This window comes from Ixodes scapularis, unplaced genomic scaffold (assembly GCF_016920785.2).
Source record: "Ixodes scapularis isolate PalLabHiFi unplaced genomic scaffold, ASM1692078v2 PGA_scaffold1__304_contigs__length_218370807, whole genome shotgun sequence".
Classification (NCBI taxonomy): Eukaryota; Metazoa; Arthropoda; class Arachnida; order Ixodida; family Ixodidae; genus Ixodes; species Ixodes scapularis.
Window position 1 is genome coordinate 74,157,044 of NW_024609846.1, and position 128,672 is coordinate 74,285,715.

General features: G+C 44.5%; 2 protein-coding genes across 3 annotated transcripts in view; both read left to right on the forward strand.

The window, feature by feature from the left end:
- Window positions 1-38,885: 38,885 nt before the first annotated feature.
- On the forward strand, window positions 38,886-102,840 carry LOC121836082. The gene is made up of 10 exons (XM_042290783.1): window positions 38,886-38,927; window positions 42,351-42,421; window positions 55,188-55,289; window positions 64,807-64,861; window positions 69,049-69,095; window positions 79,563-79,640; window positions 84,485-84,587; window positions 92,399-92,469; window positions 98,131-98,208; window positions 102,517-102,840. Exons 1-10 carry the CDS (start codon window positions 38,918-38,920, stop codon window positions 102,661-102,663), a joined length of 762 nt encoding a protein of 253 aa, XP_042146717.1. The 5' UTR covers window positions 38,886-38,917; the 3' UTR covers window positions 102,664-102,840.
- Window positions 102,841-125,025: 22,185 nt separating this feature from the next.
- Window positions 125,026-128,672, forward strand: part of LOC121835950 — a 34,980-nt gene continuing 31,333 nt past the window's right edge. For both annotated transcript variants that reach the window (XM_042290530.1, XM_042290531.1), the window contains exons 1-2: window positions 125,026-125,134; window positions 128,162-128,232. In XM_042290530.1, coding sequence (XP_042146464.1) covers window positions 125,074-125,134; window positions 128,162-128,232 — 132 coding nt within the window. In that variant the 5' untranslated portion in view covers window positions 125,026-125,073. The remainder of the gene's footprint in view (window positions 125,135-128,161; window positions 128,233-128,672) is intronic.

Genomic DNA, 128,672 nt, shown 5'->3' on the forward strand with positions numbered 1-128,672 from the left:
GCAAGGCATTCATGTCGCGCTCCATCCAGTCGTATACACTCCGTGCGGGAACTATAGGGGGCGCTTTCAAAAACGCGCGCAGCGCCGCTAGCGGAGGGGCTGGCGTTCGACTGTGAGGCGCGTTCAGCAGCCTGCGGCGCCTTTTCGCATGAAAAGCTATGGCGGCGGAAGCGCGCACGGACGAAACTTTTGCTTTTTGAGCCGATAAGTTGAGGGTGACGTTGCATGAGTTCTGGGGCAGAAGGGCATTTAGCTGTTCTCCACTTCTTATATATTGAGTTTGAGTCGTTATTAGGGATAATTTCTCTAGTTGCGGCCGAAAAGGGAGTTGGAGCAATTTTCCGAAAAACAAGACGGCCGCCACCATAATTACTCTGAGTGGGAAATTTATTTCGCTCGTCGCTGTAAACCTAGGACTGCTGGAACCATGATATTTGGAGGCGAGTGAGGTGTTCACTAAGTTTTTGCACGAAGAGTGTCAAGTTTCTTTAAGACAGCAGGCGTGAAAGTTATGTTTTTAACGAATAAAGAAATAAAGCTGTACGGGATATCCAATATTGGACCCAACATGTTGTGTTATAGCGGGCTGTGCAAAGTGCAGATTTGGGCACACAGGTGCTTGGACTTGACAGTAACATGACACAGCACTTATTATACAAAAAAAAAAAAAGGTGGCATAGGGAAACCAGGTGAAAATTTGGTTTGGGCGGCGTAACTCAATGGGAACCGGTTTTGACCATGAAAAGGGTGTCAAGAGAATACCACTTGTCGGGGGAGGTGGAGACTTTAGAGGTAGGAAGGGACTAGTGGACTGTACTTCCAATTGAAACAACTTTACCAAAGGTGGTTTCAAAGCCGCGAAAACAAAGTTGTCGGCCAACACACGGTTTGGCCGCCAAGGGCTTTTGCGGTCAGCTGTTGCGTAACAACCTGTTGTGCGAGGTGCTGATTTTCGGCGCACAGGTAATTTGACATGACCGTCACTTGGCCCAACACTTATTATAACAAAAAGAGTTGGCATAACGAAACCAGGTGGAAATTTAGTTTGGGCGGCGTAACTAAATGGGAACTGCTTTGAGCGTCAAAGGCTGTCAGATAATAGCACTCATTGTGGGAGGTGCGCACTTTACAGGTAGGAAGGGACCAGTGGACGGTACTTCCAGTTCGAACCACTTTGCGATAGGTGGCTCTAAAGCCGAGAAAAAAAATGCTGTCTACAGATTTCGGGGTGTCAGCGTTTCCACATACAAAAGGAGGCTGATCAAGAAAGAAAGCACACCACATAAACATCCATACTCAAACGTCGATTCTCCAGTGATTCCGAGTTTCATTGTTGTTATCTTTAGATTTATATTGTCACTTTTTTAACGTACAAATCTTTTTTCGTGACATACAGATTGCGTGCCATACTAGTTCGGAAATATCATCGACACGTACGATGGGGACGAAACTTCTTTGGAGGGCAGTCCTCCAACGAAATTCACACTGCATACCCGCGAGTGTGGGATGGCATTTCAGTTCGAGCTGAGATATGTAGGCGTTACTGGTACGAAAACAAACGCAGTGCGCAAAGCGGCAGTGCAGAATATGTCAGCCGCGCCGACACAGTGGCAGACATGATCGGGAGACTAAATTTCTCGCGTCGTACGGCACGGGTCCACCGTTGTCGCTGTCCCACAAAACATCGGCGAGGTGAAACACTGTGAAACTTTGTCTCCACGAGATACGACGCATAACTATTGAAGCACTTAATGACGCAGCACAGGCAGCACTTCATGCTGTGAACCAAGCGCAACCGCACAACTCCGACTTCAATGCGTACCAACGTACGCGGCGTGGTTTCGGTTTCGTTTTCTCTGGGGTTCTCACTGCCTACCTTCGGTACCGGCCGCGCGGCGGCGCGCCAGTCGCGTCGCACGGAGTGTATACCGAGTTGTGCCTTATAGACCCTGGACGGAACCACCATTTGATTATTGTGCGAGTGCCCGAAAGTCTGGTCCGTGATAATCCTCATCATGTTTTTTTTCTTCTAATCGCATACCTGATCGCCCTCAATCTCGGCGTGGTTCAATTAAAATTGTACGGAAACTGGACGATACAGTTGATCCTGAACACAGACGTTAAAAGGTTATCAATGTCAAAAACCTATGTTGGCGATACGTGCCTAGACAAAACTCGATTGCCCCTTAAAAAAGCCGACGTAAACTCTGACAGATATCAGAACCTGAGCCTAAAACATTGCCTCGACGAGGCAGACATCCATGCATTAAGGTAATTTGATCTCGACTGTGAGAAAGTTTGCCTCATAAGCGAGTCAATCTATCTTCGACGATATCCCCTAAATGTTTATCAAATTAGACGGGTGAAGGAACAAAGACCCTCTCCTTACGGAATAAATTTGGATCACGCCACTACGTTGCGACTTGCGGACTTCCGAAATAAAGTGTGATAACAAATAATGTTTTGCCTTGCATAGAAGTCTGCATTGAGAATGCATCTCTGAAGAAAAAAAAAAAAAAAAAAATAAACGAGGCCTTTCGCACTTTTTTTAGTTTTAGAGCGCAGCTCTTAGGGGGCCCGTTTCCAGCCTGAGCGGCGTCGGCGTCGGCGTAACCGGGGGGGGGGTCACGGGACCCCCCCCCAAGATCACGTAACACCCCCCCCCCTCCCCGAGGTCACGTGACCCCCCCCCCCCCCCCCCCCACCGAGGTTACGTGACCCCCCCGAGATCACGTGACCCCCCCCCCCCCCCCCGAGATCACGTAACCCCCCCCCCCCCCGAGGTGACGTGACCCCCCTCAGTACCCTTCCCTACTCCTCCTCAAGAGCTGCGCTCCGATTCGGCGTTACAGGGATTTGTAAACGGCTTTCATTTTTTTTTTAAAAATGAGAGAGGGTACGTTCAGTACGTCACGGGACAGGAATAAAGAAGGGAGGGGGAAAGGGGACCTGTCACTTAAACTGCAATCCCCCGCACGAAATACAACACGTTCCTAACACACGCCAGAATTTTTCAGATCGCTGATTAAGACTTTGCTTTATTTGGTTACGGTATTGCGACTGGTCATAACGGATACAGTTTTTTGTTAGATGGAACGTAAATTTGTGTACTGGGTGACAGTCAGAGCTATGGTTTAATGGAAGGTTAATCACTTTACCGTTTACACTCTGCGAAGACTTCGGTAAAGAGCTGAAACGACCGGCCCTTTTGCAGCGGTGCTGCAGATTGGTTAGAGTATAATGTTCGACAGGATATGACTATCCTTCAAGGTTGTGATGTCGGCACTTTAGCTAGATATGTTAAATTTTTCTAGAATTGTATATTCACACGACTACTAATCAGCGCGAGCTAACTGAAAAGTTAGGTGCGCAAGCCTCTTTTAGACACGCCTGCCAACTCAATATTATTCTGAGTCTTCTCACTTAATCAAGGTGTTCCTCAAACGATCCTACACGATACCAGAAATTAGGGTGTTACAATTGCCAGACATTCAACGAATATATTGACGTAAGTGGAGGACGTTACAGTTGTTGCCTGTTTCAAACTCTAAATTTCTATGAAGAGGCCGGAGCCTAAATAGTTCAATGTTCCAACGAAAGTGCAGCGGTGGGCGGTGAGCGGTTGCTGGAGACCGGACGTTCGAAAGACACGACCTGCTGTTCTCACTCTATCAAAAACTCTAACGCTAATAACGCGTAACAACGCTTAGGACCTCTCAGCCTCTGTTGTAGGCTTGCTGGGCAATCAACTCAGAGTTATAATAAAATGGCGTCAAACATCTAGCTCAATGTCAAACTGTGTAACAAAGACTGTAGTGCTGCACCTTTCAGGATAATGAAATGTAACCTGAAAATTTATTCACAAGCTATGTGGCTCAAATATTTAGCGGCGGGGCTTATTACAAATTAAAAATGTTTGGTAAATGCGGAGGAGTGTAGAATGTGTTGATCCGTCTTATGCCCAAATAGCTGTTTATGTACGCTATAAAGATGAATACCAACAATCATCTGTTTGCAACGCCTAGTATAAGACGGCACATATTTTGCAGTAAACATTTACGAACATTGTATCGCACAATATATTAAAGGGCCGTGCAACGATCTTCGCTTTAAAAGGCTTTTTACTTTACACGAACTTACTGGCACTAGTGGGACCCAAGTGTATACTCGCACGCAGCGCCACTGACCAAGAAACTGCTTTGTTGAAATGTCATTTTAATAACAAAACTGAGCGTTTTCTTTCGATCTCTCCGCCAAACTTGATGACGAAACTGGAAGATAGCAGTATCAGCTGGACATTGCGTATACGATATAGTGACGATATTTGAATGCGGCTCATAGATTGGACCCGAGCATTGCATGAGCACCCCATTGGGGCTCGTTATAATCAATAGTTCGACAAGCATTCGGATAGTGGCCCGTGTCCAATCGCTGCAATGACGACAATAGCCCAACCACAACAATGTCTGGAACTCGGCGCCTGTCATGTACTTTGCCGACCCCAGCGCGTGGCGATGATTAACAATAGCGGCATATAATCGGCTCTAGATCACGTGGCCGCTGGTTCTGGCTACGAGTCGAGGAAGTGAACGCTGCTAATTTTTTTTTTTTTTATTTTTTTTCGACGTTTTATATTTGTGTTGAAAAACGAACGCGTGTTTTATAGGTCATTAATATCATAGATTCGTTCTAAGCGGTATTTTCGCGAAGTAGAAAAATTGTTGCATCGCCCCTTTTAATGGCATTTACTTCCGCGGTCTCCTAGGTAGAAACGAGCAGGAGACAATCTCTGGTATAAAGTTTATATGCTTCCTGCCCAATAACAGGTGGGAAGAATAGCGGCAATATTCTTAGTTAAATCTAGCTGCTTCGAAAATTTGAAATACGTACTCAAATTTTGTATTTATGCCCCATTCGGTTGTTTTTCTGTGGTCAGGTAACGACTTATTTATAAGAAGGCACTTAGTCTCGCTTGCTAACTTCTGCGAAGGCATCTGTCCTTCTGAAGTATGAATTTGACGCATGATTCATCGGGCATATGTGCAGCGCTACACATAAGAAGTACATATCGTGAGTTTCTGTTGAATAGAAACAAACCATTTTTGATTATCAGAATGCATATAGAGTTAAATCAAAATATCACGCAAATCGGATAAAACGAAATAAGAACACAACAAAGTCTGCAACTATGCTTATATTAAAGGCTACATATTTTAAGGGCATTAATTATAAACGTGCTTGTTACGTGGTGTCGTCCACTGGATTGGGAATATACGGCGGAGAACCGAAAACCTTGACAGGCGATAGCCTCGTTTACATGAAAGCGACTTCGGCGCATCGACTCCACTCGTTCTTCGAACGAAGCCGACGCGGCAACGTTTAAATGAATGCGCACTAAGCCCTACACAAAGGTGGCGCCACGCCGTGTCAAAGCTCGAAGTTACGCAGTTCCAGCACCAGCCGCACCACGTTTTCCGGTGTGTCGCACGTGGAGGCCTTTCGACGGGTTCAGTGAACGTAAAGATCATGCCCGCTGTCTTCGGTGCTGTGGAAGAAGTTGCGAGACGGAAGAAACATCAAAACCCAAGCGTATAGGGCTCCAGGCCGGGCCGCCGGGTCACTTTGGAGTCTGGACCAGAGTGTGTGCGCACGCTTTGAGGATGCCTCCGCGCTTCGCCGCGCCAGACCTCGCCGATCGCGACCGGACCAACCGGACCCCGAGTCCGAAAGGCTCCTGCGCAGCCAGGAAAGGCACCGAAGTAGGAGCTGCTCGTTCTGCGCTATCTTGCAGTGCTCTACAGTGCTCGGAGCTCTCGGTGTCGTTTGTGCTTGCGCCGAAGCCTTTTGGGACACCTTCGGACGTACAAGTTGTACTTCGCAACGCTTGGACGGGGGCCGCCCTCACCAAGCAGCTCCGCTATATTCCGCTTACTTATGATAACAATAAAAGCTCTCGTTTGTTCTCGGTAAAAAATTGCGGGCGACCATTCGGGACCACTCTCCGCGCTGCATAGCGCCGCCGACGAGGTTCGCCGCAGCGAGCGCCTTCCCATAATCCTCCCCGTTCCAAAGTGCGATGCGACCTCCGTTTACATGGGCTGAATGAATGCGCACTCGCCATCTCGATCCATTTCTGTCTAGCGACTTGAATGAGATGCGCTTTCTTTGCGCATTAGGCCGTTGACATGACCGCATTGAATGCGACAACTGGATTCGACGCGACTAAGTCGCATTCATGTAAACGTGGCTGATATGTTCATTTTATGCTCGGCGCAGCAGTCAATGTTTCGACGCTACGCGCATAGCTATCGCCGCCGGGCAAGATTTGTTGCTTTTTCGCGGCATATTCGCTCCATGGACTTCAGAAATAAAACCGAAAGTTTCCTGGGAATACAAAATAGCAAATATGCATATGCGTAAAAATGTGCATATCCATATTTGTATAAAGGTACAAATATGCATATAAATAGCAACTGGAATAGAAAACAGCAAACAAGAGGAAAGTTACAATGCAATTCATTTCTGCTTTTCTTTTTTTTTGTTGAATCAAGTATTTCAATTGCACACAAGAACGTTTCATTTTTTCCGTAGAGTCATAAAAAAAATTAACTTCAACTAGTTTTACAGGAAAAGAAAAAAAAACTCGTTTTATATGCGAGTTCATCTAAAACAAGCGCCTTCGTTCGTTAAAAAGATTATATATACATAACCGCGTAGCATCTTTGCGTTGTACCAGTGTTGTACACGTTCCTCGTAAAAAGGACTGAAAGCTCGTTCCTCGTTCCTTTTGCTTTTTGTAACGGGTTCCTGTTACAAGTTCCATACGTGAAAAAGAAACTCGTTCCCGCTACAGTAAAAAAAAAAAAAAATGGAACGTATTGTCACATATACGTTACTTTTGTATTGTGCTAATTACCATATTTAGTTATATCGAGCAATTGTTTTTATTTATCCCATTAAATGGCAACATACGAATTTGAACGCCCTGACGGAAGGGCACAAGAGAAGAAAACAAGCTGAAGCAGAGTTACATTTGTTGATATATTTCATGCTTGTGGTGGTCAATTCAGGCGAGCCAAATGTACTGTTTCTTCACACTGCACGGGCATTTTACAACAACCTCACACGTTTCAATCTAACAAAGTCCATTGTTCGAACCTAACAACAGCTGTTTCTCGGTGTTGCTGTCCGCAAGACGAGGAAGTGAAGGAGAAGGTAGGGCTTTTGGAAGGTCAGTCTTGAAAACTACTAGTCCTTCTTCGTGAAGGTCGGTTTCGATGTCCAGTTTAAGGAGGTTGGGGGGATAAAAAAGGTTAATTTTTGTGTATCTCTTAAGTGACCGATGCTCAAGATACAAGCGGGCTTGGTTAGCGAAAAGTAAATCAGCGCCAAACCAACGGAGGACAAGAAGACAAAGTGTACAAACCGAGCGCTGACTCTCAACTGATTAATTGTAAGAAAACACAAATCGACGAGCATCACGGATCATAAAAATACATAAAATCACCGCCCCCTCCTCCCCCGCACGTGTCAAATTTGCTCAATAATGCCAATCTTTGTCAAACAATACGATGGAAGGCAAACTGACTTACCTATCTTTTTGCTTCTCTAGTCATCTGTTGACTGTGTCCTCTTAAGATACTCATTTTAGCAAGAACGGGTTTGCAACTGCACCTATCACAGTGCCAAGTTGCCTGCTGGCGATGATCTAACCGATAGAGCATACAAGGACGCGTTCGATGTCTGGAAACCTGTTTTTTTCTTGTAGCTGTAGGTCTCTTTGTGGAAATTCAGTGATGGCTGTAGTCGGCCTAAAATTTCTGAGTGTATGAGGTTTCGTGGAAACAAAGAAAGTAGCTGAGTTTGAAATGTCTCTCCTTCTGTGTCTTTTCCTTCGACTAAAGATTTTATTTTTGTACCGCAGTCTCGGGCACTGAAAAAAGAATCGGTGTTCGCTAGCTCTCCTGCACCCGACTGTTGCCAAGCGAGGGCCACACAAAATAAACCCCAAGTAACAAAAAAAGAAAAAAATAACGGGATCCTGCTATTTATAAAGATGTTTTCTTGTACTTTTATGATTTCCGTGTATAAAATAAAAATGACCCCACTGGACAAAAGAAAAAAAAAAAAGGAACGCCGTTTCTTTTTCCGTTCTAGTAAAAATGTAACGAGTTCCCGTTCCAGTTCCACCAATTAAAAACGGAACGACAGCGTTCCTTCGTTCCTCCTAAAAGGAACGCGTTCCAGAAACGCCGTTCCTTGGAACGCCGTTCCGTAAAATACTGGTGGTATCACAGTTTCCTAGCGCACGACACTGAATCAATTTGTTCAAGCGGGATTCGGTCATTTCGAAAGCGGCCATTTTGCTGTCGCCTGACAAATCCGCTCTTGGTTTCATGAAGGGCTTCTGGTGTTACTGCAGTCTTCGGCGGCTTCTAGAACCCGACATCCTACGAGAAAAATTGTCTTGAAACCGGTAACACGTACCCCCCAAATATACGCACAGAGAACTCTTATTTCGTGAGAGTGTTTAGAAAAACAAAGCATAGTTCTGTCACCGACTGATGAAAGAGAGTGCTGGTTTCTTTGTGTCGCATTCACCCACCAGGTTATATTTATTTTAAAAGCCTGAAACTATGCACAGCGGGAAAACAAAGTAGCTTACAATATATATATATATATATATTCAAAAAGAAAAAAAGAAGAAGAAAAAATACCGAATTGGAAGCACGTAAAATTGTGTGCGACTTTCGAGACACTACAGTTCTTTTCGCTTTAAGGGGGACACTACCCCAAAAAAATAATTTCTGCAAAAAAAGGTTGATTTTGAAAAATGACATATTTACATCCACCAACGTCTAGAGAGTATTCCCAGAAAGTTTCATTAGTTTACAGTGTATAGTTAACTTTTTAAAAATTATTTTCGGTCCATCGATGCTGAAGGAAAGGTAGAGGTTGGACAATTTTGAACGCATTTTTTTTCATTTCACTTATTGGCATAAATTTCACTTTAGGAAAACTATTGTTTTTTTAATACATAACTTGAATTCATTTTTATGAGGTTTTCTGGGGTGAAATTTTAAGGGGAAGATAACTATGAGCGTGTATTTTTTATTTTTATCATTTTTCATGCTCCAGAACTAAAATTTTGGACAAAGGATGAAAACTAAAAAACAGTATTTCTATTTATGTGGCTTCTTGTCATGAAAGATGGTATAATATAGAAATATAGCTCCATAGTTATCTGCTCTGAACTGTCCTAAAGCAAGATAACACATGAAAACGACAAATATATAAGTAATTTCAAAACGATAGTTTTCCTATGCAGACATGCCCACTTTGATCTTTGAACATTTGCAATTTTTTTTTGTACTTCACTTAGGTTAACTAAGCTGGGCAGAAATGTTCTCAACATCAACAGAAACAAGCCCTGTAAATGGAATTTAAATCAGTCAAATAATTTTAACATTCACTTTTTTGGGTAGTGTCCCTCCTTAAGTCCTACCGCAGCTGACGCTACGATTCGACAGAGCCGATCAAGAAACGCGAAACGTGCAGCGTCACGGCTATTTTGTCTTCTGGGATCGCAATTACCGGCTAAACCAATCACGCACAAAAAAGAAGCGCAGTGATCGCGGCACACTCACACTCTGCTTCATTGGTTTTGTCGGCGATGACAAAATCACAAAGATAAAAGAGCGCCGTGACGATGCATTTTTGGCGCAGCTTCGATGGCTCCATTGATTCAGAGCGTCAGCTTCAGTTAGTCTTTTGAGTTAAAGTTAAAAAAAAATGTGCAGGTGTGAAGCTTGTAGGTCCATACCGAATTTCCCCTTTACGTGCCTTGCACATGACGTCATACTGCACCGTACCAGCCGCTATTGCTCCGTACCTTGCTTATTTACCCGTACCTTCTGCAGCCTACATTTCGTACCATCGAATTTGTTCTCCTCCCTAATCCTTGCTGAGAAGAAAAGAAATCAATGGTGTCAGACGTATGCTGCACAGGAGCATGGTACGGTGCATTGACGGCTGATTCGACGTCAATGCGAGCGATGTATATTAATGTCTGGAAGAACAGATCATACGTATGACATAGGTTGACAATTTATAGTAATGCCACTGAATTTAATATGTCATTATGGGTAAAACTTGCTGAATTATTTTGCATTTCTTTTTACAGTTGGCAACAACATAATAAAAGTAACTTTAAATGGGACATGTCTTGCCTACAAGGAAAAAGTATCGAAGAATGTGAGTAGTGTTTTGTGTTATCTTTGCAAAATTTAAAACCATTTAACGGCTTACCGCGACAAAATATATAATACAATATCTTGTCTGTATTCCCCAGTAATCATGGAGGCAGCGACGATGTACACAGCGCGACACTGTTAGCGCGAACATGACATCGGCACATTTTCGAATTTTACTTCTCAATAGTATTAGCGAGCACGAAATTTTATCGCATACATTATAGAACTAAATGAGCTCTTTCCGGTGCAATAATAACTTGGATGACATACTTAGGTTTCAAAAAGAAAAACTGAAAAAAACGGCGATCGCATGTTCTCGCTAACAGTGTCACGCTCTGTACTCTTATGCACGCTACACCAGCATTTAACAATATGTTGTTTTTGTCGCCCGGTCAAGGACAAATGATCAGGCGGCGAATAACTGGAAACTAAATGTTTAATGGGGCGAACTTGTGCTCAAAACAAGATAGAAGAAGGTTAGCGTTGCAGGCGTCGTTGTCGGCCAGACAGCAGGATGGAGCGCTGAGGCGATACTGACAACGGTTCGCTACGTGGAGCTCCTTATGTATACGCGTGGGCTTCTGGAACCATCGGCGTCGAAGGTTCTGCGCTTAGAACAGTCGGGTCTCGAATAAGGAACAGACTTCTAGAATAAACCAGAACGCGACATTTACAGAAATAGCAAAAAGGCGCGTCCGCTTTCAGGAATCGAATCTCGACCCTTTACGGAGCAAAGCACGATAACCATTCGGCCACGGGCGACCTGCCTACTTGGCTAGCTTAAAGTATAGGATAGATTTTGAATTTTATGAACAAGTACTGGGCCTAGCTGGCGCATGCTCAGACGAACTTGAGCCAAAAATGGCGGAGGGTCGCCGCCAATCTAATTTGTCGTGGCGGCGCGGTGCCGGCATCCACAGTAGACCATAGGAACGTGCCCGCAAACGGCTGCGCATCACCGGCAGTCACACCAGAAAAAATAGAAGCGTGCGCGTCTAGATGTGGAATGTCCCATGAGCCAAAAATGGCGACGCGTCGCCGGCAACCAATAGGAGCACGTGCGGCAAGATCAAATGATGGCGGTACTTGTATCAGTCAGCATATCCAGCGCTTTAGGCTAGCTGCGCGCGTGGCAATATTACAAAGCCAGCAACGAGGGCTAAGCCTGGATTTATTTAGTTGATAAATTAACCACCAATATAATATGATGAAACGAACTTAAATCGATAAGGTCATGCCCAACATTTTGGAATATTTACCCCTTTCGCCTTTTCTCGGAAGTTATCGGAAGAACTCTAAAAAAATTATATCTCCGAACAACTGCAATAATTGTAATATTTTCAGAAGAGTTATAGACGTCAATAATACGATATTTATATATACTGATAAAAAACTCAGAAGCATCAACTTTTTATTTATAGACCTGACATATTCGTTTGCATAAAATTTTATAAAGCACATGTAAAAAAAAAAGCTTTAATTTTTGTTGATTGTTTTAAACAAACGAAATCGCAGAATCGCCTCCTATGTTGATTTGTTTTTTATTCTGGCGTATGAATTAATTTATAACAACCCTCAGAAAGTTCGCCTTGCGTCTGGGTATTTACGAACCAAAAGTCAAACTGCAAGTGAGCTGGTGAAGATTAGACATAACTTCACCCTTTTGCTTCCTGCAGTCTCGGGGTTGGGTTGTTTCTAGGGTATTCAGTTGTTCCAACATCTCCTTTATGCTCCATGTCTGTCCGACAAACGAAAATGCAATGGAGGCCGCCGTCCGAGAAGTGGCGCGCCGCCGGCGTTGCTTCAAGGGGGGGGGGGGGGGGGGGGGTGCCACCTTCGTTGGGGCAGAATAGAGAGCCCAGATTGAAGAGAGAGTCCACTTCAAACCATGTGGACCGTTCTCAATTTAATGGCGCACACATCATGCGGCAGTCGCTTGCAAGTGAGCACGCGCGGCGTTTTCGCGTGGCGAGGAGGAAAGCAGGAGGAAAATCGGAGACGTTTGCACACGATCAACGCTTTCGTCAGCTCCCCGCAGCTCGTATTGCAAACGCGGCCCATAACCACGCGACCGCGATCGAGCAGTTGGAAACTCTCTGCAATACAGGCACTTAGGAGGCTTTATACTCGGTTAAAGTCAGCGAGCAACGTGAGGAAACTGTAGAAAAATACAGGAGACAGGATAGATCAGCGTCTATCCTGTCTCCTGTATTTTTTTACAGTTTCCAAGAACAGCGTCTTAGCTGAAACTGGATGAAAGAAAATAGTGTAAAGGCTGGAGCGCGCGAGCCTCTCGAAACGCGGATTGAGTCCCGCTGAGCTTGGCAGCAAACTTTGGCAGTGCTCTCTTGCCCCCAGTCTCGGCTGACACGCAGTTCCTAGCAAGTTGACTTTGATTTGGAGCGCACGTTCGTTCATTCTGCCGTTGAATATGGACGTGACGAAAACCTCACATGCGCCAAGTTTTCAGTCACCGTGAGTTATACCTTTTCACTCTAGCGAAGCTAAAACGGCTTAAATTAGTCGTGTCACATATTTAGATCTCACGACTACCGCTAGGGGCTGTTTCGAGGCCTGTGGTTGGCCCTGAGATGTTCGCCTATTGAAACCAATGTATGGCCAAACTCTCCCAATAAACGGCTCTAACATAGGGTATACAGGATGCGTTTTGGTTGTTCATAAACCGTCCTGAGGGTAAGATTTGGGTCCTAGTAACATTTATTGCGCAATTAATCTACAATTGTTAAGATCAAAGAAATTAAGCTCATTGATGCTCGAGGCTGCAATGACCATAATCTCCTTAACCGCGCTGAGCGAGGAAGCAGAGGAAAGGTAATGGACAGGAAATTCCACAGGGGTGCCTAGCCTCTAAGCTTGTGTCTCGGGCGTCACATTTTTACCAGTTCTTAGGCTAGACTTTATGGGGCCAATATGCGTCGAAAAATTGACGTATTTCTCCCAGCGCTACGTTCGCTTTGCAATGGCACGATAGCCACTTTTCTGACTCCACGCACAGAACAAACTGCACCGGTCGAAATTTGTCTTAGTAGTTACCACTAATGCCACTACATGAGTTACGCTTCAGAGTAACGACACTTGGCCATATTGTGTCTTAAAGTTATGGTTACCAGTTATCTGAAACTTTATCTTAAATCGCTAGAAACGCTTTTCCGTCCGCCACAAATGCTTAAACAGTTCGCGACAGAGCAAAGCAATATAGCATGACCTTCCTAACACCGAATCTAATACTGAGGAAGTCGCACTTTTGAATAATGACGATCGGCAGTTGCGTCTGCATTGCATACGAACCAAAATGGCGGCGCCCACAACAATGTCGGGGAACGGAGAGCCAATAATCTAAGTGCAGTTCATTTAGTGGCTCTAGTTACCAGTAGACCAAACAAAATTAAAACTGGTAATTCAAACATGCAAAAAAAAATCATACGAATTTTTGTTTTTATATGTTTGTGGGTTTAGGTTTATTCATTATTACTGATTCCGTAGTATCTGCGTGTGCATTTAGGAGCTAAATGCTCTGGAGTCATGATTTAGCGTTGATCGCTATCACGATGCATCCCAACCGCCATTTTGGCAGACAAACAAGGCAAGACAACAACGTGTGATGCAAGCAACTTTCCATATACTGTTAATAATGCTGCTTTTTATGTCACATGTTTTTTCACTACTGAGTCCCAGGATTGTGCTATTGTAAAGCTGCGTCGCTATTAAGGGGCGCATCGGTTGACGAGTGTCGCATCGAGAGAGAGAGAGAGAGAGAGAGAGAGAGAGAGAAACTATTATGCAGTTCGCGAACTTCAGATTACGTCGTCTGATGGTTCTTTTTTTTTTTTTTTCCCTTGTGGTTGAAGCTGGCAGTGGCAAAAGGTTGTCACATGTATTGCTCGTCCAGTGAAAATTCCCCTGCGGTACGTTTTCCTGACGAAAGACTTTGCGCCGTAAGTTGTTCTTTCCTTTTTGTTTTATCTCAAACTCTATGAAACGCTCGGAATATGGTGCCATATTTTTTGTAATAACAAAAATATATTGATGTTCCGTTGGGGCTATGCACGCGAAAAACAATCTTTCAATGCCTATGGCACACACGTTTGTTACAGTGGTGATTGTGAGGCACCTAAATTCTACCTGGTCAACATGTTCCCCCTGAACAAGATGAACAGGGTGAAGCACCAATAAAATAAATGCTAGGGCCATTATCGAGGTTTGCCAATAAATACTGGAGCCTTCATCAAACATAAAGAGCTAAACAACCCCGGGAAGTGAAAAAGAAATCTCATACACCAATGTAATTCAAGGAGTACGTAAGTTTAACGAAAGACCTGCCTATGTAATACACATTTATATATTTTAAATGAAATTAAAAGGTGTTGGCGAGCCCGACTGAATGACGCAAAGCCAGGAAAATAGAAAAGAAAACCCAATAAAGGTGCAGGAAAAAAAGTGAATTATTGAACGAAATTCTTATCTTTGGGCAGGCTGTAAATTATGGTTTTTGAATAATGCAGAAAAGCACTCTTCTATGAAATATTGTTTCTCAGGTTTAGTCAATTCAGAAAGCTCCAGCTTATGAGATAAGGGCGTTTTAGATATTTTTTTTTTTTTTGCTCTGAAGATTTCTCACATCAATCCTTTTAATTTTGTTTCTGATTGAAAATTAAGAGATATGACTGCTCTAACAAATCGTCGACCAGCTGCCTCGAGTCCAATATCATCAATATTTAACAGCGTACTGCGTTACGACAGTTATAAGCTGCTTATAGACAACTATAGAAAAAGTGTGTTTATTTCGAGTCTCATGTGACCCTCTAAAACAAAAGGAAACGCAAAAAAAAATCATCATGGAGTTACACAGCTATTTCATGTTGTTCTGGAACTTGTCAATTTACTCGAAGCACGTTTTTATTTATGCTTAATTTTTTCAATGAGGCAATCGCCTTCTTTTGAATCCTGAATGATATATGAAATATCAGTCAAAACTCCCCCAATCTACGCATTTCGTAGTTGGTGTACTGTGTGTCGAGATTTTTAATGGTGGCCCACTTTGTTAAGGTTTCGCTCTCAAGTTTCACAACATTCACTTTTTTATTTTGTTTTCTTTGGTGTTCGACTTCGTCCTTCAAAAGACTGCCCTCTTTGACGTTTTCTACTCTGCTTTTCTCCCTGTCGAAAGTATCTCGCTCAAACGACTGCGCTAATGTTCGCTCAGGGTGGTAAGGCCCCAGACAGACGAAATGAACAGTCTGAAATTTACGGCTGTGAACACGACAGGTTAGGCTGTGAACATGACAGCTTTTTGGTAATATCGCAGAGTTCATCCCAATTTTTCTGCATATTGGAACAGTGACCTATGGTCGTGCGTGGCTTGTACAGCCATGCGAGATCACCATGCTTCAACGATTTGATACAATGCTTATGATTCTGGTGACGTAGTCCCGTGTGAGATGAATGTGTTTGGAGGTGGGCGCAAATGTCACTGTCGAAGCACCAAGCTTTATTAAAGTGAAACTATCGAAAAATGGGCTATTGTTACTATAGATAGTTTCTGTAGTTTTTGCAAAACTGTCGATAGTGTAGAAAGCTATCGATGGTTCCAAAAATCATGAGTAGTGTCTAAAATTATTAATAGTTTCGAAAACTACCGATAGTACTAGCAGTGTTTCTATCAATAGTTCTATCGATAGTACACTCCATAGTATAATTGAGAGCTGATTGTAGATAGCTGACTATCGAGAGTTGACTATTGGTAGTTGACTATTGATAGTCGACCATCGTCAGTCAAAGATTGATAGTTGACTATCGATGGATGGCTCTTGGTTGGGTATGTATAGTGCTATCGAAAGTCGACTATCGATGGTTGGCTCTAGATTGACGATCAATACTATAGAAACTCAACTTTCAGGAAACTATCGAGTGTCACGAAAATGAAACCAGAACTCGAAAAGATGACGACGGATATGTACCGGCAGACAACGCGGGGCCCTGGACAAAATATAAAATGGGAAGGAAACTGAACAGCCGTGACATTCTTACACAATGCCTTTACAGATAAAACAGAAATGCCGGTGTGATAATTTTTCTGTGGACATATTTTGTATATTATTGGGGTTTATATATCATGCTCTGCACTTGAGCATGCCTGTATTTGTAAAAATAAAAAGTAGGCACATCGGTAGATGTTGCAGTAGAAGAAACTTCGTCCTAATTGCAAGCTAAAAACAGTATTCGTGTAAAAACACATTCACATACAGAAACAACAACACACACACGGGCTTTAATCGACGCCGCTGTTAAAAGAAAGAAAGAAGCCATCACCAGTATAGAGTTTTCAGTACTAGGCTTGACAAGCTTGCGTTTCTTGCTTGCAATGCCAGTACGGTTAACAGGCAAATTAAGTAAGTAACAGATATAGAAACGTACAAGCGACCACACAAAGTGGGCTGCGATTGACAGCGGCAGCTGCTGCGTTGTGGAGAGGCATGTTGAAGAAGGTTTTCCTTCAGCCAGTGTGCTGTGAAATGTTTGCAATGGGTCCTTTGCTTTCAGTGGAAATTATGTAGGAGACGTGTGTGAGGTGTGTGCTTTGGTGGAACGATTGCGCGAGATGGTTCCATGTAATAGGAAAAGGCAAAGGCGTGTTGATTTATTTTTCTGAAATGCTTTTTTAGAAAGGGACACCCTTGACCGCGCCTGCGGTGGAGGAACTGAAAGTGCGTACGCGAGCTGTTCTGTAGGGACGCAAAGAGCACACGAAAACGGAACCTGGGTTGTGGCAGCGGTAAGGCGAGGGAGCGTGTCAGCACAGCGTGACAACGTCGGTATTTCGCAACGGCGGCTGCCAGAAGCGACAGGGGAAGGGGGGCGGGAGAGAAAGGAGAGCGACGCCGGAGGGTACGTGGATGAGGCAGGAACGGTGAGAAGCGGAGAGCGCTTTCCCTGTGATCATTTTGTTTTCTCCGAACAACGGTGGCTACAAGGTGAAAAAAAAAAAAAAAAAGAAAGGGGGGGGGGGGGAGGGAGGGGAGGGAGAGATAGATTAGCCACAGTTGGCGTGTTTGTGTGAGGAACGATGGGGAGAAGGAGAGCAGTGCATCTGCTGTAAAGTGGGGTGTCGCGGTCGTACATGAGCATTCATTTTGCCGGGAAGGGGCACTAACAGCCACAGCTGTAAAGCGTAGTATATTTGCGCTCACCAAACACTTTGTGTTGCTTGTGTCACAAATATTGGGTAAGGTAAAAATTAAATACGGTTACAATTCTCTGTATTGGCGATTTAGAGCGCAGCTCTTAAGGAGGAGGAGGGGAGGGTACGGAGGGGAGGGTATGCCCCTCCTCCCCCTCTTTCTCCTCGCCTGCTGCATTCCCATTTAGCTGGAAATTTCTACGCTAAATTTAGCGGGGAAACTGAATTGGTGTTGAGATCACGTGACGTCATTCCCCCGCTAAATTGAGCAATTTAGCGGGGAACTTCACCCGCTAAATTTCGCGGAGAAATTTTTCCGCTACATTTAGCGGGAAAATTTTCACGCTAGGTTTAGCGGCTTATGTTTCCCTGCTTAATTTAGCCGGAAAAATTTTCCGCTAAATTTACCACAAAAATTTCCCCGCTAACTTTAGCGGGAAAATTTCCCCTAATGCAACGCGCGCGGTTACGCCGACGCCGACGGCGATGCCGCTTAACCCGGAAACGGGCGCCTAAGTGCTGCACTCTAAAATAAATCTACCCGTATTTAAAATCATTAAACGCTTGCATGTTTGAGGTCGAGACCAAATCAATACGAACCTAATATATACACATGTCCGCTTTCATTGGTTTCCTTTTCACGAAAGCCTATTCTACCTCTCCCTTTTTTGAAGCTCACTCCCTGTTCGAGAAAAAAGAGGCGTTGTACGGCGCAAAATAAAGTTTCTCTGGTTGTAAGTAACCGACCGATACCATCATTTCGGGGGTCCGACCCGATTTTCGGACTTTATCGCCAATGTCCCACCAACCACGCTAAAGCTAGGCTTAGCCGCTAGGCCTAGCCTCGACTCTGCAGTGATGGACTTCGACGACGACTCCGCAGTCATTGTCGAAAGATGAAAAGATTCCCCCCCCCCCCCCCCCTCCCCCCCCCCCCCCTTAGGACTTTAAGAGCGAGGAATGGACTGAAATCCTGCGCAATTAAGTAACGAGCCGTATCTCTCAAGACTGGAGGCGGAGATTGGCGCGCACGCAACCACGCTAGCGCGCAACCAGTGGGGCCAGTTCTGCGACCAGATGCAAGAAAACCTCGGTACGAAGAAGACGTGACAGCTCCTAAGACACCTCCTCGACCCAGATCAGAAAAAGACAGAACAGAAACACCGCAGGACCAAACTCCTCTAAACATACTCAGGCTCGAACGACAAACTCATAGCACAAACCCGAGACACGCACCTACCTATAGGAACCAAGATGCCGCTATCCCGATACACGGGACAGACCAACAGCGAAGTGGAGAGAGGCATAACCGAGGCCGAGGATCAAGACCATTCGAAAAATCAGGTCCAACCCGGCCGCGGCTCCCGATCAATTCTCGAACCAGAGAGCTACAAAACCTTGACGACCTCTCCATCACCGCAATCACAGATTTCCTCAACACATGCTGGAGAAGGGGAAAAATTCCGGAATCCTGGAAACATGCTAAGGTAATCCTCATCCCCGAGACAAACAAATCGCTCGCGATCGAGCATCTCCACCCCAACTCCCTCACGCCGTGCTTAGTGAAACTCATGGAACACATCATCCCAGTACGACTCGCCACGCACATGAACGACACGGAACAATTCCCCCATATATTGATCGGATTCAGAAACGGTCTCTCCAACACGTGACAGACTCCTACAACTTTCAGAACAAATTATCAAACCCCGCGGTGGCCTAGACATGGCGGCGATCATGGCCCTTGACCTGACAAAAAGCCTTTGACAACGTAGAGCACGAGTCCATACTGTCGGGTCTAGGGTCGGTCAATCCGGGCGAGGAAACCTAAAATTACATTAGGAACTTCTTATCAAACAGGACAGCCGCCATACATCTAGACAGCCTCGTGTCAGACACGTTCCCACTAAGCAGTCGAGGCACTCCGCAAGGAGCCGTCCTCTCGCCAAATAGACATTCCCAAAAATCTAGCACAGATCCCACACCTCCACCATAGCCTCTATGCAGACGACATCACCCGTTGATTAACCGAGGGATTGACGGCCACATCGAAGAAACGCCGCAAAGAGGCGTAGAGGTGGTGGTGGAGGGGGCGAGAAGAGCGGGCTTGGCCTGCTCTCTGGCCAAGTCTGAGCTACTCGTCATTCCCCTGAACCAGAAAAAAACAACGCCCATCCAACACCAGACTTCGCATTGACGGGAGAGAGATCCCGGAGGTTCCTGCAGATACAATCCACTAGACTCAATCATAACTTTCTCCAGATCACAGAAAGGAATGTAAACTAAACTATGGGTCTGCTCAAGGGAGTCACCAATAAACACGCAGACCTGACCGAGCAGGACAGGGTGCGCCTGCTGCAAGCCAAAGTCTTCGTCGTGAGCAGAATAGTCTACTCCACACCCTACCTTAAATTAACCGTGGGACAAACCGACAAAATCCTTACCACGGTGGAGGCTAGCCAGGCCCGCACCGCCGCAGCTCTTACCAGCGACCGGGCCACTGCGTGCGCTGCGAAGCCATGGAGAGGGCTTCTCTGGTGGTGTTTTTGGAACTACACCGCACGAGAGCCAATGAAAGCCTCGTTGCTTGATCACGCGCGCCAGCCGTTGAGAGCCTATTCATTAGAGTTCTGCTACAGACGGCATTGGGACAGGGGAAGGGGCTGTTTGGCGCGGCTTCAAAGCTGATGACGTCGCTTCGCTCCATGGGATAGTTAATGCTTTCGCATTAAAACGACCCACGAGTCGTGTATAAAGAGGCAGCGGAATATAAACACCCCGAAGCCTTCACCGCAATCGCAGTTTGCAATAACTCCAACAACAATCCGCTAGATTCAATCACAGTCCGGACGCCACACTCGGATCCGGCGGAAAAGGCAGCAATAGCGCTGGCCCTAACGCGCAACCCTACTCCCGCAACAATCATTACCGATTTTAAAACCACTCTCCAAAATTTCGCCGCCGGACTCATATCCGCAGCGGCCCATAACATTTTGCGCAGAAACCCGCCCGCGATCCCAAGTCTAACTCATCTGACCCCCTAGGGCTTACTATCCAGGCTGGGCCGAGCCCGTATCCCTACCACGGAACCCGGTCCGCGCGGAACCGTCTGATCGGATATCATATCACCACCTATTACCTCCTCTCCCGCCGGATCTATCCGCAGGCGGATGACATATCGGTATGTGTCCGTGACTCAGCCCTTGCTGGTTCCATCGAGAATACCGTGTACATGGAGGCACCGGAGTTGCAGTTTTTTATATAAGAGCCAGCCAACAACGTACTTAAGTATTTATAGACCTCCAGCTCAGATTGGTTCCCGGCTTATGTTGGTCGTGTGGCAAAAAAAAAAAAAGGCTAAACCAGTACTACCCTTTGATAGTTGCAATTGAAAGCATGTCAAGGCAGGATTGGTTCGAAACATGATTAACAACGTGGTTCAAAATATTGTTGGCACTCCATTATGACGTCGATTCAGGTTGTGTTTTCCCGTCTAAATTTTGCAAAGTATCCTCAAGAATTTGTTTCCAAGCAGCTTTCGTACATTGTTGCAAAAGACAAACAAATTAAGAAAATGCCCGAGCACAAAAAGTTTGTAGTCGTACCGATTTTCCATAAGATTTCACACAATTTAAAATCAGTCGGTGATAAGTTTGGTTTACGAATGGCGTTTAGCACAGATAGCAGTTTGAAACGGTTAACTCCGTTGGCTTCCGCCAAGGAAGGTTGTTTTAAAAAAAAACATATGGAAAATTGTGTTACATGTATTTCAGGTATAGTCCACAAGATCCCTTTTGATTGTGGTTTGTGCTATATAGGTCAAACGAAGCGTTGTCTTAATGATAGACTAGGCGAACATAAACGATGTGTCAAAAACAAGGATCCATATTCCGAGGTATCCAAGCATATTCAGGAGTGTAGGAATTGCGTGCCTTTATGGAACTCGACAACCACAACTGTAACAAAAAAACTAACAAGAAAAAAACGACCACAAGCGTCTGCTGAAAGAGTCAATCGCAATAACGAAGCCTGGGAATGCAGTGAACAAGCCTTCTTTGTCTTTAGATGCGGAATGGAAGCGATTTCTAAATCTCTAATGGTATTGTTAGTATTATTTCCTTTTTTTTTTTGTGTGTGTAGTCTTATAGCTGACTTTCTCAGTAAAAGGTCCAGTACTATCTGTAGTTTTCCCAGCGTGTTTTTGTTTTTTAAAGATGTGTCATTTTTGTGCTGTCGTTTTGTTTTTGTTGGTTTGACCCCATTGTTAGAGGTCCGGTGTCGTGTCTTTTATGGAGGGAGGTGATGTGAAGAAGGGTTCCCTTCCCTTCCTTCTTATTTCAACCCTATATAAAGGGTTCTTTCCTCAATAAAGGTTTAGCTGTGTTTGAGACGTTCTCCTTCTCTTCCTTGTCGTCGTCTGTCATTACCTCAGTCCCGGGTTTCTCACTAAAATGTTTAGTATATACCAGCTTACTTGCGCCCTTACGTTTAAGAAAAATCCCTTAGCTTAGAGCAATCCCACTGCTGGCGCCAACTCCAGACGGAAGTTTTCCCCAATCATACCACCACGACCCCTATTTACCCCAGCCTTTATCCAACCTCGGCGCGCCACTTATGTGGCGTTCATTCCAACGTGACCCACATCAGCTGGGCATGGCGAAAGGATCCCTTCCCCGAAATCCCTTCTGAGGAGAGGTGGGACGACTCGCTTCGCCGCACCGACCGGGACTTACAGGCCCGCCTGGTCGAAAGGGCGGAAGACGTCGCCAGTCAATAAAATTCTCTCTCTCTCTTCCTGTTCGACGTTTCGCGATTTCGTTCAAATTTGCATTAATTATGGCGTGTGCAATGCAGAGAGTGATTACACCCTACTGTCTGTAAAGAGTGGTGATGTCTTTTTTTAATTTGATCGTTAACACGCCGCCGTTCAGTCTGTTCGACATAGCTTTAGTCGCATGCACGCCAGTAGGATCCAGTACTTCACACCCGGTTTACAAGGCACGAATGGTCGCACGGGCCGTGTTTGGTACGTGGCTAGAGTCAAGTTATTAAAGCAATTACTTTATAGATCATCTTTTCGTGGCGGCCATCATGTTGAATTTGAATGTAGCTGACTTGGAGCAAAATGGAAAATCACTTTATTTTCCGATCGGAAGGAGCTTGAATTCAAAAGGTTCACGGCAATAATTCAACTTTTTTCTTGACTATACTTGGTATTCTGTTTATGCTTAAACCATTTTAGGTTTTCGTCACCCTACCCAACTGCGTCATATTGCAACATGGCAATCGTCACACGAAAGTGGTTTATCAGGGCAGAACCTCTGGAGTCGCGTAAGCACGAAATCTGTAGGTCCGTCGGTCCGTAACCGCTTAACAGTCATAAAAAAAAAGAAAAAAGAAAAAAAAGAAACGGAAACCGGTACCAGAAATTGAGCTCCGGTCACCGGCGTGGAAGAGGAGGGCGCTGCTCACTAAATTAAGGACCCATCTTTTTTTTTTTTTTTACTTTATTGCATGAAGCTAACATAATATGTCAAATAATAATAAAAATGCTGTACAAAGCTTTTGCAAGGTATGCTCAAAAGATTTTAGTTCCAATAGCTCTTCGCAAAGGCCTAGCCACTCGGGCTTAGGCTCACAGGTGGAAAATACACTTTCGATTTAATTTACAAGGTCAAAGAAATAAAACAACATATTTGGCATTGGCGTCAACATGAAGCACTGCATAGTGTAATCCCCATATGCTGCCTAGCCCTAACAGAAAAAAATAAATAAAATGGTATTCAAAAACGTGTGCTCGATGGGCTGATACAGAACTCTTTTTTCAACGTACGCTAAAAAACGTCCACCCCCCCCCCCCCCCCAAAAAAAAAAAAAAAAAAAGAGCATTTGCTTTTTAACAGAATATAAAGACGTGCTTTTGGGTTTGTTTGCGCAGCAGACACTCCACCCATCATATTACACCCACGCCCTTTTCTCTAAGCCAAACTTTAGCTGGCAGCGTATTACTGTGCAGTTTAAATCAGGAAGTTTTGACAGAAGGTGGTACGCACATCCGTTTAACACGTTCGAGTGCATACCGACCACCGCTGCAAGCGTCATGAAGTCACGTTTAAGCGTCTTCTTGTTTACCCCAGAAAAATATTCCAAAGAAAAAATGAAAATACAAAAAGTGAAATGCGTGGACAACCTAGCTCATTGCAAAAACCATGTAGTCTTGATGGCTCACCAGCGCAAGACGATTCAACAAAGGTCAGCAAATGAGGTGACAGTTGATCGCGAAAAAAAAAAGAAACGTGACACCAACTGTTGTACTAACAAGTACGATAACCCCAATCCGCCATCACTGACACGATGAAAGATATTGGCGTGCCTCATGGGCTCCCAAGACGAGGTCCAGATGTACTACGTGAAAAGCTGGGCGAGTTGGTACTGGTTGAACATGATCAAGAAATAGCGCACAGAAAGTAGAGGACGGGGAGAGGAACGGAACACAGAAGACGGACAAGCGCTAACTCACAACTCAAATGTATTGTACGAGCTTTCCAGCTGGGGTCACCGAGACGGGTCTTGCTTTTAGAAGACAATCATACTGAAGTCAATATTACGCTTCCTTCAGCGCGACGCGAGTCACTGGAAAGCATGATTTTCCAATGTTTTGATTTGCTTGCTTTGGTATACAAGATTTCTTGTCCACAGGACCATGCACCTTACATATCTACGTACCGTAATGGCCCGTTGTATAAACCTGGTTGGTCGAGACGCCGCGGCGCCGGCGCCACTTTCTCGCGCTTGTCGCTTTGCACTGTCTGTGGGTAGCTAGTTCCGTCCGCCAATGGGCGCGTTCAGTACTGTCTCCCTCAGCTCCAAACGAAGTAACTCGACAAGCGCAAAGTCATCAAACCGCCTACGCAGGAGAACACGGCATGGAGCGGCCTTTTTCAAGCGGTGGTCAGCTCCACCACGGCAGAGCTTAAGGCCATTGAGAAGGCACTTAACTACATCACCTCACATACCCCACAAACTGTAGTGCTGGTCACTGATTCAAGAACGGGACTTCAACGCCTAGGTAATCCTGACTCCATGGACGAAACGACGGCCACCATTCAACTTACGTTAAAGCACTTATACAATTCTGGATTCAACATTGCGTTTCAATGGGTACCTTCACATGTGGGACTGTTTGGTGATTCCGAAGCCGATAAACTAGCAGGAGCGGCACATGGACTGCCGCGCACTATTCCCAGTCCAACAGACTTCAATGCGACACGAAAGTCCATAAAAAGTTACATAACTGAACTTTCCCCAACCACATACTCCAAACATCAGCCATGCATCACAAAGGGTCTTAAAAGAGAGAAGTGCACTCTCCTCATAAGAATACGCAGCAGAAGTGCATTTACAAATACGTTTCTTTTTAAGGTATCTGCAATAAAGAGCTCCCAGTGTCCGAACTGCAACGATGAAGAAAGCATTTGCCACATCCTCTTCAACTGCGAAGAATATAGCGATCCACGTCAACGGTTCGTCACTGAGCTCGCCGGAATTGGACTTCGTGATCCAGACGACGAGGACATCATCTATCCAAGTGGTTCGGCCCGTCGCCGCCAAGTAATCCCTTAGCGAAAAGTCGTTCAAAATCAGTACACTGAAAGTATACTAATAGTGAACTTAGGGTATGTACTGAAATCGTACTAGTTTCACACTTTTATGAAACAAAATAGTACACCTTTAGTACACCCCAAGCACATATGTAGTATACCATAAATGCACCTCGAGAGTGCTTTTAGCATACTATAAGTGCACGCTTAGTACACTACATGTATGCTTGTAGTGTACTAAATGTACACTACCAGTACATATATGCGGAGTGTCCCAGATAACTTGCACCAAACTTTAAAAAAACAAAAACGGAGCGTTCTGCGGGAGTGAAACCATCTGTACACTGTTAGAAAGTCTCTTGCGAAAGTGCACGAAATTGTTTTAGTGCGCCTATTTATTTAATTAACAGTAAGAAGCTAACTTTTGAAATCTTTGTTTAAAAGCCGAGGTGTGAAATGGAAAGTTGCAGAGCGCATTAAGAAACACCAAATTAAACCATTTTCAACAAGGTGCACTTTGCACGCTCCTTTTCCCTAGCCTTCAAAAAAACGCCCGCGTAATACAAAAAAATACCCCGTGACAACTCGCTTCACCAATCACGGCGTGCGATCGCGCCGCGAATATGCGTTCTTTGAAGGCCGGAAAAAAGCACGAAAACGTATTATGTTTCAAACACTATAATTGGGTGTTTCTCAATGCGCCCTGCAACTTTACAATTGATATCTTGGCCCTTAAAAGAATATTTGAAAGGTTAGCCCATTAATCTTAGTTATTTGCATAACCAGGCGCATTAAGAAAAATCTGTGCACTTTCTCAAAACACTTGCTAACGACAGTTGATTTCACTCCTGCAGAGCCATCCGGTGTTTATTTAAGTATGGTGCAAGTTATCTGGGACGCCGTGTATGTCGAACGTTCTTAATGGAAAAAAACGGTCTCAAATTGACCAGAAAAATCGGCGCCTGCATTTGAAAAGCTGACTTTTCAAAGGTGTTTCTTTGAACGGCTGTATTCCAACCTGTGAAATTTCATCTCATACAGCTCCATTCTCGTGAAATATTAAGAAACGCCGTTGACAACTCAATTGATGATGATAATGCAGAGGCGCCACCATCGGGAGAAGCACTCTTAAAAATGAGTCCGGAAATTAACGAGGAAATCTTTGGCAGCTCTATTCCTCGTGAGAATGACGTACCGGCGTCTTCCGAAACTGTGTGAGAAAAGCCATAAAGAAGAGGTGCACTGCTTTCTTCAACTGAAAGTATGTATGTGTAGCATACAAACATTATGATCAGTGTTCTTCGCGTAATTGATAAGACAGAAATTGAAATCCTACTTATCACTTTATTCAAGTTTCCGAGCATGCCTCACTGTACACTCTCGTTTGTGATGATGGTATGCCATTACATCCTGCGTAAAAAGAGAAGAGAAAATTACCCTATGCCGCTCAAACACCTTGTGATATAACATCACAAAATTCGCTCAAAGGACCACTATGTGAGGAAGGCAAGATAGTAACAACTTCATCCTGACAAAAAAGCGAGGAAAATCGGACAATATCGTTTCTGAAAACCTGATATTTGAAAGAAGCTCTAACACAGAGTAAAGAAAATGATTGGCATTTTCTTAATGTCTCCTTTTCTTTTGCTGTGAACACACATACAAGTCATACGCTATTACACATTCAGTGGTGCGGCTTAATTTATGATAAGTACTTTTTTTATATAACTTCGAGCTTTTAGAGAAAAGATTCAATATAATGGGTCGGACATAAATGGTTGCTATGAACTATCCTATATATTTACACATTATCTGATATCATAAAAGCACTAGAGCAGGGTAGGGCTGTACTGCATCAATTATAAATTTCTAACCAATTAAAAGTTGGCATTTATTTAATTTATTAGTATTGGCTATTATTCTTTGACGAAGAATAACTGGGCGAGTTGGTACGTTGGTAATCTTTCAACTCCATCGAATATTCAGGTCCTTTTAACATTTTTTTCATGCTTTTGCTTTTTCTAACTGCTCTGCCTTTTGTAGCGGCTTTCGCCGCCACTAAAAAACGTGACATCCAAACTCACTTTATTCACAACACAAAATCGCAAACTTGGAAAGCGTGCCGCTTCGGCATACGCAAAGAGATCGTCCGTCTCTACGGCACAGGCATCAGCACGGGCAAGAAATCATGCTGCTCGCTCTTGTAACATTTTTCACGCTCCCGCTTTATGAAACAAATCGCTGACGAGAGACTGTTGGAACCACACCTCAGAACTAGCATGACCTATGATTGCTTGAACTGCCTTCAGACTGTACTTGAACGCTCCGCAAAAGCGTCGTCGGGCGACCGTCGTAGGGACGGCGCCCAGGACAGGCCCTCGGCTGGCCCTCGGTTCCGCCGCACACGTATCTTTCTCACTCTGCGGAGAGAGCCATAAATTTTGAAGATACGCTGTTTTCAAATAACGAAATACAACCGGGTATAGCATAGTGAAGCATAGCTTAGCAAGCACACGGTACAAGACAAAGTTTGAAACAGCGGCGCACTTCGCAGAAACAAAAGGAACTTCCTCACCTTCGCTTGCACCAGTCGGCCATGACTGTCCGCCACTTGCGACGCTGTGTCTCACAGCTCTCAGTAATCGCTTGCCATTCTTGAACACGGTATTCGTAAGTAAGCTATCTAAAATATCCGCAAAAACGGCTAAAACGTAAAAAGGAAGCGATGCTCGAACTCCCCGGAATTCCAACGGCGGCCGAACGGAAGCTGATTGCAATAGCGATGGTCTTGCGCAGTTTTCAAAAGTCTCTTCTTTTTGTTCTTTTTTTTTTTTTTAAGACAAAACTAAGCAAATCAATATATTAATAATAATAATGTCACTTTATTATATTCGTAAAATATTAACAAAACGTTTAGTCTATCTTAGGTTTTATCTAACTTTCGGTTTCCTTTTTCAGTGTAAAAACGAAACTATCTCAAGCAATTTCTCTCTTGTCGCCAAGGCTATTTTGATTCATCAGCGCATGCTTGCACCGCTAGTATTTCGGCTTTTCTGGAAGGATCGGCTCTCGCGGCACATGAATAATGAGGGCAACCTCGTGTTTTGAAACAATGAGCGTGCCCGTCTTTTTTGACGAGGGAAAGACACGTTAAATTTACGTCGATTTTTTACAGTGTGGAAATCTCGATCGACGGTGTTGTTCGTTGTTACAATTGCCAATCTCTTTTCCCGTGAATTGAGATGTCTTAGAGTTTTGCAAGATAAATCTACACCATGAAACACTTTCGGTGAAAGCTTGAGGTTGTTACATAAAGGCGCCGATTTCTCCAGCCAATTTCAGAGCGAGCTTCCATTCATAACATCACTTCGCTTACGCGGTTCGGAAGTTGATTTGCGCTGCATGCGACCATGCAAGGTGGAGGATCTTATGCCCCTATTATTAGCCGTGATTTCTTTTGCCTCCTGTCCTTTCGATTGCTGTGGATGTGGATGCAGATATCTGAAACAGCGTATAGTACGCTGAGACCTGCATTACAAAAACACCGGATTATCCTACAAACGTAATTTGTCTAGTAGCCTATGAGGCAGCACGCAAGTGGCGGTGCACTTTGAAAACAAAGTCATGTGCATGCTTTTTCATCAGCAGCATTAAACACTTGGTGCGACTGCCCTCGATCGCCTAGCTGCCGAATAGGGCTAAGAGTTTTTTTACAGTAAACTTTTATTCTTCAATGAAGGTAACAAATACAGCTCAGGGAAAATAAAAGCTATCTTTGCAATAAAAGTAGACTGTTCAATTGATAACTATAGTAGAAATGACTAGCTAAAATAATTATTGACAAGTTAGATAACGCTACTTTCCGTGGCGTACAATGTAGCTAATTTTCTATTTGTGCTTTCTTTTAGGCGTAAGTCCATGTTGCATTTGCAACGTAAGTATGCTGTGACAGTGCCGGTCGTTTCTCCGGGGAACTTTTGGACCACGTGGTCTGCAGTGAAATGAGAAATGAAGCATCCCTTTGTCACATTATGTCAGCTATACCCGGTGATAATTTTTAATCAACTGGTTTTAGGAAAATGGGGGCTCATGTCATGTTGATGCACTCTTCATGTGTGTCGTGCGACTCGGCGGACATTACATGGGTGAATAATCGTAGCAACATCTTTTTAAGTAATTAAAATCCGTAAATATACTTTTTTTTATTATTGCTGTTTTAGAGGCAGTCGTTATTGCAGCCTAACACAATCAAAACTATTCCCGAAACAGCAAGGGGCTTTAAGATATTTATTTATCAAATTTCGCACTTTTTCTCTCGATTCAAGAACCACGCGCGGCAGGGGCGGGCAAAGTGGAGAGTGAAATTAGCGGTTTTGACATGGCATATCGGTGATGGCATGTTTGTTTGTGTTAGCGAGAACTTCTCATACTGGAGTTCTATGCATTATTTAATTTTCTAGTGAAGTTACAACCCTCATAAAGTGCTGTCACATTCAGCATGAACGAAGTTGCACTCTTTTGAAAGCGTGCCTTTGGTGGATGCTCCAGCATCATATTTCCAACGGTTCGACTGAAGGGAATACGTAAGAATAGCATCCTGCGCTCTGTCGAGTGCGCTGTTTTTAATCAGGCGACGAAAGGCAGAGTTTTAGCTATGAATAACCCAAAAGTCGTCACCTTTTCGCAAATGTTTCAGTTGGGCTAGAGTTTATTCATAGCCCCTTTAAAATTGAAAATTCAACATGGTCAATTACACTGCCAATTACAAAAGCTAATTAGACAACGTATATGACGTTTATTTACTCATCTAATGTCCACCGAGCCCCACAAATATTCTGTGAAAACGACATCGGCCTATCTATCGGGTTTTTAGTGTGTTGATGTTAAAAATCGCACTATATATATATATATATATATATATATATATATATATATATATATATATATATATATATATAGATATATATATACCCGTTATTATAATTTGAGTACGCCGACTGCAAGCACTGAAAGTAGACCTTTAGTATACTTAAGTGCACTTTCGGTATACTGATTTTGAACTACTTTTTACCGCGGGCAGTACGATTCTACTACATGTACTAGTTTTGTACGGACCAGTATACTTTCAGTCCACCGCCATTTTTACTGGGAGTATACTTTAAGTACACTTAAAGTATACAATCAGTACAAAGACCGCACTGAAAGTATACTTTTAGTATACTTCAGTACACTTCGAGTGTACTGATTTTGAACGACTTTTCGCTAAGGGATCCCTTAGCGAAAAGTCGTTCAAAATCAGTATACTGAAAGTATACTAATAGTGAACTTAGGGTATGAACTGAAATAGTACTAGTTTCACACCTTTATGAAACAAAATAGTATAGTTTTAGTACACCCCAAGTACATATGTAGTATACCATAAGTGCACCTCGAGTGTACTTTTAGCATACTATAAGTGCACGTCTAATACACTTCATGCATGCTTTTAGTGTACTAAATGTACACTACCAGTACATATATGCGGAGTGTACCAGATAACTTGCCCAAACCTTAAAAAAAAAAAAAGGAGCGTTCTGCGGGAGTGAAACTAACTGTACACTGTTAGAAAGTCTCTTGCGAAAGTGCACAAAATTGTTTTAGTGCGCCTAGTTATTTAATTAAGAGTAACAAGCTAACTTTTGAAATCTTCGTTAAAAAGACGAGGTGTGAAATGGAAAGTTGTAGAGCGCATTAAGAAACACCCAATTAAACCATTTTCACAAGTTGCACTTTGCAGGCTCCTTTTCCCTAGCCTTCAAAAAAACGCCCGCGAAATACAAAAAAATACCCCGTGACAACTCGCTTCCTCAATCACGGCGTGCGAGCGCGCCGCGAATGTGCGTTCTTTGAAGGCCGGAAAAAAGCGCGAAAACGTATTATGTTTCAAACACTTTAATTGGGTGTTTCTCAATGCGCCCTGCAACTTTACAATTGATATCTTGGCCCTTGAAAGAATATTTGAAAGGTTAGCTCATTAATCTTAGTTATTTACATAACCAGGCGCATTAAAAATATCTGTGTACTTTCTCAAGACACTTGCTAACGACAGTTGGTTTCACTCCTGCAGAGCCCTCCGGTGTTTTTTTAAGTATGGTGCAAGTTATCTGGGACACCGTGTATGTCGGGCGTTCTGAATGGAAAGAACGGTCTCAAATTGAACAGAAAAATCGGCGCCTGCATTTAAAAAGCTGACTTTTCAAAGGTGTTTCTTTGAACGGCTGTATTCCAACCTGTGAAATTTCATCTCATACAGCTCCATTCTCGTGAAATGTTAAGAAACGCCGTTGACAACTCAATTGATGATGATAATGCAGAGGCGCCACCATCGGGAGAAGCACTCTTAAAAATGAGTCAGGAAATTAACGAGGAAATCTTTGGCAGCTCTATTCCTCGTGAGAATGACGTACCGGCGTCTTCTGAAACTGTGTGAGAAAAGCCATAAAGAAGAGGTGCACTGCATTTTTCAACTGAAAGTATGTATGTGTAGCATACAAACATTATGATCAGTGTTCTTCGCGTAATTGATAAGACAGAAATTGAAATCCTACTTATCACTTTATTCAAGTTTCCGAGCCTGCCTCACTGTACACTCTCGTTTTTGATGATGGTATGCCATTACATCCTGCGTAAAAAGAGAAGAGAAAATTACCCTATGCCACTCTATGATATAACATCACATAATTCGCTCAAAGGACAACTTCATCCTGACAAAAGGGCGAGGAAAATCGGACAATATCGTTTCTGAAAACCTGATACCTGAAAGAAGCTCTAACACAAAGCAAACAAAATGATTGGCATTTTCTTAATGCATCCTTTTCTTTTGCTGTGAACACACATACAAGTCATACGCTATTACACATTCAGTGATGCGGCTTAATTTATGAAAAGCACTTTTTTATATAACTTCGAGCTTTCAGAGAAAAGATTCAATATAATGCGTCGGACATAAATGGTTGCGACGAACAATCCTATATATTTACACATTATCTGATATCATAAAAGCACTAGAGCAGGGTAGGGCTGTACTGCATCACTTATAAATTTGTAACCAATTAAAAATTGGTATTTATTTAATTTATTAGTATTGGCTATTATTCTTTGACAAAGAATAACTGGGCGAGTTGGTACGTTGGTAGTCTTTCAACTCCATCGAATATTCAGGTCCTTTTAACATTTTTTCATGCTTTTCCTTTTTTTAACTGCTCTGCCTTTTGTAGCGGCTTCTGCCGCCACTAAAAAACGTGACATGCATACTCACTTTATTCACAACACACAATCGCAAACTTGGAAAGCGTGCCGCTCCGGCATACGCAAAGAGATCGTCCGTCTCTACGGCACAGGCAACAGCACGGGCAAGAAATCATGCTGCTCGCTCTTGTAACGTTTTTCTCGCTCCCGCTTTATGAAAAAAATCGTTGGCGAGAGACTGTTGGGACCATACGTCCAGAACGAGCATGACCTGTGATTGCTTGAACTGCCGTCAGACTGTACTTGAACGCTCCGCAAAAGCGTCGTCGGGCGACCGTCGTAGGGACGGCGCCCAGGACAAGCCCTCGGATGGCCCTCGGTTCCGCCGCACGCGAATCTTTCTCACTCTACGGAGAGAGCCATAAATTCTGAAGATACGCTCTTTTCAAATAACGAAGTAAAACCGGGTAGAGTATAGTGAGAGTCAAGCATAGCTTAGCAAGCACCCGGTACAAGACAAAGTTTGAAACAGCGGCGCACTTCGCAGAAACAAAAAGGAACTTCCTCACCTTCGCTTGCACCAGTCGGCCATGACTGTCCTCCGCTTGCGACGCTGTGTCTCACAGCTCTCAGTAATCGCTTGCTATTATTCAACACGGTATTCGTAAGTAAGCTATCTAAAATATCCGCTAAAACGGCTAAAACGTAAAAAGGAAGCGATGCTCGAACTCTCCGGAACTCGAACGGCGGCCGAACGGAAGCTGATTGCAATAGCGATGGTCTTGCGCAGTTTTCAAAAGTCTCTTCTTTTTGTTCTTCTTCTTTTTTTTAAAGACAAAACTAAGCAAATCAATATATTAATAATAATAATGTCACTTTATTATATTCGTAAAAAATTACCAAAACGTTTAGTCTATCTTAGGTTTTATCTAAACTTTCGGTTTTCTTTTTCAGTGTAAAACCGAAACTATCTCAAGCAATTTCTCCCTTGTCGCCAAGGCTATTTTAATTCATCAGCGCATGCTTGCACCGCTGGTATTTCGGCTTTTCTGGAAGGATCGGCTCTCGCGGCACATAAATAATGAGGGCAACTTCGTGTTTTGAAACAATGAGCGTGCCCGTCTTTTTTGACGAGGGAAAGACACGTTAAATTTACGTCGATTTTTTACAGTGTGGAAATCTCGATCGACGGTGTTGTTCGTTGTTGCAATTGTCAATCTCTTTTCACGTGAATTGAGATGTCTTAGAGTTTTGCAAGATAAATCTACACCATGAAACACTTTCGGTGAATGCTTGAGGTTGTTGCATAAAGGCGCCGATTTCTCCAGCCAATTTCAGAGCGAGCTTTCATTCATAGCATCACTTCGCTTACGCGGTTTGGAAGTTGATTTGCGCTGCATGCGAGCATGCAAGGTGGAGGATCTTATGTCCCCATTATTAGCCGTGGTTTCTTTTGCCTCCTGTCCTTCTGATTGCTGTGGATGCAGATATCTGAAACAGCGTATAGTTACGCTGAGACCTGCATTACGAAAACACCGGATTATCCTGCAAACGTAATTTGTCTAGTAGCCTATGAGGCAGCACGCAATTGACGGTGCACTTTAAAAACAAAGTCATGTGCATGCTTTTTCATCAGCAGCATTAAACACTTGGTGCGATTGCCCTCGATCGCCCAGCTTCCGAATAGTGCTAACAGTTTTTTTACAGTACACTTTTATTCTTCAATAAAGGTAACAAATACAGCTCAGGGAAAACAAAAGCTATCTTTGCAATAAAAGTAGACTGTTCAATTGATAAATATAGTAGAAATGACTAGCTAAAATAATTATTGACAAGTTAGATAACGCTACTTTCCGTGGCGTACAATGTAGCTAATTTTTCTATTTGCGCTTTTTTTAGGCGTAAGTCCATGTTGCATTTGCAACGTAAGTATGCTGTGACAGTGCCGGTCGTTTCTCCGGGGAACTTTTGGACCACGTGGTCTGCAGTGAAATGAGAAATGAAGCATCCCTTTGTCACATTATGTCAGCTATACCCGGTGATATTTTTTAATCAACTGGTTTTAGGAAAATGGGGGCTCATGTCATGTTGATGCACTCTTCATGTGTGTCGTGCGACTCGGCGGACATTACATGGGTGAATAATCGTAGCAACATCTTTTTAAGTAATTAAAATCCGTAAATATACTTTTTTTTTATTATTGCTGTTTTAGAGGCAGTCGTTATTGCAGCCTAACACAATCAAAACTATTCCCGAAACAGCAAGGGGCTTTAAGATATTTATTTATCAAATTTCGCACTTTTTCTCTCGATTCAAGAACCACGCGCGGCAGGGGCGGGCAAAGTGGAGAGTGAAATTAGCGGTTTTGACATGGCATATCAGTGATGGCATGTTTGTTTGTGTTAGCGAGAACTTCTCATACTGGAGTTCTATGCATTATTTAATTTTCTAGTGAAGGTACAACCCTCATAAAGTGGTGTCGCATTCAGCATGAACGAAGTTGCACTCTTTTGAAAGCGTGCCTTTGGTGGATGCTCCAGCATCATACTTCCAACGGTTCGACTGAAGGGAATACGTAAGAATAGAATCCTGCGCTCTGTCCAGTGCACTGTTTTTAATCATTCGACGAAAGGCAGAGTTTTAGCTATGAATAAACCAAAACTCGTCACCTTTTCGCAAATTGTTTCAGTTGGGCTAGAGTTTATTATAGCCCCTTTAAAATTGAAAATTCAACATGGTCAGTTACACTGCCAATTAAAGAAGCTAATTAGACAACGTACTGTGACGTTTATTTACTCATTTAATGTCCACCGAGCACCACAAATATTCTGTGAAAACGGCATCGGCCTATCTATCGCGTTTTTAGTGTGTTGATGTTAAAAATCGCACTATATATATATATATATACCCGTTATTATAATTTGAGTACACCGACTGCAAGCACTGAAAGCATGCCTTGAGTACACTTGAGTGCACTTCTTGTATACTGATTTTGAACTACTTTTTACCGTGGGCACTACGATTCTACTACATGTACTAGTTTTGTACGGACGAGTATACTTTCAGTCCACCGCCATTTTTACTGGAAGCGTACTTTAAGTACACTTAAAGCGTACAATCAGTACAAAGACCGCACTGAAAGTATACTTTTAGTATACTTCAGTACACTTCGAGTGTACTGATTTTGACCGACTTTTCGCTAAGGGATACAACACCTGCTACTGAACTTCCTCGACGAATCCGGTGTCGCAAACCGCCTGTGAAATAACTCGAGATTAACTCTTAGCGGGTTCACGTCTTTATTTTATTTTTCTCTATTTTCCTTCCCCCTTTCTTTATCCCCCTTCTTTCCTTTCTCTCTGCTTCTTTGTATGGGGAACCAGTTCAGCATTCCCGCTAGAACAACCTCCCCTGCTTCTCTCACGCCACCTCTCTCTCTCTCTCCGCCTCCTCCCCTGTGCCAGAAGGTTTCCGAATAAAATGGAAGCAGGTAACGCCGAGCACGATCGCTTTTATTTGACGCCGGTGTTGAAGAAGTCTTGACAAGGTCCTTAAAGAAAAAAAGCGAGTAACTGCAAACATCAGCGCCGCTGTTTGAAGGGATCCAACGCGATCAAGCCCTTCGCAGGATGGTGCAAAGGCTGCTACTGTTATAAAAACCGACAAAAACGTCGTCAGCACACACAAAATATAGAGCTCGGCGAATCTACGTCGCCGATTGCGACACTTTTGTACGGCCATAGTTTCTTCTGTCTTGCGTTACAAACTTCCTATAAAATGTATTCGTATACACACGAGAAGTTCGGCCGCGCTCGGCGATCAAGGTTTTGTCGGCCGGAGCGAGCGTCAGCCAACATTTAGCTACGCAAACCAAACATTAATCGGGATCATGCTCTGCGTGAGTGTCCAACTGGCTACCAAAGCCGCGTTCGTACCCTATTTTGCTTTGTTCGGCACGGCCAGGACTATCGTTGATATTCACCGAGTTTCCGTGCAACGGCGATCAAATCGGGGCGTCAAATGAACGTTTACGTTGTTTATTAGCGTATTCAAACGAAACAAAGTACGGTCCAATGCACTTTCAGAAAAGAGCCTTAGTTGGAAAAGGAATTTGAACGGGTTATTCGTCTTACCTTGCGCACTTTTCATTAACAAGAGCGAGCAAACCGCAGACCCGCGACGGAGTCGACGCAGCTTACACAACCATTTTTTTTTTCTGTTTTAGCAGCGGAACTTCCTCAGCGATCCGGAATTACGTCATGTTGCGCTCCTTTCATTCCTCTTGCACCATCATCGTACTTGGTGCACGAGAGCCTGACTCCGAAGACTCGGAGTAACGTGCACCAGAAGTCGGTTTTCGCCGCCTATTTTAATTTTTATTTTTATAGTGGAAGGAGCGCTGACTCCTTGACTCCTGGAGCCGCTACCGAATGCCCCCAATGCCGGCGTCCTGCTATCGTACAGGCTCGGCGGTGTCGTTGGCGTCACTCCCTTTGAAATAATCGAAAGAAGTTCACTTGCGGCATTTTGCTGATACCGGTGCGCATCAATAGCTTAAACGAACAACGCAGGGGCATTCCCAGAGCGTAGCGCTCACGCAGTTGGAGTCGTCGAGCACCCACCCAAACAGGTAAACATAGGATAAGAGGAAGTATCCTTCTCCCCCGGTCATGGCGGCCGGAAGTGGCACGAAGCCCTATATATAATCCACATACCCTGAACAGATCGACGTTGAGTGCGTAACTGACGGAAATCGCTAATGCAGAATTGGGTAGTTACCCAGAAAGAAATGTCGCCGCTTGAACCGATGACGGCTCAAGGCGGTTTTTGGCGACAAAATTTTCTCATCTCTACATTCACCTCCTAAAGTGCATCTCCTACAACTACTGTACTAAAAACAAAACTGATAAAGAAAATATCCGAAAGCACATCAACTTAAGTAAGATCATAAAGCACATCTTTCAATACCGCAACCGCTTCTGTTGTCAATCGCTGCTCACTTTGTCTGGGTATTTAAATTTTGTTTTGCTAGACCAAGTGACTAATACTTTGATTCCATTCTTCTATTGGTTCTTGAACGAACGCTAACAACTAGGCTACTCTCGAGAGACCTGTCGCACGCCTGTGGCGACATACGCCACCACACCACCAACGCCTTGCAGACACCCGTACTGCGTTCATATTAAACCATTCAGTTCGGAGAGCCTAGATGTGCATTCTTTAGCCATGGCGCTATCCTGTAGACTTACAGAGAAATCGAAATCAATATGAAAAAGAAGGTAGTGATATTCCATAGTTCTAGGGCGGAAGTTATCGTTTGAGGTTGGGGCAGGAGTGCTGGGAAAGCGTGCGTACACAGCCAAATACTAGAAGATTAACACAACAGGCATTATACGTGCGGAGAGAATAGAAACTCAATTGCATTCTACTATGCAGTGTAAGGGCTCTGGAAACCAATGTTATTGTGTAAACAATTAGAATTCCTCAGACCCCCGGGATTCGGTGAGGACTGGTACAAATGCCTGCCAAAGGTAGAACAAACTTAGATATGGCTAGAGGTATCCTAAAGAAAATCAAGGAGAAGCGTTCATTTTGATTGAATTGGTAATTTTTGAAATAACATCAATCTAGCTGGCGCAAGGCACTCTCAGGTGCAAAAGGACAACCGCCATCCACCTATACTTCCAGCATTCAATCGTGACACACCCCGTTGGCTGTTAGGGGTCTGTTTGTGACAGTGCATTTTTGCCGGGAGTTTAAATTTGTTAAGTTCCTGGCAACAGTCAATGTGTGGCGGAAAAAAAAGCTGTAATTTTAAATTTATTATGACATACTGCAAAGCAAGCAAATTATTCATTGGTGCAGAACAACACAAAACACGAACGCGCGATGTCCCGCCGTTTTTTTTTTTGTTTTCACATTTACAGCTGGAGGTTTGTAATAAATCTACTATAGTGGAGTCAGCATGCGCTAATCTTGTGGTGCAACGTAGGCATTATTATTGATAATAGCCACTAACCTTTACGAGCAAAATTATCAGCAACGTCGTTTTCGCGCGAACGCTGTCGCGTTATGCACCACAAAAAAGAAGAAAAAAGAGAAGAAAATTAATCTTTAAATAAAAGCCTGGAGACACAAAAAATTGCATGATCTTTTAGAAATGTTATAAAGTTTATTTTTTTTTAAAGATGGGTATTTACATGGGTACTTATTGTTAATAAGTTTAAAACATGTTTTTACAAGGCTTTATATGCGGTCAGCATGGAGTGAATGCTTCCTTTCGTAAAAAATCGCCTGAAAAGCTTTAATAGTTATTAACAGAATGAAAACGGCAGGGCGTGTTTTTTGAACATCCGGTCCCCAGCACGTGTTCCATGCCATCTGCCATGCTTTGACTGCGCGCGAGCGCTCGAGGAGTACGATACGTCGAAGCATTGTCGAAGGTAGGAAGCTCGGGCTGGTCGCTGGACACCTGAAGCCCTCCCTCGCCGTTCTCAACTTCTCAGTGACCTTGTCATTATGTACAAAATAATGTGTGATTTTCAGTATTTTTTTTGTTGTTCCACAAGGTTCAACTCTCACAAAGTGGAGACTACTCACCTTTAAGCATTACTGGAAAATGTTATAATGCTACTTGCATGAGACCAGGTAAGTGCTTTGATTTCCCTTTTTGAAGTGAGCTGAATTATTGAAATATTCTCCGGGTTTTCATCTGAAAGAGAGATCGAGGTAAAATGGCACGAAGCTTGACGAGACCTCTGTTTTTCTATAGAGTTATTCATTAGGGTCACTTAGCAATCAATCATACACACATAAATAAAAGGAAGCATTTTTAAGGATGGCAAAAAATGGACCGATCGCACCAGCTAGTTTGACTGCGCCACCGCTGCCGCAATGCACCGAGAGAACTTTACCACTCATTCACACTGGAAGCGGATCCGCGTTGGCAAAGCAGTTGCGAACGAGGTTGTATAAAGATCCAGTACAATTGCACGCGCACTTGATGTCATCGAGTGTGCGTGCAATTCTACTGGATATTTATACAACCGCGTTCGCAACCGCTTTGCGATCGCGGATCCGCTTCCAGTGTGAATGAGCGGTTGTCTTTCTGCGCGTGCGACAACCTCGCTGGAGCTCTCCGCGTGTGCAGGGCACGAACATTCTCGTGCACTGCCGATTGCTTCCTGTCAGCTAAAGTTATGGCGGCCTCGCGCATGCACCGTATGTACAGTGTACTAGAATACTTGGGTAGTGTTGGGACCGGAGCGGCTCGGCAACGGGAGCTCGTGAGGCCGCGTGTATTGACAGTTCGTGGCGGCGCTGTAGTCGAGTTATCCGGCTCGCGCAGCCCGCCTTTTTTTTTTCTTTTTTTTCTTTTTTCTTTTTGAGCGGTGGATGTAGCGAAGGCTAGAAGCGCGAGCTCATAGCGCTGGCAGCTGCCCTTGGTGCACGGGAGCTCGTGCCGCCGAGATGTGCCCTAGAGCAAGGAGCTCGCGCTTGTAAAACAGAGTATAGGGCACGTAAAAAAAATCGGTATTTTCAAATCTTTATTTTTTTTTATTTTTTGCGGTAGGCAAAGGGTTAATGAAATGTTTAAAGGGCCATATTGCAATTGCAGCTTTAAAGGGAGCCATCATTAAAGGCCAACTTAATTTAAAAAGTTCGCGAACAAACAACGAGCTTTGAGGGAAAGTAACAAGGCGTTCGTTTTTGTTGTGTCTGTCCGTCCATTTTCGTTTCTTCCTCAAGCTTAATTATCTCTACCAACCCGCTCGTTCTGTCCTAAGATATTCATCGCTAAAATTTTGCCTTTCTTCACTTAATTAAAAAAACTGCGCGCTGAAAGCGCGAATGAGGTTGTGCTGATATTGATGCGTAGAATAATGACGCAGGTTGTTTCTGTCCCCTCGTCACTAACTCGACAGCGTTTCTTCGGTGGACTCGCCGGCGCCACAGATCAAGACGACTAATTTACTATTCTACGTATTATTTTCATAACGCCGTTTCTGAATCAAGCTAAAAAAGGCAAACTTTTACGATTAATTTTGCGAACCTCGTTGCCTTTTCGCGAATTGTCGAAATTGTATTTGCCTTTAATAATGACTCCTTTTAAAACTGCGATTGCACCATGGCAAATTAAGCCGTTAATAAACAAGTTAACTAACAGATATTGGTTCATTACTAAACATTGCAACGGTTATTATTTACCCATTCATTGTCCACCGAACCCTACAGATATAAGGAAAGACGGCATCCACATATCTGCCACATTCTTTTTTTTGCAAAATATGTAAAGTTCTGTAAAGAATAAAACAAAAACACCCTGAATGTCTGCGTGAACCAGATACGCCCCCTGTGGAACCATGGGTGTTTCCCTTCGAATATCCAGCTCAGGCGAGACTTACCTGGTTGTCAGAAAGCAGCTGTCGGTTAAATGTATTGTTGTGAGCGTGTAGGTTTCAGATGGTTTACCCTCAAGAGGATAATGCGCTGCATATTGTAACCATGTATGCGCTGCACATTGTAGCCATTATTTCAGTGCCGTGCTGTAAACTATTACAACTTTTTCCTTGTCTGATTTACGTGTGCTCATGTTTTCTGCTCAAAATGATGTAAAATAGTTTCTTGTTTTCTTTGAATCTTATAAAGCATTACTTGTTCAGCCCACATTGTCTCAGTTTTTGGACTTAAGTTAAATGTTAAAACGCGTGATAAAAATTGTCACGGCTTATAAGCCATTTCTTACAAGTGAACGTCGGGTGATTCTCGGATGGTCGTGGCAGCCACGAAGAAATAGAAGATTCTCACCCCTTTGCGACCGTCGCTTGGGTGGTTCGTCGCATAAATGGACACAAGAATGAGTGACAAGTGAAGCGAGCTGATTAAGGTGAAGAAAAAGAAGACGGGCAGAAAAGAAGACAGAGAAGTTAACCTGGGGTATTAAAAACATACTAAAACAATCTCGAACTTTAGTATGTGCTGTTTCGTTCCGTTATAAAATAAGATAGGAAAAAAAAAAAAAAAAAACCGCTTCCGTGTTTTAGATATTCCTTTGAAATATCTAATGTTTGCCATTTGCGACCAAGGAAATGGGCATTTCATTTAAAATGCTCACTATCCGACAAACCAAAACCGCTTCTTTAAAGTCGCAATTGTTTTTATGTAAAGGAAGGGTAATCTAGCTTGTACCGTCCAATACATTGAAGCATCATGTTGCTAACGATCGTGCCGCAGCGTAATTGATGCCGCGGTACGACCGCTGGCAGGTCGTAGCTTTATCAGAAATCCTACATGCACTCCACCAAAGCGGCACCAAAAATTCATATTTTCGCGCGTGCAGCCGCGCATGCGCACACCTTCCGGATAAGGCGCCGGACGCGACACCTGTCGCGATCAATACCACGCGCTTCAGGCGAGCCCCTTCGGTCCCAACACTACCCAAGTATTCTAGTACACTGTACCGAATGCTTGGTGAGATCGGTCTATTGTGAAGACACAAGCAGCCTAAACAGCACGTGCAAAAAAAAAAAAAAAAAAAAAAGAACGAGGGGACAATTTAGAATAAAAAAACGAAAAAGGAACAGCTAAGGAGTTCAGGAGGCTACAAGTTCTTTTTAGCTGCCATTCATACAGCGCTCAGTCTGACCCAGTTTTGCTTTGCATTCAAAAACCTTGTTTCTCTGCTTGGTATATCATTCATCCCTCTCTCTTTCTCTGAGGCATTGATTTTTTTGGATAACGCGGAGAACTTCTAAGGGACTGAAAAAATGGCAAAACGTCGTAGCGTTTGGCAACTTTCTTAGAGTTGTGAGAAATCGCGTGAATGTAAGGAATTACTGCAGGTCTTATTTTTCGGCGTTCACGAGCATTCCTCTCAGTGCCTTCATATTGTTTATTTAGGCCACCCGCAGTTTCTGAATCCAGAATCTCTGAGTTCTGCAGCGCGAGTCTTCACGTGCGCCTAGCTGGTGTGCTTTGAATTTCATGCAATTTTTTTGTCGGTTTTTCGGAAATGAGTTTTAGCGTTTAAAATGAGCATGTGGCAAAGGAAATTTGTTTTCTTTCTTTCAGAGAAAGCCCCGATGCCAACGAAGTCAGGACAATTCTGCAGTCCTCCTGAAACAACGTTGCACGAAAAGGAGGTAAAATTGACTGGTTTTTAAAACGCTCCATACTTCCTTTATGCTACAAATGCTTTTAGCAGCTTCTGTTGGAACCTGAGGCTGTTTACTATGTTTAATATCAACTCACTTTGGAGAATATGGCGTTTTCTCCTTTTTTTTTTCTATTTTTTAGTTGTAGGATTTTTTAATATTTAATTTCATTTTAAAGTTGTTCATTAAGACAGGCTCAAGCTGTTGGATCAATTGTAAATTGCGAGTGTGTCTCTTTACCTTGCACTCCGGTATTGCTGCACCTAGTCGTAAGATCATTTGGTACACCGTTGGCACTCGATTAGCCTGAACCGGTTGTGGCTGTCACAGTAATCATCCTAACGCTCTAAATATGGATGCAAGTTAACTTTCGCGGAGAGCACATGGACGACCGATTAATTTGTCCTACAGGGAGCATGTCCGGTAAATATTGAGTAAAAAAAAAACGATTTTGAGAAAGCGATTAGCGCATAAAGTTGTTACAATAAAGAATGCATTTGCGGTGCGAAAATGATTGCACGGAAAGTTATATCTATTCCGCCCTCGAACTTGAGAGGTTACTGAACCTCCTTTCTTTAAATATCGAACTTGAGGGTAGGTTTCCTGTAAATAAAGTAGAACTATATCTCCAACGTAAAAAAATAATAATAATAAAATAAGCGCGAAGTTTTGCGCATAAAACAGGCTAGTGAAATTGGTGAAAAATCACTGCTATTTATTTTAGCCTTATTGTGAAAAACCACAGATACAAATTTATCCTCCGTTAAAGTAGAAACATGTTATAAAGGTATTTATTTCGATGGGCCACCAGAATACGGCAAATATAACAGTGGCATGCGGCGCGGCCGGTGGTGACGGCAGCTAAAGGACGAGACATGTACACGAGATAATATCGTACGTTGCATTAAGTGTGAAACACATGTGAGCAAAAATCGCGTTGCGGCGCGCCACCGGGCATCATGACCATAACAACCACTGCTGATGCCACCCCACCACGCCTCAGCGCAAGCAACGGCTGTTATGGTTATGCCGCTCGGCGGTGGCAGTTTTTGCTCACAGGTGTTTCACGCTTTTGGCACATCGGTACGATGACCGAATGCAACTGGGCAACGGCCATTCACGGTATCACGTGCGTCCACGTAAACCGTGATTGGCCGGCGCCTAGGGTTCAGGAGACAACATCTTGCATTACATAACATGTACAATGTGGTAAAGTGCATATATTTGTCAAGTGCAGTCGCCCGCAATATTACAAGAGATATCTTATAGATGGGGTAAGCTTAAAGGGGTTGGGACACGCCATAAAGAAAATTTGAGGTAACTTTAAAGGATCCTTAACGTTTAAGAAGTAGAACGTCAAGAGGCCAAGCAATAATTCACGTGCGGTTTAATTAGTCATTCTACAACTGCCCTAACCTTTCTACTACTTCGTCTTAATCACTCGCTTCGTCTTTGCCTTCTTGATTCTGTACACCCTCCCGAGACAGAGAAGAGGGATATATCACACGAAGATATAGTTTTTGAACTAGTCTCCGAAAGACATTTCCGTGTTGGTCGCTGACAAGACACGCTCGCCCTTGATCATCTTTTGCTTTCATGATGCCTTTGACTTTTACCATTTTTCCCAATATACAGCGTAGTTTCTTCTTAAAGAAGTACCACGCCGCCTATTAAAAAAAAAAAAAACTTTGGATTTGATATTTGGGTAGTGGTGGGTGGATCGTAGTGTCCATATTTTTTCACCTTATCCAAAAGTGATCCACCAGATGTTGCCGGTATTAAAGCTTTTGAATTGGTTGCCGGTGCCTGTGGGACGCTGGAAACTTGTCTGTGCAGGTAATTTAGTAAGAACAGTCAAACTTTGTCCCACCAGAAATTCAGCTGGCAAGGTGGTGTGGGTTTGTTAGCTTGAGAGCTGACGTATGTTAAAGGGCCTAGAATCAATGATAGCCTCTACTTCAAAGAGTGCAGTTAATATCACTTTAAATCTGAGTCTGCATCTTCCCAACACTTTCCTTAGGGTTGTCTTCACAGAATGTACCAGGCGTTCCAACCAACCGTCACAGCAAGGAGTGTTTTCAATATTAAATTTCCATCGTACTTTGTATTCAGCAAGGGAGAAAGTGAAGTCTGGGTAATTCAGGCTTTTGAAGGTGTTCCTCAAGTATTTTGATGCCTTCTTAAATGTTTTAGCATTCTGGGAGAATATCGTGTTTGGCATTCCTCTCTTCGAAATAAAACGTCGAAATGCCAAAAGAAAGGCGTCTGTAGAAAGATCGGATGATAATTCCAAATGAACTGCTCTTGTTGTAGCACAGGTGAACAGGGCTATGTACACATCGCGACACTGTTAGCGCGAACAGGACTATGTACACATCGCGGCACTGTTAGCGCGAACAGGACATGGCGCATTTTCGCATTTTACTTCTAAATAGTATTAGCGAGCACGAAATGTTATCGCTTACATATAAAACTAAACGAGCTCTTTCCGTAGCAATAATAACTTGGATGGCATCCCTTGGTTTTAAAGAGAAAAAATGAAAAAAAAAAAAAAAAAACGGCGATCGATTGTTCGCGCTAACAGTGTAGCGCTCTGTACGCTTTAGCACCGTTCATCTCTTCGTCCGGCTTTTTTTTTTGTATACAGCGGTCCTGCATTATGCATTCAAGTTACCTTGAAAGGTTTTGTATTGTTAATTATATCAGCTTGAAATGGTGCGAATGGAACTTGATTACGTTTAGTGCTGAACCTACGACTCTTATGGCAGTTCCAGATGATGTTCTTGGTTAACTGTCGAGCTCGAAGTACCCACAATGCTGGTAATTGCGCTGGACACACATCTATGGAGCAACTGGTCAGGTGTATTCATGACAATCAGTTTTGTAAAATTCGTGTCGTTTGTTAGGATGCTAGGGTGTTTTATCGCTCTAGGAGTATTTAGCTCATGTAGCTTCCCTGCTACCCTAAACATGCGATGTTCATCCAGAAAAGGGTGTAGATCAGCCAGGGTTGAGTTCCTCTGCACTTGATGGTTTCTGACCAGAAAGTGTACACCCCTTTCGAAGGCTTCGTTTTGGACTTGCCTTATCCAATATTGTTTGGCAGCGGTATATTCTGCCGCATTCAAGTGTCATCTTCTTTCTCGCTTTGCGGTGCTGTTAGCAAAGCTTAACATCCTGGCTGTTACTCGAAGAAATCTAGACAACCTACTGAACCTTGTGATGTCAAAAATTGTCGCCACTTCAAAACTTATTGTTTGGAGGTATACCCTACTGGGGCTCTGCTCACTCTTCTCGAGCTCTAAGTGAGTATTTGAGGAGAAGACGTTTTGGGGCCATTCAGCTGGATCCTGAACAAGACAGCTAGGTTCTTTACACCAAATAGGGCTGTACGAAGTGTTACAGCTAATTTTCCCCTTATGAGTAGATCCGCCCGGGTTATCAGTTCATGGGAAGTGCCTCCAGCTTTCAAAAACGCTTTGCGATTGGGTTTGTAATATCCGATGTCTGATGAAAGGCTTCCATCTGTTTACTGAACTTGAATCCTACTCAATACCGCAGTGGAATCCGTCCACATGGTATATTGAGAGAGAATATTAAGGTATGTCTTGCACAGGTATTCTGGGAGCCTTGTTCAAACAACAGCTCCTATCAGTTCGAAACGTGGTAGCGTTAATGTTTTGATTGGCACTACCCTGGACTTATTTGTCGCTTGAGCCGTCACAACTTGCCTGCCTTGAGTTTCTAATCGTATGTAAACACATGGTTCATAAGCTTGCGTACCTGCGTCAACAAAGATGTGTAGCTGTGTTTCTTTGTCTTTTTGTCAGTTTCATCCTTGACGTGTCTTTGATCTGTGATCCCGGAAAGCTGAGCCAGTTGAGTGCACCATTCGTCCCTCTTCTCTCGTGCTCTGGAAGCTCTTTGTCCCTTTTTAGTCCAAGTTTCCACAGACTTTTGAAGATAAGCTTTCCTCTTATTTGGAATCAATCCCATCAGATCGAAATCTCGTGAGGCCGCTTGAGGTGCATACCTTTTAGTGTCCCGTTTGTTATGTAGAAATTAAGTCATAGAGTGCATGGCAAATTTGAAACAATCGTCGAGCTTTTCCCATGTCATCCCCGGTACCTTCCAGATCATAGTGAACCTTCTGTATATATCATCTATTGTCACATCGGCCTCCGTTTCATTCATAGTTTGTTGCAGTTGAGCCTCGTTAGGCGGCCATTTTCTTAGCTTCATACCTGCATCGTTCATTATGATCTATGACGTTTCGTACAATTTGGTCGCTTCTTCCAGCGTATCTGCACCCACTAAGGGGTCGTCCTGGTAAAATAAGCTTTGTAACATCTTAGCAACGCTCTCTTGTTCACCAGTGATGTTCTTCAGGTGATCTTGTGTAGCGGCATACAACGTAAATGGACTGTAGATTGCTTCAGAAGGAAGTCTTGTCATCCGCCAGTCCTGAGTGGTCTAAAATTTCATCTAAGAAATTAGCTCGTCTTCAAAGCACAATAACCGGAATGCGTTGCGATCTTCCTCTCTACCTCCAATTTGTAGAAATACTTTCTCGATAGCTGCTGTTAGGGCCATCACGTGCACTCGAAGACGCAGAAGGATTTGAAGGATTATTGGATTGAGATTAGGTCCTTTTTCGAAGAAGTGCTCTTTTCAGAAATGAAACGTCAGGCACCACCGAAAACTTTGTAGAGGTAGACGTTTCTTTAATATATTTTTCGATGTGGCATGTTTTCATGCTTTACGTTGCAGTCTGAGGATGGCAGTGCTGGCCGGTCGGTACTACTTCAGCGTGTCCTAGCTTCATGTATTGGCGGATTGTTACGTCATAACGCTGAAGCAGACCTTCTTGACTCGAAAGTCGTTTGAGGAGACGATGTAGGCGACTCAAACCTGCCTAGTGATTATCATTTAACAACTCCAAACAGTCTTTATTGCAGGGCAACATTACCTGGTACCCGTCACTAGCTTTGACACAAAACACAATGCGACATTCAGTTGGTCTTCGAACGCTTCTATGTCCGTGATTCTCATGCTATTAAGTTCCAAAAAGGCCTTGAGAGTTTGGGTCGCTTCTTCCTCTTCGGTAATTTTTTTGCGTTTTGAGGACGCACACCATCAGGGTCAATTTTAATGACAATATTTCGTTTTGGATCTAGGGTCCTTGAAGCGTCCATCCCATAGAAGTGTCAATGGCCACCAATCCGTCGTTTTACTTAGATGTCAGGATTTCTCCTGTGAGAAGTATATATATTTAATCTGGTCCGATCAGCAGACTTATTCCATGTGTAGCTTATACGCCAGGATACACCATGTTATCACAGGGTATCATGCACGATCGAGGCAGCAATGTCCTGGCAAATTACCGGCCTAGTTGTTGCCTCGATTGTGCACTCAGTGTTGTTGTACTGACTTTTTGGACGGGCCTCAACGACAGTGCTAAGATGTAATGTCTTGCTTGAGGAGCTAGCAAACGTACTTAGTGCTGGCTTAGTCTTTCTTAAGATTCTGCAATTTAGGCGCTCTGCAACATCTTCTGTGATGAATGAACGTTGGCTGCTTTGCTGCCTCCATCAAGGAGGCCTCTGATGTAGCTACTGCCCCTCTCACTGATGGCCCACGCACGGAATGTTTGTAGTTGGTTGGGATTTTACTCGCATTGCCATTGCCTAGCCGAAGACTTGCGCTTCCGGTCAGAAGAAACGCGGACGACTGAGTGCACATTTGCCCATTTGTTTACTCCTCTGGGCGATTGACGGATTCAACATTGTTAACGCGTGTCGTTCGTTACAATTTGGGCACCATGACCGTCTTTTGCAATCTCTTGCGCGATGTCCTTTGGTTGTGTAATGGAAACATTTCATGTCCTTTACCAGTAGCCTATTTTTCTCCACTCGAGTCTTTTTGAATTTGGAAGAATCTGTGGCGTGTTTTTTAGAGTAGCAGAAATAGCACTCGCCTGTTATTTACAGAGTCATACTGTGAAGTGCAGAAGCAGATGGGCTCGACTCTGGCTTTCACTCATTTGATCGAGCTCCGCTGTGGTTGCTCCTTTCCCTGTTTTCGACTTTAATACGAAGAAACTGTAGCGCCTTGTCGAGTTCCGATGCGAATGCAGGTGCAGGTGATGAGGTTGCGTCACCCTGAGTTGTTGATGCATTCATTGGTTGTTTGTATAAAACTTGTCTAAGGTATTGCATGACGATGTCGTGAGGTATCGATGTGACGAGGATATTGCACAGTATGACTGCGAAACTTGATGTCGACACGTGTAGTGCGTTAAGAGCTGTGATCTTCAGGTGCGCGGTGTTGTACAGGTTCCTTAACCTGGTGTGCCTGTAAGAGGATCAAACATGGGGGACATTTCGAAGCATTTCGAAGGGCCACCAGATGTCTTGCTCTATCCTTCTGTGATCACCGAGGCGTTGCTTCAGTAGGTGAATGGTATCGGCACAGTACGCTTCTATTGTAGGTAGTGCTGCAGTTGCCGTTGGGGCGTCTTCAGTCAGGTAGCGGCACAAATAATGGAAGTTATTTGTCGATGACTACGTTTGGTTGAAGTGAATAGTTCCCTCGAACTGTTCCCAGAATGTCCATCATTGGCTGATGTCCCGTAAACTTGTGAAATATAGTGCTATCGAGCGTAGTACAAAACACGATTCACAGTCCTATCGATCGGAGTACGGCTTGAGGGGCACGACGTGGACGACTTCCGGTCGTGTAGTGCGGCGTGATGAGGTCCATATTCCGTCGGGCATCACCTCGTAGTTCAGATCCCCGAGTCGACGAAGCACTTTGTGGGGTCCGAAGTAGCGTTTCAGGAGTTTCTAGCTTAGGCCGCGTCGTCGTATCGGGGTCCAGACCCAAACACGGTCTCCGGGCTTGAAGCGAACGTCGATCCGACGAAGGTTGTACCGGGTGGCGTCGACACGTTGTTGATCTTGAATCCGGAGTCGGGCGAGCTGGCGAACTTTTTCAGCTCGTTGAGTCACCACCTGGGCGTCGTGGACGAGCCACCACCTTGGCATCGTCAGCTGGTTCGTGGGGCAGCATCGCGTCGAGCATGGTCGTTGCTTTTCTACCGTGTACCAGCTGGAACGGAGTTACTCCTGTGGTCTCTTGCACCGCCGTGTTTTAAGCAAACGTGACGTAGTGTAACACCTCGTCCAACGTCTTGTGCTCTACGTCGACATACATGGAGATCATGTCGGCGATAGTTTTGTTTAGTCGTTCTGTTAGTCCATTTGTCTGTGGATGGTACGCAGCGGTTCGACGGTAGCTGGTGCAACTGAGACGAAGGATTTCTTGTGTCAGCTGAGCCATGAACGATGACACACGGTCTGTAATGAGGACTTCAGGGCCGCCGTGCCGGAGGACAGTAGACTCGATGAAAAACTTGGGAACTTCCACAGCAGTACCTGAAGGAAGGGCTTTCGTTTCAGCGTATCGCGTGAGATAATCTGTGGCGATGATTATCCAGCGGTTTCTCAATGTTGACGGTGGAAAAGGGCAAAGTAAATCCATTCCGATCTGCTGGAACGGTGTGAACGGGCTAGCAATCGGATGCAGAAGTCCTGACGGCTTCGTCGGTGGTTTCTTGCGTCGCTGACACTCGTGGCACGATCGAATGTAAAGGTGAACGGTCTTCGGTAGCCTTGGCTAGTAGTATGTCCCGAATCCTGGCGAGCGTCCTGCTGTAGCCAAGGTGCCCTGCCATTGGGTCGTCGTGGCAGGCTTGGAAGATCTCCTCTCTAAGGTCGGCAGGGATTACCAGCAGCCATGGCGAGCTGTTGTCTCCGAAGTTCTCCTTATAGAGTATACCTTATCGAACGACGAAGGTCGGCAGGGCTCTCGAGAAGACACGGGGGATGGTAACCACTCGTCCTTCAAAGTGCTCGATCAGCGCGCGCAACTCAGGATCGTCTCTTTGACGTCGCGCCATGTTGTCGGTGTTCACTGCGCCTAAGAAGCAGTCGTCGTAATCGTCGTCGCTACTACCGGGAGATGTCTCAACAGGAGCTCTGGACAGGCAATCGGCGTCGCGGTGCTTGCGGCCTGACTTGTAGACCACAGTCATGTAGAACTCCCGCAGTCGGAGGCTCCATCGAGCGAGACGTCCTGACGGGTCCCTTAGGCTCGCAAGAGAGCAGAGTGAGTGGTGGTCCGTGACAACGCGAAAAGGGCTCCCGTATAAGTACGGGCGCAACTTCGTGATTGCCCAGACGACCGCAAGACATTCCTTTTTAGTCGTGGAGTAATTTTTCTCCGCTTTGGACAGTGTTCAACTTGTGTAGGCGATGACTCGCTCGGTGCCTTTTTGCACTTGAACCAGTACTGCGCCAGGTCCTTCGTTACTTGCATCCGTATGAATCTCGGTTTCCGACTATTGATCGAAGTGTTCAAGAACAGGAGGAGTGTGGAGTTGTTGTTTCAGCTCGTCAAATACCTGCTGCTGCTCCTCGGCCCATTCGAACTTCTCGGCGTCCTTCGTGAATTTAGTGAGCGGTGCGGAAATCCTTGCGAAATCCCGCACGAAGCGTCGATAGTAGGCGCAAAGTCCAAGGAATCTTCGCACAGCCTTCTTGTCTGTTGACGCTGGAAATGCCGCGACAGCGCCAGTCTTCTCGGGGTCTGGACGGACGCCTTCGTTACTAACCACGTGACCAAGGAATTTCAGTTCGTCATAGGCGAACCGACACTTTGACTGCTTGAGGGTGAGCCCGGCGGTCATTATAGCTTGGAGAACAGCTCGAAGTCGTCGCAAGTGCTCTTCGAAGTCACTTGAAAACACCACGACGTCGTCGAGGGAGACGAGACAGCTCTAGCACTTCAGTCCTGCCAGTACAGTGTCCATGACACGCTGGAAAGTTGCTGGCGCCGTGCATAGTCCGAAGGGCATCACCTTGAACTCGTACAATCCATCCGGCGCGACGAAAGCTGTCTTTTCCCGGGCCCGTTCGTCGACTTCGATCTGCCAGTAGCCGCTCTTCAGGTACATCGATGAAAAACATCGAGAGTGGCGCAGCCGGCCTAGCGTGTCATCGATGCGGGGAGTGGATAGACGTCTTTCTTCGTTACGGCGTTCAGCTGCCGGTATTCCACGCAGAACCTAAGCGTTCCGTCCTTCTTCTTAACCAGCACGACTAAAGAGGCCCACGGACTGCTTGAAGGCTAAATCATGTCGTCGATCAGCATTTCTTGCACTCGCTCTTCGATGACCTTCCTTTCTTTTAGGGAGGCTCGGTACGGCGATCGGTGCACAGGGAGTGCGTCGTCATCGGTAACGATGCGATATTTCGCAGCGGCGGTTTGGCGCAACCTCGATGACGCCGCGAAGCAGCCGCTGTATTCGGCGAGGAGGTCACTCAGCTGCCGTCGTTTCGGGCCTGGAAGCTTGGGGTCAATGTCGAGCATCGCTGGCGGCGTAGTGTCTTGCTGAGGTGGGGATAGTACTTCAGCAATCACGGCGATTTCGGCGGAGTTCCGAAGTTTCTCGACGTGGCCCACAGCAGCACATTTTGTGAGATGTTGCGTTTCTTGTCGGAAGTTCGTCACGAGGGCCACGGCGCGCCCATCCTGAAGTTCGGCCACTCCTCTTGCGTCGCCTATTCCTCTTCCCAGAAGCAATTATAGGTTGCCTTTCAGAACAACTTCGCAGCAGGTCGCTTCATCGGTCACGACGGGTACGACAACACTTGATCGCGGCGGCAGGTTCACGTGGTCGGCAGCGACTCGGACGGCGGCTGACGCTGTTTGGGCTTTCTCCGAAGTCGGAACCGGCTTGCGCAGCGTCAATTTGTTCTCACCAAGGTCGACGACGGCGCCGTGTTCACACAGGAGGTCCATGCCGAGGATGACGTCTCTGGAGCAGTCTTGTAGAATGACGAACTTCACAGGATACGTCTCACCGTGGATCTCAACGCGAGCAGTGCATCTCCCGACTGGTGTAATGAGGTGTCGTCCGGCGGTTCGTATTTGAGGTCCATCCTACGGCGTCGTGACTTTTCGAAGGCGGCGAGAGAGCCTCCCACTCATGACTGAGTAGTCTGCTCCGGTGTCCACAAGTGCCGATGCGTCGTGGCCGCCGATGACGACGTTTAGGTCGTTGGACACTGTTGCGGGCGCGTCGTTGTGATGCGTGGCGTCGAGAGAGTGGGAGCGCTCCGGCGTTCTTGGAGGCTCTTTACTTCGGTCATCTTCGGCAACGCCACCTCCAGGCGTTGCCGCACTTAGTTTTTCCGACGGGACAGGGGGGACAGGCTGTCACGGCGCGACCAACGGAAAGGCGATGCGGAACGTCTGGGGGATGGAGAACGGGAACCTCGTGGTGCCGTTGGCGCTGGTGACGGATGGCAACGGAGGTATTCCTCGATGTCCCTTGGTCGTTCTCCAAACCGAGGTCGACGGTCGTTTGGCGCGAATCCTCGTAGGCCGAGCTGACCACGTTTACCTCCGGTAAACATGGTCAGCGTCCCCGCAGTGGAAGCACACCGGACGTCCGTCATCCGTGCACCACACGTCCGTCTTTCGAGGTCCACGCTGCTCTTGGCGCGGAGCGTACTGCGGCAAAGAGACCTCTCGTCAGGGTGCAGCTGAGTACTGCCAGGTGACAGGAGGCTGCGGACGACGAACAACTGCGTTGTAGGTTAAAGCTGGTGGTTCCGGTGCGGCGTCGGCGAGAACGTCTGGCTGGAGCGCTTGCTGGACCTCTTCTCGAACAATCTCGGCGATCGAGAGTGAAGCTGGACGTTCGGCGGCAGGTACCAGATTCTTCAGTTCTTCGCGGATCGTATCCCGGACAATTTCTCGGATCCCCGGAATATTGGGGCGGAGGGCGCAGCTTGGCGGCGTGGGTGCAGCGACGCCAGGAGCTAGATGGAAGTGAGCGGCTCGTGCTTGCAGGGCCCATTCAATGTTGATCGCCTCTGTTACAAACGTTTCGATGGTTGTGGGTTGACATCGCACCAAGCCCCCGAAGATGCTCTCTTTCACACCTCACATCAGGATTCTCAGTGTCTTTGCTTCGGAGACTTGAGGTTCGGCGCGGTTGCTGAGTCGAAGAACATCTTCTTCAAAGCTAACGACGCTCTCGTTAGGGCCTTGGATTCTCGCTTAAAAAAGTTCTTCGGCGCGTTCTTTCCGCTGTTGGTTGGCGAACGTACCTCGGAGCTCAGTCTTCAGGTGCTCCCAGGAGATGAGTGACGCTTCGTTGTTTTCAAACCAATTCCGTGCTGTGGCCTCCAAAACGAAGTAAACGTTTTGAAGGCACTGCTCCGGCGTCCATCGTTATGACGGGCCACTCGTTCGTAATGTTGCAGCCACTCTTCTACGTTCTCGTGGGCTTCGCCGTAAAAGGGCGTCGGAGTGCGTGGAGCGACGTGCAGGTACAAGACGACGGCGGCCGGGGTCTGCGACTGGTTGGCCATCGTCGTCTACTTTGGCTTGGGCTTGTCCAGCAGCAGACCCAATTCAGGGGACTAACCTCTGATGCGACGGCTTCTTCGGGCTTCGGTGTCTTCGGCGAAGGGTAGCCTTCCAGGGCTGAGCACGTCGCTTGGCCGGGATGTCTTCGGAGGGGTACGCTCAAGGGGCATAGAATGCACTACCCCGCACCTCCACCAAAATGTCACGAATGACAATTGATGAGGCGATGATAACTGAAGAAACTTAACGTTTAATGGGGCGAACTTGTGCCCCAAACAAAAAGGGAACAGAAGAAAACCGCAGAGCGTCGCGGGCGTCGATGTCGGCGAAACCGCAGGATCGAGCGCTGGGGTGAGACTAGCTCCGGCATGCCACGCGGAGCCCCATTTGTACACGCGTGGGCTCCTGGAACATTCGGCCTAGAACGTTCGGCTCGTAGAATATTCGTAACTGGATCGGACGAGAAGGTTCTCGAACTTACGAGAGCGCCACGTAGATGAAGGAGCTTCCGCTCCTTGGAATCGAACCCGGATCCCTCGCGCGACAGTCAAGCACGCTAACCACTCGGCCACGCACGCACCCGCTCGGCAACGCGCGGGGCAATATAAGGAATGGTTTATTACATTTTCATCTGAGGTAGAAAAAATATGTATAGGACAAACTGGAAGACGTGTAGATGACAGTTTAAGAAAGCACAACATAAAAACGCAAATTTTAGACATCTAGGCATCCATGGCCTTAACTGCGGATACTCAACAGGCTTAAAAATCTGCACTTCTATCAGCAAATACTTTCAACAGCTGACGCGCGAAATGATTGAGTCGGAAAAAATAGTGAAGCTTGACGAAAATTGTATTAGCAATGCTTCTATAGCTTGATTCAAGAAAGAGTTTTTTTGCGTAGCCACTAAGAGAAAATATTAAAGTGTGGTAGATGTGCAAACGGCTTAGAAGATGTCCAAATACAACACTGAGTTGATAGTCAGCGCTGAATGAGTGATTCCTTTTTACTGTTGTGCGTATTTCAGTGTGAATTTTTTCTCTGCGCTGTAGATTATAAGTATGAATAGTCAACTCGCGGAATCCTTCATCTCATGAAATCCTTTGTTTCTTTGGTAGAAATCTATAGTCAAGCTCTGAGTCTGGGAATATACTGCGTAATTTTACATTTCTACTGCTTCTTTTAGAAGCAGAAATCTGTTTTGTTTGGCATAAACAGATAAATGAACAAAGAACACCTAAATAAACAAAAAAGTTCTTTTTTAGTCGCAAGAAATAAAGTTTTGTTTTGCATTTTTCCTTGTATTTTGTAGAATATAGCAACCGAGTGCAAGCAGCTTTGTTTTGAAGAATCACCTTCTAGGCTAACGTATGTAAGGAAGATGTATAACGTGACAAACGGACTGAAATGCTTGGTAAGAGCTTCGGCTGAACTTGGCTGCTTCAAACTTCAACCTTTTTTTTGCGCGCTTTTGTAGTGCAGCGCTTCATTTGTGATTAGTGCTTTTTAACATATTAGATTTTCATACGATGACTGAGATATACAACTATTTTGGATGTCAGGCCGGTTACAGGGTACTACTTTTTACAAGAAGAGTCACAAATCTCCTGAATATTTTAGCTAAAAGATTCAGGATTCACTTAATACTGTATGAGCGCCTCGGCGCAAACAACTGCAGCTGTTGAACGTGAGGCGGCAAAGCGCGATCGGTGACACTTGAAGTGCTTTGACATAATGCCGGTTCAAAGGAGTTGTCTGAGGTCGTCGCATCGCAGATCGCCACGTTTGTCTTTGACAATAAAATGGTGACGACGTCTTTTAGAACCAGTTGCGTTCTCTCATCCACGGAAAATACACCAACTTTTTATTTAAATATATCCGTAAACAACCAAGGCTAACCAAAACAGAACTTATTAATTGCAACATAACACACTTCTGGCGTAAAACTAACATTTAAATTTACAAATACATAACTTAAAAAAAATAAGGCTCATTTTTATAAATCAACGCAGCCTTCTCATTTTGGTGTAAAACACAATTTAAATCTCTGATGAAAGTACATAGCTGCTCGTCGAAAGTTGTTTGTGAGAGGGATCCATTGTAAATAATTTATAAGTTTACGTCTATCAAACTTACCAGTGACGATCGCGTCTATTAATGAAACGTGTTTATATTTCCATACCTTTTTACTTTCTCAAAAGTAAAGCCCTACAGGGAGTAAGATATGGTTTTGGTAATGGTATATCAGCGAAACTGGAACACATGTCGCAACACTAAACCTTTGATGTATCATGCCATGGTTTGTAGTGTCGGACTTTCAGCCAGTTTAAACAAATTAGGGCAAGCTAAGCGCCATAAGAACAAAGATGACGAGGATTTTTTTTTGGAATCAATTTCTGAAGTTTGTCATATAGTTAACATTCCTTTGGAAACCTCTATTGTTTTGGAATTCAAAGTTTACCGGAGGAAGCAAAGAAGCTTTTTTCTTACCAAATTAATTTTTGCTAAATTATTTTAGAACTCGATACCAATATTCTTTGATTGACAGAAATAATATTCGAACATATTTGTCAAGCGAGAGAGTTTTTTGATTAAGGTCTTGCAATTGTGTCTTCAGTCCTACACCTATTTCCTGTAGCGCGCGATGCTCGCTCAGTAATCAATGGTGGCATTCCTTTGATGAACTTAATCAACCATATATACTTTTATATCAATCATAATCAATTAATTAAAAAGAAATAGCCGGCTATTTTTGCTAGGTAGCATATAGACTGCTGCTCTTACTCTGTGGTCAGTGGCGCTTGGTGTATAGAACGGGCTGTTTATGCGGAGGTAGCTGTTGTGGTTGAGCATAGCGACGAGAAACCTTTGAGTTAGAGGGGTAAAGGGCGCAGAAGAAAAAAGACGTTGATTGCGTCTCGAACCTTAATTTGTCCGCCATCGTCCTTTCAGAGTAGTCTTGAGGCTAAGCTTATTGCATTCGCAATGAACTATCAAAATAGTGCTCATATGTGGCAAAATTAACCTAGGTATTCTAAATAAAAGAGTTTGTGGCTGATGCTACAATAAATTTTGATAAATGAGCACATAGGAGCTAAATCTAGTGAGGTAAAGTTTAAGATAAGAGCACTTTGTGTTTTGCTTTTTTTTTTTGCTTATCAAACTTCAACCAGTGCAGTATCACGGGGCGCGAAATAACAATAATAAATTAATTTTTGGTAAAAATACGATGGAAAACTTTTAGTTACGTTGGTTAACTACTTGTGCAGCAAAATATTTAGTGTAATTAAATTACCCTCATCCAATTTCTCAGGTATTTTTGAGCGTGATTCACTTATTTGACTAAAATATGTAATTTTTAGCGTAATGACATCATACTAAAAGCACCAGCAAAGGTAAAAAAAAAAATTAAATACGATTTGTAACGTGTAAGATAATTCTCTGGGATTCACTTACAGGGAAGACACCAGGTTCTTTTATGCCGGAGTCCGATTAGAGTGACAAGCGACAGCGACAAGCCTCAAATCAGAGTCTTTCGTGGTTTGACAGGCTTTGTAGAATAAAGAGTGCTATGCTCAAAGACGATAATCATGCACGCGAGGGTACCTTTGGTAGGCTTGCAATCACTCGCGCTTACTTCACGAGCACAAGGGTGCCTCAATGTCCTTTTGTTTAGGGTGATGCCACCTTTTGTAGTGTACCCGATGCCGACAGCATGCGCTCACGGGTAAAATACAAAGAAATCGACGAAAACGAAATGTCGACATAGAATGATCAGCGTTACAAACGCGTGCAGGGACAGGCTCTTTCACGCGCTTCTGAACAAAAATAAAAATAAAAGTGCGGGACAAAATGGACAGATGTTTTCACTCTAAGCAAAGCGCACATGAAGGCACCCTAACGAGCACCGAACGACTAAACGCCTGACAAAAGCACAATCGCAAGCATGTTTTTTTTTTAATTTTTTTAGGCTTGTTCGTGTCGGTTATTTCTTTTTGTCGCTTTAGTGGGACTCGGGCATTAGCAAACCGTTACCGTTTACTGTGAACCGCACTACCCGAGCCTTTGAAGCATATTTTTAAGCGCGCACCCGGGTGATACCGTGACCGCGGGGGGCTCGCTTAAAAGCATGCTTCAAAGGCTCCAGTAGTGCGGTACGCTGAACCATAGCCTCCTCTATCCTCACAAAGCTTGGCAGTTCGATGACGGAGCCAGAGAGTGCCCGGTCGCAGATTTGGAGCGCGACGATCTGGTAGCACAGAGCATTACTCGGGGAGTCTGGTATTCAGCGCACAGCTTTTGCAGCGGCGAGGACCCGAAACATGATTTGCAAACCTGTCGAGAATAGAAGCGGTAGCTCGAGGAACGCGAGAAGCACGGGCGGAGATTGCGTCGCTTGGGACAAGTGTGTTTCGGCGTCTCACCACAGCGGGACGCCCGTTACGTTACATGACTCTTGTCCGCCGCTCTACCTTTTTGACTATCGGCGGCCGCGTCTCGTGGCGATCTGCCAGGCTTTGTCAGTAGGAGGTTACGGCTGAACACGCGTGTAACGGTTTGCTAAAGGTCCCTATAGATGGGTGTCTGTCTCGTATCCGCGTTCGGTAGCGCGTGTGCATCGCATTTGGTAGTGCACTATTAAGCACGTTTACCAGGCAGTGGGTGAATCAGTCCGTGGCATCACAGTTTCTTGATCCTACAGGAGCAACAAAGAATGTATGACAAATTGTTAGGAAATTTTGTTGGATGCGTGAAACGTTCTAGCATCATAAGCGTTTAGAGATAGCTGCACCTCGTTGCTGCATCGATATGAAATCGGTGTCACGTGATGTCTATTTCTCTCTAAATTTGGCGGGGAAGCTGAATTGATGTCTAGGTCACTTGACATCAGGTCACGTGACATGACTTACTCTGCTAAACTAAGCGAGGAAACTGAATTTATATGTTGGTCAAGGAACGTAATGTTTTCCGCTAAATCTAGTGGGGAGACGGTACTGGTGTTGAGGTCCCCCGACGTCAATTGTTCCGCTCAATCTAGCGGCGAAATTTAATCCGGCTTCACGAAATCCGGGGAAATTAGCCACATGGAATGGAGTCACGTGACATTATTTTCCCCGCTAAGTCGAGCGGGGAAATTTAGTTGACGCTGAGTCACGTGACGTCAATAATTTCCCGCTAAATCTAGCGGAGAAACTGAATTTATGTATAGGTCACGTGATATCATCATGTCACTTGACGTCCATTTTCCCGCTAAATTTAGCGTGGAAATTTAATTTTGTGTAAAGCTCGAGTGAGATGACGTAATGTGACATCTATTTGTAACACTGCAAGTGCTAAATTAATTTATGGGACATCACAGACGTATACACCATTTCAACTTCCCCGCTAAACTTAGCGGAGAAACTAAATTGGTGTGTAGGTTTGTGACGTCCCACAATGCAACTCTGAGCGCGTTGCATTAGGGGACGTCACAAACATACGCACCAATTCAACTTCCCCGCTAAATTTAGCAGAGAAACTGCATCGGTATGTTGGTTCGTGATGTCTTATAATGCCACACTGCGCCCGTTGCATTATGGGCTCATTTAGTGTTGAGGTCATGTGACCTTAATTTTCCCGCTAAATCTAGCGTGGAACTTAATCTTGCTTCACTTAATCCGGCTTCACGAAATTCGGAACAACTAGCCAACGAACGTTTGGCGTTAATATAAATGGAATCAACTCATATTTAATAACAAAATTGTTAAAGTGCAGGCGTGCTAGTGTTAAGTTAAGCATGATGTTTGAAAGCAAAAATTGTGAATGAAAAACGAAAAAAAAAAAACTCAATAAGAAAAAAAGGAATGGTCTGCGACTTGAAGACGTAGACAAGCGCACTAAAGTCGTAGCACTTGGTATTATGCATTTGCATCCTATATTTAAGTACGTTATTTTAACAACGCGCTACCATTACCAAACAGAATTTGAACTACGCCTTGAGAAAAGATTTCAGCGCTCAGTGTGTGTACTTCTTCCTGCCCGTGTCTTTTTGCGCTGTTTTACCCTTTTAAAACGCATCACCAATTCGCCCAACTCACCACCGTAAGACTTCTGAGAAACACAGATTGGCTTTCTTACAAAGAATGCATGGAGTCTATATGAAACGTGGCTGATCACTTTTTTTATATTTATCATACATTAAACGGTGTAACGGACGAATTTCTGGCCTACTATCCTAGCTCATGCTTGAGATTCCTTTATTATTAATAACGTTGTATTTATATTCGGTTGCACATTTCGTACGGTTATAAGAACTACCTTTGAGAATTGTGTTTCTTTATTGCATGAACAATTGAGTGAACCTGTCTTTGTATGAATCTCATTTTGTACGCTTTGTATCAACAAAAACAAATTGTTGTGTGTATGTTTACACAACCGGAAGTTAGTCTGCCTTAGTGGGCGTCTGGTGTCTCAGCTGTAGATGAGCAATTTAGCTACTGCGGTACAACCACTAGACTGGGGTCCTTCACGTGCCCCACGCAGTAGTGATACACGACCGCACGCTGGTACGATGCTCATCCGGATCGATACGGGCAGGGGTGGCGACTGAACCCAAGATCCCTGGGTTCTTCAGCGCGAGTGCTCTGAGCTGGTGTGCGCTGGACCGCTCAGACACCGATCCCCCCCTTTGTATCAACAAATATATGTGATTTAATGTTTTGTTGTGGCGATACCATATTGTTAAATAACAGATTGCTCTAGCGGAGTAGTTTGTAATATTTACGTTATGTGCACGAAGCACTTTTTACGTTCTAGATAGATAACATATTTTGAATTTATATTTATTTTTTAACGCGAATAGACAATTGCAAGCTTAGCACCCCGACTGGTATCTCATGGGTACCAGCTCACGAAGTGTGCGCGTAAACGTGCCCTTGACAGGCTTTCAATTTCATGTGCTTGCCCGCACGTGCAGAGACATGGCGCAGCGTCCATATGCCCTGCTACAATCGTCTATACGGTGTTGAATAAAATTGTATTTCTTACAACTGCCGGGTCTCGTCAGACAAGCCTTAAGCTGGGGTCCCACTGCTCATACATCATACAAAAGATAGGCTGCATACAAATTGAAACATGAGTCACCGCGAGATCCGTGCTTCGAATGGCGCATGGCAATGGCTTCGAGGAGAATCTTGGCACGCAGCATTCGAACCAGGATACTGCGGTGACTCGTGTTTGTAGACTGTTGTTTGTATGAGATATGAGCTGAGCAGTGTGACCCCGGCTTTACAGGTTTTTACGTGCTAGGTCATTTGTATTGAAAAAAATACACAAATAAAATTATAATATTAAAAAGCGCCTCCGATTAAATCACACAAGCACAACATAGCTATTGTAAAAACCAACGCATCCCGATAATGCCAACGCTGCGTCTTCTGTTGTGAGAGTGAAGATAAAGATGTCAGTTTTTTTTTATGAACTTTTACTAAAGGTTTTAGTGAATATTTTAAGAGAATATGATACTCTCCAACCTAAATGTTGCGATAGGGATAATGATCTCTGGAGAAGGGGAACAAGGGGGGCAAAGGACAAACACAAATCTTTAAACACAGCTAGGTGACTGGTGGGCGACTGCATAAATTTGTCTGGGCCTGGAATCGAACCAAAGACCGGCCACCTAGCTGTGTTAGGGAGTTTGTGTTTTTCCTTTGTCTCCCTCTTTCTCCTTCTTCAGGGATTATTTTCGTTATTCTGGTCCAGTTCGCTTCCAGCTTTGCATTAATTGCATTATCATCATAACCTAAAAATGCAAGCCGCTCACCCTTGTTTGTGTTAGATTGGCGGCAACTGCTTAAACCCGTTTGCGCTACCGACGTCTAATTCCTGATTAGCTCGATTGGTAGAACGCTCCACTAGAAATGCAGAAGTTCCTGGTTAGATACCAGGGCCAGGCGAATTTTTTCCGTTACGTACCCGTCACCTAGCTGTGTTTGAAAATTTTTGTTCATCCTTTGTTTCCCTTTGTTCCTCCTCTCCAGGGAATATTATCGTTATTCTTGTCCGGATCGCTTGCCCCTTTGCATTAATTGTATTATCGCCATAACCTTAAAATGCAGGCCGTTCAACCTTGTTGGTGTTAGACTGGCGGCAGCTGTTAAAACCCGCGTGCTCTACTGACGTCTAACTCCTGGTTAGCTCAGTTGACTGAGGGCTTCTCTAGGAATGGTAAGGTGCCTGGTTTGATACCAGGACTAGGCAGGTCACCTAGCTGTGTTTGAAGACTTCTGTTTGTCTTTTGTCCCCCTTGTTACACTTCTCCAGAGATTATTCTCGCTATTGTGGGCCAGCTCGCTTGCACCTATATGCATTAAGTGTCTTATCATTAAATATTGCTCTGTTCGGAAGGGCCACAGGTCCCACTCTTCGGGGATTACTCGGGGAGCCAGATTATACAGACCCCTGAGGGATCTTGGCGAAAGATGAGTGAAAAATCTATCTGGTTCTAGTTAAGAATGTGATGCCGCGCTGAGCATGATGTATCAATTTTTAGTCCTCTTCAGACTTCATTATTTGACCCAAATTGCATGCGTTTCTTGTTATTTGCCTAGCTTCTTCGCAGATTGCAATGGATAATATCCGCGAGAACGGGAAAATAGAGGTTACTCCCCATTAAATTCCCTTAGTCAAATTCACGCTTTCACAAAATTCACACTTTTACAAATGCCGAGAAACATTCTTGCCCGAAGCCTTGATACACATGAAGCGAGCGGGACATGTGCCACCATTGGCTCTAGAGAACCGCTGCATTGGAGCAGAACCGTAAAAGAAAATGTTGCTGGCATGTTAACCAAAAATTATCAGTCCCATGAAGATCTACAATACACTAATATAGATAGCTGCGACACCATATCGGACCCTCATGTATCCTTCTGTATCTCATACCGCGGTCGGCAGCTTGAGTAAAGTAGCCCTTCACCAATGTCTGCTCGGAGAAAAGCACACTAATTTATTTTATACTCACATAAGCATTCTAACGAACGCTGTGTAAGATTCAGGTATAACTATCTGACACTCAACCCAACTGCTGCGATCTAGCGGGCGCTGTGGGAGATTCATATGTGCAGCTTTTTACAACGCATTATGTTTATTAGGTAGAAAGTTGAAGCCGGTGGTATTGCTCTGTGGTAGCGCGCACACTTCTCAATCAGCGGACCAGTAATAAAATCCTGTGAAAACCGCGGTGGTCGGGGTTCCTCTTTTTCAAGCAATTCGCTATATCAACTGACGAACGCCCCACATAATTTTAAGGGGGGGGGGGGGGGGAGGGAAGAAGCCTATAGCCCCTAGGGATGTCAAATATAATCAAACCTTCGCCCAGTCAAAGTCCTTCAATACGCTACCAGTCACAAAACATCTGCCAGAGTTTGGTACAGGGTCAAACGCTGCCGCAAGGTGCGCCAGCGCCCTTAAAAAGCCCTTGAAAAAAAAAAGTTTTTTTGTAACAGTCTAATTGGGACACACGTGTCGAAAAATAAATTTTAAACGAAAAAAATATTTTTAGAGCAATATTTACGGCGCGAGATTTATTTTAAATTCTGCGTGCAGTCCATGACGTCACGGAATAGCCATACACTCTTTCAGTCTCAACGAGATGGTCATACACTTTCTACAACTCAACGTGATGTCGAAGCCGATTTACCTCCCCTCCATGAGCCCGAAATGCCGGAAGAGAAAACAAGTGGTAAGGAGGTGACTCTCGACTAAATCGCGTCTCGCGCCGTCAAGATTGCTCTAAATATTTTTTTCGCGCAAAAATAATTTTGCGTTACGGGTGTCTCATCCAGACTGTTAAAAAAAACACGTTTTTTCTTTTCTGTGACCCTTAAGGGGGAATTTTTGTTTGGCCACTCCACACTGAGTAAGCCACTTTACGTTTATGATTACAAGTAGATACGAAAAAAACTATTTTGTATACACCGATATCTGGTTATGCCTGTAGATGATTACTGTATAGAGGTAGCGGTGATTCTTTATTAATCTCTAACAACAAAACTTAACTACATATAGGCTTTTCAACACAGAATGCCTTTATGTACAAGGTTTTACGCGAAACGTGTCACGCGCGAGTGTGACAAGTAAGCATTACACGCAGGCCAAGGCAACATGAAGCATGCGTAGATCTTACAAGGCTATGCGTAAGCATCCTTAGCAGACATTGATATTCATAATTATTTATACAGAATAATACGACTATGTACCAATCATAGCAACCTGAAAATTTTTTCAAGGGACTCAGTGGGAATCAAACCCCCCGACCACGCGCCACATGAATTTTTTTTATTTTTTTTATTGAGGTATTTCAAGGAGGAGATGAAAGGGAGTGCAAGCAGTTTGACTAAGTGTGACTGGCCGCCGACGTTCGCCAGCTGTAGCATCGAACTCTTCGCGGCGAGTGATACTTAGTTCAAATGATACTTCTCTTTTTTTGTTAGTGAGTAACAAGAGTATTAGCGAAAACATATGTTTTAGCATCTGATAAATTACAGATTTGTACAACAGTTTTATATCATCTTAAGACTTTTCATACTGTTTAGATAGCTCGTGTTTTATCAGTGAGTAAACATGTTATTCGCGAAAATCGAATACATGCCAATTCTCAACAACCATCCTGCCAGAAGTAGTATTGGGCGTTGACCAAAAATTTAAGAGGAAAAGAATCGGTTGCACTTAGCTATTCACCAGAACTAGACGTGTTGTGTGGTTCGATAGGATCTAAAATATTTATTGTATGCTGAAATTATTGCTCCCAAAAAAACGTGTAATTGTAGGATTATGCATCGTATAAATAAACTCCGGATCTAATTTTTCTGTGCGTAAATGTTTACCCAGGCACAAAATTTGGTTTTTTGTTATAAATGTATGTTAGCACATGTTTTTACATTGTTTTCTAGGATGACAAAAAACGCAAAGTTGGGACGTGCCAAAATGGGACATGCAGTGGTGAATGTGAGTAGCTATATAATATATTTATTTATTTATTTAAACGTTAACTCAGGACCCGAAGGCATTACAGAGGGGAGCGGGTTACATCAGTAGAATTCAACAACATACAATAAATAACAACCTATGAATGCAAAACAATATGTACATATTAGTGAAACGCTGAAATGTGAACATTGTTAAGGCAATTTTTGAAAGCAACGCTGTCAGATATTGATACCACAGACGCTGGAAGGTGGTTCCACAACACTGTGGTTCGGGGTATGAATGAATTGTGAAAAGTAGTAGTGTTACATGAAGGTACACCCATCTTGAGTTGGTGATCAAGACGTGGTGATATGTAAAAAGGAGATTATAATAACTTGTCACGCAAAGTATGATTGTGGTACTAGATTTTATGAAACAGGCACAAACGGAAAACTTCTCTACGCGATGCAAGATTAGGCAGGTTCAAACCTGATTTCATGGATGTTACGCTGGCAGTGTGGTAATAATTAGTAAGTATGAATCGGGCGGATCTATTTTGAATTGCTTCAACTGCAGATGTTAATATGTCAGTACCGGGGTCCCAAATTGAAGAGGCATATTCTAGTTTGGTGCGAAAAAGCGTTTTGTAGAGAAGTAGTTTAAGCGATAAGGGGGCTGCTGAAAAATTTCGTTTTATGAAACCCAGCATACGATTGGCGTTACTTGTTACGTATTGAATATGAGTTTCCCAGGACAGATTGGATGAAATATGAACTCCCAAATATTTGTAGGTTGTTACTTGTCTTAAAGGAGTATGGTTCAGGTAATAACAAGAGACATCACTGTGAAGCCGAGAAACCCTCATTACCTTACATTTGTTAGTGTTAAGCTGCATACGCCATAAGTCACACCATTCAGATACACGGTCAAGGTCACACTGAAGAGAAGAAACATCGGATTTGTTAGTCACTTCACGATATATAACACAGTCGTCAGCAAACAAGCTAATTGAAGGTGAAACACAGGATGACAATCATTACAATACATGCATGGAGTCATTACAATGTCATGACTCCATGCATGAAAATACATCACTCGATTCATGAAAGAGTGCGAGATGAAAGATCGAAGTTATGAGGATTGAAAATCAACAGACAAACGCAGAGAATATCAGGTGCTTTTCTGACAAATTCAAATTAAATAAATATATTAAAGATTTATGTTCAGACTTTTGAAGTTTGAAGCAAAATTACAGCAGCGTAAGAACTTGAAGGCCCGCTCCATATATTTAGAGGACGCTTTTATAACACATAGAGCACGTTACAGGGCGCCTGAACATTGCGGGCACAAAAGAAATGTTATCACATGGAAAGACCAAAAAGACACGGATCTTAAGAAATTTATTTAAAGTTATAACAGCCGTTAAATTTAAGTCATTGCGCAGGCGTGCTGCTATTAAACGACCATTCTGAAAAACACCCAAGTCGAAAGAAACAAAAAGGGATACCCCGAGAAAAAGCTCACTCTCTTGTTCTTCTTTTGTGCCCTTCGACTTATTTTTTTTGCACTATAACTATGAGCCACAGATGTCATGACAAAATAATTGGTAGAATGAGGTTTTCTAATCCATAACCCTATTAGGAGTAGATAAGCAGATTCAGTTTTACAGTATTATGGTCGAGAGATGACCCTAAATGGCAGTTGTAACCATTTTTCATGCAGTCAATATAGTTTTATGGAATATAAAACCTTGGAAACTGAGAAGTTAGTTCTTATTCCGTTTTCACTCTAAATAAAGCCCGTGTGTCTAATTTCCCGCACAACTTTCGGAGAGCAAATCACCGGAACTTACGGAGGCAGCTCAGCGAATGACGATGCCGAAACATATGTTTAGACCAAAACACGCTGTCTGAGTTGTGACATTAAGCAATGCAACCGTGACGTTTTGCATTGTTTAATGTCACAACTCAGACTACGTTTTTTGGTCTAAACATATGTTTCGGCATCGTCATTCGCTGAGATGCCTCCGTAAGTCTCGGTGATTGGCTCTCCGAGTGTTGTGCGGGAAAGTAAACGCACGGCCTTTTCTTAGAGTGTTGTAGCTACATTCGTCAATGCAGCTCTAAAGCCTTATTCACACGGACGGTTGAACCGCGTTCGCGAAGCGGTTGCGAACGCAGTTGCTTAATGATTCAGTGCAGTTTCACGCGCATTTGATGATGAAAACGAGCGGATCCGCTCGTTTTCATCATCAAACGAGCGGGTGCGATTCGAACGCCAGTGTGAATACAGCATAAACGCAGTAAGAAAAAAAAAAGGCGTATCGATCCCATTGTCGGTTGTTTTTAGAAAGGGTGCGAACCAAGAACTCCTCCCCAAAGAAGTAAAATATTGAAACGTTTTACATGGATGTCCGAATACTCCCGGGCGGATATCAGCCGGCGATGTTTTGCTTAATATATATATTTTTGAATATATTAAGCTACAATTATGTTAATGTATGCACAGAGACGAAAACAATGGCGTTACTTTCCTATCCAGTGACTTTAGGTTGCCCGAATGCCGCAGCTGTTCTGACGCTCGACACAAAGCGTATCACACATCTTGACGTAGAGAGCTCTGTAGCAGGGACTCTACAGGTTCTCCCCCTCCCCCCTTTGTCTTAGATTATGTGTCTTTTTTGTGCTAGGCATTGTCTGGAAGCTTTGCTGTTGCAGAATCGAAAGAGGAGAAACAGGCTGGTTTGAGTCTGTCGACTAAAACCATCCCAGGATTCCCTCAGAGTAGCACAGTGTAAAATTTGGGTGATCTATTGACGACAAGGAACGGTCCGTCGTATAAGTTATGTAGGGCCTTCCGAGGGACGTTTTTCTGCATAAAAACGTGGGAAGCGTCAACGAGAGCCTGGTGCTGGACATCTTCGATGCGTATTGTTGGCATGACAGTGCTGGGCGAAGCCTGCTGTCACTTACATTGTCACCGAAATCATATTCTGCTAAAGACATCATTATTTGACAAAGTCAGTAGATACAATCTACGTAGCATAAAATTACAATGTAAAAATTATTTACGGAAATGAGGTGTAAAGCTAGCACATTTTTTGAGAAGAGGTGTGTGGGTCTAACGCTTGCCCACAAATTAAATATGCTTTAAGCGTGAACACTCGGGCTAGTAGCTTTGGACAATATGTTCCAATGTTTAATATCTACAGTCCAAAGTTCGCACCTACAGACCATCCCTCAATTAATGGTTCTTATGAATACTAGTAAAGCAGGCAAAACACGCGGCAGTAATAAAGATAATCCAGATAGGAAAATCCTTACTGAAACGGTGTGGCGTGTTTTCAAAATGCGCTTGGTTAATTCACTTTGATTTGGCAGATAATGTCCGTTTATGTATCAAGATTACAGTGAACGATTTTTCGATCCAAAGGACAGGTTTGAGTAATTGTTGCACGATTCGCCTTTTGTTTAAGATTCATGTACATGTATACTATTGAATAAAAATCGCTCGGTGCAATATTGTAGCGAGAATAGAATTTGCTGAATGTTATATTTAGTAAGTATTTTACACAAACGCATTTTTTTTTTAAGACGAACAATCATAAACAAACGCATGTCAAATTTTCTTCATACTCTGTTTATTATAAAGCCGTCTCATGATGAAGTGAATTTGCACAAAATAATGTGACAGATTATAAGCTTTTGCTTAAAGTGAGAGTCACTTAGGCCACACGTTTTCATTGGTATGCTTGTAGATTATTGAGGTACTCAATGCTTATAGGTATTATGAATAAGAATTTAAATATGTGGAAATACTTCCTAATATACGGGTTTAAATTCTGGTCTTTTTTATGGACATGTTTTATAAGCCAAACCAATGAGTACAAAGAGTCGTCTTGTTTAAACTAAGCGCTTTCATGTTCGTTACTTTTAATTTTTGCAAAATATATTGTTTTAAAGGCTAAATATTTTTATCAGAACAAGAATGAGATATAGTGCTAAAGAAACATACGTGATGTCGGTCATATAGGTCTGAGATGAAGCAAGAAGCTACATCCAGTTCCACACCCATCTTAGGAAAATAATACACCGATACAAGAGTAGTCTTTCGGGCGGTTCCAGGAGGACCCACATATTCCCCATTCGTGCGTTATTGAGGTTCGGAATATAAGAAATGGTGGGCAGGCCTTAATAATGCCATAATATTGTTTTTATTTCTCTCAGACAAGGAAGAGGATTGCAAAAGGAAGATGCTGGCCGTTTATTCTAGAGTGAGTCTACTAACCATTGTATTTGTTACACGCGTGAGATAGTCGCTGACGTCATTCCTCACACAACACATGCCCGTAAGAATCACATAAGTAGTCTCACGGCATTGACACACCGCTATAGAAGTAAGCCACTTTTGATATTGTTTATCACGAAACGACGACCCGCCATAATAAAACTGGTAGGGTCACAATACCTTGGCGAGAAAGAAAACTCACAGGAGGTTAGCACGCTGGTGGTCAGCGGCGAAATGTTCACATTAGATAAGCTTGACGCCAAATCGTCCGGTGTGGTATGAGCTCTCCCCTCTTAACAGATGGAGAAAAATGTCAACCCCGAATTTTCTACTTCGCGAGGAAGATGTTGAACACAAAGCTGCACTCCGTTGCATTGCATTACGCACCCTACGATGCACTGAACTGGCCTCATTTTTCGTGGTAACGCATAGCAGTATCTCGTAGAATGCACTCATAAATGGTTGCAATGCAGTTGATAATACCTAAATAGCAAAAGTTTTACCTAGCCTTAACAGGAACCCATCCGAAATCATATCCCGTTTTATAGTATCCTTGACCTACGTAGAAAACTCTCTTCCAAATAAAGACTGAAGAAATGCGCCTGTTTAAAATTCTCGCTTTTACAGAATGAATGGGAGTGGTATGATGAAGCACCAACGCTATATAAAATAGCCTTATCCAGCCGCTGAGTAATCCTACTTGCAGCTCATGAATATCTCTCTGACAAACAAGAAAAAGAAGAATGTGCTGCTAGGAAGATAACAAAAAGAAAAATCTGATGAAGTATGCAAAACTCAATCTGCTCGCTCTCGATGCCGATATTCTTCACAAGGTGTCTTCATAAGATCGATCATCACCGATCTCGATATAAGCGTAAAAGTTTTTGAACACATTCTGTTTGCATTTTCGTTTTCTTTTTGAATACAATTTGGTATTTTTGTACGCGTATTTTTGGTAGATTAGCTAACTCCAGTCTTCCATCATGCTCGTCTATGTGCCTTGATTTTAAGGCATCATTTCACTTTACGATTAAAGTTTATTACAGATCACAATCATAATCTTATTTATTTTATCTTTGACACAGATATCTCATTTTTACTCTGTGCGGTGAAAAACGGCATTATCCTCAAATTCTGCGTATATAACAAAATCATATCGTCTGCTGGTATCACTGGCGTTGGTCAATTCTTTGACAGCCATACGTGAGAGCATAGAACATTTTGAGTCTAGTCGTCATAAACCTCGGTCTCTTGAGAAGCCAGGTGCATCGACCGGAATAATAAACCAACATGAAGATTCACTAGGGAACAAGGGCCAATGACCGCTGATTTGTAATAGCAGGCATTCTTAGTGTGCACCAACGTGCTGAAGTCTTGTATACATGGTGCGACTTTTTTGCGCTTTCGCAAATGCGACGTCTTTCGTTAATTAAAAAAAAAAAAAAAAAAAAAAAACATGGTGGGGATTGCAGGGCCCGACGTCGCAGTTGTAAAATCGCAAGACAAATTGCAGAATGTGAATCGAGGCTCGACGCCTGTCCGAAAATTCGCGCATAAAAGGCATTTTTAGAAGCCATCGCGCTTTGACACCGTGAGTCACGAACATGTTCTTCGTAGACTTCTACGGCTTCAGATACGAGGCCGCATAATGCGCTGTGTACGCAACTTTCTCATGCACAGGAAGATATTTGTGAGCACGAGTGAGGGAAATAGCAAACAACATGAACTCCACCATGGTGTGCCACAAGGCAGCGTGTTAAGCCCCACTTTATTTAATGTAGTCATGGCAGAACTGCCAAGTAAACTTCCTTCACCACTGAATGTGTCCATCTACGCTGATGATATTTGTATATGGGTATCTGGGTCTTCTGAGACCAAACTACAAGAACAATTGCAGTATGGCCTTAATGACACATACAGTTATCTTCGTGAAAGGGGCATGGACATTTCAGTTAAAAAATCTGCATTTCTTCCATTCACTAGAAAGCACCTTAAGAATTTTAAATTGACACTTCAAGGACAACATACTGAAAAGGTGAAGTGGCATCGTTTTCTTGGAGTTACGCTGGACTTCTTCCTCACATGGTCAAGACATATTAACATGCTTGAGGAAAAAATTAACAGAGTCATTAACGTTCTTAGATATGTGGCCGGTGCCAGATGGGGAGGCTCGACTGATGGACTACTGCTATTGCATACAGCTCTAGTACGCCAGACTATCGCATACTCCATTCCTGTTTTACATGGCCTCTCACCAACTCTGGAAAAACGCTTGACATACATGATTGCGCGAAGTTTGCGCATATGCCTTGGACTCCCCCGCGCGACATCTAGTGACCTCGTCATTGCTGAGGCCAAGGAACCTCCAGTACCTGTTCTCCGGGAACAAGAAACATGCCGTCATTATCTTCGACTGGCTTCGCACTCATATGCCCGACCCTTGTGCCAAAAGATATTTCGACGGACGGAGTCTAGCTTTCACCGACTTCTCGTCGCACTACCCGTCGCAGCACCCCATCATGCGCATTGGCTTCCAAGTCTAATCAACCCTCCGTGGACAATTCCGCCACTGGAGATACAGACCGAAATTCCTGGTCTTGGATCAAAATCTGCGGTGGCCCCCCTGGTGGCGAAGACAATGTCCCTCTTCCATTTAGAGGCACGCTACAAAGACGACATTCATATTTACACAGACGGGTCAACATCTAACAAGGGGTCAACGTCTGCTTACTCAATCCCGATGTTAGACACATTTAAATGTTTTTAGATTGTCCCATCATACATGCTCGACGTCAGCGGAGTTACATGCAATACTTTCAGCATCATCATTCATTGAAGCATTCGGTACACCATCAAACTGGGTTATTCTAACGGACTCAAAATCATTCCTAGAGTTATTACAGGGCATGCACCTTCGTACTTCCCAGGCGACCATTCTATATCGGGTGCAACTCACGTTAGCACAAGCTCACTCCACGGACATAACGTCAGGCTACAATGGATACCGAGCCACTGCCAAATAGCCGGAAATGAAGAGGCTGATCACCTGGCAGCTCAAGCTCACGATGGTGACGCAATGGAAGCGACATACTTTACCTCTGGAGATGCAAAATTCATCCTTCGTCACTTACGCCATCTACGTTGTCGGCAGTGCTGGCCGAAGGACACTTCAGCAGAGACTCTCCTACCATATATCGACCCGGATTTTGAGCTTCCACCGCACACCGGGATGAAAAAAAAATACGACGCATTAATCCATCGACTCAGACTTGAAGTGGCCTTTACTAACAGCTTTTTATTTCGAATTAAACGCCGAGATTCGCCAAGATGTGACTGTGGAGAACCATATCAGGATGTACAACATATCCTCCTTGACTGTGAACGCCTTCAACATGAAAGGCGCCGGATGGAGATTCGCCTTCAAATATTGGATGATAGACCCCTGTCTCTGACCAAGTTGTTGGGGCCCTGGCCGACGCGTAAAAAAACAAGACAGAGCAATGAATATCATTCATGACTTTCTGAAGGACACTAGAATCGTGTATGATTATTAAGTGCGAACGTGCGTCAATTTCAATGGGAATGACTATGTATGTAATTTAGCAAATCGGTGCACGACTCCCAAACGGTCGTCTTATTCGCAATTGTAATTAGATTTGTTTGTATTTTTTTCATGGTTTTGCTTTATGTGTTTTATCTTTATTCTTTTCCTTTTATGTTCTTCCTTTTATTCATATATATTTTCTCTCTCTTTCTCGTTATGGAGTAGCCGGTGTCATTTAAAAAATACCAACATCTCCGTAATAAAGAATTTATCTCTCTCTCTCCGCTCGGGACTTTGCCAGCACTGCACATATTTGTGAAATAAAGTTCCTTTCTCCCGCACGTAACTTTGTTTCGCGTCAGCGCGAGTGCAAACAAGACGCAACACGAGACAAAGTACTCGCGCAGCACTGCGGGGCCCTGCACCACTGTGAAAACTCCACTAGCGTTGCCGACATTTTGAACAGCGTCATTTGCGCGAGCTGCGAGGAGGCATACAGACAGAAACGATACGACGACAATGTCCCGAGTTTTCAACAGCAGTTTAGAACGCGCTATAGTCCAGAGTGAGAACGTCAGGGCGTGCCTTTCGAACGCGCAGCCTCCAGCACGCGCTCCATGCCTTCTGCCGTGCTTTAGCTACGCGCGCTTGAGGTGAGCAAGACGCCGAAGTGTTGTTGAAGCCTCTCCCTGCCGTTCTAACCTTGTCAGTGACTACAACAGCCACACTCAGCTGTGAGGGGTGCATTAAGAATGCCTATGACGTTAGACAAATGTAATTAAGGAAGCTCGTCGGGCTCAAAAAGTTCAACGCTTGGTGATCGACACGAAGGTCTGACAAGACTAATACGTATAAGAAAGACAACGCTGGCGCAAATCAGCTGGCGGGAACCATCATCCAAGTAGACAAGACCCACTGAGTGCCCGCAGATCCATGACAGAGGCGTCTGCTTAGACTATACCTCAAACACCAGCTACTTTTATGCTGTTCATGAGTCGAAATTATATGGGGCTGTGAACGGTTCTAAAATAAAGATTACACGGAATGTTGACGACTTTGTGCTATTGATCGTTTGGGCTTATTTTGTAGCAACTTTGTGCCCTTGTAGATGTTGTAGCGTGCATTTTATGATTCATATGCCGGGACAACCATGCTGGCGCAAGAGCTCGGGCTCGCCGCGCTCGAGCTACGAGCACCGACTGCGAGACTACGGGCGATTCTTTAAATTCAGTTTTTATCGTACCAGTCGGTCGGCCAATTCTAGTGTCTCAATTGGTGACGTGGACGTGATACGCCACTATGGCTCTCGAGAACACCGCTACCACAAATGTCGCCACCGTCACGTTTCGACTTCCGAAATTTTGGCCAGCGGACCCTCTGGTATGGTTCACGCAAGTTGAATCGCAGTTCGTCACCTCTCGGATCACCAGCCAAGCTACAAAATTCTATCACGTCGTAGCGTCTGTTCCTCCCGAGTTGGCCATGGAAATTCGAGACTTAATTCTCTCGCCTCCAGACTATCAATCTTTTGACAAGCTTCGCTCGGAACTGATCAAACGAACATCCGCATCCGAGCAAAGACGGCTCCAGCAACTAATAAGATCCGAAGAGCTCGGGAACCGAACGCCCTCCCAGCTTCTTCGACGACTGCAGCAGTTGGTGGGTGATATATTGGCAACTTTTGATACCTCCCTGCTGAGAGAGCTTTTTCTTTAACGGCTACCATCAAACGTACCATTCGTTTCCACCCCGTTCATGAGCCTTGACGATCTGGCTCAGCTGGCCGACGGAATCATGGAAGTCACATTTCCCATCGTATCTTCGATCGACAGGATGCCTGGAGAAACAACTGCGATGACGAGACCACAACACGCAGACAGCGACTACCCGGCATATCCTGTGGTTACGGAACTTCGCCAGCAGATATCCGAGCTTACAGCGCAAGTAGGAGCCCTCGTCTCCCGACCTGCTGGCCCCCACCGGAGCTGCTCAACCTCCCAGCCACGATACTCTTCGTCTCCTAGGCGTCCACGCTAGAACAACGAATGTTTGTGCTTGTATCACAAGGACTTTCGGTGACGACGCTCGGCGATGTCACCAACCTTGCTCGGCGTCGGGAAACAAACTTGTTGACCACTAGAGGCATCTAGTGGTGGCAACCTGCAACCCAGTCGTCTGTTTTTTGTCATCGATCGTAATACAGGATTACGTTTCTTTATCGACACAGGGGCTGAGGTGAGTGTTCTACCAGTGTCATTTGACACCTCAAAACGTAGGAAGAAAACTCCTTACATTTTACAGGCTGCTAATAAGTCAGCGATTGCGACTTACGGAGATCAATCCCTGGCGCTGGACATCGGCCTTCGAAGAACATTCCGTTGAATATTTCTAGTTGCAGACGTTTCGTACCCCATATTGGGTACAGATTTTCTTCGGCGTTTCGACCTGCTCGTGGATATGCACAGCAAACGTCTCGTGGATAATACCACCAATCTAGCCGTTAATACAATCATATGCCAAAAACCGCATATCGAAGCCGCCATTCATTTCCTTCCACTCTCGAGGTATGAAGCGCTTCTAAAAGACTACACGCAACTAGCATCGCTTAATAACTTTGACACGCCGGTGAAACATGACGTTGAACACCACATGGTCACCACGGGACTGCCAGTATATGCTCGCCCTATAGACGCTTGCCTCCAGCGCGGCTTAAGATTGCAAAACACAAATTTGCACATATGTTAGAGCTCGGTATTATTCGGCCCTCCAACAGTCCATTGGGTCCCCACGAAAGAACCGGGGGACTGGCCACCATGTGGAGATTACCGAGCTCTTAATAATGCGACCGTCCCTGACAGGTACCCGCTGCCACGCATTGAGAATTTTAATCACTTCAAGGGTCCAAGATTTTTTCAAAAGTGGACCTCGTGAAGGCATACCATCAAGTTCCAGTGGCACCGCAAGATATTCCCAAAACAGCTATAGCAACCCCATTCCGCCTGTTCGAATATTTTCGCATGCCATTTGGCTTGAGAAACGCTGCCCAAACATTCCAACGATTTATCGACACTGTGGTTCGCGGCCTCACATTTGCTTCGCTTACCTTAATGACATTCTGATATTCAGCGCGAACGAACAACAACACGAGCAACATCTTCGCATACTCTTCGATAGACTTGTCAACAACGGCATCACCATTAACAAAAGCCAGTGTGTTTTCGGCGTCGGCGAGCTAGACTTCCTCGGGCATCACGTTGACAGCCAAGGAATTTCTCCCTTGCTTACGTAAATGGAAGCTATCACCAATTTTCCTCCACCGTCGAACATTCGCAAACTTCGTGAATTCCTCGGTCTAATTACTTTCTAGCGAAGAGTTATTCCAAAATGTGCTCACACCCTTAATTTTTTAACTGAAATTCTGCAGGGCAACAGAAGGGACTCAAAACCGTTGGTGGGGACAGAACAAACTTCCCATTCTTTCAAACCCCCAAATCAAGGAAGACCTCACATCAGCTACAATCCTGCTTCATCCCCATCACGACACCACAATTAACGTCATGGTTGACGCATCAAATGAAGCCAGAGGAGCTTTGTTGCAGCAATATGTCAAGAGCAAATGGCAACCCCTAGCATTTTTCTCAAAGAAGCTGACACCGTCCGAAACGAAGTACAACACTTTTGGCCGAGAATCACTGGCGATCTACCTGGCCATAAAGCACTTTCGTCATTACATCGAATGCCGCAAATTCCACGTACTTACAAATCACAAACCCCTTAAATTTGCTTTATCATCAACGAATGACAACAACTCCCCTCGCGAGATTCGTCATATGGCTTTCATATCCGAATTTACCACTGACATTCGTCACGTGATGAGCGGCGTAGACAACAATGTGGCAGACGCTCTCTGTCGCATCGTCATGGCTTCGCATGTTTTGCTACCACCATCTGTTGATTACCAAGCCTTGGCACGACAACAGGCAGATGATCAAGAGCTCAGCAAGTTTCTTACTACATCTCCTCATCTTATCTTCGAGCAAATCCATTCAGAAACGCGCGGCGATACAGTTGCTTGTGAGATGTCGACAGGCACTCCCCACCCTTTCGTTTCATCCAGTTTCCGGAAACAAATTTTCGATTCCTTCCACTGCTTGTCACATCCTGGAATACGCACAACACGACGACTTTTTACTTCTAGATTTATCTGGCCTAACCCTAACCGCGACGTCAGGGCGTGGTCCCGAACATGCCTCCAGTGCCGACGCTCAAAGATAAGTCGATACACAGTTGCGCCTTTCTCTTCCTTTACCCCTCCCGACCTTCGACTTGACCAGATCCATGTAGATTTAGTTGGACCGCTGCCACCGTCGAATGGTTATACTTACTTGCTCACCTGCATTGACCGTTTTACACGTTGGGCCGAAGCCATCCCGATCCAGGACATCCGTGCAGAAACGGTCACCCAAGCTTTCGTCAGCGGCTGGGTGTCCAGGTTCGGCGTGCTTTCATACCTTACAACAGACCGCGATCGCCAGTTCGAGTCTGCTCTTTTCCGCGAACTCATGACCATCTTATGAAATTCGCGGATTCGTACAACAGCATATCACCCTATATCTAATAGACTGGCAGAGCGATTTCACGGCTCACTCAAAACCGCACTTCGGGCCCAAGATACAGGACCGAACTAGGATTCCGCACTCTCTATTGTTCTTCTAGGGCTTTGCACAGCCTTGAAGACTGACTTCGATTGCAGCACTGCAGAAATGCTCTACGGTATGATCTTACGACTTCCAGGAGAATTTTTTTTCAAACGGACCGGAAGATCCAGTACCGGATCCTACGAGCTACGCGACGAAATTGAAGCGGATAATGCGCACCATCCGACCTACCCCTCCCCGCCCCCAACAACGGTCAGCCGTCTATGTCTCAACCGATCTACATTCATGCACACACGTTTTTCTTCGTCGCGATGCTGTGCGAAGGCCACTTCAGGACCCTTACGATGGCCCAAATCGAGTCATAACTCGTGGCGATAAACTTTTCACGATTGATATTAATGGCCGACAAGAAGCTGTATCTATTGACCGCTTGAAATCAGCCCCAAGAATCGTCGCATGAAGCACATACCCAATCTCTTGACAACACTGCTATCTTTGCACGATCACAGGACCTTGCTTCTTCACGCGACGCCTCAACACAGCCACGAAGCTCCCGCGTACGTTTTCTGCTACCACATGCCCAGACATCATGAACATTCCCTGAACATGCTCTTATCTGTATCTTTTTTAAGAGGTGGGGGGGGGGGGGGGGCTATTGTAGCGTGCATTTTATGATTCATATGCCGGGACAACCATGCTGCTGCAAGAGCTCGGGCTCGTCGCGCTCGAGCTACGAGCACCGACTGTGAGATAGGAAGTATCCACTGGCGGCCATAGCTGTGTGCGCGACTGCTGAGCGCGGGCTGATGGCGAGCTTCCACAGTTCTTTTGTAACGTGCATTTCACACCCTCAAGATTGCCGGTCTTAGCAGCCTATTAATGTCGGCTCGTTCCCAGCGTGCGCTCTAAACAGAACCTACAAATATGGCGCCCAGTGAATACTCCTTATAAATGCAGCTTTTATCGTACCAATCGGTCCACCAATTTTTGTGTCTCTACAATGTGTTTCTTTTCTCGCATCTGCCGGTTGTGGGGTGAGCTTCCCTTCTCCGCCATTTTTATGCCTAGCATTTCTTTGTTGATATTCTCTATTAACGTTTCATCACTTTTCTTGACAGGAACAATGTATCTGCTGTTTCTTTCGAAACAAAGTTTGGAGTGTCGTTTCTCCTTTTTTTTTCTTTTTGTGGCAGTGGCTTATACGGAAAGGGGAGCGCAAATGATACTTCAAAAACAGACTTAAAAGCGCCATTTTTTAGCTCGATCAAAATAACCGAGAGGCGTGTGTGGAAGATGGTATTTATACTATTGTGTCAATAAAGTTTAGTAGCTGGGTTTGAGACGTTTTGTGTTTGCCCCTTTTTTCATCCGTCGTTTCCGGTTTTTCAAAAATGTGTAACATAAACAAGTTCACCTTTCTACTCACTATCTTCAATCGATCTACTTCACCGCAGTTCATTGCATCCAACACAATCTATGTTCGTTTTCAACGACTGGAGCTAGGCAATATTTTCACAACCGAGTTTTCCATCTCGCCGCGTAATTTACCTTTGCGTTTCGTATTGCATGTTCAGCTAGAACAGCATATTTTGGAGTAACGCGATTATGCCAATGACGCCGCTACTGCACACTCAAACACCATGCTGATTGGACATGACCACTGACGACTGCTCCGTTTTGTAGAAAGGAACGGATAAAAAAAGCGGTATACGAAAACCTCCCTAGTTGTTTCGCATAAGAAGACTGTTTTCTCACATTTCACCTACAGTATTGGTGAACCCTACTTTATAAAACTCCTACTTTATAAAAACTTTTACGACATATTTAGTACTATGAGGAAGTACGATCACAACAACATTAAAAAAAAAGAAAATTATTGAAGGCATCGCAGTGTAGTTGGAGGTATTTTTAATAATGAAACTTGTTGCTTATCTTTACATTAAATATCTAAAATGTGCTGACAATAACAGCAGGTTCCAGGAGCGATGTATTGTAAAATCTGATCGTGCTATTTTGCATGAAAGTTGAAAATATGATTTGATTTGAATCTGAATGATTTAGATTCAAATTAAATTAAAAATTAACATTAAAGAATTCAAGATTACGTCTTTAAAATCGTTTTGGTTTTTGACTTTACTTAGAATATAATACCTAAATACGTACATACTTAGTATCAATATAATGATTTCTGTTGTTTTAAAACAAAGCTATATGATGTTTCTCTTTCTCATAATTTTTTTTTTTTTTGCAGGCAAACGTTGTTGAAACATGTACGCTCAAGTGCAAGAACAAGTCAGATATTCAAGTAGAAAATGGAGCAATGTGCGCGGTGAGGCCTTTTTTTTAAATTTACAGTGTTAATTGAAACGGGACCAGCCATAAATTAAGTTATACACGCTTTGCAGCAGCTGTGCATGGGCGCCGCCATAACTGACCTTCAGTTTTTGTTCCCTCTTACTCCGTTCGCTTCACTTCATCATTACCACAGCAGGACCGGTTGTCGGCATTTTAGATGCTACTGTGTTCTTGTGCCCAGCATAGGCCCTTGTGAAGACCCGTCAACGCCCGCTTCAGTGGCTCGGCATCTCGGTAAGACAAGAGAAGGTCAGCTATGGCGGCTCAATCTGGCGCGTGTGTAAAGCGTCTATAACTGGCCTTGATTCCACAGTCGTGTTTTCGACAGTGATCTTTTTGGAAACTAGCTTTCTAAGACTATCGCAATCTTTATACCGAAGTGTTTTCCAGTGTAATTGATAGCTCTACTGTAAAAACTGGTCACCACAAAATACATTAAAAATCATTGTTACCCTGTAATATAAGTCATTTCCGTTAGTTTGAATAGCTGGAATTCCAAATTGTTTAAATGACTTGGCGACACCTTTTCACTATATCTACAGTGAACTTGCAAAGAGTACCTGGGTGTCATACGAATGAGAAACGTCTCTTGCGCAGAATAAAAAAGAAAAGTTTTGCAAGGAATACACTATGTAGCAAAGATAAGGTTTTCACGTGATCTTTCCTAGCTGGCTACCTCAGTATTTCTCACGAACTTGTAACACGCGTGAGCATTTCTGATTACCCATTTCAGATGTTGAGCAGTCAAATATGAGAAATTTTTACGATGCCTTGAACATGTTGCATTTTGCAAACTGTAGTAGATTTGTAAACCCCTAAATATGTTAAAAGTCGCCATTGCAGAAGTGCCACATTATGGCTTAATATAACCGACTCTTAGACCTAGTAAAAATTTTATACTACGTAGCTGAACATAGTCAACGTGAGGAATGTTGGTTCGTACGTACATAATAGACAATTGGGCAAGTTGGTAGTGTTAACCATAACTTACAGCGCGACTGGGATAAAGACAGAAAGAGGAGAAAACCTGTGTTTTCTCCTCTGTCTGTCCTTGTCTCAATCGCTCTGTAAGTTATGATGAACTCGTACCTACATTTACCACTGACGAGATTGGGGTTGTTTGTAAAACGTATTCTAGCATAAAACAAAAATTGTGCTGTTATAATATGATGCGCGACCGGCAGCGACCCAGGACGTGATCACTTAATACTCTAGTTACACTGGCGGTTTCAACCGTCATTAAGCCAACGATAGTTAACTCAAGCACGATCGGCCGGAATTATACACTAGTTACACTAGCGCTCTCACCCAACTCTCTTTGAGCTCAACTAAGTTGTCTGGTGTTACACTGTACATAGCCTAACAAACCCAGTTGAGATGCGCGTCACGGTACACAATATAAACCGGAAGGAAACTAAAACTGATGTCCCATTACCTTTATTTTTAAGCGGTTCAAATGAATTATATGCATACTTTTCATTTATTATGAACGCCTAAAACAAAATCAAATTAACTTTTAGAGCGCAGCTCTTAGGCGCCCGTTTCCGGCTTGAGCGGCGTCGGCGTAACCGAGGCCACCCCAAGGTCACCCCAAGGTCACTCACATAACCCCTCCCAAGGTTGCCCCAAGGTCACGTGACCCCCCAAGGTCACCTTAAGGTCACGTGACCCCCACGTGACCCCACAAGGTAACCCTGGGTCACGTGACCCCCCGAGGTCACGTGGCCCCCCTCCCCGAGGTCACGTGACCCCCCCTCCCCGCGAAGTCACGTGACCCCCCGAGGTTACGTGACCCCCCCCCTCCCCAGGTCAGGTGACCCCCCCCGGAGCATATTAAAGAATGAGGGGAGGAGGAGGGGTCTACCCTCCCCTCAGTGCCCTTCCCTCCTCCTCCTCAAGAGCTGGGCTCCAATTCGGCGTTACAGGGAGTTGTAGACGGCTTTCACTTTTTTTTTTATTTTTTTTTTAGAATAAATAAACGACTATCAGAAGGTTTCACTATTATTCAAGCAGGAGTGAAATAACGAAAGTCATCATCATCAGCGCCGACATCACAATGGCCGCCTTCGCCGAGTCTTGGCTCTCGCGACGTGCCGTGATCTTTCTAGAGGCAGCTCTGGCCTCGAATCATACCTCTTACAACAATATTTGCTGCTACGAAACTTTCTAGATACTTACCCCAATCTTCTGCAATAGTAAGTGTTGTGTGTTCGAAGACCTTTATTCAACTGTCCGCTCTCCGGCACCGGTCGTGCCGAGAACAACTCAAAGTGCCGTGATCACAAGATTTTGGACGGCCACCGCCTCCGCGCTCGCAGCGGAGTCTCGACACCACAGTAAGTGCTTCGCTGGTACTAACGATGGGCAGCGATGCGGTGGACACCGCCGTCTTTATCTCTATCGGGAAAAAACCCTATCAGTTTGGTGAGGTATAAGGCAGCTCAGTTGAACTTAATGTTCATTAGCGGCTCTATGACAGTTGGTGCCGCCGTGTAACTCCGGCCGATCGCGATTGAGTCAACTGTCGTTGGCTTAATGACAGTTAAGATAGCTGTAGTGTAACTAAGGTTTAATACGGCAACGCCAACTGTCATTGAGCGGCCATCGATCATTGAATTCAACAGCTGGTTCAATAGAGCTGGCCTAAAGCTTAAGACGGCGGCTTCCGCATTGTCGCCGTCCATGGCCAGTGCCAGCGGAACATTTCTTGCGGAAGATTGGGGTGGTATCTAGAAAGTATCGGGTAGCAGCAAATATTGTCTGAAGAGGTCTGATTCGGGACCAGAGCTGCCGCTGGACGATCACGGCACGTGACAAAAGCCAAAGCTCGGCGGGGAGGGGGGGACGGCCATTGTAATGTCGGTGCCGATAAAAATTTCGTTGTGTCGCTCTTGCTTTAATTCGTGTAAACCGTTCTGCTTAAAAGACAAAACGAAAAAAAAGAAAGAAACAGCGCTGTATTTATTCTTTAACTATGTCGCTGTTGTTATCTTTTAAGTATGTCGTACCAACTCGCCCAAGCTTCAACCTTAGAAATGTTCTTATTGTCGTTTCTTTACTAAAAAAATCATTTTATTTAGTTTAAGCGTTTATAATGATTGAGAAGTGTGTATATAATTCATTTGCAGCGCTAAAAAAAAGGGTAATGTGAGATCAGTTTTGGTTTCGTTTTGGTTTCAAATGTGTCCTTGACGCACATCTCAACTGGGGTTGCTAGGCCTATGGACTGTGTAACACCGGACAACTTAGTTGAGCTCAATGACAGTTGGAAAACGCCAATGATCGTTGGCTTAATGAAAGTTGAGAGCGCTAGTCAAACTCTGCTATAAGAAAGTTTGTTTAAAAGCCGGGCTGTGTGTGCGGATCCTGGCGCTCGGTGGTCAGGCGCGCCACAGCCCCAGCGCCGTCGTCTTCGTTACAGCACATCCATATTTTATGAGACTTTATTCAATCGCTAACTGCTTTCAAATATTTGTCACAGAAAAATTAAAATAAATATTTTTTCTTTATCGTTCAAATACCATTGTGTCTATTTAATTTATATTTTACCTGTTCAGAGGCTGAGTAACGAGAATGATATTTGCGAGCAGCTACACCCTAAAAAAGGTCTGTGCGTCTACTTTCACGCACAACAATTGGAGAACCAATCAGCGCAACTTACGGAGTCAGATTGGCTCTCCGAGGGTTGTGCGGGTAGACGCACAGACTTTTTTTAGAGTGTATACATGATCGGCTACTTCGTTTTAAATTTGAGAATAATCTATACATCATTTTTGGTTATATTGAACACAAATTTATTTGACACTTCGTTTGTTGCGTGGTTTCAATTAGCATAGTTTACGTGCGCTTGGCCTTCTCCTGATTATTTACTTCTTTCTTTGAAGTTGGAGTCATGTCTTTCTCGTTCTATTGGTAACGTGGCAATGTGTATCCCTGAATAAAGGCTTTGATTAATATTTCTGAAATTGAATTGTAATTAGGTGCATAAAATAATATTGAATGTCACCTTCTGCTTATACCATTCGTTAACTTCGCAGTTTTTCTATTTTTAATTTTAAAGTGTAGCACTCTTGCGCATTTGTTTCCATGCAGTGGACACAGCATGAATATTGAAAAGTAATTGAATAAGCAAATATAAATTTGTTTTATTTTACCTGGCACAACAATTATGCACCTATTTTTTGCTATTTTATTATGGTGTTAGATATCTTCATAAGGAAATACGTGAATAATATTCTAGTTCAGAGCTCTCCGCCAGATGGAGCAGAGCATCCGGGCGGCGGGAAGCTTCGTACACCGCTGCTTTTGTTTATATTTTGAAGCGGTAACGCCAACTGGGAACCTCCCACCTCATGAGGTTAATAACGCAGGGAAACGACATTTATACAGTAGCAATTGTAAGGGGGTGCCGGGAGAGTTTTTAATATTTCTGTCCTCGTGCGTTAATGTGAAAAATAAATGGTCGAAACGGATCTTTGCTTGCCGAACTTTTCTGAAGTTATGGTTTGGTAGAAACCACCAAGAGCACATTGCACCCCGACTAGTGCTTTTTCTTTTAGACGATATAAAAACTATTGGTGCGATATTTGTTTAGAATAGTTCTGGATGCATATCTGTAACTGTTTGCGAGTAATATTATGATTTTGACATTTACTTTTTACACCCTTTATTAATACTTGTATGTATATCACATGTCAGAATGTTCTCTCATATACATCATTAAATATTTAGGAATAAAAGTTTATAGAAGTTCACTTGCAATCTGATGAGTGTGAAATCAATGTCATTAAGCTTAACATCGCAATGATGTTTTTACAGTTACGAACTCCAAGTATAAGCCGAATTTTGTCATGGTTTTGGACGCCAGAAACATTCGTGGAAGAAATTGGTATCTGCCATAACGGGACTTGCGTTCATCGAGGCAAGTTTGACGATTTATAGCCATAGATACGAATGATTTTTGTTTGAATTGCGGGTAATTCCGTTGACGGAATAGAACGTTCCTCAGCTAGGAAGAAGACCTGCCTTTACGGGATATTTTCTCCCGAATCGCCACTTCGCCAGCTCTTCTTTCATGGCACCCAATTTTCTTCTTTTTTTTTTTTAGATTTTAACCTGTCATTTATTGTTTTGTTTCCTGTAAAATAGAGGAAATGTTCTCAGGAATGATGAGTGACGAGACGCTGAGAAACATAGAAAATTAAAGACATTTATTAGGTAAACTTAGCACGGTCAACAAATAAAGATTATACTTAACTGACGTAAGTATCGTTGATGTTGGACTATGTGCTCAATTGATCGTTAGCCAAAGAGTAACTTGATTGAGCAGGCTACGTTTATTTTTATGACGGTTACGGGCTAAGAACTCACGGTACGTTTCGAGGTTGTATTGTAAGGTTTCGGTATCGTTAAGATATTCCAGCGATATTTGAACTTCTGCCTTTTTTTTATGTTAATATATCGTCAGTGGGTCGGGCTACTCAGTCACAAAATATTGACGCATTATATTTTGATTCAATTCGGAAAAAACAGCGCAACGTCTGGCGGCGCTAAGGTGTGTTCAATAAGTGCAGCTAGGGGCATAGTGGTGACGTTGTAGTAGGTCGATTGATCGGCGTTTACAAGAACCATCACCGTTTTTTTTGGAAGGCGCAATTAAGTGCATTACTATGCAAACTGTCGTTATTCTTTAAAATAATATTTTTATTAAACGAGAAAGATTAAATAGAAGAATAAATTGTTTTAAATTTACTGAACACAAAAACACTCCATCGATACGTCCGCGACGTCCGCCTCCCAGCAACGAAACCAGCTAATCACATTCGGGAATTGAGTTGTCGCCCATTTCTGCGTTTTGAATCTATTTTTTTTTTGCCGTGTGTCGTGTGCTGTTCTTGCCAATCAACTTTGTGTTCTCGTGTTTGTTTTCTGTTTTTTTTTCGTGTTGGTTTGCACGTCCGTGAGCTTGATTTGGCGAGTCCGTGCGTGGACGTGGACGGCTACCCGAGTACGCGCTACCCCTTGAAGCTTCGTAAGCCTGAGGAGCCGAGCGCGGCTGTCCGGGTTGTCAAGATAAGCTTGAAGCTGGATGACGCGCCCGAGGTAAAGGTCATTAAAATTTAGGACGACCTCATGCATAGGCTATGTATGATCATGTGCTAGTCGTACATGCCGGCAGCCGTTCTCGCTCATAACAACGAATACCAAGTGTCCACTCGTCCATCAAAGCCGGCCTGCGGATTCGCGCCGAACGACTTCGATGGGCGTGATATCGTTATTTTTTTCCACCGACATGGTGTGGCATTTGATAGAAAATAAACGTTTACTTGCATTCGTTGTCTCGTTCATCTGCTTCTTTTTTGAACCTATCACGTTGCAGCTAGCCCCTACCCCGAATCGCTGCTTTGATCACGCCGATCGCATTGGATTCCATCAGTTAAGGTTCAATCCGCCTGATAACTGTAGGTTCCCCAGTTTTAAACACAAAGATAACGTCCTCCCGAATGATACCATATCTGTAAGCATGTCATCGTGGGCATGATTTTCGGAGGATTTTTCATCAAAATTTTTTATCGAGAAGAGGCAGTTGTCAGAGTTTGCCATTCAGGATAGGAATCAGAATATAAGGTAAAACTTCCATTTGATAAATAACATGCTGTCATGGCAGCGATACGCACGCGTCTGATGACGCTACTGAAACCGTATCACCTACTCAAAGGCCACATGAAGCTGCCCGTACAGTCCACTTACCAAACTGCAACGCACCCCAGTCTTCTGCTGAACCAGTGTTGTCACTTTTTTTTGGTGGAAATTTCCCTAGTCTACTTTCAGAGAAAGATGAGTTTGAAAACGACACATCCTCTTGCGAACCGGATGTTATCATCGGAACCAAAATTTGGTTGTCACCGTGCCTTGAAAATAAAAACATCAACCAAAGAGTATAAAGTGTTTTGAGAGGACCGTTCAAACGCAAGGGTAGGCAGCTTACCACTTGCGGTTTGGAAACAATTTTAAATGTACATTCTCACCTCGCGAGACGTTCCTTGAGACCTCGTGGATATGCATTCAACTGAATTGCCTTAGGACATTAATTGGCGTTTGTTACTAACAGATAAATTTAAATCCAAGCTAGTTTCATGATTCTTTGTATAGTTTTTGGGGCACTTAACACAGTCCTACTCAAGTGATAACGTCATCTTAGCAGGTGAATAAGTTTTCGGGAATCGATTCGGTGACACTTCGACCGCCATTCTTATAAAATTAAGGTCATTGCAACGTTTTTCTTGCCTTAACAGAGGGTTATGGGTTGCGACAACTGAACCTCTCTCCCACCCGCAGTGACGCCATTTTAGAAGTACTTTTTGTTAACAACCCTGAACAAGCGAGCGCAATAACCTTCCTAGACTTCATCAGTGATCGTGCGGTTGTTCATGTCCAGACTAATTTTACCATCAGAAAGTGGCAGGATAATAAAAATCAAATATGCAAATAAACCCGGGCGAAGCGTTAAGCAATGCATTTTTCACTAACTTAATTTTTACCGGAGTTCATGGTTACCTATTTATCTCATTCAGAAGAGAAAAACTGGATGCTAATCAACGCTGCATTTCACAAATTAGTGCAGTCGACGTCCTAAAGTTACTATTGGAACAGACTTCTTTTTCCACAATGGTTCATGAATGTACTGAAACGTATGTTAAACACAAAGAAAATACTTGCAGCAACCAAAAAGCACTAACAGAGATGATGCATGGTAAGGACATTATAATTGGTCAACGATTTATAAAAACAAAAAACAAAAAAAGAAATGAAAACATGAACAGCGACCTTTATCTCCAAAGCTCTCTAATGAATGCAATGCAGTATTTAAGGTGCGATCGTTTAAAATTCTTTATAATAACAATTCCATCCTCAGTTTCAGCTGCTCGTGGGACGTCCGCGATGTTCATGCCTTCTTTTTTCAACTAGGCCACGACTACTTTTGACAAAGGTGCAATGATACCTGCATCTTTGTGGAGTCTGCATAGATGCAGGGAATTTCAAGATCTTCCGCCCGGACTTCCTTTCTGTTGTGCTGACTTCTGACCCAGAGCTCCACCCGTCGACACATTTTGTTCTTTCTAGCTGATTTTTCACCGAAGGTGAAGATCCTTAGCTCTTCTTCTCCCAACACCTTTAGCTGCCGCTTATCAAAGGCGTTGCGCTGAATGAATAAACACTGGCTCTCATAGTCAAGAAGAAGCCTGACCAGAGTGCGCTTTTGTAGCTCTTTGCCCATGCTCTTGCTGTCTGAAGGAGAATCGGTGTTTTTTTTTTCTTTCCTTGCGTCGCAATCTTTTACACTACAGATTGTTCATGTACCTCCCTGACCTCTGTGGCTGCGTCGCTCTCTTTTCTGGCACCATCGGAACTCATTATGTCGGGGTCACATATAGGGGTTAAATGTCTCTCCGAGCAATGCGAGCATTTGAGCCATGTGGTCAAGCGACAGTTTATCGATCGGTGACATATCCTGGCACAGCGGAATTAACGGATCTTATGTTTCAGCATGTTTCTTCAGTCTGAAACTGACATCTCGGAAGAACAGCTGTATGAAGCGCTATTGCCTGGGCGGCAAAAAACGGATTTCCTCTCGTCCTGGTTGGTCATCACGTTTAAGGTCGCAGCGGACGAGAAGGCGGGTTTTGCTTTGTACCTGATCCCTTCTTGGTCAACAGGGTCGTCAGTCTGCTGGTTAATGGCCGCTCTATGCCCGGCCTCGACGGCCCGTGCCTGGCCTTTCGGTTTATCTGCCAATTCAGTATTTTCGTGTAATTCCACCTCTTCTCAAGAATCACAAAGCGTCTCTAATTCTTCATCCTGTTTTGTTTTTCCACCTTGGCTGCAATAGAATTCAATTAGCAAGTACGTCCTTCCTCAGAACTGAGCAGCACTCCGTACGCCCATGAACTAACCCCAAGCTTCATTAAGACGTCTTACTCCCTTGTGTATGTCGTCAACCGGGGCGCGAATTTGGTCCACGATTCCTGAATCATGCACCTACTGCAACTACTCTCTGAAGACCGAGCGCAATTTCGTAGTTCTCGGCAGTGAGATCGAGCCCTGACCACTTCCCGTAAGCGAACTGGTCAGGTATTTGCCTAATTGTCTCCGTTTGATAGGTTCGGATTCGCTTTGATCGTCCAGTCAAACTGACTCCATGACCTTTGCAACGATCAAAGCTCGGTTCCAAACTTCAAGATTTTCAACAAAGAGTTTTACCGCGAGGCTTGTGTACACGACGCTCGCGGCTCTTTGTACTTGTTCTGCGGGTGACGTGCTCTTCGCCGTCGAAGTCGTCGACCTTCTCTCGTGCATGCATTCAGTCAACATGGCCTTTACCTTAGTCTTCGCGATGCTTACCTCTTTTTTTTCTTTGTACCTCTCGTAGCGTGCGATTTTCTCTTTTCAAACTTCGTCATCGACGCCTTACTTAATTTAGCGGTCAAACTCTTTAAGTACGTCTTCCTTTAGCGCTGGGTCAAGTCTTCCTTTTCAGCCGGTCGGCGGGTGCCGCTCCCGTACCATCTTGTCAGTACTTATGTCCGAGTGTTAGCAACAAAACGTTTGTAAAAATTCAAGACTGAGACTTTTTTTAGGGGAGTGAGACACAGGAAGGTACTGTCGTTTTGGAACATATAAAGAAGACTGATTTATGGATCTAAGACATTTAGGGGCAGGACGTTTTGGGGCGGAATTTTCGGTGCATGGATGTTTAGGTGTACGGACCTTTTGGCGTACGGACTTTTTGGTGCCTGGATTTGTCGGTGTACGAACGTTTAGGTGCATACCTTTTGATATTATGGTTATGTTTTATTGTCTTTGAACGTGCGTCGCTTATTTTATTATTTATGCTGCTTATACTTACTTCTTCATAGAAATTTGTGTAGCCCCTTGGTATGGATGACTTTCATCATTGCCTTTACGAATGAAAATTATTTTATTGGCTATTGTTTCTTCTGTCTTTATGTTATCAACGCTGTATATATCATAATGTAATCTGGCGACCAACCACTGACATAAAAAAATACTTTTCGTTCAACGTTCGAACGGACTGGTCGGCCCTTTGTTCGTGCCCTCAGGGCACTACATAATGGCGACAAGTGAAGACCGTTGAGGAACACTGTCGGGACTGCTACTGCCTGCTGTGGTCTCTGCCGGTGAACGGACTTCGTGTTCAACTACAGTCCGTAAACACCCCCGTTCCTTGCTCGCTACGCCGAGATCAGCCTGCGTGCGGCAGTGGAAGCTAGCCTTCCTAAACTCCTTGGAAGCCGTTGGCGGTGATGACTTTGTTCCAAAACGCAGCAAGGCTTTTCTGCTCAATGCGCTGGGCCTGGAAGGACAGCGGATCTACAATAGTGTGGCACCGACTGCTCCGGTTTCGGCGATCAAAGAAAAAGAAAAAAGAAAGAGAGCCACCCAAAGGGTATGACGAAAGCCCGTATTCGAGGAAGCATGGCCGTGTTGGACAACCACTTCTTGACTACGACGAATGAACTGATGGAACGACATCGTTTTTGTCAGCGCCTTCAAGTGCCAGGTGAAGCCTTTGAAACTTACGCAGCCGCTCTGCGAGAGTTGTCGTCGGACTGCAACTTCTGAGAGGCAGCTGACAAGACCATACGCGATCAGTTGTTAGAGAGGACTGCATCGCAGCAGATACGCGAGCTCCTGCTCTTCGAAGGAACGAGTCTGACACTAAACCGCGCCCGTGCGACTGACCTCGGCAGGCACATCGAGCAGACTCAGCGAGAGCTGAATCAGTTTGCTGGAGACCCCGTCGTCCAGCGAGTTGTCGACAAGCCGACGAGTCAGAGTACCGGAAGGGCGTCGATTGCGACGTCCTACAGTTGCGGTTTGACTGCGCACCGCGCGATTGCGAAAGAATTCCCGGCCAGAGACAAAACATGCCGCAACTGCAACAAGCGAGGGCACTTTGCTGCGGTGTGCAAATCGAAGCGGAAGAAAGAAGGTCGGCTGCAAAATCACGCAACGAAAGAATTGTCGGCGGCCACTAACTCTCTCACGATCTTAAATCTGAACCCTGACAACACGCGGAAGAAAGGCATCTACGTTGACATCTACGTTGACATCGACGTTGACATCGACGTTGACATCGACGTTGACAACATGACGTTGCAGTTTCTGGTCGAGACTGGTTTGTCTTTTTCACTTCTGAGTGAAGACATCTTCCACAAGCACTTCGCTGGCCGACTCGAACTTTCATCGTTTCATTGTGAAGAATTTGGAGTCCAAAACAAAACAGAATTTTTGTTAGTTCAAGCTTTCAGACAATATTATTCTAAGGGGGAGTATACATATATATAGACACAGAGAGAACTTGGTTTATAGAGAAGTCTAAGAACAAATGTAACCACACGTCACACATTATATGGGGATTCAATTGATTAAAGTCACTACTGTTTGTTATAAAGAGTTAGGAAAGTACCTGATGATTCTTTTAATGCCGGCTCAGAAATTGTTTTCTTTTTGTTCTTTTTATTTGAACCGGTGCTCGCCGTCTTAGCCACACGCTCCCCGTCTGTTTTACCCAAGAGAAGGCACAGCTGCAGAGGAAAGGTTGCGCTGCTTTCAACTGACCAGAAGATCTTTGAACAGACGCACACTGGGCGGCACTGTTAGGATGATGATGATACCATAGCTGTGCAGCATATTGCTTATACAGGCTTGAGTCGAGCACCACGTTATATCTTCTTTTTCTTTTTTCGATAATGGCGTCTCGTCAGCTTCGAGTGTGCACGCGTAGTCAAGGCACAAGGGAGATCCACGAGTGCGTGCTGGAGGCAGGGCGTCTAAAAAAGACGTCATGCTGTTTAAATTTTGTCCATGACTGTAGTAGGTTTGATCACAACTTTTCAGCCACTGACATATTGAAAAGAGTAACGATGGCCCGTTTGTGCTACTTTATGAGTCCATACGGCTGATCCTTTCATTGGTTTTAACCTACATACGTGGGGATTTGTTGACACGGCGACGCGAGGTCACTTTGACAAACATTTACCTTAGCGAATCCTCGGAGCGCGAGAGCATAGCTTTGGTATCAGCTCGTGTCGCGTGAGAGTTTCTGCGGCCGATGTTTGGCCTAAAGCTAAGAGCACATGCTTCTGGTCTTTATGGCATGGCATGGCTGGTTTACACAGCCCCGTTTTCTGACGTTTTCTTACGTTGCGTAGAAGTCACCGAAACATTCATGTCTCGAATGTCGCGTGCCAGGCTATCCTTGTACGTGCACTTTCGTAACGTAACCTAACTTTAGAAAAAGGGGCTTTGTGAAGCAGCCTTTAAGGTAAAATGGAACATAGTGATGCATCCAGTGCAAATAACTGAACCAATCTTAATGGTGCGTTTACACTTGCGAAATCGAGGACAGACTCGCGCGGGCGGAAAGTTGATTTTTGAGCCGCGTTGCACAATCGACTCGTCGCTGGCGGAAAGTCTGGATACGGGTCCCGGAATGATCCATACTTTCCGCCAGCTACGAGTTGATCTCGCCACCCGGCTCCGAATACCGCTTTCCGCCTGCGGCGATCCGTTCGCGAAGCCGCAAGTGTGATCGCGCCATTAGGCTTCTTTTAGACTGCATTTACATTCCGGAGTCTTGTGCATGTAATAAAATATTAAAAAAAAACAATTAATAACATTATACTTTTTATGTATTAAACCTTGCAGAAAAATACGATGCTGCCAAAGAAGATCCAACGAAGGGATGCCAAGGAACAAACATTGTTATTAATGAAAACGTAATATATTGCTCTTTTTTATTCATGTTGAAGTCCAAATTAGCTAGTAGGGCAGGGAAATTGATTGATTAACCTACCGCCTAATTGATCAATGCTTTAATCGTGATTATATCTTTTAACCGGTTAATCGGTAAAATCTTGACGAACCAAAATGAAGTAAATATTAAACGTTTTCATCACGCCATCATGGACGAGTACACCTGTTTGAGGGCAAATTTTGGTCAAATTTTCGAATAAGGTAATCTGTATAAGCGAGATCTGTAGCTTTCGACAAGTGCGGAAGGTCACGCGTGTCCCGGCCACTTCAACGCCGTGCGAGTGTCCGTTTAGCGCAGCAGAGACTATTGTGAATAATCAAAGGAGTTCACTATTGCATAGAGAATATCAACGAGCCTCTTTGCCTCATGCAGCTGAAGTATTATTCTGTGAGTGTGGGCGTTTTAATTGTTCTCAACTACATATCGAGTCTGATTCATAATCCAAGATGTGTCTGCGCCTCTTATCACGTACATATTCAGCACAGCGAAATCAAATATATTAAATTTTATTTACTAATGAATTGCATAAAAATGAAGCAGACCAATTAATATATTAATTAATCAATTAAGAGGTGGCGATTAATCGGGCTAACGCTTTTAAGTGACGCCCAGCCCTACAACTAGTAATAATGTGCAGCCGAGCCTTTACAGTGTTCATATGTTTTGTCTCAGAAGATAGGGCCGCAAAATGCATTGAAAATGATTTATATTACTAGTCTGACGCGTAAACTCAAGGGTAATCTCGGGTAGTAGACGCCATAATATAATTCAATCGCTTGATTTCTAGCCCAATAAAATCTTAAAACAGAAAAGACACCCTTTGTAACGGTGAGGATTGCACTAGTAACTGGCGCGAACTGCCGCCTTTGTATAATGTTTTAATCTCCCGCCGACAACTATGGAGAGCTCAACTGACATACCTCTTTGGCCGTTTCACTGTGTCTTGCTCTTTTAATGCAAAGGCATTAACTGTCCCATGGAAAAAAAATTGGGTTGTGTGTATGTTGATACAGCCTAGAACTTGATCTGCCTGAACGGGCAACGAGTCTCCCAGCTGTAGATGATCAATTTAGCCAGTGCGGTACAACCGTTAGCTGGGGTCTTTAACGTGCATTACGCATTAGGGATACACGGCCGCAAACAAAGCAAATTGTTGTGTGTATGTTTATACAGCCGGAAGTTAGTCTGCCTCAGTGGGTGTCTTGTGTCTCAGCTGTAGATAAGCAATTTAGCCAGTGCGGTACAACCGCTAGCCTGGGGTCTTTAACCTGCACCACGCAGTAGTGATACAAAACCGCACGCCGGTACGATGCTCATCCAGATCGAAAAGGGCAGGGGCGGGTATTGAACCCAGGATCCCTGGGTTCTGCAGCGCGAGCTTTCGCTCCACCTTCTCTGAGCTGCTGTGCGCTAGACCACTCGACCAACGAACCCCCCAAAGGATAAAAGAAAAACAACAAACATGGAGCGAAGCCGGTTTCTGTAACAGCGAAACGACACCTAATTTCCCATTGGCTGCGACGCATCATGTGGCTCCAAACATAGCAACGGCGTCATCGTTGCTAAGGAGGCAGACGAACTGCTGCCTGCGCAGCGCTTGCCTGACGTTAGGCCGCTCAGTCGTATGCTCAAGGACGACGCCGTTCTTGGCGTCGTCCTTAAGGTTGTCCTAGAGGTCGTCCTAGACGCCGAACTTGGCGTCGATTTCTAGGACGTCGTCCTTGACTTCGTCCTATACGTCGTCCGAAACTTTAATACGTGTAGAAACATTACTCGAAAACATTTCATAGGCGGGACAATAATATTTTCGCAATCCTACACGTAATCCTACACTACAGCTTTAGTGCCCTCCTGTAATATTTTTCCGAGTCTGGTTCAGAGAAAAATTTTTGCGTTTTGATTTTGTGGTTAGCTCTTGAGTACTAATTATTCTTTTAAAATATTGAAAGAAACATTTGCGATGTTTCGAAAGCAAGCTAGAATGCGAAGAACACTATTCCTAGCGACATTTCTAGTGTGTGCCGTCAGTGTCGTCAATGCCACTTCAAGGTATAGGCTTGCGGAACGATGGCTTTGGACGAAGATAGTAGCGAGGGTTTAAAAATGCACTCCTGTGAGTGTTGTTTGAAGGTTCCCTGAGGAGGTCTCTGAGATCGCCTAAATACGGTGATAACTCACTCTGCTGACTCTAAGCATCCTAGAAATCCCTAAATCATGTTGATAGGCACGTCGTGGCACCATTCCTTTGCTTGACACGGCAAACATCGGTTTTGTCGTTGTGCCGGAAAATGATCTTTGTGGAATTTCTGTCTGCTGCACCACACACAAACTAGGACAAATAAGGTTCGACGCATGTATGACGTAGTGATGCCATGACAACGTGTTGTGTCTCGCCGCCGCGCGAGGATCTTTCACTTTCAAAGTCAGAGTGACGGTGGCCAATTCTACGAACTGTGCTGCCAATCTAGCGGTAAGAACGTGCCCCGTAACCTCGCGTTCCGCGAGTCCCTAGGTCACACCGAAGAGAGACACGCCCTCACTAGAGCCCTCTGATGTGTCCCTCTCACAAGCGGCATCAAATCCTCAAATACGCCAATGCACGAGCCCGTGCCTCGTGCGACGCTTGGAAGCAAATCGAGGCGCAGCACCAAAATGAGCGTCTATGGAGCGGCCCGTGAAAGAAAACTGCGGTGCGGCTCTCGCTCGTGTGTCCCGTGGAACGTGTCTCTCGCGTTTGCCAACAGTGATTGTCGGTACTTGTAAGATACACCAAGCGTAAATTTTATCCAGGGACTTCAGCTCACAGCGCTGGTTTGGCTTCCCTGACTTCTATCGGCCGCTTGACATCTCGGTCATTTTTTGGCCCATCTTATGTTTGCAAAACAGCAAAAAAAAAAAAACAACAACAACACAACGAGCACTCTGTGGCATATCTCAGTGTGAGAGCTCTGGCTATATTGCATTTATTATCTATCTTTCTAGAAATGCCATGTTTTTTTTTTTACATTCAGTACACGCGTGAACCAAAAGCGGTGTTGATGATGAACTCATGACAAGCGTGAACGAAATCATCCAACTCAGCTCTTTGATTCTACGGCGTTGAGAAGCTCAAGGAGAAAGAGGACGCAAGTTCGACCGAGTCGACGCTCTACGTGACTTGCACGTAAAGTTCTTAACCCATGCCGTTGTGTGTTCTGCTTCTTGCAAAAAAAGAAAGAAAGATAAGCAACTGTACACAGTTTACGCTGCAGAAGACACATGCTCAGCAACAATGCCATCACGATAGCAGCATGGTGTGAAGTCAGTGCAGGCAATAGAACCGCTGTACTCGTGCCTTCGGCTTCGGTTGCACTTATGGTGAAATATACACCTTCCAAAAATGACGGGCCATTAAAAAAAAAAATCTGATCGACTCTCATAGCCTTTTCTATGCTGACAATGCCTGGCAGATCGCCACGAGACGCGGCCGCCGGAATGGCGGCAGACAACGGATGAAAGGAGAGCCATGTGACGGGCGCCCCGCTGCGGCGAGACGCCGAAACACACTTCTCCCGAGCAATGGACTGTTCGCTCGTGCTCCTCGCGTTTTTAGCGCTTGCGCTTTGTTTCTTGGCGGGATTGAAAGTCATGTTTCGGATTCTCGCCGCCCTAAAAGCTGTGTGCTCACTACGAGCTTCCCCGAGAAATGCTCTCTGATACCAGATCCTCGCGCTCCGAATCTGCGACCGGGCACTCTATGGCTCCGTCGTCGAATTGCCAGGTTTTGTGACTATAGAGGAGGCTATGTCACTTTGCAATGGTGGAACAACAGACACCGCGAAACGTGCAACTAGCGCGAGTGGGTAGCTACGACTTGTGCTCCCGCTGGGCGAGGGCTCGTGCAATCAGGGCGCAATCGAACGCAAGGATCTCGGACCCTTGTCCACCATTGTGCAGGGACTCTACAGCTTCCAACAGAGGGCACAATTTCGAAAGGGGGCTTGAGTACATAGACGCTTTAGGCACGCTCCAGATTCCACCCGCCATTGCTGCTTTCTCTTGTCTCACCGAGATATGGGAGTTAACGAGCCTTCACAAAGTTCAATGCTGGGAAGGACACATATAATATAAAATGGCAATAACCTTACCTTCTATGGAAATAAGTAAGTGAAAAATTAGGAATAAGAGAATATAAAAGTGGAAGGTATATGTGATGGCGGCGGGCATTCACAGTTGCCGAGACGCGCAAAAGTTCATGTAATCAGCAAACACATAAAAAGTGGGTCACTGAAGCGCTGAGATGTATCATACGGACGCTCAAGCCATCAAAGTCAATCTAGTACTGAGAGGATCTGACTGTCCGGGTTTAACGGTCTTAAGATTCCCGGAGCTCAAGGTCACGTGGTGATGGATCAGCTGTGATAGTTACTCTGGAACAGCTCGTGGCATCGACCGCATTTATATACATCTGAAAGTGAAAGAAAGGCGCGCGGAAGCGCCAACAAGGCATTGCGCATTGTTATGGCATCCCTATGTCCTACATGCATTGTCTCAAAACCATTCTCCAGACGGCAAGAAAATTTCGCAGTTCTCTGGCAAAGCCGTTGGGTGAAGCCGATCTCGGCCGCATTCGGTGTCGAGCACACTAATGACGCACTTGCAAACGCTGAAAACCTGAGTGCACTACCAACGCACAACATCAGCAAATAGGATGTTGACGAAATACTTTTGAATGGTCACTGATCAAGACCTTTCAATGCGAAAGCATTAACTGTCCCATGGAGCGAAGCCGGCATTGTCTGTAAGCGTATGTAGCAGCGAAACGGTAGCTAAATTCCTCTTTGTAGCAGCGAAACGGCAGTTGAATTCCCATTGGCAAAAAGCACGGCAGAGGAAATCCCATTGGCCAAAAGCAGAAAACGCAAATGCTTCGTCACAGAAGTCGGCGAGGCGCTCAATGTCAAAGAGGACGGGCCTCAGAATTAAAACGCAAAGAAAAGCAGAGAAACGCAGATGCATCGTCACGGAAGGCGTGGAGCCGGCAGTCTTCCCCGCGCCTGCGCAGTGGAGGAGCGTGATGTCACCACCAGAGCGCATGTGGCTCCATAGCAATGGCGTCATCGTTGCTAAGAAGCCAGCCCAACTGCTGGTGGCGCAGCGGGAAAGGGGGGGGGGGGGGGAGCGCTGTGTGCGAAAGGAAGACGTCGCGCGCTGCTTATAGGAATGCGCTCTGTATAAGAATGCTTTCACATTCCTGCACGTAAGCAGTCTTAAGTGTCCTCCTGTAAGTTTTTTTTGTGTGTGTCCTGAGCCCATGATTATAAGAAAGAAGGAATTGTGCCGCTACCAGAATATATGAAGCGCTCGAGCGGGCACGGGAGTACATCCGAAAAGCCCTGGAATTTTTCTTGTTTCAAGGTCTCCTGAGATATTCTGGAAAGGTCTATTTATACCGCAGTAACTTTTTGTTCGTTGTGGGGTTATCTACAAATTCCTTTTCATCAACGAAATAAAACACAACCCTAAAAATAAAAGGTGATATGATCAAAATATCTAAAATTAAATGAGTCTAATGTAGACCTTGGATGGATCCTATCATAAATTAAAACTTCTAATGAATAAATGCAACTCATTTGTTTTTCAGCTGACAGTAGCGTCGCCGTGCACTGCGTTATGCAACGACGGCACAACCACGCCCAGAAAGGAGGAACTACTGTGCCTTGTGAGTATTTTAAACTTCAAAGGAAATTAATGATTCACGAGCCATTAATATACCCTTAGATTTTGCACATATATACCTCTAAGTTCTCGCGCGGTGCACGGTCGTAAATAATGCCCCGCTCGCCAAAGAGATTTAAGTTGCCCGTTTTATTGCACCGCGCTCTTTATAATATATGTTTAGGTATCAAGGTGAATCACTTTTAAATACTTTAGTCGTTTTTACAATTACATCTGCATATTGTTGTTTGAAAGTGTTTATTCATTGACTATTATTCTTGTTCGCTGTACAGGCTCGTGTTTTTCCAGTATCAACCTTTTTACGGCTAGAATTTAGTAGTTTTGATGTAGAACACTGCTCACCAAACTTTAACAGAATACACAATTGTGTCTTTCTCATGAAAGTACTGCTCTGACGGCAGCCGAGCAACGACTTTGTGATGTAACACTGAACGAACAATCACGAGGTGCTACGTCAAGAAGCTGTTGTTGAGCTTTATCCAAAATAGTGCTAACACGAGAAAACACGCAGTTCAAGTGTTCCATATAAGTTTGGTGAGCACTGTAAATCTAGAATAACGACCGAGAAATCTTAGCATGCACATAAAGGTTTGCCCAAGTTTCTGTCGATTTTGTTGTACTCTCCTTCAAAACCAGTCAAGGACAAATGCAAGCAGAGGTATTGCTGTGTACAGAATTGATATATTGTGAAAATCTAAGTTAATGTCCAGTGCACTGCCCTGGTATTTTTTTTAATATGCACTTTTGAGCTCGGTGTCAGATAAATTGTATTTGTTTTTTTCTTTTTCGCTCTTACAATTGTATAAATAAAAAAAAAACATCAACAAAAACAACAACATTGTGCTCAGCAATGGTATACCTACCCAGTTAAAACCACGGCCGGAATGAAGTGAAGGGGTGCACTGGTTCAGGACCTTCGCATGAGGGGTTGTTTCTTTCTGCTGCCGCAGCTCGAAGGGATCCTTGTGACGCTACCCTTCCAGGAACGCCTTAATTTCTCAGAGTTTTCCCCCGACATCTCAGTGTTCGTCTCTTTGCTTCGGGGTTGAAAGGAAAATATTTTAAGACGGGGTGGGCCAAGGGGTCCTGAGGCCGTCCATTTCTGGGAACTTATGCGCATCAGCCTTTCCTCTTCGTTTTTTTTTCTCAATAAACTATTTATTTATTTTAAATACCCTCAGGGCCATGAAGGTATTGCAGGGGAAGGGGGGGGGGGGGGTTAGAGGTTTATATTAAAAAATCACAACAAATTAAAAATATATAGGCGAATAATTAGCTATTTATAAACTACTAAAATAGCGACATTGTTAAGACAGTTTTAAATGCGGCGCTATAAGACAGTTCCAACTAGTCTTGTACACGCTACTGGAAAAAATAATCGATTACAATTACGATTACTCTTGCTTAAGAAGTATTTAATTAGCCTACTTGATTATTTGAGAAGGAAAGTAATGGGCCGCTACTTGAAAATGTAACCGTTACCTCTTCCATGATAATAAGGCAATTAAATGCAAAGGTTCAAGCGAGCTGGCCCTTTGAATATAATTGCCTTATAATCATAACCTTAACCCTTGTTAAGGTTATGTTTCACCCAACCAAGGGTGAAACAAGGGTGAAACCTTTGTTTCACCCTTGTTGGTGTTAGACTGGTGGCGGCTGATAAAACCTGTTTGCTCTACTGACGTTTAACCCCTGGTTAGCTCAGTTGGTAAAGCGCTCCACAGAAAATGGAGAGGTCCGGGGTTCGATACCCGGACCAGGCGGAGTTTTTTGGTCGCGCACCAGTCACCTAGCTGTGTTTGGAGATTTGTGTTTGTCCTTTGACCCCCTTGTTCCCCTTCTCCAGGGATTACTTTCGCCACTTCTTCCATTACTTCAGATTTTTAGACGACAGAGCTTCCTGCCGGTTTGAAAACAGACCTTTCGTGCGGTCCATTATTGGATTGAAATCCTCGAATTATGAACAACGTAATTCACAAATTTTGGTAAACCATACTCCTGTCGGAATCTTGGTTCGAAGACTTCCTGGTTTGAAACTTGTAGAAAAAAAGGACGCCATTAGAAACGGGAGAGAAAAAAGCAACCGTTAAAAATAATTTTAGTACTTGCAAAGGTGATCAGATTACTGTTGTGATTGATACCTAACAAATGTAATCGAATGATTACAAATATACTCCAGAGAGTAATCAATTACAAGTAACTTGACTACTTGTAATGAGTACCGTACAAGTCTGGTTACAAGATAGTTTCATGGAATTGGGGTTCGGAGTTTGGGACTGTGAAAAGTTCGTTTTACACGATGGTATGCCTATCTTGTTTAAATGACCGGGACGCGATAGGATGGTATTAGTAGTTTAAAAAGGAGTTATTAGAAGCTTTTCACGTAATGAAAGATTGTTGTAGATTTTGTGAAACAAAACACAAACGAGAATGCTCTCCACGTGATACAAGGTTAATCAGACTCAAAGTAAATTTCATAGATGCTACGCCAGCAGTGGGGTGATAGCTAGTATGAAACGAACAGATCCATTTTGAATTGCCTCAACTGCAGATGTTCATTTGTCAGTCCGGGATCCCAAATTGAATAGGCGTATTCTAGTTTGGATCGAACGAGGGTTCCATAGAGGAGTAGCTTTAGAGATATGGAGGTGATATGGAAATATGAGATATGAACCTAGTGTCTATAAAGGAGCGTTCTTTTATAGTAAGTTAAAACAACTTTAAGTTGTGCACTAAAGTTAGGACAAACATATTGTCACTGTTTTTAGTCACGGTGTTGGAGCAGTTGTTCAAGGTGGCTCTGGCATTAGTGGAAAGGGTCTCCCCCTTGCGGCTTAAACCTTATCCCACCATTCCTATACAAAAGCGAAGGACACATGGAATGCCAGCCTCTAGACCTTGTGTAAAGACACAGTGCGCGATCTTCCAAATCTAGAGGCACTTTTTTACCTAACAATGCTTGGACCAGTGCTTGCTCGAAGGGCTCATGGTTTTTGAATGTGACATTTTCACTTGGACCAGGTCTCACCCTAACGGTGTCAGATTTGCGTTGGTCACTTACATTTAGCAATACATGGTAAACTCTTGGCTACTCACCATTCGCAATCTGTGGCGGAGCAATAAATATATGTCTCAGATTGCCTTTGCACTTGACCACACACGGTGGTCATTACCAGTAACAATATATTTGACACCACTATCAGCCAGTAATTTTTAGGTAGCCGTATTCCCATATGTAAATAATGTTGTTACAGCGACCATTGACTTGTTCATTTGCAATATCTGAAAAAAGGGAAGCAGGGATGGGAATAAAATTTGTTCTTTAAAGAAGTGATGCGCCGAAGTGGAAATTGTCCATGACCAACGTAAACAATGGCAATAAGGTATTTGTCCAGAATAAAAAAAAAAAAAAGGTATCAACATCACGACTGTGAGCGATTCGTGCTCTCTTACTGAGGACGCTGTGACTATTTGAAACCTCTGTGTGCTATCGCGGAACAAGCGGGTGTGTTCTAGGCTTTCCAGAAGTAGAGCTGGTTCAGAAAATAGAACAAAGTGGCGTCCGTCACCAATTGTAGCGAAGTGGTAAAAAATACGACCTCGACGTTCCAGGACAAAAGTGTAATTAATGCATTACTGCGGCTTGCGCCCACTTTCGAGAATAGCCAATTTCAACTCGTGGTTAGTGCACAAGCCTCAGCACAATTACGAAGAAAAATAAGCAAAAAAAAAAAAAAAAAGAAAAGCACGATTAAAACGACGAAGGGCAGAGAGAATACACAAACAAAACGCTGAAACATAGTAAAAAAAAACGATAAGTACGACGAAGTAGAGAGAAGTGTACTGCGCTCAGTCTCTGTACTCTTCTTTGTCATTCGCAGTTTTTATTCTCTGTTTTTTGTAATCATGTTTAACCAACTCGCCGAGCCCTACACTGTCCTCATCACAAAGCCGACTTGCTTGCAACAACTTTAGCAGGCGCTGCATACTGCTGAAGCATAGCACAAGATATATTTTTTGTCACCGGCATGCCTGGTATAATTTGTCGGCGGTTCGAAGTCTAACTTATCGAGTTCCAAAATTTGTAACATGGGCTCATTCTTGCCTTAGTTCAATCTTTTCTGCAAGATATCCAACTTATTTGTTTGTCTCAAATTTTCTTCGCGTCCCTTTGAAGGGCCAGCTTTCTAATACATAATTGCATTTTGTAGAATATACGTTATTTCTTAGCATGTAACTTGGTACTCGTTTTATGCGTTGTCGATCATGCATTGATTTATTTTTCTTACAGTATCAGTTCTATAGGGAGAAGAAGCATGATATTTACAGCGTTGGGAAATGTCATTGTGGAGTCTGCGAGCCTCGAAATGATTACTTTGTAGTAAGCAACCGTGGGAACCCAAATGATTATGAAGAACAAGAACAGCCCACATGCTGACCGGGTTGTTCTAACGTGGTGCCGAAATGTGGGCTAGATAGATTTTTGCTTCATCTCCACCACAGACAGCGAAGAAAGAATAAATCAAAAGGGCCCCAATAATTTCTGGGCACCAGCCAGGGGAAGGGGGTACAAAGAGACAATAAATGCTCAAAAAGACAATAAATATAACTAAAATAATGTGTCCAACAACGAAATATTATTACTTGTTTTAATACTGCTTTGTCTCTTCACACTGCTTTAAAAAAACAATATAAACGGCCAGCCGAAACAAACATTTTAGATTTTTAAGGCCGCCTAATTCTCTACGTTTATAATTTTTTTTTCGTTCTCTCTTTCTCCTGTTACTACTTTATGTTGTGGCAACTTTCACTTTACACTCACCTCTTTCATACAAATTAGTAAAAACATATAGACGCTTAATTACTCTCCCAGAACCCTTTATATATTAATGCTTTTTATTCCCTCTTTCTTTTTTCCACGCAAAGCGCACATGCGCACAGACACCTGAATGTGTCGCCTTCACGTTGACCTGTCCTTTAACGTGATAGACTTCGACTTCCGTGTGCCTGCCTTTACAAGTGTAACCTCTTACATGCTTAATTACGAATTAGCGCAGAGGTAGACAGTTATTGTAACTGTCCACCTGTGCGCTGGTTCGTAATTCTGCCTCACCAACTCGCTCAATCTGCAGTATTAATTCTTACATACATACGTTTATTGCACAATAAAGGAGTACATAAATTCCTAGGCCCACAAAAGCACGTGCGTGCTTCTGGGTGGGACACTGTTGCAATGAAAAGGAATAGTGTTATTACTCTTGCACATAACGTACCAGCATGCTTCCTGCCATAAAAACAAAAATAAACTGCTTCAAGCCTTGAATAGGTACAGGCGAATGACATGTTACACGTTAGAAAACCCAACAAGTTACAAACTCTGTAAATTTAAAACTAAGAAAACCACAAGATGCAAACACTTACACAGAACGACGTGCCAACTTACTTCGAAGTCAAAAAAAAAAAAATCGCAACGGTCACAAATTTGGCTATGCATCACGGATATTACACTACTCTCAGCTCTCTCTTAACAATCCTAAGTGACCACAAGTCCAGAAGTCCACCTGGCAACATGTTATTATAATGTGGAACATAAGAGAGGCCGTCCCCTTTTTCCGTAGTTTGCAAAAACCCTTGGCAGAACAAAACGTTCTATTGCCTCAAGACCCTTTGCTTTTTAAGGGGCTATTGAAACGTGTATGTGTAGTAATTGCGTACTAATATGATACAGACATACAATTTGTCAACTGGCAAGATCCGTAACGACCGTACCTTTAGATCAGTTTAAAGTTCAGATAATTTAGTTTCATACGTAATAATTCGCAGAATGATATGTTTCGCCGAATAATATGTACTTATTATTTATCATACGAGTAGGAACATAAACCGGTATACCGTACCGTAGTATAACCCCCCCCCCCCTCCCCCAGTGACTGATATATGTTACATCTAGTATGCGCATCGGCCAGAACACGAAGGCGGTATATACAACCGATAGCGTTCGTAGGCGTCTCGCCAGGTAGTCGCCATGCGCTACCCATGACAGATGTTCATCGAAATTCACGCCCAGATACCTTGTGGATGACGCATATTCTGGTGGTGCGCACCTGCATTTCTTACAAGTGGATAGGTTAAGAACTAAGGGGGCCAAACATTTTATAATTTTGTACAAGTTATAAAAGAACATTGTTTTTTTTTTGCTTTGTTTTTTTACGTTTACAAAACTTTGGTTGCTAGTGAACCACGCTATTGGTGCAATATTTCATTTTGAAAACACGATGTAGCTTCGAATTCCTCATCGCCAGAAAAAAAAATCATAGTGGTATCTTCGACGTACTAAGATACCCGCGCAAGGAAATGTGAAGCGTCGCAATTTCATTAACGTAGATGTTGAAAAGAGGTACCGAATATATCCTACGGGAACACCGTACCTAAATGTCCACAAACTTACTCTTAACATCACCCACTTTTCCTAGCTGTTGACGCCCTGAAAAGTAGTCAGTCAGGAAGTCAATATATGTGCCTTGGAAACACAAGTGCTTTAATTTATGTACAAGCAACAGTGGTCAATTCTATCAAATGCCATTTTCAGGTCTGGAAAAAGTTCTCACAATATTGTAGCCATCAATATTTTCGTGGATGTGATTGGACAGGTCTTCGAGTAGTGATTGTGTTCCTGTGTTTTGGCAAAAGCCGTACTGGAAATACAGCTAGCCTTGTTCGGGGATTTGTGTTTGTCCTTTGTCCGCCTTGTTTCCCCTTTCTCCAGGGATTATTATCGTTACAGTAAAAAAATACCTCTCACAGAAAGACACCATCGTTCTGAATACAAGCTTTTTCTAGATTAGAGATACCACGCGTGTCCTTTTTACTTCCTTTTTTAAATATAGGCCTTACAAGCAACTTTTAGGCCGCTGTGCATTCTACCCGTTGAAAGAGAGGAGTTAATTACTTTCAGCAGCATGTATTTAAGTTTGTTAAAGTCAGCCAAGATATCTCAGAAGCGAATACCATCATTCTCAAAGGCCTGGACCGCAGACATATAATTTATAATCAGTCTTAAAACATCTTCCCTCAATTGCGGCAAATAAGCTGAGTTGGCGCAACACCCCGCAAGACCGATGGACATATTGCTGTAAACCCTATTGAAAATCGCTCTGATGGGACTTCAGGATTTTTTTAAAGGGTGTGAAGGGGACTTCAGGAATTTCTGAGATGTTTGACGGGGGCACCGATATTTTCTGGTGGGTTCACTGGCCCCGTCAGAGGGTCTCCTGAAATGTCTAAAGTCCGCTTTACAGTGCCTTGAAATGTCTGAAAGCCTGTCAAGAACGTTTCTAATGGGGTCGGGAAAACCTTCAGGCCTCTTGATATGTCTGTGGGCAACGGCCCAGGTGAAAAAAACACATTTCGCAGAATTAATGAACATAGCTGCTTATTGCACGCTACGGGGGAAAAAATAAGTATTTGGAGAATGCCGATCGTGTGTGAGTACGGTCAGATTTTTATTACTGCTCTTCTATCAAATACGAGTGGGCTCCTGGACCCGTCTGTCACTGCCCGGGTGTTCGGTCGCGAAAGAGGCCACTGAGGGCGACCACCCCATGTGGAGAATTGACGAGCCGCGGGCCGAGTGGTGTTGGCCGAGCGGCGTTTTGAGGCGAACGCAATCCTGTCCGCTCGAGTAAAAAAAAAAAAAAAAAAAAAAACCAAGAAAAAAAAGAAAAGAAAAAAAAAAAAGCCGAGAGCAGTGCGCGCTTTCCAGGAACAGGGACGCACGCGGGAGCGACTCGTTCCGGGAACCGGTCCCTCCACGGGGGACTGTCCCCAAAAAGCAATCGCCCCTCTCCGCCTGGCGATGGGGAGAGGGTGCAGGGCTGCCAGGCCAGCGGTCGGGGGGAGGAGGGTGGTGTGTGCAAGCGGGGGAGGCCATAGCCATTTTCTCTCTGCTCGTGTGCGGTTCCGGTTATCCCACGAGCCGGGATGTTTGGAGCGGACCAATTTCCTCCAGGAAGGTGAGCATGCATGGTTTTGAGGGCTCGCCCCTTGGTCTGTTTTGATCCGTGCAGTTTCTTTCTTGATACCGCAGGTGAACCATAGTTCGGCGCAGGCCGCCTTCAGCACCGCTCGAGCGCCATTGTGTTCAGCGCATTCAAGGAGATGGTGGCCGGTGTCGGCTTACTCGCTGCAAAGCCTGGCAGTCGGGGTCAGCGTTCCACCGCATGTTGTGCCTGCGCACCGGGATTATGGCACTGTGGGTGTTGAGACGGTGGATGACGGCCGCTGTCCGGACTTGTTCCTTGCGCCTCTTCGTCCGTCCGACTTCAGACCAGCGAGCAAAGAATACGCCGAAGACGCCGGCGCGATGTCATCATGGACGAAACCGTGACTGTGCTCGGGATTTCTCAACGGCGGCGGGCGCTGCTTACGAGTTCGTGGTTTTCGCTAAACGTTCTTACTGAGACTGTGTATGTGTCTGTGAGGTGCACCTGCTCGGTTTTATTAGCTGAACTACCGTACATCAGGAATATACCCAGCGGCAATGTGAGTATTTTGAAAGGTATTTTTCTTTGTGATAAGGATGTCAGTTGTCCCTGTTTGATGTGATCCCTTTCGTCTACAGCTCCTTGCGCCGGGTTTGAACAAGCGTTGCTTTTCGAGTTATAATATGCATGTAAAACTAAATGTCGCCAATAAATTTTCAATGTTTTGACCTGCATTTTTGTCTATGGTTCACAGTCATTTGGGCGTCTAAAGGGTTGATGGGCTAAAGGGTCTGACGGGTTGAAGGGCTGTGGGGCTAAAGGGTTTTTCTATGGGGTATCCTTGAAGGGTTTTTCTGTAGGGTATTTTTGAAGGGTTTTGAAGGCCTGTGAGGTCCCATAATCCTTCAAGGCTGACGGGCCCTTTAGAAATATTTTCAATAGGGAACCCGTCATGTGGAGATCCGAAGCACTTCGAACAAATATTTAATTGAATATCTCTTACATAAAGACTGTACACCCGGTCTACAAAAGCTATTTTTTGTTGATTGGTCAATATTTTACAGCGAAGCTGTTATGTGCTAGGATGTGGAAAAAATGCGTCCAGGGAGGCCGCTGTACAAACGGGACGTTCTGCAGGGAAGAACCTTCTCTCCCGAAGCTGGAGACGGGGAGGGAAAGGGCCAGCGTTGGGTGGAAAGGGCGTCTAGAGAATGGGATTAGCCTCGGGGCGAGCCATCCTCTCGAGAGGGAGTGGGGACGGAACAAAGCTGCCGTGGGGGTTCCGGCTACCAGGTGGAAGATAAGCTTGTCAAAGGGCGACCTCGGATGCGAGGACAGGCACGTCAGAGAATTTGAATATAGCTGCTTGATTAGCCGGACGACCCAGTGCGGTCTACTGGTTCTAGAAGGTGACCCGGATGAAGAAAACTCGTTTTTCTCCAAAACTCTAAAAGCATTCTGGAACGTGAACTCTTGCCACAAATAAAAATAACACATACATGAAAAACTACGAAGGCATCTAAGCTTTCTCCTATGATGTGAGAATCCGTGAGCATTACAGGCAGAGTTATGTTGGCGCAACTTGCAATAAAGAAAGAAAAAAAAAGTTATGTTGGCGCGACTAGTCGTAACGAATAGCGCGCTAGTTTCACGATCAAGAGGGCCTAGCTTTGAAACCGGGCAGGGGATGGTTTTTTTCTCGTGTTCTTTTTTTATTTCGTTTATTTTTTTTTGTTCGGTCACGTGAAAATAAAAATCTCATGAACAGAATTTTTTTTGGCCACGTCACCAGAGATTTTTTTTCTTACTTCTTCTTTTCTTCTGTCTTTTTTTTTCCTTTTTTTTTCGGTTTACGCTTCCTTTAGCAAAACTCAGCACCTATTTCGCGTTACTTTGGCATTAGCCAAACCATTTTATTTATGGCAGGAAATTCTGCCGTGCGTATCTTATGTTACTATTACCAATCCTGGCTTGCAATACGCATAGAGAATTTCGTCCGGCAACCAGTTTGGGAATGACGAGGCCAAATTTGTGTTACAATTTTTTTGAGGTATGAGCATAATTTCGGCCTCGTTATCCGTCGGTCTCTATGATTGGCTCTTCAAGTATCTCTTGGGAAGGCAGACGATTGGCATTTTTAGAGTGCACATGTATCGACCAGAGTGAACATTGCTGAAGCGCCTCCAGTGTGATTTTGGCCGTAAATAACTGGAGGCCCCGGGCAAACCCACCCAATGTAGAAAAGTATCTACCTTTTTGGTTCCGTAGAGAGCTATGAAAGGGACGAATCCCAGCCGAGTCAAACTACCGGCTTGCAAACGCAATCGTGTTGACAACAGCTCCAAGGAGTTTGTATGACTTTCTAACGGTGTGCAGAGGGTAAAGGCACGGAGGTAATATATGCTTTCGCCTAGTCACCTCGCAAACGGTTGGGTATTGGCTGCAGAGATCCATTTTGCTTTATTTTATTACCGGGATTATAGCTTGATTTCTGTGTTCCTAATTTTACAGACAGAACGAAATCGCTCTTCTCGTTTGGCGTCACGGCGGGGAGACAGAAATCAATCAGTGTACCGGAATTCGACGCTTGTGCTCCTTCTATAGCGCTTCTAAAAACCGTGCGATCACGGCTGTGCAACGTCAACTATGCATAAACTGCAGTTACTTGTACTCGTATTGCATCGTGAGGGAACGACTATGACTGGGTAAACAGGAATAGGGAGAATGGGTGCGTGTGATTTGTTGAAGTTCGAATCAACAAATCAAGCTTCAACGAATGTGATAATATTGCATTCACTCAACCAGCTATATGAGTTTTCAGATGGTATATACCTTCCAAGTATGCGATTCGTGTTCTGTCAGTGATACCTCAGCTAAATTAAAAAGCAAAATCCACGTTGAAAAAAAAAAAAGTTTACGCTGACTCGAACCGCTCCCGCGCCGAATCATGTTTCACGTAAGCGTAATCTTGGGGTCGATGCACGACGAGGGGTCTTCAATCATAAAAATAGTTTGATTACGATTATTGGCAACGCTAAAAATTTGAAAGCCAAGCAGTGAAAACAACGGTGTTCTTAGAAATATTATATACATTTTACTTTACACTGTTTGAAGACGCTGCCGTCGTTATGTTCTTGACTTATTGGCTAGCTTGTGGCGGACAGGGAAGTCTTGCAGGACCATATGATAGGACCTACACTAAACCTGCCGCGCTTCGAAAAATGTTAGTCCCATGCATACAAGCTGTTTAAGGCGGACGGAGCGTTGCGCATCCGGCAAAGCGCATTCGGCCGCTGCCCGCGGCGTTTTTTTTGTTTTTTTTTCGAGCAGCGAAATATCCGAGCGCGGCCGATGTTATGAGCCAAAGGGCCAATCAAACAGGGTAAAGAGTGCAACGTCATGGCGTGCTTTCTTCACTTGATAGGACTAGCCGGCGGAGAAGCACGCACAGGGGGACGGCGAATACAGGCTGGTCCTATCAACTGCCGAGAGTACGCCATGACGTTGTGCATCTTCCGCTGTTTGATTGGCCCTTCGGCTCATAACATCGGCCGCGCTCGGACCGAAGCTGAAACAAAGTCAAGCAGCAGGCTCGGCCGGCCGGCCGATGTTAGGCCGGGTTAGGCCGGCCTAACATCGGCCGGCCTAACCCGCCGAAGAGCGGGCTAACCCGCTCTTCGGCGGGTTAGGCCGGATTAACGGAGGCGTCTCCTAATCCCTTCTCCGTGTTGTCCCCTCGGGGGAGGGCGGTATACAGGTGGGGGAGGGCGGTGAAGGAAGGAAAGGAGGGCAGGAGAGGAGGAAACGCAGAAAAAGTGGAAAGCGCGAACTGTACGGCGGCCTTTAACAAAAACTTTCGTTTAAACGGCGCTCCTTCGTTCCGATCGGGCGTGGCAACTATAAATAAAAAGAGGAGGAAACACGCTTAAAGTAGCCCTTTTTGGCATTATGAGATAGTGAGGTCCTGATTCCTTGTTATCATCTACGATCACCGACCGAGATAAGAGTGCGCTGTGACGAGGCCGAGGGCAGAACACGCCGATTTAACCTCCTTTTCTTTCGCTTCCGCGATGCTGATAAAGAGGCTTGGGCTTAATCGGGGAAAAAAAACTGTCCTCGAGGTGTGCCTCGAAAAATTGGGTTTATAACTTGCCCACAAGTGACCATAAGGCAATGATCACCTTAGTCACCAAGAATTAAATAAAGACAATTAAACACCGAAGTCGTGTACGTCTCTTTATTGCAATCATACGTAAATCGTATAGATGTCGTAAAGTTGTCGGAAAGATAACAGCTTCGCTAGTCCTCCATCTTAACTTGAAGTGGATGGGCTCTACAATTTTTTCCTTTTCTTACCAACTAGTTAATGTATAATATACCATGTTTTCCTGGGGGTTTTGCTGGAACGCTCAAAACGAGCAACGTAACGTTTTTTTTGTTTGTTTTTGTTTTGTTTTCTCGCAAGTCTTATTTTGGCGGTAACTTTGTTACGTAGGATTCTGAACTTTTTTCCAAGTGCGCTATCCTCGAGATTGGGTTTACATCGATTTCAGAGTGTGTCATCTTCATGACAGAACATTATTTCAGCGGTAACCCACACATTTTGGAGTTTGCTTCAACCTAAATATTTTTTCATTCTTGTTATATATACTTCCGAATTGGTCAACTATTTTTTGATAGATAGTGCTGTGGTTTCGTGTTACCAAAATACTACAGTCATAATAATTGATTACTTTGTCTATCTTTTTGATATCCTATATTTCAACATAATAATCAACCAGTCAAATGAACGGCCGTCCTGGAGACTCACAGGCGTCCTAGCGACCTTCCAAGAAGCCAGCAGACGTGGGAAGTTGCCCAGGCATCGTGACGTTCCAAAAGCCCATTGGGCTCCAGGAAGCCCACGGACGATTCATTTCTTGTTTCCGTACTTTATAAACTACATTGGTTTTTTTCGTGATCTAAAATACTGAAGAAAAAAAAACTACTTTTATAAACAATTGAAACGGTTCGCACCACTTATGTTTTGTATTTCGACTAAAAAAAAGCTTTTAGCGGCTCTGACCAGTAGTAAGCCCAGGACCAAAGACTTCACATATCGCGCGCTGTCGACACCGCCGGTCGCCGTAAAGGGGTGTCCAAACAGGACACTACAAAACCCGCGACTCCGACAAATCGTGAAAATTGAAGCGGACGCTTCTATTTTTACGGTCTGTCGGAGTCGTGAAAATGTTTGCAGGAGTCGTGAAGATTTTTACGATCACGACTGCTCTCCTCTTCAGATTGACGTCACACGCCACCTGCGTCTGTCTCACCTCGCCAACGCCCTCGCGTACCGCCGTCGCCTCGGCTCGAAGGCCAAGGAGGTCCGGCTTCGGGTGGATTTGGGACATTCCTGCGTCGAAGGGTGCGTTTCGCCCGCCTCGGATCTGCTTTCTTTGTCGAGATTCACTTTCGTCGTGATGGCGTCCGATGCGGTTCCGTATTGTGAGCGGAGGCCTTGAGCAATTGACCGACAGCCAACAGAGCGTGTGAGTGGCTCTCCGGACCCATGTGATGAGCAGAGCAAGGCCGCCGTGGAGGAAGCGAGGGGGAGATTTGACGGAGGGAAGTTTCCCCCTGGGAAGAATTGACGGAGGGAAATTTCCCTCCGACGGCCGGAAGCGGATCGCGGCAGAGCGCGGCACGATTTGCCGGAGTCGCGGGTTTTGTAGTGTCTTGTTTGGGCACCCCTTAAGGCGACCCGCGGTGCCGAAAGCGCGGAGGAGCTTTCCGCGTCGTCCGGTGAAAATATGACGCCGCTGATATTTAGTTACTCTCTCCGTGCCCGCTGGCTTGCCCGAACCCCAAGAGACGTGGAAACCGCAAAAAAGATAGACGCTTAAATATGATTGCAGGGCCCCTTTAAGCTTGCTCAGCCAAAAAAGGACGCACTTTTGTTTCGAGATCGTTTTGTTAGTCGCATAGTTTTTCAGCTACATCTCACAATGCTCATTAATGTAAGCTAGCAAAAATTCTTCGAAAATGCCTTAATTTACTCGTATACTTCAGAAGAAGGGAAATCAATCATGGCAGCTATATAGAAACACGCCTATTTAATATTTGTTTAAATTTGCGATTTATTTAGACAGTTTTTTCTTTACTAATTCGTCATGTAGTATATTTAGTTTTTATTTCGTTGTATCACACCGCTGATAACTAGACCTTTAACAGCGGTGCTTCGCGTCAGTCCTAATTGTTTTTTTTTTTTTCGTCAGTCCTTTCATTCGCAGAAGCTATTATAGTTCGAGGTGTTTTCAAAGAGGAAAATCAGTGTCCTGAGGCGGCCTTGCTGAAGCAGATGATGATCGACCGTATGCATCAAGTTCCCGTTTCTCAAGAACGGTTCGACAACCTTCTTGAGACGTTCTTGGTTGAGACGCTACAGTCATATACTAACAGATGTGATATGCTAAGTCAAATCTGGGGGTTTTGCGTGCCAAACCAACGGCGGGCATCTGCACGCCCCAACCGAGGACTGTAGATCAATTTGGACCACCTGGGGATCTTTTGACGTGCAACCGAAAGCTCGGTTATACGGCGTCTTCTCCGCAATAAGCCTCCGTCAGATTGCAAGCACCTCGGCCGGGATTCGAACCCGCCACATGGGGATCCGTAGGCCAACGCTCTCGCCTCGGAGCCACCGAATGTGATGTACTAACAGTGAAACACAAAGTAACGACAAACTAACGTAAAAGTAACGTCCGTTAGTCGTGGGAAGTAACGACACCGGTTTTTCGTTACACTAGCAATATGGTAACGGAGCCCTGTAACGCGTTAGCTTTTTTTCCAAGCAAACGAGTTACGCTATTTCGTTACTTATTTTTGGTAACGGGCACAACACTGATTTTATGCGATGGGAATAGTGTGATCCAAGTCTTTTTTCCAGTAATTGCGTGAATAGGTTTATTAATATTTGAAGTCATCTCGCTTTTCTACAAAAATCACGTTGTACATCACTCCGATCTTCGACGCATGTGAATGCAAGCCAGTAATGTTCTCACAGCTGATTATTGTGATCGTAAAGGAAGCATGTTCAATTGAAAGCTTTCTAAATTTACATTCGCGTAAACTCAGTACGTGCATGCTTGGAAATCCAGCCAGTTCATCAATATTTAGTGCTGGTTGGTGGTTGATCCTACTTTTTGGCTGTGTTAAATTGTTCACGCTTTCCTAATAGCGAACATAATCAGCTATCAAGACTTGTGTATAATTCGTCAATGTGTTCGTTGCATCCTTTCGTACTTAATTTCTTTGTTTGCAGTAAACAACGGCTATTTTCCAGACGGACGCATTTGTTCAAACTAAATGGCCACTAGAGTTACGGAGTTGACTTCTGCGCCTTCTTCTTAAGGAATATCCCCACGAACGTCCATACCGTACGTCAATCACCATCGCATAAATAAACAGGCTGTGTTCAAAATTCAAGTGTTTAATAGTTTATTACATAATTAACTGTTAAATAAGCAAACGTCACGACCACGCGCAAAAGAGACTATCGCGCGGAATATTTTTTTTTATTAAATCAATAACTTGCAGGCCTCAAATCAACCCCCATAACGGAAAAGGGAGCTAAACACGTGCCTTCCAAATTGCAAACCAACGGCAGCGCGCTGGATTTCTTTCACCTCTTGTGATTAGAGTCCTTATATCGCGCACGCATTGGGGTGTTTCACAAATAGTAAAACTTACGTCGAAAGAGTTGTTGGGCGAAGGTACGAGTTATCGTTACCACATTAGTTGATTCTAAAATCAGGGACAAAATATTGAGGGAATGTGAAGGTATGCCTGGGGTCCTGTCGTCAAAGCTCGTGGTTGCTGGAGCTTTTGTCAACTGGCCGGCTGCAAAGGAAGCTGCAGCATATAATGCGTCTGCGTCTCTATCCCCGCTTCGTGAAGCCCCTAGCATTACGGAAATTAGCTGCATTATAGTGCTCTAATGCGCTACATTAAATAGGTCAAAAGAAAGGCACATAAAAATACTACAGCCAGACAGCTTAAATGAGTACGTAAGCAAAATGACGTGACCGCGAGCTCTCTTCCTTTTGCTTCAATATCGGCCAGCGAGAAGCGCAATGCGTATCGCGTTTGTGACGTCAAGGGATCTGCACGGCCAAGGATACTGTAATTGCGAGCATTGCCGCTTGGTGGCGTCAACGCGTGACAATCTCACCTTGTAGTGATATCCGAGGGCTGTACGCGTTCGGTTCACCGTGCTTTTTTCACACTGCAGAAGTGCGAGCTCGAGGAAACTAGTAAAAAAAAATAACCGTCAGCAGCCAGCAATGGCGGCACCTGCAAGCTCTGCATATAAGGTGTATGAACGTCCCTACCAGCTCCGGATCCAAATTAAAACTCCTTTAATCATGAGAGCGCGGGGCTCGTCATTCGCACGTGAGCCAGCTTGTCGTTTACCAAATGACGAGGCGGCGTGTCGCCACAAAGCCCCCAACGCCCCCCCCCCCCCGCTTCCCCCCCCCCCCCCCCCCCAAGAATAAAATAATAATAATAAACTTGCAATCCAAAAAAAAAAAAAAAAGAAGTCTGTTTGATTAGTGCAAGCAAGCTGTATGCACCTTTTTCGGGGTCGGTCATTGGGGGGGGGGGGGGGGGGGGTTGGGGGGGGGGGGGAAGGTGAAGGGAAAGCCTGACGTAAATAGGGCTTCCGAAAAAGCACATGTTTGTGATATGCACCCAGGATGAAATATATCGGACAGCCGAGGCACGCGCGGTGGAGATCAGTTCATGGAGTTGTAGAGTCAGCAGGGTTTGGGCTGGGCGAACGATTGATGGCGGTGGCTGCTTTAATTTCGTTGACGACTTGCCATGAAACGTGTTTCCTCGGACGAGAGGAAACAAGGTAGGATGTTCGGACCGCGGAGGGAGCAGGGCTTTTCACGTATGTGGGTTTAATGCGTGGTCGCTACAATCTGTGCGCAACCGTTGATGTTCAGCGTGAAATTTTTTCAGTCCGCACCAAGATTCTATAGCAGCTGTCGTACGGTGGGGTCAGTCCTTTTTCAATGCTTTACTTTTGTAAAAAGGCGTGACTGCAAGTTGTGAGGTCCTGGCTGGTGAAAATGTTCTGGTGGGCTGGCCGCCGAGGTGATACAGGTTGTAGGTGACGAATAAATGTTCGGAATTCGTCGAGATAGTCTTGAGAAGATGGAGTATTGTCGCTCTCTGAGGTAGAGACTAGGAACTCGCCCGATAAGCGTAATGGTGCGCCATATAGGCTCCTTGCACTGACGTCACATCGCATACTTTTGAACACCATGTAAAAGGAGGAGAGGGAAACTGCTTTTGTAAGAATTTTGAGTGACGGGCTAATCTTCTATAATCTTCTGGGAGGAGAACAGCGAGGTCTGTGCTTATCCGGGAGGCACAAAGGAGGGTCCTGATAAGAGGGGAGCTCCTTCTTCCCCTTTTCTCTGGAGGGCATCGGAAATGACGTCATGTGCAAGCCACGTATACTAAGTCTGCTGAGGGTGAGTTTATATCGGCTTTGAAGGTAGATCGGATACACAGAAGCACCATGGACAGACAATCCACCCAATGAGTACGGCCTCTGCGTGCTGTGATGGCGGTTTTTAACTGTCGGTGAAGACGTTCTACCATGACTTTTGCGCAGGGATGATAGGCCGTCATATGGATGCGGCAAGTACCGAGTAACTAAGTCAATGAGGCGAATAAGGCAGACTGGAACTGTCGATTTTTTTTCCTCGTGATCACAGATGAGCATCCGAAACGACTGATTCATACTTTAACAAAAGTCGCTGCGACCGTCTCTGCTATGAAGTCTTGGAGGGGGCAGCTGCTTCTGGCCAACGTGTGTTTTGGTCGACACGTGGACGAAGGTAGGTGAATCCTCTACACGTAGGTAGGGGATTAACAATGTCGAAGCCTACGTGTTCAAAGCGGGCATCTGGGGAGCGGAGGGCATGAGCAGCTTGTTGGCGTGCATTGTGATCTTTGATCGCTGGCACCAGAGGCAGCTTTTTGTCCAATTTCGAACATCAGCGTTCATTTGAGACTACACGTACCGTGCGCCTATGAGGCATTGCGTGGCCCGAATGCCTGGGTGGCTAAGGCTGTAAAACGTTTCGAAAATTTGTCAACGGAATATGGAAAAAAGGTACGGTCCGTGCATCCCCGTGGACACGTGACAGACGACTGTGGTTAAAAAGTGTGGGAAGAACACATTGTTAGTAGCAAAGACGTGGGAGCGTCACGAAGTTATGACAGATCCGAGTCTTCTTTCTGTGCCGCGGCGAGTATTTGCACGTCGAGGTCATGGCAGGGCGAGGAGACGTTTGATAGGGTGAGGCTTGTAAAAAATTGAAAAGAAAATAATGCCTGGATCGGTATCACCAGTGTAGGCAAAAACGATTGAAAGCCAATTCAATATAAACGAATTGGATCCTAAGATCAAGTGCGAATTTCACAAAAAAAAAACAATAAAAAAAAAAGAAACTCCAGGGTTGTCCAAAAGAACGCCCTGGGGAAGACAAGCGAGAACGGGCCCCTCAGTGCCCGACTCCCGTCCAACCCCACGAAGAGCCACGACCGTGCACCAGAGTGAGTTCGGCGGACCCGCAAGGATGCGCCAAGAGGTCCCGCGGGAGTTATGTTTACTATTCCGCTGCTCCCACGCAGAGGGCGAGGAGAGAGCAGCAAGACATAATAAGGCGTCTGCCGCTGCGTTGTTTTCCAATTAAATGTACCGAAGGTCAACGGTGAGCCCAGATATATAGGCACTATGTTAGAATTTCTCGTGTAGAGTAGGCGCTGTGGTTTTCTTCGAAAGCAAAAGTGAGCGGCTTGTGGTCGGTCAGGACATAAAACTCTCTGTCTTCGAGAAGGTACAGGTAATGCCTCAAAGCTAATTATATTACCAGCAGCTCTCCGCCAAAGCTGCCGTAACCAGGTTCTTCCGGTTTTAACTTTGGTGAGAAGAATCCCACCGGCTTCCAGTTTTCATCGAGGTACTGTTATAGCAAAGCGCCTACGGCATTGTGGGAGGCATCTGTCTTGCAGCGGTTAGGTGCGTGAGGGCGTGGATGTAAGAAAAGTGTTAAACTTGCCAGAGCTTTTTTGATTGCCAGCGAGGTATAAACCGGCTCCAGAGGTGTACCAATCTTAAAGACTCTTGAATTTTGCGTAGAGAGGTTTTGTTGTGAAATTTCCGGAGGACCTGTACTTTTCCAGGAAGGCGGCGTATTGCGGTGACCGAGAAATTCCAGCTTGGTGACGCCAAAAGCACATTTGCTGGAGTTGATGATAATGCCAGCTTGCTCAGGTCGATCAAAGAGCAGTTGTAGATGCCGTTCGCGCTCAAATGGAGTTGTGCTGGCTACCAGGATGTCATCAATATGAACGGAAAGGAAATGGAGTCCTCTGGTCACCTCATCGATGAATCTCTGAAGTGTCTGGGCGAAATTCCTTAGACGGAAGGGCATTTGAACATATTCAAAGAGTCCTAATGGTTTGGTGATTGCCTTCTTCGGAATGTCGGCGAACGCTACAGGGATCTGAGGGTAGGCCTTTACTAAGTCAATCTTGGAATATATGATAGTTCTAGCGAGGTTGCTAAAACAAATATATATGCGGGAGAGAATGTAGGTCGGGAATGGTGCAAACGTTAAGTGCCCGATAATCTCCGTATAAACGCCAGTCATTTGGGTCCTTTTTAGGGACCATTATCGGTGATGCCCAGTTGCTAGAGGATGCGCGAATGATGCCTAACTGCCACATGTGCTCAAACTCGCTGCGCGCAATCTTAAGTCAGTAACCAGCGAGTCGACGAGGTCGTTCGCACATGGGTGCGCCTGTGAAAGTGATGTGGTGTGCCACAAAGTGTTTGACGGCCAGCTCCATGTTACCGGGACTTGTGATGGCTACAAATTCGGCAGGAATGGCGTCATATAGCAATGCGGTGAAATAAGGACGCATTGGCGAAGCTGATGAGGAAGACATAATGCCTTCGACGGACAATGTTGTTTTAGCGTCGATGAGAGTTCGGTTACGGATGTTGACCGGCAGGGCCAAAGTGGGCAAGGAAGTAAGCCCCTATATTCCAAAATTGCAGAGCGAATTATTCATAAAAGGATAGACAACTTTTTATAAGATGGCAGGTAATTAGTAAACAGCATTATCAACTTTAAATATGTAAATCAACTGAAACCTCACTATTATACCTAAAAAAGCACATGCTCCGTAAAATTGATATAACAACTCTTCACAGTCGGGTTTTTTTTTGACCCCCGTAAAGCATTCGACTCTATTAAGCACACAACTTTGATCGAAAAAAAGGCATGTATGACATTCGTGGAGTACCATGTAATCTTATAGAAAGTGATCCCTCAGGAAAAAAACAAACAAAAAAACTGTACATGCAGTAACATGAAATTTAATCAAAATATGACGTCCCACAAAGGTCTATTCTTGGTCCCTTGCTTTTCTTCCTCTGCATAATTAATACTGCTAACATTCCCTTAACTCCTGATATAATTCTCTACTCTGATGATACTAATCTGTTTTTTTTCAGGTATCATCTACTCTGATGATACTCTTAAACAGCGTTCAAATGCATGTCTCAGTCAGCTACAAATTTGGCTTAACATAAACAAAATTGATAAATGTAAAACAAAAGTTTATACATTTTCACAAAAAAAAAGAGAGCTTTTGTATTATTGAATAAAGTTGCACATCGACAGTTGTGAAAATACGCTAAGAAACGCCTGTGAATTTTCGGGGTTCGATTTAAAACTGATTTAAGTTGGAGTGATCACATTAACAACGTACGAATAAAAATAGCCGGATTTTTTAAATTAATACACTGGTTACAACGCTTTCTACCACTGAGTGTAAAAAATACAACTGTATTTCTTCTTAGTTCACTCCCACCTTTTGTATTCTCACTTTATATTGGGTACGTGCAGTACGACTGATTCATATCGACTTTTTTCGATGCAATAAAGGGTGCAACAATGTTTATTCGTCAAACTGTCACTAACAATTGCAGATAACGCGAAAAGGTGGGATGCGCCTGCCTAACCACCCACTCGACCTGCTCCTAGTTTGTAGCATTCGGATCAGCGATCTGCAAGAGTGCCTGCATTGCCTGCAGGTACGCGAAGGGCTCAGCGAGAGCCTGCGTTCTTTCCTCCAGTTCCCTGCGCATTCTTGGCAGGTAGTCTGCCGGCAAGAACTCTTACCGGAAGAGGGCTGTGAACTCGTCGAGTTTACCGACTGACTCGCCTAGAAGGCGATGCCACCTGGCCGCCAAGCCTACGAGAGCCACCCGCAGAACCCTGCCTAGCGTCTCCTCGGTCAGGCCGGTAGCCTTGCGATATCGCTGGATTGCCAGCAAGATGTCAGTCGCGCTCATTGCTCGATCGCTGTGTCCGTTGTACTCCGGCACCGGAATACGGATGAAGGTTTTTGGCGGCGGCGTTTCCCTCTGCATGCTCTGTAAGGCGTGAGTGAACGCCGCAACTAACGCCGTGGATTCACGGGACATCTCCGTGCTTTGCGACATAGACACTACTGGCGATACCGTCGGCGTGTCCGCACTCAGTGCTGCGGTCATCTCCGCGGCGTTCCGCTCCTCCAGCCCCGTCGACACAACGACGACGGCCAAAAACATTAAATCCGTGAGCGCGAAATTACCCGCGGCCATCCCGAACACTTCTTTGGACGTGCTCTTCCCACCTTCAAAGTGCCGCGATGTAGACCCGCCAACCAGGGGGAACGCCCCGCGTGAACTTTCACGCGGTGTCGTCGACGGACGTTGCGACCGTAATTACGGCTCGCCTGCCCCAACGTTGATGAACCCTTTGGAAGAAATCGCGTACCGCCGCCAATTCGCCGCTTCCCACATGGTCCGTCATCAACACAAGTCAAGCCGGGTTCTTTCACGGGAGCGGAATTCCGCTCCCCTTTTAATGGTACATAAAACAGAACTCTCAGAAACACTCAATCTAACATAGAAAGACACGCGTCATCACACTAATATTCACACTCGCCCGTAAAGTCAGAGTTAAACACAAAGAGGGCCCCCAGACCTCGTGTCCCGCGATTACCCTAGATCCGGTCGCACACACTTGCCTGTTTTCGGTGCCGTCCGGAGTCCCAAGAGCCTGTTCGCCCCCTGATTCACCGACTATCTCGATCGATGGCCGAGGAGTTTCTCCTCGCCTGCCATGGGCGCCTGCAGCGCCATCCAGTGGCTAGGAGAGAAAGCGGCACGTCGGGAGCCGAATTCGAGATCCCAATCGACCCCGCGGTGACGCGACTATGTGGTCGTGTCTGAGACGAAGCAACTGCATAGCCGCCTCGCGGCCACGACGCCAGATTGGTTTGATGGGCGCCCTCGTGAATGCACGGTGCGCCATATTATCAAGAAACATAGCATAGAACCTACGCAATGTATTCTTGGTGGGGTCCAGGCCCCGAACAAACTATGGCACACAGAAACTATTGATAATCAAATTATAGCCGTATGCAATATCCGTCCCAATTGAATGTGCTGAAAAAAGTAAAACCGCCTACCAATTAAAAAAAAAAAACTACACCATTTCTTTTTTGTTTACTCTTAATTATACCTAATAAAATCAAAATAAATATTCCATTAGTAACACGACAATGATAATCCCTTTTCTGTGTCTAACGTTAAACAACCTTATCGCATGCGTTTTAACTTCCTTGTGTGTTTTATTAATTGAGCTATTGCTTCTCCTTACTCTGTGCTTGGGCTAACTAATATACAAAAGTATTGCTTAATTATTTTTTTCAGCAGGTTTTGCTCTCTGATGTGCAAACCCAAGGTGATGGCCTTATCAGGAGACAGATTATTCCTCTTTAGCCGCACCTCGAGGACATTTGTACTTTATATTCATGTCCACATAAAGTTTCATTTGATTTGATAATGGCTTGTTGTTTGTTTGTGATGACGAACACACATCGGAATGCTCGCCCGAGTTTAATAGATAGTTTTAGAGAATCGTGTTTGCACATCCGATACGCCACGATGGGCCCTCTGGTGCAAACTACGCATATGCGAGACTTGTAGCACATACGCAGCTCGTTCCTGGGGACTCATTGTACCGTATCGGATGTGCAAAAACGGTTACATAAAACTCTATATTATCAATGGTCAGGGAATGTTGACCTAATGTATGTATTGCGGGGCTCTTGACAGCCCGAAGGCACGGCGTAGCCGGGTTCAGCTTGCGGTCAGAAGGGGTAGCAGGCCACACTTTGACTTCCGCGCCAGTGAGCACGAGAAACTGGAGGCTTGTAATTTTGTCACGGACGTAACACAAGCGGCTGATGGACTGGCCGGGGTCATTCGCCGCCGTTAGTGTCGGGCCTCGGCGTTTTCCGTCCATGAAGAGCGCCGGGTGCAACGTATTGCTTGACCACGAATGTGCAATGGTACCAGCAGATCTAGCGGTTGCCGGAGCCGGAAGCACGGTGGGAGCCTGAGCGAGCGCGAGAGGAGCTGCGTTGCCTTTACCGAGCGGGTCGGTGCTCAGCAGGGTCAAGGCGATGATAGTGGCAGCCAACTCTTCTATTTTTGATTCCATCCGGGCGACTGCGACCTCGCAGGACTGAGTGGTGCGTGTTTGGAACAAATGAACAGTGTGAGTGGAATAGTCAGCAGTGCGGTCTGCTAGCACCGCGACTCGCTCGAGCGGCATATAATCCGCGGCGGCAAGGATCATTTCCATCCCTTCCGGAAGTTTATGAAGAAAAAGCTCACGTAGTATGGGATCGGGGACGTCGGGGTTCTTTGAGCCCAAGAGCTGACGCATCTGATGAAGTAGCTGCGACGGGTGACAATCGCCAAGTTCCTGTGCTGTGAGTAGTCGCTTAATCCTGGAGCGTTCCGACACCATTGTCCGAGTCAGGAGCACACTCTTGAGATGGTCATGGGCATCGTCGCGAGGGGTTGTGAGAGGACACCGTCGATTTTAGCAGCAACTTCAGTTGGTAAGGAGGCGACGACGTTGTAAAAACGAGTGATTTGTGACGTGATTCTTTGCAGATTAAAATGTGCCTCTAACTTGATGTACTGAACCTGGGGGTTCCTGGGCCAGAAGGAAATAGCCGTAACGGAAGTGGTCCGGCGGCCTTAAAAATGCCTATGTTCGGTTGGTTTGGTTCGTGAGGAGTGGGCTGAGCGCCGCCGGTGTGCTGCGTGGACGCGCGGCGTTGTTGAGCTTGACGTGCAGGCATGGCCAAGCAAGCGGTAGATCATCCCGGTCACCAATTTGCAAGAATGTCCGACCAGCTCCAGATCAAAATTCAATCACGGGGCCTCGGTGCTTGTTATATCGGACGTGAGCCTTCTCGTCTTTTACCAGACGACAAAGTGATGGGTCGCTACGTAAGGTATTCACGGGGTACCATATTTGAGCGCGTTCTTCGCAGCGCATCCAAGGGTGAGGGAGGGGGGGGGGGGGGAGGGGTGTATGGTTGGCCATGCAAAGGTCCCCGCATCCTCAAATCAAGCTCGTACCTATCACCTGCTAAGAACGGCAATATTGGTAGAATGGAATGCAGATTGCGCAAGCACTGTGGATTTCTTCGCCAAGCTTTGCGATTCCGTTTAAACCCGAGTTGTCTATGCATTTACGCTCTACTTTCGTGAGCGGCTCTGGTGTGGGAGGCATTCAACGTCATAACTACATCGGCCTCCCAACTACTTGGTGGTATGGAGAAATCGTTTTATTTGTAATAAAATTAGTTTTCGTGCGTTTACGAGCAGAAGACGTGTTTCTAAGGTGCTGACACCAAGGCGGTTTCTTACTAAACAAATAGGTAAGAGCTTTCCGTACGCCTTTAAAGGGAAAATATTGATGTTCATCGATTTTTATAAAAAAAAAATACCATGCACTAAATATCTATGCTAAGTATGTATAAAAATTTCTAACCAATATAATAATAATCTTTCGGAAAAACAATTTTTTCTTTATGTTTACGCGTACACTTCCGAATAGCTGGATACCGTTCTACAGGCAAAAACGGACAGGGGCGCTCGTGGCGTCAAATGTATCCGAGAGCAGACGACGCTCCTACCTCAGCGGCGTTGAGTGTTGTAGTGACAGTTAACGTCTGCAGTTTTGTGGATTCTGTCTGCTTTAGGCTATCTGCGCCTCGGGATGGAGGGTGGGAAAAATCGGTGATATGTTGTGGGGTTCAATACGGTAAACAAGTGTTTTAAGACGGCAACAACTCGTTGAGAACGCGCGATGTCAAAGCAGCCAAGCTCACGCCGTAATTGGCTGAGGTCGGGGGAAAACACACGCACTTGGACGCATTTGGGGGTAAAAAAATACCACGATGTGCGCAAAGAGCAGACGAACTTGCGCGCCGTATGAAACCACCGAGAAATGCGGCAAAGTCACATCTGATCGGTTTCAGACCGAGAAGTCTCTGCGACGGAAGTTGGTCCAAGCAGTCCGACGCGAACGCTGGCTCCTATCGTTCGCGTCCTGCTTGAACAGAGTCCGCGCCGTTCTATAGCAAACAAAACCTCCCACAGAATTGGACTTCCGAAGCGGCATCTGGGTCCATATGTGGGCGGATTGCGGATGCAGCCCAGCCGCCACGGGTGGTCCCCTTGGGGGCGATGCCGGCGGATCAAATGCCAACGGTGAATCGTCTGAAATCTCGTGTTAAAATTCCTATAACATTTGCTGGTCACTGCTTGACTCAGACAAGCTTGATGAATCGTAGTCCATTATTTTCCACGGACAATCGCGACGGCCTTTCGAGTGCTTCGGTCGCTGGGCGAAACAGGCTCAAGGTGCCCATATGCTGTTGTTCACACAATATGTGACGTCACAGCAAGATGACGGCGAAGTAATGTTGCAGTGTAGTTTCGGTTTCGGCTTTATCGTATTTCTACAATTTTAAATTATTTAAAAAGTAAAAAAAAAACAAAAACTTTACTTACAGCTCTAGGCTCAGCTTTTTGCCCTATTTCAGAAGATATGTACACTTGAAAACGCTCAAAATATTTCCGGAGCTCCCTTTAAGAAGCGTAACGCGTGGCGAGTCCTACGTATATTATTCGCGTTCTGGAACCCATGAGATTCTGATATTAGAAGGTAATAACGCCGAAGAAAGAATCGTGAAGCTGCAATCATGAACATAATAAGTCACACCCTGAGTTTGTTAAGTTGGCAGTGACTATAGATGGGTAGGCGTTCGAGGCACTTTATTTATTTACTTTTTTTTCGTAAATCAAGAAAAACATAGATTATGATAACTTTGAGTAAGCAGTCGACCAGAGTTCAAGTGAGCATGTTTCATGAAATGTCAGGATAAGGCTTGCCAATTTTCAACTGCGCCTAAAAAAAATGAGGAACAAAAACTCAGAGGAAATGGTAAAGGCTATTAATAAAATGTAAAAAAATATCAGAAGTGGCCGCGGTCAACTAAAAGTCAAGTTGTTTTTCAGTGAAGATCATAAGGTCGATTTCGAAAGGACACAGCACACTTAAATCACTAAAACAGCTCAGCAGAATTGAGAAGGGGCCCGATAAATTTTCTTCCGCTATCTGAGAGTTCGACCAGGAACAACGGCTCTATTCATACGTTCTTGCCAGACTCCAGCTAAAAGTAAGGCCTAAAAATAAACAAAACAATTTTTTTAAAACTTTATTCTGTTCTTTGTGAATTGGAAGCACGTGCCCGAAATGTGCGCAATAAACCGAAATGTTGTGGATGAGAACATATCATAAAGGCTTTTCGGAGGAAGTGTTTCTGCTCTATCTCTCTCTAACTTCTCACAGTCATAACAGTCCTGATAAGATATGATTTTGAAGCTGGTCATCATTGTGCAAACCTGGAGCGCCATTCACGGAGCTACAGATCGTGAGTGAACTTTTACTAAAGGCGAAACGTGCCGATCACCTCTGCCTCATGGCGAATACCCGTGATTATACCAAATCTTGTAGTGTAGACGTCGCGATTGTTTCTTGCAAAATTCCCGTTAGTGCGTCATATAAAACGGTGCAACTCACACGCCTTTTTTCTTCTTCAATTATGGTACTCAATTGCGTAAATTTTCAACGGCGGTTATATTCCTCGTTTCATTCGCTGACGAGCAGGCACGTAGGCAGGGGGGGAGGGGGGGGGGGGGCGTGGGGCCTGGGCCTTCCCCGAAATCATCCATTTTGTTGGGACCTCCTTTCTCCCCCCCCCCCCCCCCCCTCCCCCCGAAACAAAATCCTGGTTACATGCCTGCTGACGAGTATGTTGAAACTGGATAACGCTTGTCCATGGACTACTGCGATCACAGTACACATTCGGGTGCGTTCACATAGGACGGTCATAGCCCTGATATAATAGTTATTTTCTGTTTTAAATTAAATGATTATATGAGGTAGCAAACTTTGTCGGCACAACGGAATGAACCTCACTTTTTCATGAAACTTGCTTACGTAACACAAAATTGCATCTGAGAGGACGTGTCAGAAAGATTTTACCAATTGTGCGGAGACGTACCTTTGATGGTCACAGCCGTAATAAATAGAAGCTTCTACAACGTACTACTTGAATCTATAAAGCACGCCAACTAGTATACATGACTTAGTTAAATTTATTTTATTTAAATGTGTATTTTAAGTAAAATAAAATGACAAACATGGCCGTTTGTGTAACCATTTCAGATTTAGGGGTTTTAGGGTGACTTTTTAACACCTCTTAGGCACGCTTCAAACGGGGCAACTTTCTCAGCAACTTTGGTGTTGCTGGCGGGGTGTTTCCTAGCTTTTCCTAGATCGACACGAATTGCTGAGGTAAAATTCGGCTCAAAACAACCGAGCAACTCGGAGAAATTCGAACACGTTTGAAGTGGCTGCAGGTAAATCAGGGACGCGATATTTATACGTGGTACCCCGCGTCGGTGATGATGACAACTAAAGACTTGGTTCTAGTTTAAAATTCGCGGACGACACCAAGAAAGTAATGTGTGTGCGCGGAAAAAAAAAGGCGGATTAATGAATTATTGTTGGCGCCGAGTCCCCGCCAGTGGAATCTGTACGAGGAAGAAACAGTCACTCGCGAAGAAAATCAAAGCATAATACAAAATACATGATTCGTCGGGAAAGAACCTGATAAGTGGTTCGAGCACACCATCGCGCTCCCCCATACCTTCTTGCCCTTAGTTAATATAATCTCTACTGCCCCAGCTGTTTTCTCTTGGATATGGATGGAAACTTAGACCTTCTTTGGTCGCGTGTGTTGTGCCACCGGTGACAGAACGGAACAATAACGAACTACTGCGCCGCGTCCGAAAACAAGCGATTACGCCGTACCGCTATGGCGCACTCGATGTAACCAAACCGGGCACCCGGTTTGTTTACATCGCGGGTATCGCGTGACATTCACCTGTTGCTCAGTGGCGCCCCCTAGCGTGGTTCTCGCCGAGAATAGAGAAGCGAAGGTGTGGAATTTCAGATAGGAGCGGGAGCAGGCGCGCCATAACTACGTTGAACAAGGTTGGTGTGTTGACCGTTTTGAGTCTGGTCTTGTCTCCGATCTTGACCTTGTTCCGCCTGTCTCGAAGAAGTTTTAGATGCAGCTGAGCGCCCGACCGCCGACACCCGCCAGGCTTGCGCTTCCGACCCCCACCGCGTGAGGGACTGAGTCAAAGGCAGTGGCGTAGCCAGGGGGGAGGCTTATGGGGCTTCAGCCTCCCATGAAATCCAGCCAACCACATGACATCCATGCGGTATAAGGTTTAAAAGCGCAAACAGGCAGAGACGATAGGAAACAACACAAACGACTAGGACAGGCACTACTCTCACTTCATTTATTGCAAGACCGTTCAACGCTTATATGCAAAACTCATCTGCCTCTACATATCAAAACACGCTAACAGCCAATAAAACACTTTACCAGACAACCCTCTAGATACGTCACTTCTTTACCAGGAGGCCTTAAAACCTTATAACCTTATACCTAGCATGGACGAACTAGCCCAAACCAAAATTTGAATGAGACATACATATGCATTTTGACGCCCTTTTGACCCCCTCCGCACCCTTAGTCAAGGACATCCCGGACAACTCGGCCTCACCCTTCCCCCTCACACACTTCCCTAAGAAAAGTTTCTGGCTACGCTACTGGTCAAAGGCTTTTTGGACGTCGACTGCTACGATTGTTCTGGGTCGAACTTTCGAAGGACGATACAGCACATCGAGACTGAAGATGAGTAGGTTGGCTAGCGTGCTCAGGTCCCGTCGGAAGCCTGTTTTGGCAATTCTTCTTCCACTTCTTCTTTCACCTCTTCTTGTTCTTGCTCTTTTTTTTTTATTCTTCGTTTTCTTCCTTTTCCTCATATTCTTCTTCCTTATATTCTTATTTTTTAATTTAAAAACTTCTTAATTCACAAATTTTGGTTAGCCATTCCACTGTCGAAGTCTTGGTTCGAATATTTCTTGGTAGAAAAGAGCAGGAGATACGTTCCAAACTTATATTGGAGGTAGGAACAGCTTTTGACGCAAGAACACGTTATAAAAGTGGAATATATAGTTACAATGACAACATATTAAGCGTGTGTTCTTTTTCATATCTTGTTATTTTTTTATTACTTGCAAAAGTTTTGAAAATGTACCAAACGAGAAAGCAAATGCCTCCAAGAATTGCGAGTTAACTGTTAACTACGAATTAGTCAATATTTCTGTATAATGCGAGCAAAAGTGTCTAAACATAGTATTTTTTAATACACACATATCACGACACAAACCAAATTCGCTTTCTTTTTTTTTTATACACAATTCAGGTACTAGAAAACCTGCTTAAGACATATCGTGACCATTAGTTACGCCACTGAACTTAGCATTCTGTACTATATCACAAGAATATTGTCAAGCTCAATTATAATTTTTTTTTCAGCAAGTAAATACATCAGAACAGTGCAAATAAATGAAACATGCAGAGCAGACAAGATAGTAGTAACACCATATGTGAGTAGTATTTTGTATTATTTTTACAAAATAAGGGTTTTACCACTCCTGGATGACATATCGCAGAAGTGTGCAAAATAATAAATGATATAGAAATTACTCTCATATTTTTGCAAACAATACCGAGAATCACGGCTAATTTAAAACCCTTTTATGACCTTACGCTACACAAATGCACAAAATAAATTATGTTTACGTTATAATGATCATAAACGCTATAGGCATATATCTTTGTGCGCTCTGAAGCAACACTCAAGGTGTTATGACTCTTTCTAAGTCGTGTTAACTCGACGTAGACAGAAAATTAATTCTTTTCCGCTCCGTTAGAATCGGCCTGAAGTACTTTTTGTTTGTTCATGTTCTTACCGTGGAAGCTAAATTTCTTAAAGCGGGAGCGGGCCGTGATTAGTAACTCTGACATTGGTGGCTCCATATCATTG

Coding starts and splice junctions, on each gene's coding strand:
- LOC121836082 (XM_042290783.1), top strand. Junction 64,862..69,048: donor TGGGACATGCAGTGGTGAAT/GTGAGTAGCTAT, acceptor TATTTCTCTCAG/ACAAGGAAGAGGATTGCAAA. Junction 98,209..102,516: donor AGGAGGAACTACTGTGCCTT/GTGAGTATTTTA, acceptor TTTTTCTTACAG/TATCAGTTCTATAGGGAGAA.